Source organism: Perca flavescens, chromosome 3, assembly GCF_004354835.1.
Source record: "Perca flavescens isolate YP-PL-M2 chromosome 3, PFLA_1.0, whole genome shotgun sequence".
Lineage (NCBI taxonomy): Eukaryota > Metazoa > Chordata > Actinopteri > Perciformes > Percidae > Perca > Perca flavescens.
Window position 1 is genome coordinate 28,230,260 of NC_041333.1, and position 109,469 is coordinate 28,339,728.

The 109,469-nt window shown below is 40.8% G+C and overlaps 3 protein-coding genes across 5 annotated transcripts; all 3 read right to left on the bottom strand.

Annotated features, from left to right (window-relative positions):
- Nucleotides 1-4,271: 4,271 nt before the first annotated feature.
- On the bottom strand, nt 4,272-22,122 carry LOC114551733 (period circadian protein homolog 2). Its single transcript, XM_028572699.1, has 22 exons — nt 21,924-22,122; nt 18,983-19,531; nt 17,999-18,091; nt 17,587-17,741; nt 16,317-16,438; nt 14,566-14,767; nt 13,825-13,876; nt 13,424-13,566; nt 12,839-12,917; nt 12,498-12,604; nt 11,969-12,122; nt 11,756-11,864; nt 11,393-11,672; nt 10,741-10,900; nt 10,527-10,645; nt 9,497-9,703; nt 9,161-9,406; nt 7,899-9,037; nt 7,553-7,751; nt 7,163-7,394; nt 6,754-6,904; nt 4,272-6,644 (listed from the first exon to the last, which is right to left on the bottom strand). Exons 2-22 carry the CDS (start codon nt 19,432-19,434, stop codon nt 6,489-6,491), a joined length of 4,557 nt encoding a protein of 1,518 aa, XP_028428500.1. The 5' UTR covers nt 19,435-19,531; nt 21,924-22,122; the 3' UTR covers nt 4,272-6,488.
- Nucleotides 22,123-24,309: 2,187 nt separating this feature from the next.
- pik3cb (phosphatidylinositol-4,5-bisphosphate 3-kinase, catalytic subunit beta) lies at nt 24,310-85,124 on the bottom strand. 2 transcript variants are annotated; one of them, XM_028573204.1, is made up of 24 exons: nt 84,910-85,124; nt 66,047-66,126; nt 49,200-49,395; nt 46,160-46,388; nt 44,175-44,404; nt 41,853-42,032; nt 39,872-40,039; nt 36,466-36,555; nt 36,003-36,257; nt 35,766-35,862; nt 35,552-35,682; nt 34,469-34,519; nt 33,376-33,564; nt 32,441-32,562; nt 31,962-32,105; nt 31,737-31,836; nt 31,014-31,210; nt 30,813-30,922; nt 30,532-30,610; nt 28,682-28,849; nt 28,188-28,311; nt 27,941-28,086; nt 26,621-26,753; nt 24,310-26,225 (listed from the first exon to the last, which is right to left on the bottom strand). In XM_028573204.1, the coding sequence occupies exons 3-24, from the start codon at nt 49,356-49,358 to the stop codon at nt 26,088-26,090; spliced, it is 3,240 nt and encodes a 1,079-aa protein (XP_028429005.1). In that variant the 5' UTR covers nt 49,359-49,395; nt 66,047-66,126; nt 84,910-85,124; the 3' UTR covers nt 24,310-26,087. The 2 variants fall into 2 exon arrangements, with proteins under 2 accessions (XP_028429005.1, XP_028429007.1); XM_028573206.1 differs by lacking the exon at nt 66,047-66,126.
- Nucleotides 85,125-97,345: 12,221 nt separating this feature from the next.
- foxl2a (forkhead box L2a) lies at nt 97,346-101,668 on the bottom strand. 2 transcript variants are annotated; one of them, XM_028573128.1, is made up of 4 exons: nt 101,601-101,668; nt 101,374-101,435; nt 100,869-100,947; nt 97,346-99,453 (listed from the first exon to the last, which is right to left on the bottom strand). In XM_028573128.1, exon 4 carries the CDS (start codon nt 99,058-99,060, stop codon nt 98,140-98,142), a length of 921 nt encoding a protein of 306 aa, XP_028428929.1. In that variant the 5' UTR covers nt 99,061-99,453; nt 100,869-100,947; nt 101,374-101,435; nt 101,601-101,668; the 3' UTR covers nt 97,346-98,139. The 2 variants fall into 2 exon arrangements, with proteins under 2 accessions (XP_028428929.1, XP_028428928.1); XM_028573127.1 differs by lacking the exon at nt 101,601-101,668 and having other exon boundaries at nt 101,374-101,546.
- Between the last annotated feature and the right edge of the window lie 7,801 nt (nt 101,669-109,469).

A 109,469-nucleotide genomic window follows, 5' to 3' on the forward strand; every position in this document is an offset into this window, starting at 1 on the left:
ACATTTGCGCCTTTGGATCATTTTGGTCTCTTGTAGATTTCAGACAAACCGTGTTTCAAACAAAGTAAATTTAATTACAGTGTACAATATACAATGTCATTGTAATTTTTTGTAACCCTATAGTGCGTCATGTGTCTAGTATGTTTGGGTATATTGAAGGAAGCAGGTGGGTGGATGGGTGTGGATGTTGATGTTAAGGACTCAGCTAAATTAAATTACAGTCACACCCCATTCTGTGTGGTCAGACCAACACCTCAATGAACTGAAACCTTGAATAAAGCCTTAACCTAACCGTTAAAAAATATAGTCAAACTAACTGCAATTTCCCTGCTACAAATTCATAGTACTATGGGAAGTAAGGCAATCCCACTTAGGATATGACATGAAATGGTGTTTTTTGGTAGGATATATGTACAAACCAGAGTGACTGACTGTTGGAATATGTCCCCTGCATGTCACCACAATCTGCTACCTAACTGAAAACGACAGATGACAGGCTGACCACGTTAACAGATTTAGTTTAAGCGGGGAAAAAGAAAAAACTCAGACAGGGGGGAGGACCTTTGGGTCCAAATGCATCAGCTGTGACCGTGCATATGAATTCTGAGGTTAAAGGTCAATGCAATGCAACAGTTGGCGTGAGAGTGATTCAACGGGCAGAGGCGAGCATATGGTGCTGAAACAGATCCCCAGGGAACCTTGTCATCCTTGGCTTCTTCTTAAATGTCTTTGACTGTGAGAGAACAATCACTTCCTACTGGGCAGCAGCAGCGGCTGCTGCAGCAGCGGTTATGTGCTGATACAATTCCCTTCTTATCTTGTCACTTAAAAACAAACTTTGGGATGACATCGATCTAAAATGGTAGTTGAAGTTATTGATTGCAGGAAAATGCATATCATTTAAAGAGAAACTTGTACACGTAGTGGTCAGTTTACCAGGGACAACTTACAGTAGGCCTTTGGAAACAGTTGTAACAAGTCTTCTGTGACTCCTGACAAGCTTTGTTAAGTCTGAGAAAATAACCCATTAAAAAACAAAATCTGTTTCTTGTGAGTGTCCCAACGTTTTAGAAATGCATTCTGGAGTACCACATTTAATGCATCTGAAAAGAAGAAATGTTTCAGCTTTCTTCTGAAAGAGGCACAGTGCCAATAACAAATAATGACAGCAGCTTTTAAGGATTTCTTCAGGGATAAATTACTGGACCAGAGGGCTTTGTCACTCCACTGTATATTATTAAAGGAACACGCCGACTTATTGGGAATTTAGCTTATTCACCGTAACCCCCAGAGTTAGACAAGTCGATACATACCCTTCTCATCTCCGTGCGTGCTGTAATGCTGTCTGACGGCTCCAGCGGCATCAGGCCAGCACAGAACATGCAGGTGAATGGTTCCAGCAATCCTACTGCTCCGAATAAGTGACAAAATAACGCCAACATGTTCCTATTTACATGTTGTGATTTATAGAGTCACAGCGTATACAAAAAACAATGTAACATGAGACACAGCCGTCTTCTAACTGTAAACAAACCAGGAACTATATTCTCAGGCGGAAGAATATAGTACTTGGGCAGAGTGATATGCTCGCAGCAAGCCTGTCTGAGAATATAGTTCCCGGTTTGTTTACTGTTAGAAGATGGCTGTGTCTCATGTTACGTTGTTTTTTGTACACGCTGTGACTATACAAATCACAACATGTAAGTAGGAACCTGTTGGTGTTATTTTGTCACTTTTGTCACAATTTGGAGCAGTAGGCTAGTTGGAACCAGTTACCTGCAGGATCTGTGCTAGGCTAAGCTAATGCTGGAACCGTCAGACAGCGTTACAGCACGCACGGAGATGAGAAGGGTATGTATCGACTTGTCTTAACTCTGGGGGTTACGGTGAATAAGCTAAATTCCCAATAAGTCGGCGTGTTCCTTTAAGTATATCATGAGTTGATTTGACTTAACTAATACTCTCATGTTAGCCTAAACACATGGTGAAATATGCCGTACAATTGGGCAAGCATTCCTGAGGAAGCCCAATAAATAGGTTATTGTTTGCTCAGGTTGAACTACTGTGGCTGGCCCAGCCGGCTTGATAGGCAGCTTTATCTTGGTCCACTCAGTGGTCCAGCTGCAATGATTAATTAATTGGTAGATTGAATGAAATTTAAGATAACTATTCATATTCTGCAACTATTTTGGCAATCGAATACTTCTTATTTTACAAGCAAAAGTATGAAACATTTGATGATTGTGAGAATTTGCTGGTTTCCTTGGTCTGAAAATAAGGTAAAATCATCATATTTGGCTTTTGGACTGTTGTTCAGACAAACAAGACATCAGAAGACATCACTTCAATGATTTTGTGATATACAGTACATTTGAGTGTTAACTGACATTCTATCATTTATTTCCCAATCAGTGTTTTCAGTTTCTTTCTTCTTCCAGCCAACAATGTATGACCTTGACACGTTGAGCAATGAGCAAAAGAAAGCCATCTGAGTCACACCAGTTATATATCCATCGTTTTATTATAACATTGTTTCTCAAACACATCATCTTACCTACAAAAAAAATGCACAAAACGGTCCTAGTTTAATATACCACATACAGTGGCAAATGACACAAAGGTACATGATCATACACATCGTGCGCCAGTAGTGGGTGTATGCATTTACAGAGCAGGGTGCTTCCAAAAGCCCACCAGTCTGTAATTCATTTAAAAAAAAAAAAAAATGGATTCCCTCTATGCGAGGCCTTTTGAGAATGAAGGCTTAAATAGTCTCTGGCTTACTCTCAGCATTCAGTCTTGCTTCCTTAAGGGTTTGTACACAGGTGGGCATTGTGGGCCCCCCCTCAATCTATTTTGAAAAGAGACAGAGATAGACATTGAAGGCGGTGACAGATGCAGGTCCTCTCTGTGTATTCATTCATAGATACAGAAAGCAGACAGAAGAGTCCACACACTAAAAAGGCAGAGACTCTCTGAAAAAGCCCATCACTCACTGGAATCCCTTACAGTTAAGTATCTGACCACATTCTCCATTGCGCTTTGCCCACATGCATTCACGTGCTATGTTCTGCTTACAGTAACATGACCTGGTTTTTATTAGAGGTAGGGTCCGTCTCAAACGACTCTCAAAAACTCCTACCTTCGCCAAACAAAACAAAACAAAACACACGACAGAGAAAGGAATAGAAAAATAGAAAACATTCTGAAAAGAGAACGAGAAATTAAATGAGAAAATCCTGAAAACAAACTCAGTCAGTGAGATGTTCTTGGTCCAGTCGGGGTAACATTCATTGCTTCAACCTGCTGTAGCACCAGAGTTGTTCCGGGTTCTCCTACCGTTTACCTCGACTACATGAAGCCACTGTGGATCAACGCTTTCCTTAATACTTCATGGTATGACCAGATGCAGGCGTGTCACCGCTTCCTGTGTAACCCAGGGGTCTAGAGAAGGTTCCTTAGGCAACACGGTCCCCTTGTTTGCTTATGTTCCCGCACTTTTATATTTAAGGGCTGATTTTAAGTACACAGCGCTTTGAATTTAGTCAAGGACACACACACACACACACACACACACACACACACACACACACACACACACACACACACACACACACACACACACACACACACACACACACACACACACACACACACACACACACACACACACACACACACACACACACACACACACACACACACACACACACACACACACACACACACACACACACACACACACACACACACACACCTTTGGGGCTCGAAATATTGTAAAAAAAAAAAGAAGGTTTCTCAGTGTGGGGAAACCAGTTCAATAGATGTGTGAGAAAATGAGCAGAGGTAATGTCTCTAAAGAGGAGGCAAGTAGAGACAATGCCCTTTGGCATAATGTATAAATCCCCACTGATTTGTACTAAAAAAAAATATTACATTTTGTTGTAGAGCTGCACCAAACACATTCATGACATTTTTTTACAACATATATTGTACAACATATATAGATACACCTTTGTTTTAAAAACCAAATATATAATTTAAAGATAGAAATTAGAGGTGAATGGGAAACGCTAATCCCAAGGACCTTCCTAGTTTGAATACAATAAAAACTTCTCTTCAGCTTGGACCTTGATTTGCAACCTCTATTCAAGAGGACAACCACCATACTAATGTATCCATTTCTGCTGCTGATTGTTTCATATAACAAAACGTATTTCAGCAGCTTCTAAATCTGTGATGACGCCTGCTGCTTCATAGCACCTGTGCTGTTTTAAGGTTCTGCAGAGACCTACAACACTTTGAAGTTTTTCAGTGAAAAGGACTAGCTAACTCCAGTTTATAGTTGTCAACTTAAAGGGACTCAAATATCCTGCAGTTTATAGTGATCGGCAACTTCCGTGCCTGAGAAGTGAAGCCAATGCAGAAGTGCCCAAGACCTGCGTTCTACCTCATTTCCAGCAGGGGGGGCAACTCCACTGGCTCCCAAAAAAGTCGGTTTCTATATTAGTCTATAGGGAAAGGACCCTACTTTTCACTTGATTTATTATCTTAGTAAACATTTTCTTAACAACACTATGATGCTCATTTAGTAAATTATGGTCACATTTATTTTAAAATAAGACAATGAAGCAGGGGATGCTTTAGGGGCGTGGCTACACGCCAACCTGTCAATCATGATAGAGGCTTAAGCAATGCATATTCATGGAACTGTATACACTAAAACAACTGTGAACTTGTTTTTGGAAGTTGTCTGTGTTTTAATCTTAAACTGCGACCCTCTCAATGTGTGTTTTCACATCATCAAAGTTAATTGGAACACTTTGGTCGCCTAGAAATTACATATTAAATTATAATTGTCTTACATTCTGCTGAACGTGGTCACTTCTGGCTCCAAAATACTAAGATTGTGATGGCCAAAATGCAAACTCCTGGCTTCAAAACGTCAGTCCACAAACCAATTGGTGACAGCACTGAGGCTAGGTCCACTATTTTTAAGGTCTATGTTTTTTTTTTCTTCATACAAGTACCGCCTCTTAATAGAATGGATTTGGCTTTAGCTGAAAACAATCTATTCTAGATACATTATCTGGTAGAAAATAAAAAAGATAATAAAATGAATAGCTTGTGCGATTTATCACTGTTTAGGAAAGTTATCAGCCTGTGTGTCATTCGGCGGCCTGTTGAGTCAGGTGCAACCACTGCTCTGTGCCTGGATATTACAAATACTCAATTTGATGAGGAGTAGGGAGATAAAAACTCGCCCATTATACTGAGGTGGGGCTCCCTTCATTTGGACCCAGCCTACATCATCCAACGTGCACCATGAATGAAGCATAGTGTAAGTTCCGGCAGGTCACAGAGTCAAGCTCGGCTATAATCTCAACTCATAGCTTACAGCTCCTAAGCCAGAACACCAACTGATGGCTCAGCTGATTCCCTCTTTTGATTGGATTACCAAATAGCGCGCTCTATTTAAACTGCTTTTCCCAGCCTAGCTTGCTGCATCTCTGCTAGCGCTTGCAACCCACCTCCACCCCCAGCTCCTCTTTTAAATTCATGTTATCGGACTTAGTCTCTGTCATTGATGCTGCTCTGTTCTGTCGGTGCTGTCCCCGCTTAAGGCTTTCCACGTATGCACGTGGAAGTGCGAGGAGGCCCCAGAACAGAGCCATACCGCCAAATACAAATTGCAGATGAACGAATCTATTTTGACAAAGTGGTCCTGACTGAACTATTCTACATAGTCAAAAATGGGAAAACAAAGGGGGTTTGAGGGGGCTTGAATAAGACCATGTGGCAAAACAAGAAAACACAAACATAACTGGCAGCAGATATTTTAACATCCGCTTATTAACATTTTGTAATTATTTTAAGACAGTTATACTGTCAAAATTTAAAATTTTAAAATTTAAAATCAAATATATTTATAAGATTTTTAAAAGAATGCCAATTAACTATTACCTTTTTTAGAATAATAATTGCTCATGTTGCTGTAAAGCTCTGCCTCTGACAAGAAGGATGGGAAACAATGAAATATATTAATATATATATATATATATATATATTTTTACAAATATTTGGTAGGTCAAAGGTCACCAACTACACAGGCTGTGCCCAGGTTCTTTCAGAGAGAGAGAGAGAGAGAGAGAGAGAGAGAGAGAGAGAGAGAGAGAGAGAGAGAGAGAGAGAGAGAGAAAAAGGACTATACCATGAGGGTCATGTATACAAAGACCCACATAAAGCGATACCGCCCCCTGTATGGGCAGCTCAAGAACTGCACTTCAGCAGCAGTCCTCCGCACAACACACAAGCAGCACACATCCTCATTTTCACCACAATGGCAACACAGAGTTGTGCTTGAGTTAATGCTGTGTTTGTAAAGATGGTCAGGCACATAGCGGTTTGTCTCACATTTACAATGTGTGTGTGTGTGCGCATCACAAAGGTCCATGGCTGGTGTGTCCCCCTGCTGGTGGCGTGCTCCTTCAGCAGCCAGTGTCTGCTTGAGGCTGAGACTCCTCTGATTGGCTTAGGGCGTTCTGGACCTCTTGGCTCAGCTCCTCGCCCAGCTCGCCCATTTCCATGTGTGACAGGTCCTCCTCGAATGGGGCTGCTGTGGCGTCTTCGCAGTACATACACTCCTTAACACATAAACGGCCAATATTAAATATATTTCAATTTGACTCTTTCCATACAACTAAATCTGTATATGTATGTATATCTATATGCATTTTTGAGCGTGGTTCTGACCTTTACATTGATAGCAGCAGGTAGACCTCCCCTCCTCATCCAGGGGTGTTCCTCCACTAGCTCTCGTCGCTGGTCTGAGGAGAAGTGAGGCTGGCTCTTTTGCATCTGCCTCAGCCTCTCCTTGTCTTCTCGCAGAACTCTCTGAATGTCCCTATGGGTGACAGACCACACACACATTACAGTTTACCAACAAGACTGATACATACAATGGTTCACTGCAAGTGTGGAAATTAACAACCAAGTAATCAGTCAAAGAAATCTGCACAATATCAGTATGAAAGAAGGGCCTCCAATGTAAAATGAACTGACTACATCTGAATGACTTTTGCACTAGGCTTCTTTTTTTGCGTTATGGGCCTTTGTTTGAAATCCTGTTTACCCCTAAAATAATACCCAGTCAGTGACTCACCTGGATGGCATTTGATATGTCATCATGACCTTGTCATCAGCATTTGCCATCAGCAGCCAGAGGGGCTCCTGGAGAACATTTTTGATGAAAAGTTCTCCCTTGCCTTGGACTGAGACCTTGGTCTGTGACTGGCCGCCTTCAGAGCCTCCTTTGCTGCTCGTCTTGGCTTTGGCCCTGGAGTTGTGTTCCAGAGAGTCAATGCTGCCAAAGTATTTGCTGGTGTTGCTGCTCCCTATACACAGTTTTAGAGACAGGGAACAGTCAAAGACTAAGACTTTTTAATATACTATTTCTAATTTTTTTATACCAACCAATCAGAAAGTAATATCATGAAGTAGCATAAATAAAAGTTAAGTCCATTCTGTCGAGCTTGGGTGTTCCTCTACTGACCTGTTCTGCTGCCAGAAGCTCCACTAGCTGATGTACCACAGCCGTTGTAGCCTGAGCCCGATCCTGAGGCCATTGAGCCAGGTGGCCAGGACGTGGCTGATCCGGTCCCAGAGTGGGAGTCCTCCTGAAGCAGGATGTCCAGCAAGTCACAGGATGAGGAGTTACCGTCACTGTGAGCCCGATCTTCTGGAGACTCCACCTGAAACACAAGGCAGCCAACCATCAGCGCTGTCACAGGCTTTATGTGAACGTGTCGGTGTGCATATGAGTGGTTGAAACCTTAATAACACAGAGTTATGATGTTAAATCAAAAATATGTTCTAACTCGGTACATTGTGACTCTCACCTGTTGGGGATTTTCGTTCTTCTCCCCTGCTGCTCCAGCTGCCCCCGATGCTGCTACTGTACTGTAGCCGGGGCATCCAGCGAGGGGCGCTGCGCTGTCCTGCCGTTCCACTGAGCGCTGTCCCTCCTCCGTGCTCAGCAAATTGAGCTGCAGGGGCGAGCTGCAGCGTGACTCAAACAGTTGCGGGGACGTGACGGGCTCTCTCGCTCCAGAGGCTGGGGTGGCGGAACGAGATGCCGCCCCTTCTTGGGGCTCCATGGCCATAGGGAAGGACTGGGCAGGATATGGGGCTTGGGTCACAAACTGAGTCTGCACTGGAAAAGAAGGCTGGGCAGCAAAGGACTGCTGGGTAGTGTAGGCAGTCTGAGGGGCCTGGAAAGGCTGGGGGGTAGTGTAGGGGGTGTGTGCGGTTTGGAAAGACTGCGAGGTAGTGTATGGGGTCTGAGTGGTTTGGAAAGGCTGCGGGGTAGTATAGGCAGTCTGAGCGGCCTGGAAAGGCTGCGGGGTAGTGAAGGGGGTGGGAGCGGCTTGGAATGGCTGCTGGGGGGTAAAGGCAGTCTGCACAGGGAACGGCGGTTGTGTTTGCATGGCGTAGCCTGGCTGTGGGGGCTGAAAGAGCTGCTGAGAAGTGTATGCAGGTTGCGTCTGGGTCTGCTCAGGGAAAAACGCTGGTCTAGGAGCAGCCCCCAGCTGCCCAATCTGACCCAACTGTCCTATTTGGGGGAAGAGGTAATTGGGTAGCACCAGAGCTACCACAGGTGTAACAATGGTTGCGCCAAATGGAGCAGCAGTAGGTGGGGCTTGAGTGCTCTGCCCCTCTCCAAAGCCTGTGGAAAGGGAGGGGTCAGGGCAGGGGGCCTGAGCTGGGGCTGCAGGTCCAGTGGGGTAGAGCGGATAGGCAGGCCCCATGGCTGGGTAGGAGACATTAAAAGCTGACTGGGATGTTTCTGATGGGGACCACGAGGTTTGGTTGAGACCCTGGAGAGGAGGCCGGGGTTTGCGGTTTGATACGGCGCTGTCTGACGAATCAGGATGCTTCATCCGTGGCTTATTGGTCTTCCTGTTGCGGTTGCCCTTCTTGGCAGTAGTCTCAGGCCTGGTGGTGCCTTGTTTGGCAGAACTTCGTAGACCAGATGATTCTGAGATGACACATGGAAAAGTCAGAGGGTAGGGTTAAAAGAAATATAAAAAAAAAGAAGCAAAAGCAATTGAATTCTGGCAACAATTTTTATTTTATGTGGTTACTATTAAACCTTGCGTACCTTCAGCACTGGCTGGACCTCTCTGCTTGTGGTGATATGTGAAACAGTCCTTCTGGAAGGTCCTGGCGTTGCAGAGCTCTCGGCAGCGATTAAGGAAGGCCTGCTCTTCTTTCTGGGTGTGTGCAGCCAGCACCTGTTTGGTCAGTCCCAGCCGCTTGTAGGCCTCCTTCTCCTGGCTGGGGGGAGTCACCACGCTGACAGGCAGAGCTGGGGGCGCAGGGCTTTCGACCACGTCCTCGATGATCTCTGTAGAACAAATCCGAGCCATAAACATCTGTCAAACAGAACTTATTATCCAGCAGTTGGACGAAAACCTGCATGTTCAACATTACCCACCAGACTTTGGCTGAGGCTTCTTGTCTCCCACATGGACGATGGTGCTGCTGTAGCTGCACTGTGAGGTGATTGACACCACGCTCTCAGCCTTGCTTGGTAGGGTGAGGGGAGCCAGGGGGCCTCCCACCACAGCCACTGCCCCAGATGAAGGCTTCTTAAGTGCTTTCAGGTTTGACAGGCCTGGCTGGGCATCTAGCATCAAAGGGTCTGGATGGGGACAAATCAATCCTCTGTTAGCGCAAAGCCATAGATGATTACAGTCCAACTCTTGTTAGGTAACCCTTAAAGAACTTAATTCCCGCGGGTGGCTGCTAGAGATCATTGTTTACAGGATTCTGTTTAAATCGGTCTAAAATAAGAACTATAAAAGCTAGAGCCTTCCTTTATTTGCAACAGAAAGCTAAGCCTTCGGTCTTTCACGCCAGTTTGTTGTACACTCATGATGACGCCATCACATTAGGTGACTTCCGGTCCACAATGAGCTGATAACTAGCTATGGCGACAGTATTTCCCCGTAATTCCCGCGGGAGGTTGTTACGTGACGTCCAGTGCTAAACAGCAGGTGGACCATTTCTATTGCAGATGAAACTATCAAAACGCCTTTACACTCACAATTTGTATATCTCAAAAACTTAAAAATGTTTAAGAATATGTTTTACATGTTTCTACATTTAGAAATCGTTTGGATCAATATGTTTTGTGTGTTCATTTATGACACAATTATAATACTTTTATTAATTTTAATGGTTTATACATAACCTTTTAGCTTAGGTTGTACTGATTTTAGGGATATGAAGCATTTGAAGATACCCCAAGAAATTACATCACAATAAGCAAACATATCAATGTAGGCATTTGCGGACCTTTTCTATTGCAGAGGTCAAAGGCTTAAGCAAGTGAACCCAAGCTATGGGTGTAGGCAACAATGATAATGCTAAACACGGGGGTTTTCTTAGCAAAACATTGGATCTAATACCCTGGATGGTTTGTGACATGTATATATGTACACAGATGCATGGTGTGTACATGCCTGGGTTTGTGTCCTGAGGCACTTCCATGCCATCCTCTGAGCCCTTTTTGTCATCATCGGAGTTGGAGAACTGGTACTTCCTCTTCACTGTGATGGGGATGTTACAACTATCCAGGTACCTGAGTAGCAGAAATGGATTAAATCAGAGAGTGCACACTTCATACACGGGAGCTTTAAACTATCATCATTCGTGGACACAAAAACCACGGCTTACCTGATGACACTGTCGAGGCAGCTGATCTGCTGGTAGGAGCAGACAGTCTGGTCCTTGCAGGTGAAGTCCTCCATGCTGGCTGCAGTACTGTCTCTGACCTGCAGAGGGGGCGCTGAGTCTTTCAAACGCACCGCTGGACTCTTCTGAGCTGCCACTATTGCTGGAGGGGAAGGAAAGGGAAAATGTCTGAGACAGACAGAGACACACACAGACAGACAGACATCTGACAGACATCAGACAGACAGACAGACATCTGACACACACACACGCACGTAAAGACGGGTAAACACAGAGCTGACCACAAACCTATAACACATTTGCTCTCTTTTTCTTAGATTATTAAGTACATATTGTACAGCTGACTAAGTCACTGACATTTTTAGAGAGTTTGTTTAAAGTTCTTGAGGAAAATGTGCATTAAAAAAATACTTTAAAAGAACACAGAATTTCTACCAATGTGATCTGCCACTTCAGCATTGTAGCTTACTGTAGTGTACTGTAGTTACTTATTTGTGTGATTATTTGCACTGACAGATGTGTATTGTGTGCTCAACCTTTGCGTTCACTTACAATAAATGTTCTACCTGTGATTGTCATGACTTTGAGTCAAAGCGACCACAGAATGGCACCTGTGAAATTAAAGTGAACTCACGGTCAGAGGTCTTCTTCTGCTCAGGCTTGGATGGCGAAAGTGAGGGCCAAGGGGGAGGGAAGCGCAGGCAGACCTGGGAGTCCTGGTTCTTCAGCATGTGGACCCCTTTACAAATCTCCTGGAACGTCCTGGAAGGCTTGGCCTTGTTTGTCTCCTCCGCTGGGTTCCCAGCCACGACGTTCCCGTTGCTCTCGCCCGACGAGCTGATGCTCACCAGCTGCTCATGGGAACCATTGCTGCCGTGGCTACCATAACCGCTAGAACCTATGTTGTGGACCGGCTGAAGATAGAAAGGTTGTTACAGAAACGTACACATGCAAATGTGTTTTAAAAAGGGGGCGTCTAGTGTGTGCTGGTACATACTTGGAGTAGCAGCCTGTGGATCTGTTCACTAATTTCCTGGATGTCTGAGTCCACGATCTTCCCTCCGTGGAAAGCTGGTGCTGCAAAAACATCTTCATTCACAGGACCCCTGCAAAACACACAGACCACAGTCATCTAGAATGTTCAAAGTGAAATATGTTCTAACAAACCACAAAAAAAACGTAACTAAAACAATACATTGGGTATACTCACGTGCGGACTTTGTGCCTGCCAATGACAAAGGAGACCTTGCGACTCCAGGGGTTGATGAAGCTGGACCAGCTGGTATCAATGGTGATGTACTCACCGTTTCTCGCACAGAAACGGATCGAGGAGTAATCGAATGGCGTACCAGCATACTGCAGAACTAAAAGGTAGAGCGTGTGTGAGTGAGAGCTGAGCAACATAAATAGTTTAAAGCACCAGGGGCAGTGTTGGCCTAAAGGTTAGAGAAGCGAGCCCTTACCCCTCCCTCAATACCACCATTGAACTGCCCTTGAGCAAGCCCTTAACCCCAACTGCCCCAGTGGAGCTGCTCAGTGGCCAGCAGATCAGACTGTGGTTGTACTGGGCAGCTTCCAGGTGAGTGTAACTGTGCAAATGTGATCAGCGTGTTCCTGCAAAAGAAAGGCTTTCTCACAGTGAAACTTCCCTGAATAAATAAAAGCTAAAAAAAAAAAAAAAAAAACTGATCCTCTGCCCCATCAGTTAAGACAACACCGTGAATGAAACAAGTTCTTACTTTTCCGATGCACAGCCAGCAGCAAGGGTCGGTCACTTGGGTGCAGATTGAGTAGCACAGGGGTCCCAATGAGGTCCTGAGGGAGGTAACCCAACAGAGGAACAGCCCTGATTCAGAAACAACAAGAATGTGTTAAAGACGTTAAAGAAGTTAAAGTTTTTTTTTTTTTTTTTTTTTTAAAGACAGACATTCACTTTATTTAACAGAGTGGGCAGCAGTACAGGAGCACAAGTGCACACACGATGTGACACCTTGTAATGTTTTGTATGTGTGTATTGTGTGTGTATATTGTTTGTGTGTGTGTGTGTGTGTGTGGGGGGGGGGGGGCTATGTCGACTCACCGCTCATCCACATCCTGGAATACACAGTTGGGTGTGTGTGTGGTGGTGAAGATACGCTTGTCAGTAGGAATTCTGGGTGCTGTGGAGAGAGAAGAAAAAAAGACAAATGAGCAAATGCTCTCTGTAGCAGCCCAAATGTTAAGAGCAGTAATATGTTGGTTATTATATGGTTCAGTAAAGGCCATTTTATAGTCGTGCGTAAAATCGATGGCGTAGCCCCACAGACCCCTCTGCGTCTACGCCGGACCCTACTTTTCCTGCTACAGATTTACCACCCTGGTCAGAAAACACAGGGGAGACACTTTGTTTCTCTCACTACGACTCTAGAGTCCGTACTCGCTCCAAAAAGCTAATCGCCGTCACTCTCTCACTTCTCTCTCGCTCTATCACCCACTCCCCACACATACACATGCCGGCTCAACGCACACACCAGCGCACAAGTATAAACATCAAGCCACTTATGTAGGCTAGGGCAAGAGCTATGCGTGGAGCCTACGCACAACTGTAAAACGGCCTTGAGGAAATGCCGTAAAATAAACATTAGAAATGTGTGTAAAACTATGTGGTTGTGGTCACACGCCTCACCTTCGTATCCAGAGTGCACCCTCTCGGCCAGCAGGAGGCAGCAGAACTGTTCTTCAGCCAGCTCAGCATCCTGGACTTTCATCCGGTATGGAGTCATACGGAAAGGATAGTACTGCAAATCTCCTTCACGCTCCTTACCACCACTACAACACACATAGAGACACAGACACACATACACCATTATAATACGGTTTCATATTATTGGAGTATTACCTAAAGAGGCTTTTAAAAATAAACTTCAGTTTGCCTGAATGGTTGAACCACTAGATGGGACAGAGATAGTTTAAAAGCTCACAGCTGCTGACTTCCTCCCTCCTCTCAACCATCCTCTTAACCCTGCCTGACTGCGCTTGTTTTAGCAGGAAACTGAATCAGAGAAGGCGCCTGCTGCTATCACTCACCTGATGCGGCAAAAAAAGGATTTCTCCTGCATGCACTCTGTGGGAGACGAGTCTGAATAAGAGACAGGGAGAAGGCGGGATGAATACATCACCAAATGCATTAGATTGATTGCTTCCAAATGAGCCATCGGTAAGTCATCTCTATTCAACACAGTATTGACAGAAGCAGAGATGTCTGTCTCGCCTTCAAAAAGGGAAGAGGTAAAAAGCAAGAGAGGCACCGTGAGAGTTATCTAGAATTATGGAACTGAGGTTTAAAGATTCATTACAGTCAAAGTTCTAGGAAAAACTTATGTAAAAAACAAAAGCTGCTCAGCCATTACTTAAACAGCCCAAACCCCCAAGTGACCACAAGCTGTTCAAGTGAGACTACAGAATCAACTACAGTACTTAAAGTTGATGGACAAAGGAGTAGCATTAAAAGAACAACCAGCTAGAAAACCGATTTAAGGATTTCATAATTTGATGCAGCTGTTTTAAGAGGATTGTTGAGTGACCGTTGCTGCACATGGGGCTTAGCGACGCCCAAGACGATTGTGATCGGTTTTAATAAATAAACCCTACACCAGAATGATAAGCCAGTGTAGCCAGACCATACTCCAGAGCTGAAATAGCACTGCCCAGTTATAAATAAATATTTGTTTATTTCATTGGGACAACATTTTCAAATCTGTAATGACTTTTAAGTTACATAAAAACAGTTGAAGCTAAGAACTATTTCCAGTTAGGTATAGCTGGTACCTGCTTCGGTGCACATCCTCCATGAGGGCAGGCGGTAGGGCGTGGTGAAGCTGTAGAACACGCTGACGTCCTGAGGTGACAGGAACTCCACAAACTTGGCATTGTTAAACACGTCCCGATTGCAGTTCAAGATGGACGCCGCCTGGTCCGAGATGTAAACAATTTTCCCCGTGATGAGTGAGACGGCAACAGCAAAAATATCCTGTCGGTAAAAAGAGAAGTTTTCAAGATGTTCAAAGCACTAAAGATGTATCCTCTAACACAGTGGTGGAATGTACATTTCCTCTACTCTTACTTTATGTACACATTTGAGGTACTTGTACTTAGGGCTGCACGATATGACCTAAAATCAAAATCATTTTACCTCGATAACGATAAATGAACGATTATATAAAAAAAAACATTGTGGGGTAAATGTAAATTTCTCTCTTCAATATGATAATAAAATACATAGGACAAATATAGTAATACCATCGTGAATGCGTACATTGCTGAAAAAAGTTCTAACTGCTTTAGAAATGAATGAAGTTTGAAGTTAGCCTTATGCTAACGTTAGCTTTTTGCTATCACTCCATGTACCTAAATGCTTGTGATCTAGCCACAGTCATAGCTATGGCTTTTGGTCTCAACCGAGTTCAGGTGTCTTTATTATCTTCATAATATTGGAGGGAAAGTGAAACACAGCTTCGACGGGATGTTGTTCGGCTTTTCACAAGTTTAGACAGCTACGCCGAAGTTAGCTAACGTTAGCGCAACAGCGTGAGCCTAGCCTGCTAGGTAGCTAAATATTACGAAATCCTGCCTTCGGAGTTTCCTATATCTCCGTCCACGTTGTCAACATAAGACCTGTGGCGTTAGTGCTCCTTTTGTACCATAATTTTATTGAATGAAATATTAAGCTTCGCTCCTCTGAGATGGGTGGGTTTTTGTTACGTTACACACAAAGCTAGCTATAGTTGGCCTGTATGCTAGTGGACATTAGAAAGGTAAACATTGCTAAGAGACTTATTAGGCGACGTGGTCACTCACTACATGGGCATTTTTTAGAGGCCCATTTACGATATAGAAGGTAAATAAACACTGGAATATTTCCGTAAGGGCCTTTTACATATTGATAATAACATGTATATGCCCGTTTAAGGTGAAAATAAGCGATTTATTTCAAGACAGCATATCCGCCCCATAGGGTTACACTGTAGAGTCATCTGACGTTGGTATCCAATGTGGCGCCCATGATTTGAGTTGGCCACACTCTAAATATAGGGCACTATGTGAGGCTAGCATCTAGCAACATTGTTGTGAATGCCGCGGTCTCAGCCTGGCAACCTGCGTGAACTTAAGAGTCTGGGGAGGAGGGGGTGGGGGAGACGACTCTCTCCAGAATTTTGAATGTGTACTGCAGTGACTATTTTAAACACTAGCTGTCAATATTACATATTGCACCTTTAAGTCATATTTCCAATGCAAGTATAGTTACAGTGTGGTATTAGTACTTTCACTTAAGTAAAGGATCTGAATACTTCTTTCACCACTGCTCTAACATTTCTCACAATATTTTGTATGTTGCACTTATATTTTGTCTATTACCCCTGGTTTGTTAAACATCATCGGATTTCAGCATTTGAGACATGACTTATTTTGTACATTTCACTTGAAATACAAATTCTTCAACTATATTCAAACCACTCTACTCATATGTAGAAACAAATTTATGCTGACCTTATTGTGAGGTGAAGATCAGAGGTACTTACATTGTTTTTGAGGGTGTATTCAGAGGTGATGCTGTTGATTTCTTCGATGGTGTAGGATGATACATCAAACGCTGGCGGTTGACTGTCATTAATCATCAGCAACTGGTAGTATTCCTCAGTGGCTGCAAAGAAAAAGAGAAGATGGATCAATGTAGATAACATATCACATACAGTAGGAGTAAAAAAAAAAAAAAAAAAAAAAAAAAAAAAAGACACGTTTATAATTATCATGCTTATAGGTGGCAAATGTCCAAAAAGCAGGAGAAATATACGGAGCGACCGCAATTCACCCATGCCATACACAAAATACCACCACACGCTGATCATATACCACCCTCATACGGCACATTATATTGCTTTTTGCGTGTTCAACTGGTGGAACTTGCAAGAGGCAATCATTCTACCCCTTTGAATGTTTTTGACTTAAATATATACAATTTCACATAATTTTGGACCATTATTATAACTATTGATATCACCCCAAAAAGCTTAAAGACAAAACTTGCTAAAGTTGAATCATAATTTTATTATTTACACATATTACAGCCTTCATCTGAACAAGTCATTCTTCTGGCAATGTTTGCTCTGTAAAATCAGATTCTGTAGATCAAAAAACTACTGGCATGTAGAGAAAATTAACATTTATAACACAAAGTACTTTGTACTGAAGCAACAGCCGTCTTGTACTTATTAGCTACTGGGAACTACCTACAGCTATTTGGCACTCAATTAGTATGATGAACATTGTTTTATCATCGCACTACAGTAAACAACCAGTTCCGACCCGGCATTCTAACGCAATTACTGATAGACAATTCACTGTGTCCGTGATATTATAGGATGAGATAAGATGGCCTTTATTAATCCGACACTGAGGGAAATTCCTGTGCTACATCATGTACATTTCTCATGTATCGTGTTCTCATCATATACTCCTTCTGCATCGATAAATTACAGCACTCGTCTCCACATTGTTTTTTGTGCTCACGCGGCTTAAAGTAAGTGTGTTGCAAAACTGTTTCTTAAAAGCCTTGAATCCTCTGTCACTCAGAAACAACTGCAGTTGAAGTTAAGCATGATTGTCAACCATGTCTGGCAGTTTGATAGTTCGCAGACAACATCTGATTGGGTAGAAGCCCAACGCTCTCGCAGGTTGTTTTTCTTTCTTTTTTTTACACCATCACAAACAAAGAATGAAAAGTAGGAAAGAAGTCATAGCTTGCGTGTTTACAGTTAGCCTAAAAAAAGTGCCAACGAAAGCGAGTCTTACCTTTCGCCTGTTTGACACATCGCAGCGCATATTTGAGCGTGTTGACAGTGTTGGACTTGCCCTTGCTCCTCTTTTCCGACGGCAAGTGCGTCTTCAGCTCCTTGATGGTCTTGAAGAGCTCCTTCTGTGTCTTAGCTTTGGCTGACTGTTCGCTGCTGCAAGGCGTGCATGAGACAGATACACGTGTGTCAAAATGACATGGTTTCACTAGTGCGGTCACACCCTGGGAAGGTGCTACCAGTATGTGAGGGAATGGGGCATGACTGGATTGAGTGGCAGTGGTCTGCCTCTGAGAACTTTTAACCCTTTCATTTTAGGAGGAATAAGTTATCTTCTACTGTCTTAGTTTATTTTCTGTCAAACCTTTTGAAGTTTATGAAATGGTAAGGTAATATGACAGATGTATATGTACCTGCAGCCGCTGGTTGAAGGGTTGTCCTGCTCGGAGCTCACCAGACTGAAGGCGTTGGAGCTGCTTGGCGGCGAGGGGCTGTGAGAGTTTGAGCTGTAACCATAAACAGAATGTTGTGTTATTGACATAGGACCACACAACGGAACATTATCAAAGAACAGTTAGACTACCAAAACAATAACATAAGACTACAAATATAAAGTGAGTGTAGGACTCACTCAGAATGCCAAAAACATACCATGTGTATCCCCTGTATAAATAAGACTATACAAATATGGACAGTAGCTAACAAGGCACAAACAGGCAGGTCAAACATTTCTGGATTTGAAATGTAAAAACAAGTGGCACAGTTCAAGAAAAGGACCAGGTGGTGCACCACTAAATGTAAACAACCCCTTTTCTCTAAATGTGCCTTTTCATTATATAGAATAATTCCAATATTTAAAGAAATGCATTATTTTATTTTTTACTCTATTATCTGGGATAATTAAAGCATGATTAAACTGTAAAATACAATGAAAGTATAAAAGAAAATCGGAAGTGAAAAATGTGAAAACTGAAAGTGATTTGATTCGGTCAGGCTATACTTCTCAGACAGTTCACCAGGTGCTTATTTTTAAATTAATTGTCTTCAACCATTTAAACACTGCGCGCTAAAAATAATTGATAACAGGACAATTACGCCGCTTAGAGCCTGCATCATATTAATTTTTCCTGAATAGAGATTTTTTTTTGCTTTTGAAGACAATACGAAGTCATTTGTAAATGAACAGTCATCGTCTTTTGTAGTCTGTCTCATAATTAGGAATAACATACCCACTGCTTTCCTTAGTCTGAGACAGTTACTGCTGGACTACAACAGTGACTCGGACCAACAATGAGTCATAGAGGAGAAAATAGACCTTATATCACATTTAATGAACCTTGCTTCCGTGACCTAGATGGTCTGCTCCCCCATGGCGGTGGGATTTGATTTGCCCTCACCTCTTGTTGCTCAATGAAGACTCCAAGAAAGCGGAATCCTTGCCATTGGCATTTGAGCTGCCCACAGATTCATTGCCATGGGACTCATTGCCATGCGACTCGTTACCATGGGATTCTGTCCCGCTCCCACTCGAGCCACTGCCTCCCATCTCTACATCCTCGTGTAAGGGTGGGCGTGGCCGCTTCCTGTCGGTGTGCGGGGAGCCCGACAAGGCCGGGTGCTCATGGCTGCTGTCGCTCCCCTCGGAGGCCAATCCCAACTCTGCTTCCAGTTCGACTCCATCCCGTCCGCCACAACCCTTGTAACTGTCGGCCATGCGGTGAAGTTGGCTAATGGAGCCGCAGGGAGAGCCTTCCTCTTCCTCCATCTGGAAGTCGACCCTTTCCCGGTTCCTTTCGCACCCTTTCAGGGTTGAGTACAGGTAGTGCTTTGGATTACTGTCCTCAGACATGGGGTGGACCAAAAGGCAAACGATGGGAGATTAAGCTACCTTCCACATGGCAATGCCATGAAGCATGGAAATGATGCCTCAGGAGTGGGGATGCAGTCTATAGGAGGAAAATAAAACACAAACTCTTTACAATACAGTAGGCTACACTTCTAAGATAGCAGATCAATAGTAAAGAAACAGCAATCAATGGGGATTAGCCACCACTTTGATCTGAGCAAATGTAGCCTTTTAAAAGTCAACGATAGATAAAAAGGGCACTGCAGGACAGACAGACACACATCGGCTTATGCTCATACCACAGTGGCTGACGTAAGTAGGTCACTATTTGCCATTTCCATATGAACTTAAGACCTAGACTAGTTTGATCTGGTTGAATTTTCCAAAAGAGTTGTTTTATATCAGAGGTGAGTCTACAGAGATAAAAAAAAAAAAAAAAAAGTGTCTCTGAAGACACGACAAACTAAAACCTTCCCCTCGCACAAACCATTGTGACTAATGTGGGTGTTTGAAAGACAAAATGCTTTAAAATGATTTGTACTATTCATTCAAATTGTCTCCTCTGTAGCTAATGACCTGGCCCTTCCCAAATTAACTAATTAAAGGCAGGAGGAAAAACTGACAACCAATCGCTGGGGAGAAAATGGTTCTCATTCAAGAATAACAGCATTTTCATTAATGGCAAGGACACAGATCCTGGCAATCAAACCAATGATAAAAAGATGTATCGATGGATTGTCCAGGTTGACTTTAGTCTAGATCAAATAGGCCTAAACGATGCCTTATGTAACACAGTGCAGTGCCCCTGAAACGACAAACAATATAAAAAAAAGATGTGCACAGTCCCTCAAGTAACATTTACCTTGTGTCATAACATCATATTTAGTTATTACACATGTGACCTTATGACAACTTCTGCCAACTAAGACTGTAACATGAGATTTGTATTGTAAAGACAAGTTAAGTTTCACTTGCTTGTGGCAAACTACAAATAAAGAAGACCATTCACAAGCATTTAGGGGTGTAAAAATCTCATTTATTCTCTTAAAGAAACCTGACAAAAATACTAGAGTAGGGCTGGGCGATATGGAGAAACTCAGATATCACGATATTCTTGACCAAATACTTTGATATCGATATTGCAGCGATATTCTAGGGTTGACAATTGGTGCTTTAACAAAATATCTTCACACTTAGATTTTAGATAAATATCATCAGTAATGTGGATATAATGTCTAAGTGGGGAAAAGGCAAATAATAGAACAGTCTGGTAAGTTCAGAAAAGTACATAACTTTACTGAAATGCAGTAAAAGACAACACTTGTCATATCACGATATTACGATATCCAAAATCTAAGACACTATCTAATCTCATCTCACGATATCAATATATTGCCCAGCCCTATACTAGAGCAACAGTTTTAATCAGATCTGCAGCAGACCAGATTCACCAGAGGTAGTTGGAGCTATTTATGTCTGCTTAAGCCTCAGCCAGGAAATACTGGCAACAGGTAGGCCTACATGATGCTGAATCCAACATATATATGTTTTCCTCTTACCCAAGACCAGGGTGCAGCTATTTATGTAGGAGTGCACATTCAGCTAGTCTATTCTTCTCTCTTTATTACATAATCTGTTTGACATAACTCTAACTTTAGGGAAGGTTAAAATGACAACTTTCTCCCCAAATTGTACGTGCACACAAACATGTAACTCTCAAAACAGAGCAAAAGAGTGACAGTGAAACTGAACTCCCTCTGCTAGAGCACTGATTCACCTAGTTAACACACTAGCACAGTTCTCAGGCATTATACAATGCTGCTCCAGTCACTTGGATTTGGCTTTAGTGCATCCAAAAGCAGTGGTAGCTTTGTTTCATAACACCTTGGAAAGTAGTAAGCTAAAAATAAACCTACTTGTTTGGCAATTACCCAATCAGATGTTGTCAATTCAAAAGTCCACCCAATTACATTTGACAAAAGCGGGCAAAGCCTACTGTTGAAATAAAACCAATTTCTCAGATAAGGCAATGCATGTGCCAAAGCTTTCTTTGAGTCCCACCAACTAAGAGTGAAAACTGGCGAACAGCCAAGGATTATGTGTAGACCTATATCATAGACAATTTACACAAGATAAAAGGTTAAATTAAAGAAAATAGGAGTAAAACACATTTTTAATGGGAACAAACATCTCTTCATCCAGCCAACTTCATTGACCTGCTTTTCAAAAATCCGAACACACGTTGACCTACATTCCACGGTACAGACACAGTTATGTAAAAGTAACGATATCGTTCAAAACCCGCAACCAAAAAGCAATGTTTTAGCCATTTCACAGAAGCCGACCTTTTTCTTTCTCTATGAATAAACAGAAAAACTCGAACCGCGTTTAAAAGGTTGTACATGTAGGCTACAATACATAGTTACGCAACTTACTGTTTAACTAAGCATTCGTAGTACTACAACTAAGAGGTGGAAATGAAGGAAACCAACCTGTACTGCCGAGAAAAATCGCCTCTCTGTTGTCCTCGGTGCCGAGTTGTTAAAGCAAAACCAACCATTGCATAAAACGGTCAGTATTTGCTCCAGCATTCCTCAATGAGAGACGGGATTCTGACGTGACACGTGAACGGACCGGAACGGGCCTACTAAACGAATCGGCGAGCTCAGCGAGCGACCTCGATTCAGACTCCGCTCTAAGCGTCTCTCCATTGGCTGAAACTACGGGTTTCCATAGCGAAGATGACGAGTTTGCAAAAATTGGAGTTCATTGGCCCAGAGGGCTGTCCGTCGTGTTATATAAACAAGTCATCCACTGCACGTAGAGTCCCATGTTATGTGTGTCGTGCAGCGTGAGACTGAGGAAGTTACCACAACACCGAATCCAATGTGTTATAACACAAGTGAGTCTGAGGACGAAACGATATGAACTTTACCTGCGTCAAATCACATCTATTATTGCATTGCAGTGATGCCGCTTGAAAGCAGGGATAAAATATCTAACGACATAATAGAAGAATATGTTATTTGAGAGAGGGAATGGAGTAGCCTGGCTCCGCCCTCCCACGTAGGCTACTTCCGCTCAATTTTCATTTTCCTTCAGTAAATTAAATGTACAGGAGTCTAGGACCAGGCTAGGATTGGAGTATTTCACATGTTTTCGTAAATGCAGTTATCAGCACAGGCATGACCGCTACAAAGTATTACAAAGAAGGCTATCAAAATATAGGCTAGCCTACTACACCAACCACCACTACTCTTGCTTGAATCATTGAGTAGAACATTTGAGAAGGAGGGGTTACAGTTATGATGAATGGGACTCTGCTTTGTGTCAATTCTGTTCATGACAGTTTGTCAGACTCATGAAACACATTGTATTATTTCACATGCTGGAGTAGTGCACACCATTATTTACTCCTGTCAAGCCAAAAGCCTCCATAGAATAGTTCAGTACAGAAATCTGGACTCGGGCTCTCCGAGGACTGTTAAGTGCCAGTTTCAAGTGGCTGTCACACACCCACACGGGGGCAGCACTCTAGTCAACAACACACCCTGCTGTCTCTCACATCCACCCCCTCTAAAATGGCCTAATACGACTCTATAGTTGGCTTTCCCTGGCTTGGCATATTTTCTTTGTGTTTTACATTTCCCAGTGAAAACATGTTCTTGCCAGTGAAAACATGTTTAATGTTTGAATAGCTAAAGATCTGCTTGTGAATTGCCAAAAAGTCATGTGTGCATTGACTTAAGTAAAAATTCATACATCCATGCATGCATGCCTCTCTCCAATCTATATTTGAATCCATTCAACCTTATATACTTTTGAATATTGAACCAAAATTCACTCAGTTGAAGGATGTAAGTCAACACTCCCATACTGCCCAGCAATGTTGAACTCAGGGGTGGGGGCAACCGCCCCTATTGGTGTCCCATGTTAGAAACAAATGCCACAATAGTGCCCTCTTGAATTCGAAATTTCGATAAAGTGCCCATTAGGGTGCCCCTCCAGTGGAGAAAATGCAATGCAGGACCCTCTAGTGTGCCCTTAAATGGAAAAAAAACACAATGAAGTGCACTCTAGGGTGCCCTTCCAGCAGTGAAAACATGATGAAGTGAACTCGACATTTTAGAAAACGTTCCACAGGCTACTGCTGCCAAGACACACAAGTGGTCATAACTTACAATAGAAATGAAAAGAAAGCCAATAATTCATGTTCAATTACATTCATGAGCTGAATTGTGTTATCACTCCATTTGCTGAACACTATTTATTAACTTGAAGCCATATTGCAATTTCAATGCATTTCCAGAATCCTTTATTGTGTATATTCCCTGGCCCTGGTATACAATAACATTTTGCTATAGGTAGAAGTGTGTAGGTGTGGTCCTGTTCATGTAAAAAAGACTACTATCTAAAAACAGGTACGTAAAGCATATAGCCTCTGAAAGGAGGCCAGCATCGAATATGTGTAAGCTAAGGCTAAGGGAGTGGAAAATAGTGTCATGGATGTGTCAGTGGAAGACTGAAACAGCACACATGCTGTCAAATCCTCCATACAGGATATCTGCCACTGTACCTGCACTTCTATGGACACCCCTCCTACCAGGTTATTACATTACGTAACGGTCTGCAGTGAACGACACACATACAGCAGATGATTCACACTGAGCAATGATTGTAGCTTCCAGTAATAGTGAACCATTAAATGATGATCGCTGAAAGAAGAGATTTTGTTAACATTCCCCACAGAGTGAAAAGAAACGCTGCGTCATACAAACAGCACTCTTGTACACTGCAGGTGATAAACAGGCCTCACACAAAAGGGCTTCATGATGAGGAGGGTGACCTTTGCAAAAAAAACAACTTCATATCCTTGAATTGTAGTTTCTTTCTATTTGGGCATGAAGCTACTTTATTTTTTCATTTTCTTCTCTATAAAATCCATAGGGCTACCCTGAGTGGGTGCAATCTCACAACCCACATCTAGAACAAGGAAACGCAGTGCAGTGGAAAATAACTTTAATAAAACTCCTATGAAAACAAAAACCAGCCAAACAATAAAAGCCTGTACATTTGACAATATCCAGTGTCTGAGACTTTCGAAGGCTAGTGCGAAATACAACTGCAGCACACATAAACCAACAGAGAAAAACCATTATAGGCTTAGGCCTGGGCCTAAGGGTTTATATAATAAGATATGGTTCATATACTCCGATATTGCACAAAAATCAAAAACAGATGCAGATGCTGAGTAGCACTGTATGTCGGAACGAGGAAGTAGCTTTGCGTCGCTTTGTCCCTACTAATAAACCCCGCCCACACCAGCCTAAAACTCCACCCAAACATGGTTGTATAAAAACAAATACACTTAAAAAAAAAAAAAAAGAGAGCGGCACATATTTTCACATTCAATTCAGACACAGATAATTAAAAACACAGTATAAACAATGAAATTACTGAACAGTTGCTTTTTGTTTGGTCCTAACATGTTAAAAGCATCAGTTATTATTCCCAGTGAGTATATTTGTCATGGGTGCTAGCAGGAGTGGGATGTCGCTTCAAAAGGCTGACGTCCTTTTCGACCTTAAGACAAGTTGGCTAGTGATAACTCACAGGTGATAACTTTGTCCAACAATGCTCTGGATTTGAAATTTTTTAAAGAAACAATGCACATTGGCACTTCAAAATAAAATAAACTAAAAAATAAAAGTGTTTAGTTCATTAAAAGACGATTTGAAATTCTTTCTTTTTAAACATTCCAGTGTTCCATGGTCCAAATGAACTGAGATACAAACAGTGGACCACAAGGCTCACGGCATCCTTTTCTCTAATCAATCCTTCTCTTTCATTATTATTTCCAAGTTTTCTCTGCGGGCTAGTAAAGTAGTCTGGCACATAGACGTCTCATTATAAACTGTTAAATGACGAAATGAAAAAAAGACAACTCATAAAAAAATACAATCTTCCCGCAGTTTTGAGGCACACTTTGAGGCAGTGGGAGCGAGTCTTAAGATGCACTTCCTGTGGGCGTTGTGCACATTGTTTTAAGACATCGGGATCAGACAGTTTTGTCTTTTGGGTTCTGCCCTTTCCGCACCTATCTGTTATCTCGGCTGAACTTAAAGCAGTTCTCGGGCGTTGGTCAAATGACATGCCACTTTAGAGTCCATACAAGCAGAGTTTTAGGTCCGTCTGACAAAATTCATCTACTCCAAAACATGACCTTTTTTTTTTGTCAGCCCGCTCTGTCGGGACAGTTCATTTTTTTTAGTGTGGGCAGAGTGGGTGCTTCAGTTCCCTTCCTTTGGCTGTGTGTTCTATCAGCTGTTGCTGTGCCTGTGCAAAACTTGCAATGACTTTACCCACCACGATTCCACTGAAATGTCAAGACCATGAATTTGGATTTTCAGGAGGCACCGTGCCCGAGTGATGCAAGGCGAGGAGGGATGCAGTAAGTAAGGGTGCATGGTAACTGAACTGTTTCGGAGAGTAGGATAACTCTGTACAGTATATGGGGGGGGGGGGGGGAATTCTGCTAGATTCCCTTCTATAAATCAGGGTGGCTGTCACCCTGTCTCCTTGGCACACCTTTCCCCCTCCCGCACTCCTGCACGGTGTCCTCTCGGCCCCATGGCCTTTGTTGGCTCTCAGCTGCTCTAGGAGCGGTTGTCTTTGGCCACGTTGTGGGCCATCCAGTTGACTTTGGTTGTCCAGCTCTCTCTCAGGGCCTCGTCGAACTTCTGGCGGAACTGCTTCAGCGCATCCTCGTCTGTTTTACCCAGAGCCAGAGAGTCCTGAGGAAGGAAGTTGATTAAAAAGGACACAAAATGTGTTAAATATTTGCAGCTAACAACTCTTAATTTAATTAATGTTAATTCATTTGAAATATACAAATATAAAGTATCTCCTAGACAACATGTTGATATGTTGAGATTTGTAGAAAACCGTTAAACTCTAGGACCAAGTATGTACACATCATTTCTAGCCATACTTTTTGGTTGTGTAAAATAAATACACATGCACACTCCCATAGATGTAGGACCTCGGGAAAGTGTAGTCCATCTAAGCCACCTTCGGGCTGGTTGTGTGTGTGTGTGTGTGTGTGTGTGTGTGTGTGTGTGTGTGTGTGTGTGTGTGTGTGTGTGTGTGTGGTGTGTGTGGTGTGTGTGTGAGTGTATGTGTGTAATACCTTTAAGTACTGGATGTCTTTGACTGAGGTGAGCTCAGGCAGTCCAGCAGTCAGCATGAGGGCAAACAGTGTGATGAAGAGGTTCCCGTTCTTTCTCAAGGCTAAATAGGCTTCCTCACAGTACTGACGGAAACTACAGGAACAACAAAGACACACATACACACTTCATTATTTCTGACACATACAGTACAGTGTCAACAATTATTTAAATTCATAATGGTGGCCATGATGTTCTCTTGTGATGTTCCACCACTTTTAACAGACTCTGCAAGTAAGAATCTTAACTACACCATAAAGAAAGACAAAAAAAAAGCATCTTGAAATTATTCCCTGTATGTATATGATTATTTGAATTCACACCTAAAAATTGCCTAAAACTTCTGTTGGTGGTTTCAAAGTGCTCATTACAAGCAAGGACATTCAAGGCCTAATCTTTTTCTTGCAAGAAGCTACCAAACCTAAATGTTGACAGTTTGTTGACCAGTTTTTCTACAAAAAAATTTTTTTTCTTTAAAGCAACATGTTGCTGAAGTTTTTACATTTTTTAGACTTGTGTGAACACTTCAACATGATATATATTTTAGTTTAATAATCTATATGTAGGAATAATAACTTCAAGATGTAGTATAAAGACCACTATCCAAATTATGCATTCAACCCTTTTGCAGGAAAAAAAAAAAAAAAAGTATGGATCCAGAGGGATTGACAGGCCAGGTTTTGCTTTCTAAAGTAGAGCACCTATCTAAGCTGAATTAAAAAAAAAAAAAAAATATATATATATATATATATATATATATATGAAAGACTGGTGGTATTTGAATTTAAGTTTTTAGATTAAACAAAATACTTTCATTTTGATCCTTCAGGATATACTGTATGAATACATTGTTGGCAATCTCCTTCTGCCTGTATTTGTGTGTGTGCGTGTTTGTATGTGTGTAAGCCATGACACTGCAGATCATGTTTAACTGAACCTTATGGGCTTTCACAACTGACCAGTGTGTTTGATAGTCAAACATCTCCTTCTTCAAGTAAACTACAGATCACTAAGAACAGTTAGATGGGATTTTAACATTTCTCTTCAGTGAAACCTGCTCATAAGTGACCGAGCTTCTACTGCCCTACTGCCACCAAAATGTTAAGCTGGTTTGCAGTTATGTCTGCAGAAAAACAAATGTCCATTAAATATGCTTGCTGCCTCTTTTATGGTGCAAAGAAAGACATTCAACAATCTATCCGTCAGATCATGATAAATATATGTAAATAATATTGAGCTTTATCAGAGACTGAAGATAAAAGAATAAACTAAAAGGAACAAACCTGCCAAATTTTTCTGTGTATCCCGTCTTGCCCTGCTGTATGACATGGATGAAGTCGTGTGTGAGGATAAATGGTACACGCTCCCTCTTGATGCCAAACTTGGACTTGAAGTTGCCCAGGATGTGACCGAAGTCTATGTGGAAGAGCTGACAGACAAAAACGCCAACCAGTGAACATCGTGGAACCAGGAAAAAGAACTAATGGAATCTGGATCATTCATTCAGATAAAACAAGCGCTCTGTCCAACCTGTCCGGTGCTGCGGACCATGATGTTGTCACTGTGGCGGTCTCCGATGCCCAGGACGTAGGTGGCTACACAGTAGCCTGCACACGACAGAGTGAACTCCTCGATGGCCCGATCAAGAGCATCACTGTCAAAATAAAAACGAACACAGTATACATTTAAGCACTTATTATTATTTTTTTGGGGCATTTTAGGCCTTTATTTATAGGACAGCTAAAGACATGAAATGGGCGAGGGAGAGAGAGAGAGGGGGGGGAATGACATGCAGCAAAGGGCCACAGGGTGGAGTCGAACCCGCAGCTGCTGCGTTGAGGAGTAAACCTCTGTATATGGGCGTCCGCTCTACCAGGTGAGCTACCCTGGCACCCTACATTTAAGCACTTTTTTCTGGATTCTCTTCTAAGCAAGTCTCAGTGGTGACCGTCACCTGTAACACCCTTTAGTCCAAAGATGCTCAAAATGCAGTTAGCTAAAGGGTCATTTAATCACCATCTTACCCAGTGTTCCTCTCTTTGAGCCAGTTGAGCAAAGCATCTTTGTTGAAGGCGGCCGCCGCTGCCACATTGCTGCTGGTCAGCTGGATGTTGGCAATCGTGTCTGCTGATGAGACTACCTCGATCAGCCCTGCCCGGTCACCTGTCGCTAGGCAACCATACGGTACGATTCTGCATGATATGTAAGAAAGAGAAGCAAAGAGTTAATGGTATCAACTGGAACATTGTGAGCATATCCTTCCGGGAGTATTTGTTGGGTAGATTGAAAAGAAGTCCCAAACTGGGACACACGGTAACCCCTACTGAAAAATACAAATCCCAATTACTTTTGTAAGTTTATTACAAATACCCCATTTTCTATTTTGTCTTTACCTAAAACTCTGCATATGCGCAGTGTGATAAATACCATATGTACTGACAGTACCTGGTTTTCTGTGGTTTATTGATTTTAAAATACAAATGAAAACAGTCCCCAAACATATGACCCAGACAAGACCCAAAAATCTGTGCCACATGAAAGCAACAATCTAATATGGGTCATTAGGCCAGGCAGTGTAAATGTAGCTTTGTCTGTGCGGCTGTTAGATCCACCTTCAGTCTTACGTATTAAAAGGTCCCATGGCATGAAAATTTCACTTTATGAGGTTTTTTAACATTAATATGAGTTCCCCCAGCCTGCCTATGGTCCCCCAGTGGCTAGAAATGGCGATAGGTGTAAACCGAGCCCTGGGTATCCTGCTCTGCCTTTGAGAAAATGAAAGCTCAGATGGGTCGATCTGGAATCTTGCTCCTTATGAGGTCATAAGGAGCAAGGTTACCTCCCCTTTCTCTGCTTTGCCCGCCCAGAGAATTTGGCCCACCCATGAGAGAGAGACATCATGGCTTTCAAACGAGCAAAGTGGCAGTTGGTCAAGGCCACACCCCCAACATCCACCTTGCCCACCCCCCCACTCTCTCCTCCTCAATAGCTACAGACACAGAAATGGCACATACTAAGGAAAGCTCATTGTGGGACTGGCTCTAGTGGCTGTAATTCTGCACCAAGGCTGAATTTCAGGAAAGAGACTTCAGATACAGTATTAGGGGACCACTAAGGTCTATATAAAAGCATCCAAAGAACACCATGTCATGGGACCTTTAATGATATAATATTAAGCTGTGGTTTACTTGGAAGTTAATTTATAAAGCACTTCCCTGGGTGCAATTCACTCTGTGGGACGGTTTACAATATCACACTGTTCACACGGAGTTGAGACAGATGGGAACATATGACGAAGAACATAATTGTGATTACGTGACGGCATGCTGATCAGCCAGATAATACATTTTCTTCTTCACTCACTTTAACTTTTTTTTCCACAAGATGGCAGTAGGTCTTTATTTAGTAGGATGCAGAATTATATGACCTGGACATATCTTCCTCAGAATACACCCTTGACAGTGTGCCTCCAAATGGTTTCATTACATTTTCCCTCCATTCATTTACAATGTCACATCACAGTCTTCGAACTCTGACCTATGTCACTGTAATATGAAGCACTGTCCTCGAACGCAACTGTCAAAACAGTGTATGACCAAGGGAGAAAAATGGTTTGTAAAAGTGCTAAAGTGTGGATTTGGTTCGGATGTAATGCAGATATAGTGTGTATGTGTGTTTGTGGATGTGTAGGGTGTAAAAGGGTTGGAGGTCAAGCTAGCATGGGGTAATTTAGTGTCTCCCCTCTGCTTCCCCTTCCCGACAGAGAACAGGAACAAACAAGCTTGACAAAGTCTGTGCCACACACACACACACACACACACACACACACACACACACACACACACACACACACACACACACACACACACCCCACCTGAGGTCCAGATTAGCCTCCTTCCATAGAAGATCCATTAATCTTAAAATCTGGAGGGTCAACATGTCTTGCCTTAGGTCTAGGAAAAAGTAAAAAAAAAAAAGTTATCTTAATTCCAAAAGAAAGTATTGTGCTTTTCAAAGCAAAAGTACAGATTACTTGAAAGATGGAGAATGATTTCAATCCCTCATCATCATGACCTCGCAGTATGATCTCTACCCCTCCCCCTCTTTTATACCCTCCCCCAAACCTCTCTTCCCCAAGTCTTTGATTCCTCCTACCATCTCCATTCTTGAAGATGATTCCCAGGGTGTCTCCCCCCAGCAGCTTGTTGTTATAAACAATCCAGAGCGGCTTCATCTTAGAGTCCATGTACCGACACCTCTCCACACTGATGGGAGAATGAGAGAGAGATGGGGAATGACGTATCGTGAAATAAGAGTAGAAAAAGTCCAACCGGATCTAAAACTGAATAGTCTTACTTGATGCCAGACAGCAGGACATTGGGGTTTAGAGGGGAGTGCAGGTCTGACAGAGTCTCTGAGTAGCCACTCTGCCTCAGACAAGTCATCATGGCCTCCTTGGTCAACATTGCCTCCTTGGTCTTATTTCGAGCGTTCTTGATGGTCCCCAGCTTAATTAGCTCGTTCACTGACTTTAGCTTACTCAGGGCTTCAACCTGGTACAGTCAAAACAAGGAACATGTAAAAGAACAGTTCAGAATGCTGGAACAATATTTAAAAATTTGTTTGACTGAAACCAGCCAACAAAACCTAGGAATGATTCATCCCTGTTGAAGACAACTGAGCTCATTCTGACTATGTCAGCATTGTGCATGCTCCTCCAAACAGGAAAGTGGCCAGATAAATGACTGCGCTGATGAGGAAGTAGGAGGAAGCGTCCACAGGAGTGACGGTTAGAATCCCCACTGTAGAGGGCAAAGGTTAGAGGGCAGCTGGGCGACGCGGTTGTCACTGTGACAGGCTAAAAATACTATAAATCTAGTCTTGTCGGGGATGACAATAGACCACGGCTATTCTGGTGCTTGAGTAAGGACTAGTAGAGTAAAAGTCTGAAGCATAGCTATGGAATTGAGGAGTGGGTCATAATCTCTAGAGGCAAAAATGAAGAAAAAACAAACTGTGTGTGCATGAGACAAGAAATAAAAGTGATTGTGTGTTTGTGTGTGTGTGTGTGTGTCCTACCTGTTTCTTTAGAACCTCAATATGAGGGATGCTGCCTCTACAGTAGGCTTCCAGCATGAGGGCAAACTGGACTGAAACAGCTGGCATGTGGATCTCTGACCTTTATAGGGCAGCAGAACAGTCAGTCAACTGTAGCCCTTTTTCACAAACATACTATCTATTTTTCTTTATTTCTAATGTGCAAACTGTACATGTGCACACATGTACACAGGTGTCCGTACACACCGTAGGTGCCAGAAGAGGAAGTGTCCTATCTTGCGGTTACCCTGGGCCCGCTCCAACAGGAAGTGGGTGAGGGCACAGTCATAGTAGGGCTCGTAACGCAACACCTGCACCAACTGTAGCAAGTACTGAGACAGCTCCTCATCACTGGTGAGGGGAGAGAAAACAGGACAGAGAGAGAGAGAGGTTTTCTGAAGGGCTGTTTTCTTTTTTTTTTTTTTTTTTCTTTCTTTAATGTTTTAAACTTTTAGTTTGAATTTGTAATGATCATGTGCTTGTCTCTCTCTTCAGGAAAAGAGACAACACACAGCACTATTGACAGACCGTAATTCACACATACATATGTAATTTATAATAAAATAAAACCGCAAGGAAATGTAACAAAGTGTACTAGATTGGAACAAGCTTAAACATGAGATAAAGAAAAGGCCACTTTATTATATCAAAATCTTTGTGTGAGTAGATACATGTGATTTTTTTACCTCATATCACGCAGACAGCCCACAGCATATTCTCTGACATACTGGTCAGGGTAGTTAAAGTCCAGAAGCTCCAGAGCATCTCTGGGACTCAGTTTGGGCCAGATCTGAAGCAGGGCCTGGAGCTGACACACACACACACACACACACACACACACACACACACACACACACATTAAAAAATAGATCTAGTCCTTCCATAGCTAAGTAAATAAAACCTTAATTATAAAATTTGATTAGCCTTGGGATCACCCACATGGCTACACAATTAATCTTACAGTTATAATAACTGTGATCACGGTTATCTTTTCTGTAAACATATTTTAGTAGTGGAATGAACACTATGTTTAGATGGTGCATTGAAGCTCCCATACCTGTCTGTCACAGGTGTTTGTGTCATGCGTGGTGTGACTGACAGGTCTATGCTTTTTTGGTTTTAACACAGTACTGGCTGGAGGGAACAGCAGTCTCTCTCCACAAACATGCAGGTGTGATGAACCCACGCAATCTTTACGTAGAGCAGTTGGTTTATTACTGCGCCCAACTTTTTAAATTTGTTTGAAACATTTTTTATCTGGTAAAATCTGGTATTTTGCTGTCAATTTACGATGTTTAATGTGGTGAAGATGGATGTATAACATCATGTTAACATTGAACAAAATAATATTATCATAATTTTTGCCATATCATTTTCAAGCTGCAAACTGATATATAGATATTATATACAGTACCAGTCAAACGTTGGGACACGCTTTCTCATTCACTCGAATGGGAAAGTGTGTCCAGTGTTTTGACTGGTACTGTCTATGTTTTTATAAGCTTGTAACCATGTTAAAAAAAAAACAGGAAACTACTTTTATTGTCATTTATGCAATGTACATCGAAAAGATCCGACTTAGTCCTATTAAAATGCATGAATGGTGGACACGATGGCTAACCTGGGCCATGTCCTCATGTTTGCTCCACTTGACGGAGAGTAGCAGCTTGGGCAGCGACTGGGGGAAATTCTCTCTACAGTCGTAGCGTAGTGTCCAGATCAAATCCTTCTCGTTTTCGCACAGCTGAGAAAGCGGGTCACGCTCCATGATCTCCTTCAGCTCTATGTGGAACTTCTTACCCCCACGGCCCTGAGAGAAGTAATGAGGAAGGAAGAATGGTCCGTTGGGTTGGAGAGTTAGAGAAGGAGAAAATGAAGAAGATGGAGAGGAGAGAAAGGGTGAAAGGAGGATGAAGGAAAATTGGAAGAAGAGTCAGGACGTGAAAGGAAATAAGAAAATGATGCTGTGCAGTGACTGTAAAAAACCACAAGATGGCAGGAGTGTATCAAAGTGTCCAGCAATTTCGACTCAAATGCCTTGAATGCAATTCATCTCAATTCACAAACCAAGGCCCAACATAGTCTCTGTTTAAAACAAGTTGGATGCTCTCTGATTCGAAATATCAATGCAGACTAATGTAAAATAACTAACACACACACACACACACACACACACACACACACACACACACACACACACACACACACACACACACACACACACACACACACACACACACACACACACACACACACACACACACACACACACACACACACACACACACACACACACACACACACACACTTAAAGGGGTCCTCTACATAACACAGGATTACATAACCTGCTGTAACATGGCCAGGAGTGGGTTTTTAATTGAGGGGCTGTGAGACATGAACACATACAAGTAACCTGATAAAAGTCTATAGTTCTGAAGGGGATTGAGCTATTTTTGCAGCTACACCCTGCCAAAGTGATAACAATGGGTTTCCAGGGAAACTAGCAGTGCAAGATTATACTATACTGGTGGTGTGTGTCTGTTAAGAGTGTGTGTGAGGGGGAGAGACAGATAAATGATGCAGCATTTGTTACAGGCCAACTTGAATCAAATATGTCACTTTATTTTTACCTGGTCTCCCCTTGTAGGTTTTCTGAATGCACACAAATATATATGCATGTCCACACAATTATCTCCTACTGTACATTAACTCACCATGGGTACGGAGTCACTTGCTCCGGCAATCTCTGCAGCTTTTTCCAGTATCTGCAAATAAGTAAGTCAGTAACGTATGAGTGAACACATTGATACAGCGCATTAGGCAGGTCGAGCAAGTCCTGAACCTCTCATGCTAACAGCCACCATTTCAGAGAAGAGCACTAAGGCACTGCAATGACAAATTCAACTGCAGTCAAGTCTTTAAAAAAGGTCACATGGTCTCATCCAATCATCGAAGTTCATCATCTCAGTATAGTAAGTATATTTAAGTATAGTACAATCATGGCAGTAGGGCTGGGTACCGAATTCAATATTTGCCTCTAAAGTATCGAGTATCGAAAAATTCCTCATTGTTCTATACCAAATTTCAATACCTCAGGAGTAAATCTCTAGTCTGGCTATCACCAGACCAAGCTCAATCTTTTAAGATTGAACATTAGTCTGGGGAGTCTGCTCTGTATTTTCTACTGCATAAGAGGCATGATCAACAGGCATAGTTCATAGTTCAATTAGACAGTCCTTCAACCAATCAGACCAACGATCTGGGTGACGTAGCAGCGACAGCTACGTCGCTGCAAGAAGCTGCTTGGTCGCTTCTCTATCGTCATAGTGTTAAACCCGCCAATAGCGTGCCAGGTGGATAAGCCAGTTTGTGATTGGTCCCCGCAAAATTATAACGGAAGCAGGATAGATAAACGTACAGGTTTCCAGCCTGAGCTGCAGGGTGAAATCAAATCGCCGGCAGATCGGGCTGGGTTTACCCAGTCTAGCAAATCTCATCAGCGTCATTTGGCCAATAAGCGTGCAGCACGCTTCTACCAAGATCTAATAGTGCTGGGAATTGGCCTTTTAGCGTTACATGTTGAAGAGACATGCAGCGAACACTATGTTATGCACAGACGGGGCTCATGTAGTAGGAGCTGAAAAATAAATAAAAAGATTTGTGCCGTAATGTGTAATGTTGTAATTTCTTTTTTTGTTTTATTAAATGTTTGAGTGCATGACTATTTGTTCATTTGAATTACAAACAAATGTAAGCAAAAAGTGTGTTATTATAAGGGGGACTGTCAGCCTTCTGACCTTGTCGAAGGGAGGGAAGACGATGGAGTGAGAGGAGTACTCTGGGAAGTGGATGTGCAGGGCTGTAGCGTTCTCAGTGTACGGGTTGGTCTGAATGGTTCCTATGGGGTTCAGCATCTCTTCAAGTTCATCTATGTGAGACACACAAAGATACACATTAAATGTCATAGTCATTTTACTAGTTTAATTTTATTAGTAGATATAAAAGATATACCAGGAAAGGAAGACCAGCAGTGCAGGATGATGTCTCCAGTCTTCAGCTGCCCTTTGTAGTCAAACACCATAGTGTTGACCCAAGCTATAGGGTAGTGCTGGATTACACAGAGAGAAAATAGTGAAATTAATCGTTAGTCAGTGATTTAATAAAGATGTGTGGAAACTGAAGACGCTTATATTACTTTTTAGGCCGTTGTTTGACCAGTGTAAGTTCACATACAAGCCTCTTTCTTACCACTTTCCCCGCTTTGCGAATGGTCTGGTACTTGTTTATGTGAACATTTTTGGTGGACTTCTGCTTCTTGACTTTGTCCATGACGGCATAGATGGCAAAGCAGAGGCGGGTCATGCGCGGCAGGTCAGAGACGGAGAGGTCAAACTCCAGCGTGCTGTCTTTCCACGTGTGGTCAGAGCGTCCGCTGCTCTCACTGCTCACAGCCGGCTTGCACAGCAGCTCGGTGCCGTGGAAGAGGCCCGCCCTGACCTGGACCTGGGTACATGGGAAGGGTTGGTGAGGGGGGTGGGGGTGGGTTAAAATCTTTCATGACATCTTCACACGACCAAAGCGGCATCATTTTAGCTGTGTGATACTACTGCCAATGTGAACTACTGTGCATGCAGGATTTTGGTGTGTGCAATGACATATTAACATGAATACAAATGATTGTTTTATAGATGGGGACAAAGCAAGAATTCACCTTGGCAGTCTCCTCCGCGTTCACCTTGCTGCCATTTACTAGGACTATCTTAAACGGGCTTGACACGTCCCACACACACTTCTGTAATTGCTGCAGAGGGAAGGTGAGAAATGAAAGAGAGACTTGCAATGAGGGAGCAGTACTAGCATTATTTACTGTAAAAATATGTACTCCACAACAGAGTGCTTCTTTGCACGCACACACACCACACACACACACACACACACACACACACACACACACACACACACACACACACACACACACACACACACACACACACACACACACACACACACACACACACACACACACACACACACACACACACACACACACACACACACACACACACACACACACACACACACACAGTGGTGAGGTCAGGCAGGTCATTCTGATGTCAAGCCAAGTGGATTTGCGAGGGTCAGCAGTCAGCAGGAAAAACAGCATCACATGACACCTAATGTCTATGAACATGACTAACTGGCACACTTCCTGCTGTTTGCTGCCTCTGACTTTGTGTGTGGATGTGTTTAGTGTTTAGTGTTTGTGTGAGCATGACAGTGTGTGTAATTTTCCTCGTCAGATACTAATATACAGGCAGAAACAAGAGCTCTGTGTACCGTGTCCTCACAAAAACACCCTGTCCTTCTCTACTCATGCTGTTTTTTGACCAACTGTCACTCATGTTTCCTGCAGAAACAACAGAATCCAATAGACAGGTTCCTTTCCTGAAAATAAATCTCACTTCCTGTCACAGTCATCCATACTTGTACGGTAAGCTTACTAAAGTCTGACCAGAATCTCGGTCTGCTTCGGTCTTCTCCAATCTGCATCCATTGCATTGTACTGCTATACTGATTATTTGTAAAGCACTTTTAACAGTTACAAAGTGCTATACAAAATGACAAATAAAATACAGCATTAGAAATACACAATCAAATTAAAGTTGGATAGCCAAAACCAAGAAAAAAATCATATCACGGAAAAGATCCTAAAAAGTGCTTTTAAAAAAAAAAAAAAGAACAGCAGACCAGGAATCCTAATTGCAGAGGCTCTTTCCTCTTTGTGTCTAAACACAGATCTTGGAAGAAAACCATCAGAGGATCTCAGAAACAGAGGGAAATAGAAAGTTGGAGATATGACATAAAGAAACGGCCATGCTGGCTATTAAAAGCTCACAGATCAGTAAATTGCTAGAATAATTAATCACTACAGACATACCAGAATTGGTGAAACATGATCTTGTTTATAAGTCCGATAGTTCACGCGACCCTGAAGCAACTGTCTGTAGCGGTTCTGTCTGGTCCGAGCATTTGAAAGCATCGAGCAGCAAAGGAGCAGCCAAACTTTCTGAGCAGTTTGCGGTTCTCCTTTGACACTAAACAATGTTTCCCCCTCATAATCTTATAGGCTCTGATTAAAAAAAAAAGCATTTGAGAGAGGCCTTTCCAAAACGCTTATCACATTAAGACAATGATTACACAATACAGAATAAATAAATAAATAATAAAAGCAATTAAGGAGAAAACATGAAAAACAAAAAAATCAAGGTCAGATAATAAGAACATAAAGTTAATATGATAAAGTTTTCGTAATTAAAAGGATAAAATAATGATAAAACCTTAAAATATAAAGTAAATTCTAGTAATGTAGTAATAGTATGAGCCGGTGCAGACAGCTGCATAGATCAAAATGAGAGCATATCTGTTGTGTAAGACGAGCAAGTAAAAAACGCATCTGACACACTTGTGGTCTAGGCTAATGTTAGTATTACAGCATGTAGGACACAATGGCAACGTCAACGGTTCCTTTCCCAGCCGGGGACATGTGTTGCATGTCACGCCCCCCCTCTCGCTACGTTTCCTGTTTCTCTCTGTGACCATCATATCAATTGAATATCTTTGGGTTTGAAATTTAGGGACATTTTAAAGACTAAAGAACTAATGGATTAATAATGAAAGTAAGTCTTTGTTTCAGCTCTAACCAATTTTCTATCCAGGGCTTTATGGGGCCATCTCACCTTTGCAACCTCACCTACTGCATCTGGACTACATTGTTTTTACAGTATGCCTGAATTCCTGCCGTTCAGTGAATATATATGTACTCATCCAAAAAATGTGGAAGTGGAAGGTGAAACAAGTGGCTGTTTTTCCTGTAAACCAACAAAATGTTTAATCATAAAGGCGGGAACAGTAAGAACAAGGTATAGAAATAACTGTTCTAATGCGGTTATGATTATATGTGATAATATAATAGAGTTAAGTTTCATATGATGTTTCTGCAATATTTACAGACTTTCCAACCCACGCATCACTGGGCATCACCAGTCAGCATGGCATCAGGCATTTAAAACCCCAGGAGCCTCACTAACAGAGGCCAATTAAATTCAGCCCGCAGTGATTCCTCTGTTGATTTGACCGTGGTGGGCCCCCACGGCAACATTTCTGCCCCCCCCCACGGTATCAGAAATAGGGCTGCATTGTTAGAGTGCATGTCAGAGAATAGCACGGTCACTCTGCAGAAAAGGGGAGAAAGGAAAAAGAGACCCTGTCCGGATGATAAGCCAGTTGAGATTGTGTGTGTACGTCTTTGAGAACTGTAAGTGGTATAACTTATGTTGTCAGTTCATTTAAGCCTGGTCTTGCAAATTTAAATTAAGTTAACGGGTGATTTTCGTGTATTCTTCACCTGCTAGCTAAATTGCACTTGGCTGTTCGGACCTGCCCCCACTGCTAAAAAAATCCTAAAGGAAACACTGGCCTGACAATTAAAAATGTGAATGCACACATCGAGGAGTGATGTCACGGTGCACCTGGAGCTTGCGATGTTTTCTGACAACGTGACAAATGCTGGCAGGGCAGTGTGCAGAGGCTTGCTCCGACGCACTCAGAACACTGGCTCACAAAAGACAGGTGGCAGCTGCCAAGTACATGTTTACTTGGAAATCCTCCACACCTGCCTCGTTCAGTGCGGGTGAATCAATCATCTGTGGAAGCTTTACTATTTTGGTAAAACAAGAGCACTTCTCTGTAAACACTGGTGGATATTAAGTGAGAGTACATTTTCATGTGTGCATTTCCCCCCCCTCAGTTTTAGTCCTAAATAATCAGTGATCAAATTTGCACACTTAAGTTACATACATCAGTGATTGAAAATGAATTCAACCACATTAATAATAGCATATGAATATAATTACAACAAGCGGAAATTAAAAAAAAAAAATAGTTTGAGCTCCCTTTAGTTTCTAGAGACTCAAAACAATCAGTTGACCGGCATATGTGGCTGTTAGATAAGTACCGTTTCTCTGAAAACAGCAACGGATGTTGAATAGACAAGATCCCAACAACACAGAAGTGACAAGTTAAGTCATTCTCACAGCCACAGACATTACTGAACTAACCGTGGGAACCCTTCTTTTGGGAGGTAGTGGTAAAGGTGGGTTGGAGGACTTGCGGGAAACCACAGCTCTGATGGCGGAGATTTCCTTGTCGAACATGCCCTTGACGGTGCTGGTGTGGACCAGGGTAAGGTGTGGAGACTCCTTGGCTTGCATGCATGTGCGGATGTACTGCAAACGAGACAGGACAGGAAATCTTGTTAGCTATGTGCATATTTAAGCAGACACGTTAAAAGTTTAACTTTCATTTTGTTCACTTCAATCAGGAAACTGCAATGTGAGGCACAAGCATTAACAGTAAAGTGTCCAAAAGCATCGCCGTATAACAATAAAAGTGGATTTACAAAAAGAATCAGTTAAGTACTTTTAGGACAGAGACATAAACAAGGCAAAACAAGTGAAACGTACGCACTCCTTGTCAGCAGACTTGATCTAATTAGCACCCAATGGTGCACACAGGCAGGAACCCATCCCATTTCATTTACTTTGGTATAGCATATAATTGATTTAAAAAAAGACAAACAAGTCATTTAACCAACCAAACTAAGCATGCTGAACTTCAGATACATGCTAGGGGTGCATGATATATTGACTCAATATCGTTATCGCAATATCACGTTGCGCAATATTTTATATTGTGGAACGCTGCGTCCCGTCCGTTGCCTGTGTGGCTTATTTGTGTTTGATTTAGAGCCCACTTGAAACGCTATAATGATCATCATTTCATTGGCCAGTTACCATGCCACTTCAGCGCACGGGTTATTTGCATATCTCTCTGCTTACAACAGTTGCTTGCCAACATGCTAATGTATGCTTTGCCTGTTTTGTCCCATCCATCATACTGTGCTTCCTGCAGAAAATTTTAATATTGCTGCTTTTTATGCTTGGTACCTTTTTTGTGTTTAGTTTATAACTCTTTCACTCCATCTGCAACTGAAAACTAGCCAGATAACTTACATTTACAATTTTGATTCATGTGATTTATGTGCATGGTTCTGAAAAATGTGTAAATAGGAATAAAAAATAAAATATAGAGCTTAAATATATGGATAGCAAAGAGAATGATGGCTTTTCAAAGTTGTCTCACTCAATTTATAGGGAGTTAATAACAAAGCAAGTGCCAGCATCTCACCTGAGCTGACTGAGGATTGATGTGGTTTCTATGGCTGTCCTCGACTAAAGAAATTCTCAGTCGACTAACGCTTATACGATTTTGTCGACTAATCGATTAGTTGATTTAATTGACAGAGCTGTGTGCTTTGAGAGGTGGTTAAGACTAGAAAAGCACAATATAAATGTAGTTAATTAACCATCTGTAAAACTGAGTTTCTCCACAATGAATCCTGCAAAAGCACCACTTTAAATCTTGTGTTTACCATAAATGTGCTCAGAAGTTTCTTGGAAATAAGTAATTAACCATGAATAAGCATAAAAAATGACTAATCGACTAAAGAAATCTTAGTCGACTAAGACCAAAACGACCGATTAGTCGACTAATCGACTAAGAGGTGGCAGCCCTAGTGGTTTCATGTGCCTGATGCACATGTAGCCATAATGTTAATTGCCTAAATCTTTTCTGAAACAATGTTTTCTAAAAATTAAGCTACACATAAACATGCATACTGTAAACACACAGTCCATCATCCATATCTCCCCAAAAATATTATTGTTGAGCCATCAGCCTATCAATTGTAGTTTATACCTAAACTGTCCCCTGTCAGACCTGACAACGCCTCTTCTTGGAATCATAAAACAGGCTTTTCAGGCTGTAATTGTCACAGTAATTATAGCACTGTATGAGTTTCTCAGAGCTAGAACGGTTGTGCTAACCATGCTGTAGATATTAATACAACAATAAAAAAAAAGCTAATCACTTTTTATGAAGGCCAATCTCTGCTATTTCTGGACATGATATTGACGCAAGTGACACACCTACGTCAGTCCCTGATAGACACCTCACTGAGTCTACTATGTAGCCACTGACCTTGTACTGAATCAGTGGCTGTTCTCCACAGAGGAACTCCAGACAGTGGCTGACCCTCAGTATGTACTGACCCAGCCACGCCTCCTCCTCAGGCCCGTGGGTGGTCAGCCACTTCTTCACGGCCATCTCCATCAGGTCAGACGGGATGCAGGATGATGGCACCTTCAGACTGGCTGAGTCCTGCGAGACAAGACAGAGACAGAGAGACTGATTAAAGTACCAGTGTTCAAATACATGTTCCTAAAAACTTTTTATTTTTTGTGTACTTTTTGTGAAATCAATGCTCAATGTTGCTGTGTGCTAATTTCCAACCCTGCCTTGCTGCTGGATTATATAAGATAGTGAAGAGGAATGTTAAGATTGTTATATATACTTTACGTACATACATACACAGCTGTTTGTAGATAAACGTCAAGATGAGACGAATAGAGAAAAAGAAAGAGAGAATAAGAGCTTGATGGACATAAACCGACAGGGCCCTACACGCACGCAATCACACGCCTTGTCATTACAAGAGCAACTAAAAAAAAAATGAACTGAGGCTCGTGGCTTCATCCTATTTATAGCTCCGTACTGACCTGATACCTAAGATGGAATTATAATTTCCTGGAGGTTTAATAAAAAATGTCATCCATTAATAATTAACAACACCAAAAGGTCATTGCTACATTGTGGTGGAATTACAAAACCAACAGCACTGAGATATCCTGAAAGTACTTTAGCATTTTACTACTTTGTTTTAACATGTTTGCAACATTATTTAGAAGTTGAAGTTAGATAAGAGTTGAATGATATGAATGAATGATGGGACTAAGAGAACAACACCAGGGTTAACCACTGAGTCCATTAATGATATTTAAATATCAAAACTAAAAGCAAACCTCCCACTGAACCTTGGTCATATTCACTTTAGAACAATAACCTACACCACCACACTTCCTGTCTATAATGTGGTTTATTGTGTCTGACCTCCCAAATAAGACTTCCTGCCAAAGTCCACCTGAGCACAGTAGCACAGATGGCCTGTCTTTGTGCATGTGCATGTGTGTCTGCGATGTTGATCAAAGCTGATATACTGTACACAGGTCTGGAGGGACAAAACCATCTGTGTTATAATTAAATATTATTTCTATAACAGAAGCAAAGAGAAAAGACACAAAGAGACAAAGACAGATGGAAGTAGATAGTCAGATTTCAGAGGAGGAGAGGGAAAGAAAGGTTCATTTTAATCAGTTCTTGGTCCCTTGAGCTGCTGTGTGTGTGTGTGTGTGTGTGTGTGTGTGTGTGTGTGTCCGGGAGGATGTCATCATTTTACTGATGGTTTTGACCCACTTAGTGTTGTCACATGACTTGCTAGTTGGGTTCAGTCACATGACTTTTGTGGAGCTGCCAACTGTGAGCAGAACAAGAGGCTGTGCTACAGCGTGTGTGTGTGTGTGTGTGTGTGTGTGCCTGCGCTGGTGGAGTCACATGGCTACTTTTGCTACTCAACAAGGTGGTTTTGTCTGCTGTAGTGGTGTAGTAAGTCAAACTGTTATTCTTACTTCATTATGTACGCAGGCAGCACGTTATGGTTTGGCTAATGGGTTTATCAATGGATGTTTTTTGGTCTTCTCTAATTAGAAGAAGAAGAAGAATTATGCCTCAAATGAATACAGACAAATACATAAATTAGCTATTATTCTTAGTAACTGCTAGTTGACTACCAAGAAGTACAATATCCCTGGCGCTTGGATAGATTACATTATGCCGGCATAATGTAATCTATCCAAGCGCCATTTACCGTAATATTAAACTAAACGTCATTAAGCAACATAATAGAGATCTATACTCTAGAAGTAGTATACATTTAACTATATAAATATAGTATATTTTATATCTACAAGATTTGGTTCTTGGATTTTCTGATGCAGGGTGCTTGTGTAAGCTTTCCTTTGAATGCAATCAAGGAGAAATTAATGATAGAGTTAAAGGCAAACATTTTTTCAATGTAACAGTCCGTCAACAAGGACGGACTTTGTGTTTGAATAGTCTACACTGGTAATCTAAGTGATTTAACTTTGTTGCCTATTGTCAACCAGTGAAGGCTTTCTTATTTATGTTACAACATGGAATTTTATGTACATTTGTGGACACAATACACTGCGCTGTAATGTTGGTGACCTTGTCTATGGAAATAAATATTTTGCTGAGCTTTATATTCTTGCTAAGGGTAGAGAGTTGTTAGAGGACCTAGATTCAACAGTCCACAGTTTGCCATTACATCACCAAAAAGTCCATTTGTTTTTAATGATTTTCCAGCACTGGACTACAGACTCTCACTTGAGACTGGTCGAAGTGGATTATGACTTTCAGGTCAGCCGGCCGGTCATTGAGCCCATCGGTGATAGCCGTCCCTGCCAGGGGCTCCAGCTGTGGGGAGAAGCAGGCCTGCAGCCACTCTGTACATGTCATCATCTGGACTTGTTGCATCCGCTCTTCACTGAGACGAAACATCTTACTGCGAAAGTCCTTCACCTCCTGGTCATTTATGGCATCGAGTTCATGGAGACCTGGGGGGGGTTTAAAGTAGGATACATCATGATTTTTGTAACAATATCTCTAATAATATGCCTTGAGAAGAAGTCTTAATGTTATGAGAACTCAATATAATAAAATACGGACTAATGCCAGACATATGAATCTAGGAGCACTGAATGTGTAAAAGGGATTACAAGCAGCAGACTCTCATGGGATTAAAGCAGAGCCTCCTAATATTCACAATGGTACCAAATGCCAGAGGTATGAACTGCTGTTCGGTTGATCATGCTTCATCTCTCCACTCCCCGTAGAGCTTTTGTCTCTGTATTTTTATCAAAAGGGTGCTGCACAATAGTCTCTTGGTAATGAAAACAACATGTTGACATTTCAAGCCATTTATCCATATGACCCTCAGCATTCAAAGAATTGTGTGAGTGTGCAAGCCGCTTCGTGTGACTGTATTTCTTGGAGAGGAAAAAAACATGGTTGGCCGTGTGCGTGTGGAATAGTTTGTTACTGCGCTCAGCACGAGGTTGGGGGTGTGTGTGTGTGTGTGTGTGTGTGTGTGTGTGTGTGTGTGTGTGTGTGTGGGACTATCCAGACGTGCCTGTGGGGTTCTTTTTGAAAACACCACTTTACTCTGACAAAAGCCTTTACAAGATCATGTCATACCAAAGAGGAGCCAGGAGGGGAGAATATCAATATCGTCTGAGTCTCCTTCAATTAGACTCAGTGGCTCTTCTCTCCCTCTTTGCCTTTCTTCCTCTGAAGAGGTCTGTTGGAACCTAAGGACTTCCATAATCCTAGATATCTCAATGAAAATAAGACCTGCATGTGTATGTTTGTGTGTGACTTTAGGGCATGTGTGACTTCGTAACATAAATGTGTATTTAGGGTGCATGTAGTTGCGTGCATGCATGTACCATAACTTCATGCAACTATCTCAAGTAGGGCTGCGGCAAATAATTATTTTCATTATTGATTAATCTGCCAATTATTTTCTTGATTAATCTACGAATGGTTTTGTCTTTAAAATGTCAGAAAATAGTGAAAAATGCGTGTGGAGCTTAAAGAGAGGTATTCCGAAAACAAAGAAAAACAACAAATCTTTAAATTTAAGTAGATGGAACCAGCAAATGTTTGATGAAATGAAATGTTTGTTTGAAAAAAATAAATAAAATGATGCATCAGTTCAAAATACTTGCAGAGTAATCCATCGATCAACTAATCGTTGCAACAATAATAGCTACTGTATTGCTGGGATACATGATATAGATATACAAGTCTAGCTTAAGATCTTTTGGGTTAAGTTAGAAAGTCTTTTTTTTTTCCTCTCATGCATGAATAAACAGTCTGAGTTACGACAAATGCTTAATTACTTCAGAGGACTGGTCATTTTGTTTTGTACAGTACTGATCGATCCCCTCTGCCTCTCTATAGGCCTAATCTTCACCAGAGATAATACAAAGTGACAGGTGATGGAAGACATGACAGGAGCACGTCCAATCAATCCTCACGCTGCTCTATCAGACAGCAGGGCCGCTAATAGGAGCCAGCTGCAGATGTCTGCGGTGAACGTGCCGAGTAGCAGAGATACTTTGCCTTCTGGAGGAGGTGCTTGTTGTGTGTGCGGAAAAGATTTACTGTCGCACTTACCGACTCTTAAGTGCCTTTCTTTATTGGGAATGGTTGCGAATCAATCAGGGAGGGAGTAATGTGTGTGAGAGCTTGTATGATAGTCTGCATCTTTAAATTGAGGGAAAGTCTTAATAGTGATGCTGTCTTACCCTTGCCAATGAGCACGCCGATTTTGGAGTCCAGCAGGCGCTCCGCTCGGCCGCAGCTACGCGTCACCAGCTTGAGGACTGGCAGGAAGGGGCGAACATCGCACAGCCTGCGAGTTTCGTCCTCCAGTTCTTCGTGCACGGCTGCCTGGTTGACACACTCGAACATGTGGCTCTCCATCTCGCCCAGAGAGGGAAACAGTGGGAATGACTGAGCCTGCTTCCATAAGAGCTGGAAGGGAGAAGAAGAAATGGGGATTTTATTAAAGTGCGTCTGCACTTTAAAACCACAGGGAGTGTTTGTATCGGCTCCACTGATCTAAACTAAATAAATCCTATTTAGAATATGTGCAACCGGAATAAACAGCATCCTTATTTTTGACTTGTATATATGATTATTATCCAATGGTTTAGCAAGGCTAATAGCATCTTCTTATTAACCCATACAGGACCATCACAGTGCTTTTGATGGAGTTTGATCATGAATAACCTGAGCAGTGAAATGCTGGTTTCAAACGGCATTTGTTTGTTTTTTTGCCTTAAACCAAATACGAAAAACATAGAATAATGATGTAATAATACTGACAAATTAACAAACATGACTCAGAACAACATGACGCAGCTTCTGGGTGAGCCGGGATGTGAATAATGTATTACCACCAGCAATGCTGGTGTGATTCATGTCCCTGTGCAGCCACAGCATGATCACAGGGTTGGATATCAGGTTGAATGTGTTTGTGTGAGGTTATATAGCTCTGCGGTTGCATACTGGAACAAAACAAATTTGCCCTCCAAACAAATATCTCCCGCTTTCCAAGATATCTGAGAAAAAAAAAGAAAAAAAACCCTCAAAAACCAGCTCTTCTTGAATTCTTGAGAACTGACTGATTCCTGATAACCGGCATGAAGCTATCTGGAAGGCCTGCTTACTCCTCCTGGCTTACTCGTATTTGCCCCCCCTCCCCCCCTTCTTTCATTTACTAGAAAGACCTCAAAGAAGTCTCTTCTCCCTGTCTTTTCTCTCTTTCTTGCTTCAGTGACATATTTGTCATAGCTTTCCGCTGCTTCTGTACAAGATCTCTCTGTGTGCGTACCAACAGTCTTTTATGCATGGACACATATACATTTAATATGATAAACTTAAAAAGGTGCAATAAGCGATGCTACGCAAATATTGTTGATATTTCAACTGCCAAACAAATACAACCTCCCTCTCTTTAGAAGCTCAACCACCCAGATTCACAGACAGATAACTATTGGCCGGCCGGCACATTCACATGCTGCCTCCCCCCTAACATTAACTGCGCCTTTCACCGATTGGCTAGAATAGCATTTTGTGGCTCGTGCACTCCTTTTGGCTTGTTTTCCATTTACACAGCCAGGGCTGTGTATAAACACCGGATTTTTTTTTCAGAGAAAATAAAGAGCTAGGTGACCGTGGGGAGATATTTGCTGAATTTGACAAAAGGCGTATTGGATTAACATCACTTGCTATACCTTCAAAGATCTGAATATGGGCTGAGACCTAAAGTGTATTGTTCCATGAAAAACAATGAAAAACATAATTGTTAAGGGCGCCCAGATAGCTCAGTTGGTAGAGCGGGCGCCCATATATAACGGTTTACTCCTCGACGGAGCTGGGCCCGGGTTCAACTCCGACCTGTGGCCCTTTGCTGCATGTCATTCCCCCCTCTCTCTCCCCTTTCACGTCTTCTGCTGTCCTATCAAAATAAAGGCTGAAAATGCCCCAAAAAATAATAATAAAAAACACAATTGTTAAGAGCAAATGTCTATTTATGTCAGACAAAGTGAAATCAGTCTGTATCTTTGGTCACGTTGCAGGGCTGATTAAGCCAGAAGTGATTTCTAGAAAATGTCAGGCAGATGTTATGTACACACACACACAACCTTTTTCTTTGCTATTCAGAACCACCTCAGGCTTTATTTAATAGTGCCCGTCTGGGGAAAACATTTTTGAGGTTTAGTATCCATGGAGGGCATGTTTTCTACAATGATCCAAATATAAAAGAACGCTAAACATCAGCTGTGAGAAGGTTGTACACCGACTAACTGGACAAATAGAAATGCTGTACACTGTATTGCAATCCAATACAGATGGTAATAAGCACTAACTTTGCAAAAACATAATTTTTCATCATTGTAACTGATTCAAACTGAAAAAGTAATTTATCAGGCTGTTGTAATTGAATACATTATATTGTAAGGTGTTTCTTTGTATGCAAAGGTAGAAAAACAGCTTTCAATATAACAGCTTTCAATAAAGTGCAGTTAAATAAAACAATACAAAGTGCAGCCTCAGTAAGTAGCAGTTATTGCACAACTATTGCAATTCACTGCATCGCACAGGTATTTCCATTTTGCTGGTCAAACTGTGTAGTTGAAATGAATACCTAAATCACATCACACAATAGTTAAATTGCCACTTTCACACCAACACAAACGTTGTGCCATGTTAACAACTTCTACTTTACTTCTAAAAGACCCATCAAGTCTGTGACATCTGCTTCACAAAATTAGCTGCAGTCATGCATGATGTCATGACCTATTTCCGTGCTGAAAGCAATAGCTATTCGCAAACAATAAACACCCAGCCAGCCGCAACAGCCACCTTTGTCAAAACAGGCATTAGATAATGTCTAACTGACCAGCTGTGTGACTGTGACTGTGCGTGCGTGCCTGTGTGTGTGTGTGTGTGTGTGTGTGTGTGTGTGTGCGTGCGTGCGTGCGCGTGTCCGTACTTGTAAATATGTGTGTGGGCTGTAGACTGTTTTCCCTCATCGGTCAATTAGACAATAGGCCAAGAGGCATGTACAATAACACGTCAGGATACACAAGCACATAAATAAATTTAATCTCCTTGAAGTGTGTGGAAAGTTGATTTTATTGGAATCTATTAATTATCAGCTGTGTTGTAACAACACAAACAACACAAATGAAATGACCGCACATCAGCATATGGCTTTAAGTACAACTACAACTGATGTGTAGAAATCCCATTTTTGCCCAAACCTGTGCCACTCACCAGTTTGATGTGCTGAATGGTGGCCTCGCGTGGAACTTCCATCTGGATGTAGATACCGGTGGGCAGCAGAAAGTCCACAGTGATCTGGTCCAGAGCGTGGCCGGCCAGGGGCGAGTGGGCCGCCCATATGTCCAGGAGGTCTGTCATGGCAGGAGGCATGGCAAGGGGCACCACACACCACCTCAACCATAAGGACCTGAAGGGACAGAGGAGCCAAACAAATCACACATTTTAGACTGAGAGTCATGCTTCTAATGAGTGTAATGTATTTGAAAAAGGAGAAATGTATTTATTCAGATGATACATTTGTTCTCAATAGGTCGTTCTGAATCGGCCTTTAAACCCCTTACTACTGAGGAGACAATGATAGCTGGGGTTAGGGAGCTGACACACTAACAATTTCAGAACTATAAAAAGCATTAGTTTGAAATGTTTTCATAAGTCATGAGTCACAATGAACTCTAGCAACCTAAAGACAAACAGGCTTTATGTTAATGTCTCCTGATCCCATGTTGACGTGGCTGATAACACTTTCCTGGAAACCTTGCAGCTTAGGGTTGTATTCCAGAAAGCCTTTAGATCAGACAACAAGTTGACAGGCGCAAATTATCTAGTGTCACTATGTCCCTGGGGGCAGCACTGTGCCGAGTCCAGTACAAGCCTGGTAGCTTTGACTTGGGTGAGGGCCAGTGCTCAGAGGAATGCCCACTAAGCAAACAGAACAAAAGATCAGTCGCCCTCCCCTCATCTGACAATCTGGTTCCCCTGGCAGAGAACACACACACACACAAAGAAAACACTCATACTTAGAGAGATAATGCAGGCATAAAAGTGCACACAAATACATATACAGTATACACCATCTCTAAACACACTCTGAAAAACATAGAGCAGCTGCTGCAAAGGTAATTATCAAGTATGGCAGGAAGGGGTTAGACTGCCACAGTTCATCTCTACATGTCCAAAAGCACTGGCTGAGAAAGGCTACATGCAATTCAAGGACAAATAACAAAAGCACACATGTGGACCCATAAACACATGCATGTTAACTGCAGAAAGTTCCATTGAGCTGCAGTAAGTGGCTTCCCAGCTGCTGGTGTAAAACAGCCCACAGCCTGGTTTCCATTTGGGCTCGTGCCTCAACCACAGCTGTACCGTCACACCACTTCCACCTGCCTTTTTCCCTTAACCTAGTCCTTAAGTGGCCTACAACATTAACTCTTCCAGTAGGCCAGAGGTCCATTTCCATTTCATCTCGATCCACCCATTAAAAATGACAGCCCTGATTGCCTCTAATGGGCTTTCCCCTTTAAGTTAAGTGCTCAAACTACCAGCAGATGAGCCGTTGTTATGCCACGTGGCTGAGGATGGTGTAATATCTGCTGTGCATTTGGAGCCACAATCTCAGACACTTAACATTATTAGCCATGCAAATGGAATAAATCTTGTGTGCGTTACTGTGTGCTGTTCAAACCGTTGACTGCGTTCTGAACATCTATTAAAGGGACTTTGCAGTTAGTGCATGTGATAAGGGGTGAACCAAACATGATCAGTTTAACACAACGACGCATATATTACTACACCGTTTATGCATGTAATAACTCCTACATACACAAGGCAATGTTTTACTTACTGACACAGACACACACACACTTTCAGGCGGCAACAAGACAATACACAACACCACAAGAAACCAGTCAAACAGTTAAGGGGACAGTCAATGGTGAGCCTGTAACATCACAAAAGGTGCACAGTTACAAACATGAATAGTAACATGACACCCAGCATGTCTGACTGATGCACTGACAACACTAGTTTCTCAGGGATGGATGAACAAGTATGTGCATGCATGTCTATGCATAATCACTCGTCTCATTAAATGTTGCCGACGTTTTCACACCAGACAGCTTGAATAGTGTCTCATCCTGCTGTGATGCACACACACACACACACACACACACACACACACACACACACACACACACACACACACACACACACACACACACACACACACACACACACACACACACACACACACACACACACACACACACACACACACACACACACACACACACACACACACACACACACACACACACACACACACACGGGCTGGGCGATATGGAGAAAATCAAATATCACTATATTTTTGACCAAATACCTCGATACCGCAACAATATTGTAGTGTTGACTATTGGTGCTTTCACAAAATATTTACAAAGTGAGATTTTTTATAAATAATCATCTCGATCGATATAATGACTAAGTGGGTAAAGGCAAATAATAGAACAGTTACAACAGTCTGGCAAGTTCAGAAAATGACATCACTTTAATGTAATGCCGACTTTAACCAGAAAAAGACAACACTTATGTCATATTACGATATCCAAAATCTAAGACGATATCTAGTCTCATATCACGATATCAAGTTTTTTTGTGATTGTTGCGGGCAAAAATCCTTGATTATGCGGCACGTTTTCTTAAAAAATGCAATGGAATATGCAGGATATTTATGTAATTTTATGCAATGAAATTGCGGGAACTTGCAAAACTGAGGTTTGATGAAAAAGAGAGAAAAAAAAAGGGATTCCCCTAACACCCTGCTTTTCGACGACGTTCATGTCGCGTAATTACGTCACTTCATAACATTCCCATGGCAACAGGGGAAAATGGCTGCTCTTGTGTGAAGTAAACGCAACATTTTTTAACTTTCTGCTAAGATCTGTGACATTTTTGCAACGAAAATGTGGGGATTATAAAATCATGCAAGCCCCGCATATTTTGCGTGGAAATCGGAAAAAATGCGGCCCCCACATAAATATGCAGACTTTGGCTGATTATGCATTGAATTATGAGATCGCGTAATCGCGTTTTTCTGGGAGGGACTGAATATTGATATATTGCCCAGCTCTACCCACACACAGCCACACACAGCCACACACACGTGAGCAGGTTTATCGAGGATGTGGTGGCAGACAGCCAGAGGTCTGCTGCAAGGTTAGGTTTCAGCGGGTGGATCAGAGGAGGAGAACAAGTAGGTTTGCAAGTTCAGGGAGAAAGAGAGAGTTTCATATGACAAACAGAAAAGCCTGAAGGGATCTGTCCAGTTAGCCAGCATTAGCAGAAACAAACAATGTATCACTATGGAGCATCCAGTTCACAGCTCCCAGGCACACTTTGATGACTATTTGTGTTTGAAGGTGCAGATATATGACCCGCTTATATGTGCTTTGTCGGTTTTCTGTGCAAACCAAGGTAGATTTTGTATTTATGCAACATTTACAAAAACAACTGTAATTCAATACACAGATTGCAATTTTGGGTCTACATTTTAGTGGTTCCAAATGTACCCTTGTTTGTTTCCTTTCACAAACTCAAAATAAAGCTGCCTGAGATGAAAAAGATAACTGTCATTTGTTCACATCTTTGAACCTTTGTGTCTGATCATTGACCATCATTGTCGGTAAATCAAAGGAACGTTGGGAGATTGGAGGGAAGCATACTTGAGAGGCAAACTGGTTTGATTAAAAATGGCATTCACTTCCAAAAGTCTGAACACAGAACATAACCTCGGACATACAGTACACTGCAATAACAAAATCCAACCTCAGATAGAACAGACAAAGCAAACTAGGGCTGCAACAACGAATCGATAAAATCGATAAAATTTGATTACTAAAAAAGTTGGCAACGAATTTAATTATCGATTCGTTGTGTCGCGCAACTATTAGGCAACCTAGTCGCGGAGATAAAAAAAAAAAAAAAAGTTGAGCGGAGCAGCGCGGAGCGAAAGAAAAGAAAAAAAGAGCAGAGCGGGGGTAGAGGAAATACGGAGAGAGACCGGAGAGACCCGTAACGTTGTTCTGAAACACAAGGCGGAGGCAGAGAAATCAGTACGACCCAAGTCATCCAAGTTGTGGGAGCATTTCACACTAAATAAATAAAAAACGTGTTAATTGCAAGATAAACAAAAGCGACACGGCATGGCACGGGCGCACCAAGGTGATGAGTCAGCACCTAAAACGTAAACATGTTGGAGTCCTTGATGAGGAGGAAGGGAGTTCAACAGCAGGGTAAAGTCACTACACTATCCTACTTCTGTTCCATTCTGAAGGGAGGAACGTACCGTCCCTCTAGCATGACAAGCTAGCGTTAGCTCGGTAATAACAGTAATAAAGCAGGGGTGGTATAGTTTGCAAGACTAAAGACACGGTTTTATTCACTCGCCTTTTTTGGCCCATTAATTTTTCAATCTGTTGTCATGTATATATTATGTGCTTTGTCCCATATCAGTTATTGTTGACAAATATAATAGTGTGTGGTATGTATGGTGATGGTAATAATTTAATGAATAAGTGTGTGTGTGTGTGTGTGTGTGTGTGTGTGTGTCTGTCTGTGTGTGTCTTGTCTGTATCTGCTATTTGGGTTACTTACGTTTACACAACTATTAACTAAAACAACAACATGTATGTATTGAGTTGATGTAAATTAATGCTTTTTTTTATTCGATTCATCGATTAATCGAAAAAATAATCGACAGATTAATCGATTATTAAAATAATCGTTAGTTGCAGCCCTAAAGCAAACCTCTGCTTGCAATGGAAGTTGTCCCTCTTAACTAGTGACAGTGACATGTTGTAATGGCTTTCATGCCCAGGCAGATGGATTAACAGTTATTTAAACACTGGTGTTACTCAGCACTCTTTCTAAAGCGCTCTGTCTGACAGTAAGAGGCCTGTGAGCCTCTCTACAATGGAGTGTGTGTCTACGCGTCCTGTGTGACATAAATAGCGTGTGTGTGTGTGTGTGTGTGTGTGTGTGTGTGTGTGTGTAAAGGTCATGCCTGGTGATTAAGGGTCCTGTGACACATTTTCTTCCACACTGTGCTAAACATTCACAAAGAGGATCCAAGACCTCTTCACCTCCCCAGTACAAACACTGTACTCCTGTAAATCAATATGGCAATAATTAGACTGCCTAAGTCAGCGTTTCCACCTCTGGGCAAGCAGAGTGTGTGTATGTTGGTGTGTGTGTGTGTGTGTGTGTGTGTGTGGGGGGAGGAATGGTGTATGCAAAACAAAATAAAGATAAGGCTCCCATCCAGCTCATCAAAGTGTGTAAAAACAAATATGGTGTGTAGTGGAGACTTTTAAAGTGTCTCACAGAACCAAGCAACACTTTCAATTATTAGTGCTGAAATTATTGACTGATTGACAGATTACTCGATGGACAAGTCATTTAACAAGAACAAAAAGGTCAAAGATTCTGCGGTTACATCTTATAAAATTGTGAGGTTTTGTTACTTTTCTCGGTTTATCAGTGAATTGAATATCTTTGGGTTTTGGACTGTTGATTGGAAGCTTATTTAAGGACTTTGGACTCAGGGAAGTTTTGATTTGTTTTTCATAGTTTTCAGATATTTTATAAAGTATAAAAAATTATCATCAAACAGAATAATCAATAATGAAAACAATCCATCGTTGTAACCCGGATTTTGGTTTGTTGGTGCTCTCACCACATATCCTGTCTCACTTTCAGCCACTAACCACAATGGCACTGTTTGTGAAGCCGTAACACAACAAAGCTGAATGCAACTTTGTACTGTACTCAGTCTGTAGACTAATTGTTTTTAATCACAAGAGGCCAGGGCATGCACTTACAGTATATGTATACCAGCTACAGCATATGGTCCATTCATTAAAGGGATACTCTCTCTTTTGCAATGATTATTAAAAACCTAGCACATAGACAAGCTCAGGTATTTCTTGCAGAACAACATAACCTGTCAGAGAGGCAGAGATGAATGAACAGTGCTTGTAGCTTTGTGCACAATATACTTACACTAATATTCAGCCAGATGTTAATGTAATATAAGTATATGTGCTGGTCTGGGTGAGGTTAACAGAAAAAAGCTGTTAAGCTCAACAGTATGTGCTTGTCTGGGTGGTGTGTGGATAAGCTGTCAGCTGGGGTGTGTGTACTGTGGCTGAGTGTGTGTGTGTGTGTATGTATGTGAGTCACCAGTGGAGCAGTACTAGCACTTACTGTATTTAGGAGTGGACATCGGTGGCGACTGTAGACAGTAAACACATTCTGGTGTAAAAGGTCATTTTAACTCTGACACACTGTGGCTGAGTCAGTGACCAGAAATGTTTGTGCATGTCTGAATGAATATGTGTTTCACTGTCAGTTAAACATGTTATTAACGGCGTTAACACAAACCCATTTTAACGGCGTCCATTTTTTTTATCACGAGATTAACGTTCTTTTTAGCCTAGCAAACTTTGTAGTTTTTTTCACATGCTGTTGCAACAACTAGTAAGGTTAGAAAAACTAAAACACCACACCGGATCTAGCTAGACCGGAAACAAAACAACTGGCACAGACTTGTTTGGGCTTGGCGAGCCGGCCAAAGAGTAGTAGGCTAACGTTACGTTTTGAGTGGATGGCGAGCGCGAGATGCCGAAATGGATGCCAATAAGATTCTGAATGGAAAGTTTACTTTTAAAAAGTTACCAAATGGTTCCATTGACAAGACCAAAGTGATCTGTGTGTTTTGTCGTTGTGAACTGAGCCTTTATCGCAGCACGTCCAGTCTGAAATACCACTTGATGGCCACGCACACAGCTGATGGGAATTCCCCGCCGCCTCGTCAAAGCCAGGCGACAAAAGCACAAAGCAAGCCGATCCACGTTTCCATGTTGATAAGAGCATTAAAATGAGAAAAAAATAATGGGATAAAAAGAAATCAAGGGACATTTAGAATAGATAAAAATGTGTGATTAATTGCGAGTTAACTATGACATTAATGCGATTAATCAACAGCACTAGTTTACATTAAGTAATACTTACAAGTTCCAACTATTGAACTTCTCACATTGCACTCATGGCGTTTTTATCGGCTGCGGCATCGTTTTTTTTTGTATTTATTTTTTTTTACATTTCCTTCATTATGTAATCCGCGCCCGTTTATTTATATTCTTTGCTGCGTCCTACTATTATCTGACTATTGTATCGATCTATGTCTTGCTTCACTAACTTAGTTCTTTCATCAGATTCATCGGATGTTCAAATCATCATCATCATCCTAGCGCGGTTTCTTTCTGCAGGAAACAACGCATAATGCGCAGAACTGTAACAAGAAAGTGTCTTGAAACCAAATCCCCTGTAAAAAATATTCTCACAGCCACTAAGAACCAATTGACTCCACGCATACTGTAGCTGAGAGGAAGCGTGAATGAAGAGATTGAGTGGGAGCATGTGTGAGTGGAAGTGTGTGTGTGTGTGTGTGTGTGTGTGTGTGTGTGTGTGTGTGTGTGTGTGTGTGTGTGTGTGTGTGTGTGTGTATTTTTGTCTTTGTAAGGTTTGTGTGTGAAACAACCACATCCGGACAGCTAGCAGTGCTCCATCATATTAACCACTTCTAATGACACAGGGGCACATGCCCAGTTCTCAGACGGGAAGCAATGACACTAAACAGGAAATGAGTGACAAACAACAACCAGAGCTAAAGTCCCTACCAGTCATTCATGAAAAGCTGATTAACAATGAATCACCGGCTGAGCTGTTATTCTTTTCCCTGAAGAGTTATTTTTAATGTTGTTTACTTTATTCTAGTCAAGGCCACTTGATCTTACCATATTTATTTTTTAATCAATTGGAGTACGAAAAAGATAAAATATCTGTGCATAGCTTGTATGTACAACAAGGTTTGTTTATGCACATACAGAGTTAAACAGAATCCTAGCACACACCTTATCAGTGGGTCTCTTTGAATATAAAAAAAAAAAGTCTGATTTCAACAGATTTTGTTCATTATGGCAGAATAACGATGGGGGATCACGCACGGACACACACACACATGCACCCATTTATGACTTTGTGGTGCATTGACACCTTAATCGATTACGTAAATGCGTCGACACAAATAATTTGCGTTGACGCGTCACAGGTAGAAATCTATAAATAACAGGCTGCCTCCAGCAACAGCGCAGGTATGGATTCCTCACAAGTTCTGTTGAGAAAAAGGCTCGCACACGGTCTTCTAAAGTGTGGAAGTATTTTACTCTTAATGCCAACAACAACATAGTAGCCTGTAGACTTTGTAAACAGTAAACAGCAGCAAAACACCCTAAGTTCTGCTCACCTTTTTGTCCCTTTCCCTCCCAAGTAGAATTTAGATTCTCTGCCCGAGCCCGAACTTGACCCACAGGCCGGGTCGGGCCCATTTGTCCCGCCACTATCCTCGGCCCGGGCCTTTCATCAAGTATTTGTGTTTTTTTAATCATTACTTTATTAGCCTAATTGGGTGTGGATAAAGCTATGCCTCTCCAGCGTCTCCTGTAGCTCTGGGTAGATGTCCTGCACTAACTTGAGCGGGAGGTAAACTGTGCTAAAATCGTCTCCCCCGTCTGTACCACTGTCTTCCATAATTGCGCAACCAGGCCAGATCGTTTCAGATATCTCACGAGTCCTTTATAACGTACAACGTGCACTGCAGACATGTGTGATTATCAACATAATGACATGGAATGTGTGCCCACTAGTAGCCCAACGGTACGTGATTTGTTTTAATGCCCTGCTATCTGATTTCATATGTTGCTAAAATTTGCATTTTTTTTAACTGTAAGATTAAAAAGGGACAAGAGCTTATTCATTATTTTACCTACTACTGTAAAAAAAAAAAAAAAAGCAAATACAGGCTACTCTTTTTGCACTTGCTCTGTTTAAGGTTTTATGTTTGTATTCCTCCTGAAGGTGACTTTATTTTGTGGTTTGATTGATAGCCTACATCTGGCTTCAGGTTGCACTACAAATTCATTTTACTTGAACAGTGCAGTGTTAAACAATTTTAATAAATAGAGACTTGAACCTTATTGAAATTTGTTTTGTGTAAATTGTTAATAATTGAGCAATGGGAAAATAATCTCTAATTGAAAAATGTATCGTTAGATGAATCTAAAAAATGTATCGTTAGATTAGTCGACTAATCAAAAAAAATTATCATTAGATTAGTTTAAAAAAATAATTGTTTGGGACAGCCCTAGATTACTGGTATGGCATTATGAGATTTTCAGTGAGACATTTGTGCTGAGCAAGTTCTTTACTGCATTAAAATGAAGATGGTTACAACTTACCTGCGATCAAAGTCACATTTGTCCATTAATCCACTGTGACACTAATCATATTCAATCCATTGCCTACTTTGTTACATCATGGGCAAGAAGACAAGATCACATATCATCATCAATCTCTTCTAACAACTGTGCAGCAACACATCAAAGTAGCTCTATCTGTGACATCACAATGAGTTACTCTGCCAGATAGATTGTGACAGTACAAGTCTGCATTGTGACCATATCAAGTTTGAATGACATTAGGGTGTCTAATGTGCACTCCTTGCCATCTATTCCTGCATCTGCATCAGGAGGCCAGGTCACTCAGTTGATGCAGCCATCATCCGCAGTGCTTTTTTTTTCCGGATTTTATTTAAGTTAAGTCATTATTATATTATGTGACAAGGCTTGAAGTTATTACACTGTAATTGAAGGCTTTTACAATTAAATAGCTAAATAAAGATGCGTTATTCATGTCAATTCATGCACCGATTCATCTCATTTCTTCATAACACGTAATCTGAAATTGTATGCATCGTGATTTTTTTTCCCCAAATTTTTTTAAAAATCGATTATTTCCCCTAGAATCAATATTTTTTTAACCAATGATACACCTAGATATTTTCTAAATAGTTATACGGTACTGCTGACGGCGACTACATCATATCTGTTTCAGGCAAAACAGGCTGAAAGCAGAAAAAGCAGAAAATAAATGTTATGTAATTCTTTTCAAATGAAATGAATGTTAATTGACTAGTGTGATGTCTCATGACACAAAATCCCAATACTCAATACTATCGAATCGCAATACTTCTAGAATCGCAATAAATGAAAAGCGCAATACAAGTCGAATCGGAACCCATGTATAGTGAAAGAATTGAATCGGGACGAAAGCATATCATCTCAGCCCTAATAGGCAACCTATATAAAACTAATGCTTCATGAAGATTATAATGTTCAGTTTTTGTTTTAGAGAGGTGCTGATTCACCTGTATGGTCATTTAGGAGGATTTAGTTGTGGTGGTGTTGCATTATATTGCGTTATATACTGACAGATGTTTCTATTAATTTGTCAACTCCATTTAAATCAATGAAGGTAAACTAATTAACAGAAATACCTCTCAGCTTAGTGTACATAATAAACTTTAACTGATATTGATGTGTCATGGGAATAATCCAAATTGAGATTAAAGTAAATCATCATGTTGATGCAAAAACCCTTTATCATGTTTTGTTTTCTGTACCCTGTTATTTCCGATATCATCATGTCTAGATTACGGTTTATTTTCATTGTATTGTTGTATTTTCATTGTAATGCTAAACACCTTATGTTGCAAGTTTTATTAATTGATCGATTAATGATATAACAACAATGAATTCTGCTGTTTTCATTTACCGCACCAAGAAGTCATCTCATTCTGTATGCATCACATTATACAATGTGGAGTTAAGTTTAAAACTGCCCCACATAGGGTTAAAGTACAGCCTGCACACCAGAATGCAATTCATATTTTTAGTGAACATCAAATAGGCAAAGCCACTTGGCATCAGATTTGATCTTAAATAATGAAGTGAATAGACTTTTGATGAACGGATGTGCAAGCTCTTCAACTTTCTTTGAGCTGAATACATCTCACACTCTTGTTGATGAGCATACTGTATGTGCAAGGAAAGGAACGGCACATTTATTTGTATACACATTTCATACATAATGCATCAAGTGTCAACAGGCAATAAACTGGCAGATGCTGAACGACCAGAGAGCAGTGAAATTATGCCTCAGTGTTGAAAGAGATCATATTGGGACAGTGGTGTGTGTTTTTTACCTGAGGAATACAAAGTTAGTAGCTTGACAAGCCAGACCCACATCAAGATGTTGGGTTTGGAAACTCACCATTGGCGGGGATCAATTTAAGGGGCGGGATAAACGGTTGTCTTTCAAATTCCCTCTGCACGCAATAGGATAGCATTACAACCAGGCAGAGCAACGAAGAAGGTAGCGAAGCTAGTTGACTTGATAGATTAAACTTTTGCCGTATCCAGTCGGCAAAACTCCAAACACATCTTCCTTTTTTAAGAAAGTTTTCAGTTCTTTGTTCTTTTCTGAAAGAAAAGAAAAGCTTAACTCCAAGTCTTCCAGAAGACCGCTGTTCCCAGCAGCAGCAGCCATAAGCCCACCCACCGACTCTATACACGATGTGATTGGCCTGACTAGAGTTTTCCAGCTCGCAAGCCAACGGAGAGTGCCTAGACCCTCCTGGCTGCAAATTAAATTTGCTACCGCTAGGGTGCGTCTAGATTTCTAGGCTACAAAGTTAGGTGAGGAGAGGGCAGAAATAGAGGGAGCAAAAGATGAGTAAACAGCTATATGAGATACCAATACTGTTGCATTATGGACCATGGTAACATGCCTCAATTCTTATAAAGAATATCAACTAGCTTACATCAGAAAATTGCAGGAGTAGAAGTACAATGATTAGCATTAAGAAGTCATAATCATATATTGTTGATAATTCAGGAGTAATTTGATGTGATGTGGCTGTTAATTGCTATGCAGAATGTCTGCATAATGAAGATGGATTATGAGTTCATTTTATTAGCTTCTATCTCTGTGAAGACCGGGGTGAGAGAGTGGGGAGCAAGTGTGCAAGTGTGATGTTCCACAGGGCCTGATTCACTTCACAGACCCAAGACAAGTGGGGAGAAGCACACAGGCTACACACAGAGATGGATATAAACAGCGCTAGCATGCATCTCTCCATGACTCAACTGTCAGACTTTTCACACACATCCCTCAGAGATAAGAACGAAAGAGGGGACGGGAGATGATTGGTGAAGGAGTCTGTCATGGACAAGGTGTGCTTGAAAGAGAGGAAAAAAAAAAAAAAAACACACTGAAGCAAATGAGAGACTGATAAGCTTAACACACAGGTAAAGTATAATTGTGAGGTCATGATCACGTCAGAAACTGAAGTGAAACAAGAAGAACATTTGTAAATAGCTGGAGGGAAGATACCAAGGGTAAGAAAAACAGACAGAGACAGTTATTTGTGATAGATAACGAGAGATAAAGATAAGAGAAGGATGGAGATAGAGAAGCAAAGTGTGATACAATGTGTGACTGTAGTGCGTGGACCGAACTGGGTTGGGTGTCCACAATAGGCCTCTGTTTTTGGCAAGTGTGTGTTTGTATGTGTACGTGCGTGCCAGCGAGGACAGCCACAAACACTGCCCTTGTGTTGGCCTTGCCCCCACCATCTCTCTCTCTCCCTCTCTTTCTCTCTAATAAACACACTGAGCTCCAGCAAAAACACTGAGGCTGGAGGGGGCAACAGGGTCACATGACACTGGTAGCAGAGTGCCCCCCCCTACCATAAACAACCACACTCAAATGATTTACTGTATTTTGCAGAGTGGGATATGTAACTTTAGACAGCTTACTCACACCTTCAGTAACTTCCATACACCCACACGGCCACAAGGCTCAATGCCTCAGCACATGTAAATAAGCTGCTTTTATAGTCAAAGCGCTACTGATTAAAGCCAATACTACAGTAAATATACACCAGCCTTCCTGACGGGCATGCAAGCAAAGCACCCAAACATAGCTGATCTTACCATACCTTTACTGAAAAGGGCTATGCAAACTCTGATCACAACCGTATATCATTATTCAAAGCAAGCTCTGATAGACACAAACCCACAGCAGGCACAAGGAAGCCTTACAGGAAAAAAAAAAAAAAAAAAAAAACACATATATGCAAAGTTTCCCTTACCAATCTGATCCTGTATAACAGGAAATGAAGAAATTGAATGTCCAGGCACATCAACAAACAGACTACTAATGTATTTGCCTTGTCTGCTCTTGACAATGAATAAAACGCGGAGATCTTAACAAAAATAAATCCTACTCTTCTATAAATACACTTGATGTCATCAAAACAAAACAGAAGACCTATTTTAAACTATATTATGGGTTTCTTCTCTTTAAAAAGAACTATTTGAATGACTGGAGCATGGGCCGAGCTCCACCCTCCTATGCTTCAGCATCCAATGATCACAGAAGATGTGCAGGCTGACTGGAGGTGGCCGGTATGGTTCGTCCTGTTTTGACCTTGAGTATCATCGTGTACTAACAGCTGCTCTGTGAGGGTGACATGAGGATTAGCCTTTGTTCCATTTGACACAACAGCTTTTTTGAAAAGGACAGAGGAAGCCTTCCTCGGAAACTCTGACAAAGAGGAAACAATGAACAGCTATCATTAGGGAGTGAACATGTTGTGGACATATTTTTCCTTTCTTGAGGTCAATATTTTTCCGTTCAAAGACACCATTCAACATCTTATGACTAAATCTAATAGTCTTCACTTAACAGTTCAATCCCATATTGTCAAAAGATGTCTGACAATACAGAAAGTATTCAGGATTACAGCTGCAACTACAGATTATTTTCTTGATTAATCAATTGATCCACAAGATGTCAGAACATAGGAAGAAAATGCCCATCGCAATTTCCCAAAGCGACATCTTCAAATTGCAGGTTTTGTCTGACAAACAGTCTGAAACCCAAATATATAATAGACTACTTAGAAAACATTCACATTTGAGATGCTGAGACAAGTGAATTCTTTGGCACGTTTACTCAAAATTATTTTAGAAATGAATCCTATCAAAATAGCTGTATTTCTTTTGATCGACCTGATTAGCCTAATGCAGGGGTTTTCAGTAACAGTGACAGTGCCCCCCCCCCCCCCAGACAAAATCCAGACACCCCTCTTTAGAAAAACAAGTTCAGCTGAACAACAGAGCTGATTGAGAGGTTATTTAAGGTCAGTGCCAGAAGCACAACTCACTTCAATGAGATTCTTCAAAAGTGGGAACTGATTTATAGAAAATCCCAGCTTGTCACACACAGCCTCCACAGGACCACAACTGCTGAAAATACCATGAAACAGTGCAAAGACTGGAATGAAATGAACAAAAATAACACTGAGCTGTCGTGAATGTAGCGGGGATGGCTCCCACACACACTGCTGATCTTTCAGTCTTGGTCCCCCAGCATCTTGCCAAACCAGCATTTATCTTCCTCATAAACAAAGGGCCACACATTGGCACTGAATGACACACACACAAGACTGGAAATGGGAGACTTTTTTTTGGCTCTGCCTGTCATCTCGCTATATAGGAGGTGACTGGGTTGCTGGGGACACTTAGCTGCGGTAAATGACACGCTGATGTCCGTCTGTCCTGTGTCTGTTCTGCTCGACTCTACACACACTGTCATGCCACAGCGTCCCTTTCTGTGTTTAACTAATAATAAGAGCCAATGGGATCTACAAGAATCACTGCCAAATACGCAAATACATCTTTTGTTACAGCAAACAGAAAACATAATGTAGCATGCAAGTAAGTGGTCTGTCTTTACTCTCCATTTATAATTAGTTTACTGTAGCAATATATGTTCCATTGTCAATCTGAAAACACAGACTTGTCTAATTATACACAACCTCTGTAATACATTGGGGTAGCAAGGCCAGTGCCATCAGGATAATGCCACCCAAACACACTCCTAAGAATGAAACCAAGGGCAGGGCTTCCTAGGATTGTGTATGTAAGAAGGGTTTCAACACACTGCTTGATGTGAAAACTAAAAGCAAGAGAGAACACTCAAGAGGTCACTTCTAGGAAAAGAACAGTTAGCACAGACATTACTCATTTGTCTTATGAGAAGCTTTGTGATGATCTTGCAGTGCCAATAAAACTCAATCTGCTCCGTGGTGATAATACGGCAGTGTCGTTCGCTGGAGACCATGACATAGCATGAGTAATTGGATCAAGCCATTTTTCCACATTTGAGTAGGAGTGAAGGAAGGGGGGGGGGGGGACGACAAACAGAGAGTGCAGGTGGGAGGCCTCTGTACTGATTATTGGTGGTTATTGGCCACCGGCACTGGTTGACAGCCGGAATTGTGTGCTTTATGCTGATAGCTGTCAAAGCTGCACCTGCACTGCATATTTATAAAGCATTACATCTGCGAGGACGTTAAGAAGAAGAACAGCAGGAAATAAAGCTGCAAATCAGAGTCCGATCTTTTTGAGCCTTTGCCTTGTTATGTATGCCTTAGGGCTAGGGCTGGGCGATATGGAGAAAATCAAATATCACAATATTTTTAACCAAATACAATGAGATTTTAGATCAGTAATGTGGATATAATGACTAAGTGAGTAAAGGCAAATAATAGAACAGTTACAACAGTCTGGTAAGTTCATAACTTTAGTGTAATGCAGCCTTTAAAACCAGAAAAGGCCATATTATGAGACGATATCTAGTCTCATATCACAATATCGATGTATTGCCCAGCTCTACTTAGGGCTGCAACTAACGAGTATTTGCATTGTTGATTAATCTGTTAAATATTTTGTAAGTGTCAGAAAATAATACAAATACTAGCACAAATACTAGAGCTGATACAATTGGTCAATTGATTCATTAGCCGATTTGAGAAAATTAATCTGCAACAATTTTGATAGTCAGTTAATTGTTGAAGTAGTCTTTCAAGCAAAAAATTCTTGTTTTTTTAGTCTTCTGTGACAGTAAACTGAATACCTTTTTATGAGTTTTATACTATTGGTTGGATAAAACAAGTGTCTTGGATAAAACAAAGACACTTGTTTTATCCAACCAATAGTATAAAACTCATAAAAAGGTATTCAGTTTACTGTCACAGAAGACTAAAAAAACAAGAATTTTTTGCTTGAAAGACTACTTCAACAATTAACTGACTATCAAAATTGTTGCAGATTAATTTTCTCAAATCGGCTAATGAATCAATTGACCAATTGTATCAGCTCTAGTATACTTAGGAGGGCAAAAAAGCATGTGGTGAGTGATGACAGAAAAAGAGAAGACAAACTGTAACGAACAAACTATTCTGCACTTGATAAGCAGCAGACTCACACACTCCACTTGTGACAACCAGGGTAAGGGTAGGAGCGATAAATTGGGTCAGTAGTACTGAGAGTGCCACAGTTAAGTACTTTAATGGTTAATTTTACATTGCCATTCATCCAATCACCACATTTGCCCTGAAAAGAAAGGGCCCTGTTCTTCAGCTCACTGGTACCGCACATTATTCCCTGCACTAAGGACACACTGTTACATGAACAGTCAAAAGTCTGGCTAAAGATGGCACAAGGCGCAATACTTTGACAAGGAAATGACTGCCAAGTCAACAACTCAAATCAGATGTAAGACTGAGAGGTACAAAAGAAAAATAAGGAAGCAACAAGATCCTGATGATCATTTTCATACAACGCCAAGCTGTAGTGGCACACGAGAAAAATAAAACCCAACAAAAAGGACCTATTATATATGTTTTACAGAGTAGTTCAGTAGTTAAGAGGATCTAATACATGAAAAAAAATAATAGAGTGAGAGTGTACTGAGGTCGTCTGACATTAAAGTAAAGCATGCTGGCTGACTTCCACACATTCCCCGCCTGTCAGGACCGAGGCCTACTCTCCCAGATTCCAGTTAAGTCAGCGCTCCATTCCTCCTTTCCCACCAAACACACACACACACACACACACACACACACACACACACACACACACACACACACACACACACACACACACACACACACACACACACACACACACACAGTAAGTAAAGTAGGTTGAGATGATAACAAGATACAGCATGCTCACACACACAGGTTTTACCTGCTGTTTCCTAAAGTCTCTTATTTCCTGTGACTTTGCTCCTTGCTGGGGGTGTCTGGATAGTGGCTGAGATACTGCATCTGATGGATAAGAGGACAAAGTAGTGACGGTCATTTGAGATAATTTTTAGACAACTGAAAGTACAGAATGCCCGTTCTGACCCCGTCCCTCCTTTACCATCTATTCCCTCTGCCTCATTTAACTATGATACTTACTCATTTCCCTTCCACTCAAGGTCATTGTGGAGATAATTTTAGAAATCACTGAGAAAGCAGATTTTCTCCACAAGAATATTCATCTGGCACGCATTTGTTTTTAATTTTGGAAAGACTGAAAACTAAAACAAGTCTGAAACAACAAGCAGCTTTATCAGAGCAACATAATTTGAACACAATGCGTGGAAAACAACCGTGTATGATTGTTTCCATTTTAGTCATGTTTTTATGTTCTAACAAGCAAACAAACAAAAAGGATAGCATGTAAGAACCGCTGACATTAACATATTCACTGTAGCATGAAGTGTTTGAAAAGCCAAATAAAGACATGTTATCTTTCAGTGAGAGTAAAAGCAATTCTGTCATGGTAAAAAGGACATGAATCACACCTACAACAAAGTCTGAGTCACATCTACAAGGTGTTGAATCATTTTATAAAAAGGTTTTACAGATACAATCTGAAGTGGCAAATGGAATTTTCCTGCAACTTAAGTTGTAGTCAAGTGGAAGTCCTTTTCTACAAAATCTGGGAGCTAAACCATTATGAGCATCCAGTAGAACGTATTGTTAACATATCCACTTGTGTTTAACCAGAACAAAATATATCAGAACAATGACTATTTGTCTGTCAATGTGTATGCTTTTCTTGTTTTAATATTTTGCTTATTACACCCTAAAAAATGCTGGGTTATTTCATCTACCCAACCGCTGGGTTATGAAATGTTTTACCCATTATGGGTTATTTATATGGAAGTTGGGTTATTTTGTGCAACTCATGCGTTGAGTCCAAATCCATCAACCCAACATACATCGGTTGACCCAGCACTTGGGTTGTTTGTGCTTCGAACGTCATCAGATCATCACCAGAGTCCACACACCGAGCGCTTGTCACAGCAGAGAACCAGTCTGGTCATCCAACGAGGCAAATAAATAATAAAAGGTTTGTGTACACTAGCTACATGTCTAATTCACATTGTCTGTGTTGCGTTACCTATTAAAGTACTATCTTTATATTGTGAGGCTAGTTGGTTAGTTTGGCTAACAACGTAGCTAGCTAACGTTAGCCATTTAGCCGTTATCATGGAAGCATGGATAGCCTACAGCTTATCCGTTTGGTCTGAATTATATTAATGAATTAATGAAACAAGTTCATAATGCCCATAGGCATATGGTCATCTTTACTGAGTTCACCAGGCTAATTTGCCAGCTTGTTTCAAGGCTATAAATGAACGCACTTGTTTTTCCTGAAGCTTTTAATGTGAAATGTGAAGGCATAACAGTGTATGACTGATTAAAGTATGTAAAAACAGTGAGATAACCTGATAGGTCTGACTAAATGCATTTATGTGCATTTATTTAAGTAATGTGGTGACCCACAATAGATAAGAACAAATGCTTATTTAAAATGGCGGCCTGGCAAACGACAAGGGCCACTTGAGTTAAGGGTTAAGAAATATATAATAAAAAGTTTGGGAACCACTGCTGTACTGTTGTACTGACACTCGTGCCCTGAAGGCTATGCTTTGAGCAGCCACAAATATTCTTGTAAAAAGGTAAAAACAATTCACATGCATGCAATTTGTCATATGAATTGTATAGGTAGAGAGGGAGGATTGTGATGCTAAATAAAATGGCTGTTATCTTCACATTGGATTACATTCTGCTGTTAGTCTGCATTGCTTTTACATTGCTCTTTTTGGGTTTGTTTGAGATCAATGGATAGCTTTGTCATTAACACTTTGACAGAGTGCCAGACCTTGTCGAAAGATTTAAAAAAGGTAAGAAATAGGTTTTCCCATCCACAGCATATCAAGTCTGCATTGCTACTAAAGCCCTTTTCAGACATGAATTCTTATGAAATATAATTTCCTCTTTTTTTTTCAATAGCTTCCACGTAATATGTCAAAGTGACTCCAATAGATGAATAGAGCCGGCCACTGGATTCCTGGAGGAAAGGCTGCGGAACGTCAGGAAGCGGCTGAGATCAACCAGCAGGTCGCAGAGCACGGCACAGACACCACAAACAAACGCCAGATGATGGCGCTCTTGCAAGGGCTCTCATACCAGGTATTTATTAAACTGAAAAATTATTTGATGAAGCAAAACATCCATATTTCAGTGAATGACAACTTTCTTGTTCTTTTTTACAGAATGTACCATATCAGACGAACGTGGGTCACAGCTTAAAGAATGGTTGAGAAATAATTCTCAGCCAGATAGAGAACTACATGCCGAACACAGCAGTCTACAGGGCCAAGTGGATTAGGGACAACAACTGGAACATCGATCAGATCCTCGAAGAGTTCCCTCAGCTAATGACCAAAAGCATGGTAGATATAGGGAAATATGATCTTACATATAAGGATGCATTGTTTATAATGTTTTATTAGTGTGCCACATTGAATTGGTTTTAAAAATGTGTTTTCTATTTTATAGATTGCACAAGCTTGTCCTGCAAGGGGATGCTGCATCAAAGTTGAAAGTTGAAACGTGAAATGGTAAAGTTTATTCAAAGTAGAATACTTGCTTGCAAGTAGAGCTAATGGCTCTTAATAGCAGCTTAATAGGAATTTGAATTTGTTCACTATAGACCTGTTGAATGTGAAGCCAGTTCATTCGTAATTATTGTTTTGCTCTGAATGTTTTCCTACCTGAGTGATATGAACTGCACCAGTTCCACTATATTGTTGATATAATACAATTTCAAAGATTCCATTTAGTTTTTAAACTAAAGTTTAAACTATCATCTTTGTTTCCCCCCTCGGTATAGTTCTAACAGCTAGATCAGAAATGATTAGTCAATTTGGAAATGAGTTGATCAACAGAAAATCAATTGGCATCCATTTTGATTATCCATTTGTCTTTTTCAAACAAAAATGATTTCAGTGTCTCAAATGTGAAGATTTGCTGTTTTTTTGGTCATATTTGATAGTAAACTGAAAAGCTTTGGTTTAGAGGCGAGATAAAACAAGCAATTTCCAGATGCTTCATGGGCATTTTTATGATGAAATTATGAAATGTTATACCCAAAACTATTTTTAATCAAGTGCCTTAATCTGGAAAATAATCATCAGCTTAAATGGGAAATTTCACTGCTGGAAAGCTGAATATCTTTAAATTGGGTCACTTATGTAGTAGAAATGTGAAAAGAAAATTGAAATTGGTGCCTTCTAGCCCGAGATAAGCCAGAAAATGTGTTTTTGGCTCATATGGATGAAAGACACCAAATCCCAGAATGCACTTGCTTTGCTGCTGTATGAGGCCACTCCCAAGCCACGCCTACCCTTTACAGACAGACAGTGAGACGATCAACTCAACAAGTGTGTTTTAACAACGTTTCACCGTGGCTCAAGTGGTGTTACACATTTAAAACATGCTTTTTTTGGCCACAGCTGATACATTATCCAGACTTCTTTCAGCGGATTGATTGATAGCTCCAGAGTGAACAGAACTGTGTCCATGGCAACGCTCTGCTATGCATGGCAACGGTGTGTTATCCTTAGCAGCGGTCTGTTATCAAGAAATAACAGACCGCATTCTACATTATAATTCAACCAAGCCATGTAATAAAAGAAGGCTAACTCATAGCTACTCGCATTAGCTCTTGGTGGGCTGTGGTATAAACAGAGTATAAACACAGCCGTACATTTGTGTGGGATGTAGCTAGAATTGTCGGCATTTTACAGTCAAACTCCACCAGCAGTTAGCAGTTAGTTGGATACAAATCACCCCATTTCTGCAACAGGCAGTCCGGGGTAACACAGCCCACCTCCACTAGTAGTCTTACCCGGTGACAGCAGGCTGGATTGTCCACAGCAATATTTCCACAACAACAAAAACACAGCACAGCAGTCTCTGAACTCGCGTTGGGAGTTTCGTTGAAGTTGGATGTAGTCCAGTTTGTTTAATGAGCGGACACTTGCAAGCAGGATTGGCGAACAGGTGGCTGGCTTGCGTTAGCTTTCCACTGGCACACTCGTTCAACGCTCCCCACTGATGAGGTCTTCTCACCGGCCAGAGGAATAGAGCACCACCGCTGGTCTCCGTGCAGGCAAAGCTTGCGTAGTGTGTCGAGTATTGCGTCCGTAATAAAGTGTCCTGCATATTCTCCGATGTGTTCCAATGTATCCCAGTGGTACACGTGTGTGGTAGTTTGAATGCACATAATTGTTGTTCTAAAATTTCCGTCGGGATGAACAGTTTCTGCTCCTGCTGAGAAGCTAAGCGAGGATTCAAGATGGCTGACACTCGTTTTTTCCTCGGCAATCTCCGGAAAAAGCCGACAGTCCAACCCCCTTTGGGCTATGCGGAAGTGGCTCCTAATACAGGCTGTAGTCTTTTGCCTCTTGGCAAAAAAGCCTCAGATGATGCAAAAATCGTCATTTTTTTCCAGACACACAATAGCGAGATCTCCCCTCTCAGGGGGAGATGAGGGAGGGAAGCATGGTCATTCAAAAATACTACCAGGTTTCTACTGATACAAAGCTTAATGCTAATCGGTGAAGTTTGCTTTTAAGAACGGCTTGTTTATTGCTACGGCCATGTGGTCCAAATGTAATGATTTAAAATGTAATAACAATAACTCACCAGTAAATTGCTGTTAAAACGACAAAAACAACCACTGGATGGGAATAGGGTAGTTTCCAATAACTTTAAATGCACCACAAGGCTTACTAGTTTCAAGTGAACGCAAAGTCTGTACATCGTTTAACGGTGTTGTAATCCTCTACAGTGAAATACAGCCACACTTTACACTGTTTAGCTGTCATTTTAACCATGTTTAAGCCAGTTACTAGCCAACGGTAGGCTAATGTTACCTGCTGCCAAGTGTAATGTTAACTAGTGCCACATTCAGCAATGCTTCTGTTGCCTCCAACGTCTGTTTCAGAGCATCAGAGGGCAGCGCAGGCATTTCAGTGGTACTGAAATGAGGCACCGAAATCCACATTGCTATTCGGTCCGGTAGATACCGGTGCCATATTAGCACCAGGTTTCGGTACCCAACCCTAGTGAGTAGGGCCCAAAAAGATGTTAGAATAAATAGCTGTGGCTGTGGGGAGGGCCCCATAGAGAATGCCTTTTTACAAGGCCCAGAAGGTTGTGCTATGCCCCTGGGTTGCAGCCAAAATACCAGAATTATTACAGATATATATATCACATGCTAATTTTTTGGGGTACATTATTTGTAATTCTCTAATATCAAAAAGGTAAAATGAAAATAAATAAAATTAAAATAAAGTCAGCTTACAGCTCTGCCACTTTTCTTTTGTAAGTAATAGTGACTGAGAGAATCAGTAAAAGCTATTTGTTGTGGAGTCATTGTCACCTCATTCAAGTATAGGTTTGGTGCATCCAGTTTCTAAAAAGTCTTATCTAGTAAGCCCCAGAAAAAGGACATGACCTGTGTATGTGCAGACAAAGTGCCCAAGGCAGTCCATAGGCCTCTCCATCAGAACCATCTGCCTACAGTTCAATGAGCTGCAACTATGGAAACCTAGATGTGACTAGAGCGATATGGTAAACAAATATACAGTGGGCAAAAACAGACAGTGACGCCATGCATGTTGATGACACGCAATGCACACACTTTGATTGTGGACAGTATACTTCCTGTTCTTCCCCAGTGGTTGAGATGCTCTATCTTGTTTACCAGGGTGTGACACACCGAGGTCCACAAAAACAACTGTGGTGAGTTTGGGAATATGTGGGGACGCCACAAAATCATTTCATAGCCCTTTTTTCTTTTTGCGAAACCCAGAGTCTCACCTCTTTCTATGAATCTATCTTGAAACCTGTTGTAAGGGTATAAATATGACTGTGCCTTGACCAAATTTTCCAAAAAGTTCCAGGAAGTGCCCTGTTTAACACAATGATAAAATCTCAAGCCAGAGACAGTCAATGTTTAACTCCCCGACTAGATTCAGCTCAAAGCATCACATGATCCACAGCAAGTGTGTATGTGTTTCAGTGATTTTAGGATAAATTGAGAGAGCAAGAGAGAGGATTAACTATGGAGTGGTTCAGTGATGACGTTTCTGCTCGAGGGCCAACCCCAAAGCCAGAGAAACAACTGCACTCTAAAATCAATGGGTTTTTGGGCTGATGCCGAAAATAATCTGTGATTTAATAATAGATTGGAGAAAATGACCATGACATCCCCCACGGATCTCTAAATGTTTGTTCTTGAAAAATTCTGGCCTGTTCTTTGTAAAAAAATATTATTATTGTGCAATAATATATGTAGTCATAATGTACTTTTAATTTTTTATTGTTACAAGTGACAAATTTTTCAGTTTTAGTTAAGTTAGCCACATTTTCAGTAGTAACATCTGCTGCACCACTGCCCCTAGTTTGTAAGCAACTAAGGGTATTCACTAAATGTAGGTTATTTCTAAGTGGTAATAGTACTGGGAAAACAATTTTTAGCACACTGCATTGAGTAGTGGATAGTGACACTAGCTTTCAATGCTATGCTTATCTAGTGTGGTTTATTATGCAAAAGGAATTAGGCTAGTGCACATACACTGCACTAACGACCACACACAGCAAAAAACGGTTTTCTCAGTGTCCCCCCATATTCTTGACACACACACACACACACACACACACACACACACACACACACACACACACACACACACACACACACACACACACACACACACACACACACACACACACACACACACACACACACACACACACACACACACACACACACACACACACACACACACACACACACACACACACACACACACCCTCCACCCATCCTTTGGTACAGGAATGTGAGGAATGCACACTCCTAAAAAGTCTCTCTGTACTGCCCTTGCAACGGGCTTTCTTGTTCAAAGCTAGACAGACAGTGGTGCTTTATTGAAGTCGTTTCCTCTTTTGTTTTTTTGACTTCTGATTTGTAAAACTGAAACATTAGAGATTAAACCATAAGTCAGTACGCAAACATTTACATAAGCATACAGAAGGTTGGCATTGCGCACATAACTGCGTTTACAAATACACAATTCCTGCCAAAAATATTAAGCAAGTGCTGTACTGTAATGTTGCTTGAATAACACAGCTCAACTACTACGACAGCTACAAGTCACGAAAGGCAATTAGCGCACAAAGCTAGCTACTGCCACTGTGACGGCTAGCTAGAAAGCACATGTTTTACCAAAACAATGGAAGCATTTCTAACATTAAATCCCTTTAAAAATGTACAGACAAAAAGTCTCCAAGGCACAAGTGTATATCAAATATATTCAGCATGAACCAGCACCGTCAGTCTTCCCTGTCTGTGCTCATCTGAAGAATGTGCTTGACTGAATAATTAGTGCTGCTGCCTGACCAGTAGGTATGCAGCAGTAGATTTTTAACATTTTAACTTATTATGCTCACTTATTTAACTTAAATGACTTTAATGGCAACACACTCTCCCTCACCTTGTCTGCCAATATACCCTCTATTTCTCATTGTATTGGTCATGTGGGTCAGTCACTGGGGGAGCATGCTTTCACTCCTTACCAGTCTCATAAATATCCTTCATTTTATTACACCCTTCAGGCCATGAAGGGCAGCTGAGAGCTCCTATTGTAAACAGGTGGTTTGTCAGGCCCTGAAGAGTTGAATTATGGACCAAATCACATGAAGGGCACTCCCTGTCCACAGGCTGCACCTTTGTCTTCTTACTGCACCTAGCAATGACTTAACCCCAGGGTCTAAACCTGTATGATGAAATGGAATCAATTGATGACTATTTTGTCAAGCACAATATGTCAACAATCTGCTAAAAAAAAAAGACATACGGTATGTTCACTGTTTATTAGGGCTGAACGATTAATTGCATTTGCGATAATATCGCGATATGTTAAAACGCGATTTCCTAATCGCAAAGGCTGCGATTTGGTCTGGATTTGATGACTCGCCAGAGCAAATCAGTCTGCACTACGCAGGGAAAGCATCAACTTAACACGCTAACGCTACACTGTACCTTGAGCTGATCTCTGTCATTCAAACAATTCTGAGTTGAAGTTTAAAACTTTTACAGCCATTTTAATAAAATGAAGGGTTTTGTTTGGGCTCGAGTCCATACATGCAGTTAATGGATACAGGCACGCAGAACTGAAGGCTCGGTTGGCAACGAGCTAGCTCTGATTAGCGGTTAGCTCCGGTTAGCGGTTAGCTCCGTTTTAAAGCTATGGGTGGAGGAGCTGCCACTGAAAGGGGTAACAATCAGACTGATAAATGACGGTTCGGGGAGCTTTCACAGCAGCGTGGCCGCGGTGTTTCAACGGTTTTATTAGTACAGTTAATCCCACGGCAAGACCACCAGCAGCTAACGTAACGATAGCCTCTCTGAGATAGTGCAGTGTTGACGGTGTCATGCACACGGAACGCAACTTCACGAGGGGGAGGGGCTCCTCTCTGTGCACTGTAAAAAAAAAAAAAAATATATATATATATATATATATATATATATATATATATATATATATATATATATATATATGTGTGTGTGTGTGTGTGTGTGTTTTTTTTACTTATTTAACTGTCTAGTGTGTAATTGTGTGTTGTTCATACTATACAATGATTTGTTTGTCTTTGTTGAATAATACAGAAGACAAAGAGCTTAAAAAAATAATCGAATATCGAATCGCAATCGCAATATTTGGGAAAAAAAATCGCAATTAGATTATTTTCAAAAATCGTTCAGCCCTAGTGTTTATGGTCAAAAAATGTCAAGTAAGGACAATTTAGGTAAGCAATGAGCTCAAAACATGCAAAAGGAATGCAAGAGCAATGCACCAGTGCACACATTTCACGCACTCTCTTCTCGGACGACAAAGCAATAAAATATTAGATGCTCGATTTCGAAAATCGATTGAAATCTAAAATCAGGATCATCAATTCCCCCAGTTTTTTTTTCTCTCTTCACCTCCACCTACTTGCGCACGTCCAAATAAAAAAATGGATAAGACACAGCATAGCTTACCGGCTGATAGCATGCAGCTAAAGACACAGGTTACCATTAGCTTACCAGTAGCCTGCATCTGCTCTTTTCCAGACACCATGGCCACTGCCAGAGTTGGAGATGATGGAGAAACAACAGAACTGGTGCCGCTTGTCGAAGTCACTGGGGTGGCAGCGTTTTGCCTTCCCTGTGAGTGAGTTGTGTTAACAAACAACAAAGGTAATGTGGGCTCCGACGGGACTTCATGGTGCGTTCACGTGCACCTTGTTGAACTAAAGTTAATTCAACTGCACTTCGTTAATTTTGAGAAAATCTAACTGTTGTTGTAAAGTAACCTTCTGCCAATACTTCCGGTGTCTCACACGCATTAAAATCCGAAAGGTCGCAGTAAACTCACCATCCATGCAACCGTATTTTTTCCCTGATAATGCTACATTGTGAACAACAAATCTGTGTGATATCATAGAAATAAACAAAAGAAACCTAAAAACCACAAAAGAACGTACATGCAGTTCATCCTGTTTCCACACACACACACACACACACACACAGTCCCCAAGAGGTAACAAAAACGTGCGTGCGCACACAAGAACGCTAGACCCGAGACGCTCTGTCTCCCACCTGCAGCTTCGGTCTGTACAGAGCACGTCAGAACGTAAATGCACGTGTGTGCATTTTTAACTAAAAGTTAAAAAGTTTTCCTGCATTGAGGAATTTTTGGCGACCCCCAAAAAGGGTTTAAGCCAGCACCATCTGATATAGTGGCATCAGCATTAAATTGAGACAGTTTCATAACCAGTTAAAAACTCCTCAAAGTGGCTGTAAAAGCATGTAAACGCCCCCTTACTGCTTTATATTACATTATGTTTATATTTTAAATGTTCACCTGCCTCCTGAATTTTGTGTTTTTCTTCACATAAATAAATGTTTCCATGATGAATCTGTGCATTGAAATTTATCAGAGTGCAGGAAATTAAGTGTGTGACACTCAAACATTTTCTGGGGGAGGACCCCCAGACCCCACACTTAATGTGTCAAAGGCCCCTTGCATTGTTCAAGTAGCTTGTTTAACTCATCACTCTGGGAGGAATGCATCATAAACTACATATTAATGTGTTTGTATTGTCAAGTTACCTAAGTGTTAAAGCTACATCATTATGATCAAACAGTGCATGAGGTTTGGGGTTATTTAAGTATGTAAATAGAGGACAGATTTAGACAGAGAGGACCATTCTTTTTTGTGTTAAATTCATCAGGATGTACCACAGTTAAAAAGTATTGTGCTCCTGGAAAGCAGTTTGTATTACATCAATTTTCCTTGCTTTTCGTTTGTGGTGTGAGCGATAACTTATCTTTTCAGATGGATTTAACTATTGATAATGTAGAAATGCAAAGATTTTAAAATTTGGAAAGGTCCACATTCATTATTCAATGGGCTTCAATTGTATCTATAGTATTATTATTTATTCATACTGTATATCCGGAAGATGGTGAAAAAAGGACTGGGACCCAGAACCCGGGACCCACATCTGGGCATTTAAGCGAGTCTCGGGGACTCACTACGTTGAAAACACTGCAGCCCTATTATTTAATAACTTATTTAAATGACTGACTTAACTTTAATGGCAGCACACTCTCATTCTCCCTCACCTTGTCTGCCAATATGCCCTCTATTTCTCATTGCATTGGTCAGTCCTTACCATAAATGTCCTTAACTTCAATACAACCTTCAGCCCATTAAGGGAAGCTGAGAGCTCCTGTTGTAAACAGGTGGTTTGACGGGCCCTGGAGGGTTGCATAATATCACCTGAAGGGCACTCCCTGTCCACATACTGTACCATTGTCTTCCTACTGCACCTAGCAATGACTTAACCCCAGGGTCTAAACATAGCCTTGACATATTAGAGATGAACACAACAAAAGGGGTACCTGCATGATGAAAAGGAATCAATTGACAACTACTTTTGTCAAGCAGAATATGTCAACAATCTGCTAAAAACAACTGAACAGTGAAATATGTTCACTGTCTCTGGGAATTGACAAAACATGCAAAAGGAATTCAAGAGGAATGCACCAGTGCACACATTTCACACACTCCCCAAACCAAGTGTGATCTGAAGGGACATTACATTTGACCATGCGCCATCACCGCCTGCACTGTCGCTCCTTTTCTAAAAACAATACACACCCACTTATTAGCACGATGGGATGTTTAACCCTCCATCGCAGAGAAACACATACACAGACAGGTTTTACTGCCAACAAAGTTAAGCTAGAGGTATGGGAAGTCTTCCAATCAATGCATCTCTGTGTGGTGTCTGGGTCTACCCATGGCCTTTACCCGCATCTTCCCTGTCTCCATTTTTTTTTTAGCACTTGCCTCAATCTCTATTTTTGGGTGCTATTGTGAGGCTGCCCCTAGGTGGGTGGAGTGCAAGTGTGTCTGTGTGTGTATTCTCAAACATTCCCCTTGGACGCTGTAAATCAGTTACCTTCCGGCTTCCTGACTGAGCAAAGGTCTGTCTCAGCCTGGGGTATAGCACTGTTGATCACTCAGAAGGCTCACTCAGAAGACACAGACACACACACGGACACACACACGGACACACACAATAATGTAGTTGGCTGATATCAGTCATATGTCATTGCAGGAGGAAGGGAAACAGACGCGAGAGAAAGGTTGAGAGAGATAAACTTGTGAAAAGACGTGTGTACTTAATGACGCAATGACATTATGAGCATAGCTTAAGTTGGATGACACACCTTTGCAATTTACAAAAGTGATATGATCATCGCAGGACGCAACTACTTCTGTCTGTAGTTAGAGTATAATTATTTACAATTATTCAAAATGCTCTCTATACTGTATCTCATCTCAGTCATCTTGTGCAGTCTCTAAACAGACACATCAAATGTAAGCAGTTTTCAGTCATGTGTGGATGCCGGAATGTTGGTAAGTTGGCAGCATGTAAACACATCTTTATATTAAGATATCACAAGGCATGATGCGTGCTCTCAACAGAAGGTGTGTGGGACAGAGAGTGCGTGTGTCATCAGCAGCTGCAGACGGGGACCTGCGCTGTAAGAAAGCGTTGCCATAGAGATGTGAAGCTGAGGTTTTGCCCTCTCAGGTTACAGAGTGGAGGCTGGAGCCCCCTAGGGTGGAGGCATAACCCGACACTATCTATGCATCATGGTTACTGCGTAAAGCTACTGTATCTGCGAGGAGACGACGAACAACCACAGCAACCACAGGTGTCATACCACAGATGCCTGGTTCTTACGGTATAGTTTTTGTTTGAAATGTTAAGATAATCTAAATGATGAATGAATCAATACAAACTTTTTTTTCTCTTATTTAAAGGGTTCTTTCATTAGCCAGAGAGCTTCTCCTTTTTATCATGCTCTTTCTTTTCAAAGTCCATAGTGGCTCAGATAAAGAATAAGACATTTTCAGTGTTTATTTGAATATGTATACTTAAGTAACTGTATAAAAACAATTAAAAGACATTTCTTGGAACATCTGTTGTGTGTTTAAATTGTCATTTGTAATTAAGTCACAGCTCCTGCTACCAGCAATAGAAATACTGTCTAAATAAAAAAGGTGCAGTGGCTTAAAGAAAATCCACTGCGCATCAGACAGCAAAACTTTAGTTGTGCCTGAAGTAGGTTACGCCGGTTACAAAATGATTTCCAAATTATTATTTTGCATTAAGAGACATAGCATATCACTGTTGGCCTTTGCCGATTTGTGTGCATTTAGTGTCCACTGTAGTTCCAACAAAAGTTTCACCTCAAACCAGGCTGATGTATTTCTCGGAGAAAAAGGTGAATCATCTTTGCATTACACATCAAACATCACTGCAGCCCAAGACAATAAGACGTTGTAATAGACAGTCTATAAATCCTGTTGCCTACCTTCATACCCTTATTATACCCCAAATCTTTGCTCATTCAGGGAGCTTGGGCACCTGACATTATAAGATGTATCGCATTCAGATTTTGTCTACATACGATTTAGCTGAATTACACCGAAATCATTACATTTAAACATTTTCCTTCTATATAAAATGTAATCAGACTTAAGCCAAGGGTCCGCGTGATGTAAATGTCCTTGTGTAGGCTCTGTGCGGATGTCCACACGCCGCAAAGTTGTTGTGACCGCGTCCTCCAAGCGGATAGTATAAACAATAGAACTATATGTCACTATCGTGACCAAAATCCCAGACAATATGTAGTCTCATATGACAAAATCAATATTATAAATCAGCATCCCAGCTATAGCACGTAGATGTCAGTGGTTGTCTTTATGTATAATAAACTACATGTGATGAAATGATAGGTTTCTTCTCCTGCCTGGATGAGTGTCTGTTGTTTTAACTGGACATTGCACTGTGTATCACTTGCTAGATTTTTCATCATCTGTAACGTCGATAATCTCACTATCATCATCATTGATTATCTGACTGCTAGAATGGCTTACTCATTTTCTTAACTATACACCAAGTCAAAGGAATGGACAAGTTGGAGAAAATGATGGGCTACAACTGGGAGTTGGACAGCTGGACAGCAACCTTTTTAATGCAAGACGACACAAAAAGTAGACCATAGTTTGTTTCCTCAACAGTCCTATTTCTAGTTTGTCTTTTGGGTTTGATTTTCTGACAGAAAAGCTGCCCAATTTATTGCTTTTCATCAGCACATTTTTAAGTCAAAAGATGCAACAACAGCACCGCACATACACACCATACAGCAATACAAGTCTGTGTCCCTCATGTTGAAGGAGTCTGCACTTCCTGCACGCATAAGTGATTGAAGATGCTCAGATGTTGTTTCCATTTGGTAACTGGAGACTCTTGTTTTCTTCTAATTTTATTCACAGTTGGTAAGCAGAAAGCAAGAGCACGTTTGCTTGAACGACAACACAATTAGCTTGCTGTTGGTGACCGGAAGGATGCTGTCCAGCCCTGAGTTAGTTGGTGGCATTTTCGCTGTAGAGTACATAAATGTGGCTGAAATATGTCTCTGATCACATCTGCATGAGAAGCAACTTACCGTAGTTGTTTTTATAGTCAAATAGATTGAGTTTCTTCTCTGTGTGCAAATTACTTACTGAGAAGGAATTAAAAGGGAGCCATTAGTTTATTATGTTAAAGTGTAAGTGCCTTTACATCACTTCAAACATCTCATTTGACATCTCTCTGTCTTTTATTTCACTGTACCTTCACTGGCATTTCTCTCTCTGTTCATTATGTCTCTCTATCTATCTCCTGCTGTCTTCCCTGCATTCCTTGGCAGGTCTTGGCCTGCTGTGCAGCAAAGTGAAGAATTCCAGCATGCAGCTCTAATCTCACAGTCAGCCACATTTCTTGCTATAGTAATTTCCATTTCTATGCATATAAGCAGTGAGGCAAAGTTTGCACTTAGTTTAAATATATACTGAGTGTTCCCTTCCCTTGACCAGTAGTGGTAGTAAATGAGACTGTAGGGCTAAAAAAAAACAATTGTTATCAAGCAAGCTAGCAGACAAATTGTGAAAGCCAGCTTACACACACAAAAAAATGAAAAACACCTACATCAACTGTCTCTCTTTCATACTGCTCTTTGAGAGGATATTACGCAAGACTTTCACTGTAATGAGGGGTGATTACTTTAAAAAGTATAACAGCAGGAAGTGTGAATGAGTGTGAGAGCGAGGGGGGAGAAGAGAAATACAGGAACAAAGGGGGAAAAAAAGAAATAGGATGATAGGGATAGTACAAATAGTAAGTGACAACAGTTGCCACACACACACACACACACACACACACACACACACACACACACTTCAATAATGCTGCCTTTCAGAGTTTCCAGCTATAGCAGTATTCTAACACAGCAGGCAATCAGTGAGAGAGAAACTCAAAAGGTAGGGAGCATACTTGTCAGGCAAAGATCAGCTGGTCAAGGACTATTGACTCAATACAAACAGAGCCTGTCTGACACTGTGCACAAACACATTGCTACTAGCCTAATTTAAGTCTATAAAAAAAAAAAAAAAAAAAATGCTTATGCTGTACTTGAACTCCTGAACATTCAGTCTTACTATTATTATTTTAGTATCTTCAGTTTTATATACAGTGCACTCTGTAAGTATTACTCCAGCATTAGATTTGAAATGAAACAATGACATCCAAACACATTAAAGTGCCGTTTTAAAGCTTTCCCAGCAGGTTCACCCACTGTGGATGTGAACACCCTTAAAGCTGAAAGTCCGCATTCTCACCTCACGGTCATTGTTTTATTTGAAATCCAACATGGGGGAGTAGAGCCAAAACTATGAAAAATATCTCTCGGATATATTGACACTCCAAATACTTACAGACTGCACTTGTACAATTAGTTTTCCCATGCTGCAATATTGCCGTTACACCATACTGTTTTGATGTGCTTTAATGGGAGACTTTCTGAGCACAGTGATACAGGCTACACGAATATAATGTATTACTGTTTCGATTACTGACACCAAACACCCTGCTGTATGTAAAGGACGTCTGGCTGTATTAGCCCCAGGCCTTCTTGCTCAAAGCATAATTCCACCACGCTGTTGGTCCCAGAGACCACAGACATACCTTTCTCCAGTTGCAGACAGGGCACTTTTCCCTTTCTCTGTTCAGCCCTGAACACCCTGTATCCTTCACGTAGCTCAATCCTAAACTACAATATGAATCAGAAGCCTCCCACCGAAAATGACCTCACTTTACAGTACTGTTCAAGTTTGTAAAGCTGATGATACAGGACATGGACGTCAACCAGTTGCACAAGGTTTTTTTTTGTGGGACACTTATTTAGAATTCTGCTTTCATTTGTACCCAGTTTCTCTAGAGAGGCCTGCTTTGGGACTAAATCTGGCGTGGAGTAAATAGCTGCATTGTTGGCTGAGGTCCGTTGAGTGACGTCAGTTAGTCTTATCAGTGTTCTCCAACTTTACTTCAGAGGGGGGCCTGACAGCTGACCCCGCCCAACAAAAAAGGCAGCCAGGACCGTTGCCTGATCAAAATAACATATTTGAAACACATCAACTGGTTAAACCAATATTTAGGAAAGTGGTAGTGCTGTGGCAATACAACAATTACTGGCAAATATTGGCTAATTCTCTTCGGCAATTCTTCTCACCTTTTGCAACATGATGTGTTGCTCTACGATTCTGTCTCTGCAAGCATCCATCCAAGTTTAAGCAATCAACTGTGCTGGAAAACAGCACAGGAGGAAGTGTGTGTGTGAACTGCTGTCAAGATGCCTTCATCACTGTGACAAAGATGATATGTCTGGATTTTAAGACTGAACAGTCAAAATCGTCTTTAAGGTTACGTGCGTTTGTGTTTTAGGTTTATGAACAATCAAAAGTGAAATGTCAGATTGAGTCTTACATGACATAAAATACTCGGCCAGACACAATTGCTGCCCCATTGCCACCTGAAACACCATAGGGTAGGTTAGGGGTGGGTCATATGGAAAAAATCCTATGTCATTGTACTGAATAATGAACGATTTATATCATGAGATATAGATATAGATATAGATATATATATATATATATATATATATATATATATATACACACACATATACACACACATATACACACACATATACACACATATACACATACACAGTTGTACATACCATATATCATTATTGTAAATAAAAAATAGCCAGAAAGAGTGCCTGTTTTTGGTTAATTTGGATATAAATAATTGCAATATAAATTCAGTAATGCCATAAACCACAGCGGCTGCAACATTGACTGCAATGTCCGAATACAAATGGAGAGTAGCCTCTGGAAAATTGGTGCAAAGTATCCACTGGTTGAAAAATCTCTCATATCATACAAAACGCCATTACACTCAACCCTCGGGCTAGGTGTGTGCACATGAGGGCACCCATGTATACCCACACCTGTCAGCAAACCTGCATTTGTTACATTGTCCTCATGTTGCCAGACATTATCACCACACACCTACTGACTGCCTCCACTGACACAGATTGAGCTCAATCTAAACTCTGATTCATAAATCCATTTCTGTTGGCTTATCATGAGCAGAGGGGCCCATTTAGGAACTCTCAACCTGAGGATGTGTAAGGATCCCCGCTTGCTGAACACAAACAAGCGAGCGCACACAAAATCAGTCACTGTCACAATTTCCATGCATACAGGTATTAAACCTGCAAAACAGTTGGCATTAATCCAATAGGTCTGCTGAGAAAGTGGTGGCTGAGATGCTAGACATGCCAAAACCTGAATCCAAATTACCACAATTATTAGTCAACTACAATTTTCAGGTGTATTATTGCCCATTTCAGCCATTCATGACTGATTGGGTGTGCCCAATCTAAGTCAAATTAATGTTGATTAACTGTTGATTCATGAAGGTTTTTATCAATCAGCTTGGTCCACTAGGCTACATCGGATCAATATCCTAGTAGTAGCTAAACTCTACCAAAGATATTTAATGTGTTGACTTCTGTTTCTGAATGAAATAAAACCAAAAGCTTAATACGTGCATGGCAAAAAAAAGATGACTAATGAATCCCTCTCCTAAGTTTCAGGTTTCATACATAGACTGGTTTCATATCCTCTTTATTTGGCTCTAGTTGTCTTTTTTATTTCTAAATAACAAAAAAGACAGAAGTCATCATTGACATAGCTTAGACATCCCAATGACCCCTTAAGACTACATTTGGTTTTATAGAGGAGTGTTTTCTGACATGGGTACCAGGGCCCAGGGTTCACTAATGAAAATAATAGTTGAAAAGGTTGATATCACTACAATTCAAAATAAATGATTGCAAAAAGAGAATGCATACTATCTACTAACTGTAGTAGATGTCTGTCACATGAAAACATTTTTCAGGACCTTGACAATCAAGGTCGTGTCATTTCATACTGTCCTGAAAAATGTTTAAATAACCGCAAAAAAAACTACAGCAAAGTCCAAGTTTAGTGGCTGGAACCATGGACAAAGCGGACTAAAATAGCTAAAAGTCTTTCTGCCACTGGGAAAATGGGAACATTGAACACTACTCCCCTAGCCAAAAAGGCAACACAGTTACAATACAAGCAGTTCGGTTGAGGTATAACCACCGGAACGCTGCATTATGTAGCCTACTCATACGGAACACTGAACAAACTCAGTCTACGGTCTACTCAGTTCAAATAAAAATAAAAAAAAGTTGGTTGTTGTCTCGGTAGAGCTGAAGTTAACAACTTTTTAAACAATTTTCGAATCCTTAAGAAATCCATAGGGTTTGGTATATTCGACATTGACCCATTAATTAACACCTCTTGATATTTATAAAATTGCAACTAATTTGGTGGTTAATTGCCGCCGCCCATCACAATTCATTTTAGTGAACGTTGCTTTATGGCAAGAACTGATGGAAGCAATCCACCAGATTATTTTAATTATTATATATTTTTTTCTAAATAATGGCTGATAAACTAGTTAGCCAATAGATTCGCAGAAGTTATTAAGTTATCTTCTCCTAAGCACAGTAATGTTTTTTTCATGGATAGCATAGCTAGATGCGACATTCAATTGACAGATTGATGAACTGAGTTTGGCGAGACGTCCTCACTCGGCAAATGAAAAGTGGGACTACCATCTGACCAACAAAAAGAACAAGTGGGGACTTACCTTTACTCACTCTCTGGTTTGAGGTCGTTGAAGAATGTACCGGACGAACAAACAGCTGGAAGTTAATATTGCTTAATGTCTTCACGGCAGAGTAGTTTCACGTTCACAAATAGTCTGGGTAACATACGACCCACAGCCCCGTCTGTCTCACTACGCAGGACTCTCAGATGTCGCAGGTGGACGCGGGGCGGGAGCGGAGCGGAGGCGCTTGCTTCCTGTTTGTTTCGTAAGGTGAACCACCCCCTCTGCTTTTTCCTCCGCCAATAGCCTACCACTGTCAAGTCTGAGAGAGTAACAGAAAAACAGGACCTCCGCTCAATTAATTCAAAATAAAAGCCCTTACTGACGACAGAGTTTATGCTAAGTGAGACTCAATCTGCAACGCTCTGATTTCCACCCTGACTCTGTGTATGGATTGGGGGCTTAGTGTAGTTTAGTTTAATTTAATTTAAAATGCATTAATGACAAGAAAAGTTAACACAAGAAAATGATAGTGGTTACAGTATTATAGCTACAAATACAACCTACACATACAAATGCACCCCACTCTGCAGAACACTTAATAGTCAGCCAGAGCTACTGAAACATTCTACAAATCAACACGATATAACACAGTATTAGTTCTTATCTTATTTTGCCTGACTGTAGCCTATCTCTAGTAGACAATGCCTAGCCCAGCGTACATTCCCAACATCTTTCCATAAACAGATTTGTTTTGCTGACTCTTATGCAGGAACATCTTCTATATTAGAAAAAATATACTGTCTGCAAGAGGGGTGGCTAACAATAATTATCCTTGGGACCATGTGTAACTTGGTTTCAACAGGCATCACTTAAAGATGGGATGAGAAAGTATGCCAGTAAACTCACAAGGGGTTTGAGAGGGTGCTATTATTTACTAAAGAGCTCCAGAATTTGTTTCCACATTATCATCACTACATGTAGAGCCTGTCAGTATGCTTTTCATTTTGTTCAAATCAATAATCTTACAGAACTGGTTATTAAAGAAAAAACAACAATTGCAAATACCTACAGGGTTTTTACTTTATTCTTAGTGTTTTCCTTGTATAAATAATTAATTAATAGCCTAAATAGTCTTTAACAAAATAAAATAGATGTACAAATTTGTTGTAATTCACAATTACATATCACAGTCTGCATTTATTTCTGTTTTATAAAAATAGGAAACACTTGACTTGACTGAAACAATGGTGTTCCTTAAGTGACCTTATGAGGCTTTTATTTTGAAGGCCACATCTTCTTTCTTCTGGTTTAGGCTACCCGTCTGGTCTAAAGCTGATTTGTGTAGTTCTCCGGTTGAGGCATGGAGGGCAGCCGGCTTTCTTCCAACAATCACATAGGCTACCACCGACACAAAACCATGGACGTAGACCTATTAACGCACAAAACTTCTCAGCAGTAGCCTAATTTTACCTGGAAACACAATAGTGAATTATTAGGCGAACACAACTTTCAAATGGCAGTCGGCTAGCCGAAAATGTAGGCTACGTCTCTTTATTAATCGCCGTTATTAATCGTTTATTTAACCCTAAGTTAAGTCACAAAACATAATCATGAGGTTATGCCCCGATTTGATACATACATTTGTATCTTTATGAAATATGTACAACCCTGTACAAAGCATAATGTTTTGTCAGGAAAGGATGAGCTGTGCTGCCCTCTGGCGACTAAACGGGTTGTTGCAACTCAAAAGGTAATGCGCTCATACTTTATTATACAGGGCTGATGTGTATGTGACATGATTCTAGTTTTGGTTGTCATGGAAAATGTTGTGGGTTTGACAAGTGCTCATTAACCTTTTATACACACTGGTTTACCTAAGTGCTCATATTATGCTCATTTTCAGGTTCATAATTGTATTTAGAGGTTGTACCAGTAGGCTACATGGTTTAATTTTCCAAACAACACTATATTTTTGTTGTACTGCACATTGCTGCAGCTCCTCTTTTCACCCTGTGTGTTGAGCTCTCTGTTTTAGCTACACAGTGAGACATCTCACTTCTGTTCCATCTTTATTGGCAGTAGCACATACAGTAGCTAGGTAAGGACTACCAGCCAGTCAGAGGGCGTGCCACGCTAGCAGCTAGGCGAGCATTATAACGTTTGTCTCTGAAGTAAAGGCTGGACTACAACAGAGCTGTTTGGAGCAGTTTGTGAACAGTGTTTTCTGTTGGAGATAGTAACTCCCTTTGGGCTTTTTCACTTTGTAAACCTATAACATGCACAAAAAACATATGACACAATAATAGGAAAGGGGGAAAAGCCAAAAAGCATAATATGAGCACTTTAAGGTCCAGTGTCTTACTAAAACTGCCCCAGAGACTCATGGTCAACTCATGGAGAGTGGTGAGAGCTGCAGGAAAGATCATTGGGGTCGTCCTCCCAGACATTCCAACTGTGTACACCTCGCGCTGTGTGAAACGAGTGAAGAACATCCTCCAGGACCATTTACATCCAGCCCATCACCTCTTTCAACTGCTGCCTTCGGGGATAAGATATAGGTCCATCAGGGCCAAAACCAGCAGGCTGGCCAACAGTCTTTACCCCCTTGAAGTCAGGTTGCTTAATGGATATACTACCCCCCTCCATTCCCCATCGGACATCCCTTTGTGACATAATGTCTCTGCCCATACACCATCAATACCTGTGACCTGGACATTGCATTGCTGCAAAAATACTACAACGATTTATCGATTGCACCATGCACTTTAATGGACATAGCACTTTATGCGTTTTTTCTAGAGGGATTTATGTGAAGTTAACTTAGGTACAAAGTCATTCTAGGGGTATTTATGGGGAGTTAAATTAAATTAGGTACAAAGTCATGGGTAAATTCTTTTCATGGGGACATATATAGATAAGGCAAACGGGTGAACAGCTTAAAATGATATGCCTGTCTGTTTTTGCTCTAACAATATTTCGTTGTTATGATGTTGCAATGACAAAATAAAAGTGTAATAAGTGTAGTGTGTGAATGTAGTTTTTGTGTTCTTTTTCTCCTTTTTGTGTGCCTGCTGTGTGCTTGGTGTGTTTTGTTTTGGTGTCCATCTGTGTGTTTTGCTCTCTCCCACATGCTCTGGAAGATGCTTTTGTGCCTGTTGCTAATCTGCCTCCTGTCTGCAGTTTTGTCACCTGGAATATTCCCTACATCTCCGCCTGGCTGTCTGCTTCACCAGCATTATTGGATCTTCGCTAACCCTCCAGCTGGCTCCCTTACACCCACTGCCCCCCCCCATCTGGACTTGCCTGTTTCCACGTTCAATATCCAAATACCTTGTTCATTCTACTTACCTCGTCCGGCTCTGCTTTTGGGTACCTGTTCTTGTGAATTGTGACACTAAATTGCTGGGCACAAACTGCTTCTTACATGATACAGCTCCCACTCGCCACACATTCACAGCTATGTTGCCCAGAACAACCATAGTTGGCCACTGTCTTGCTCGGGGTCCCCTCAACAGCACAATCTCTTTCCTCTGTAACAACTTACCTCTGAACCATTGCTCTGTCCAGACTTAATGGGGCAAAAGACCAGGCTTTTAAAAACAATATTATATCACACAAAAACGATTTTCCCCCTCAAAATATCAACAACAGGCCTTTTTCACAGCACACATTTTGACTTGACATGGTAGGAAAAGCACAGGTGTTACTATTAACATAATGATGTCCCAGTAAGTCATGGCAGTGTGATGGTGAACCACTGTGCACAATATCAGGACCCTGAAACTGAATCAGTTTTTTTTTTTTATGATTATTTTTTTGGGCTTTTCTGCCTTTAATGTATCAGACAGCTAGGTGAGAAAGAGGAGAGAGAGAGAGAGGGGATGCATGCAGACCTGCAGGAAATCATCACAGGTCAGATTCAAACCCTGGACCTTTGCATCAAGGCATAAACCTGTATGTTTATGTGCGCCTGCTCTACCCACTAATCCAACCCGGCCACTGAAACTCAATCAGTTAAATGGAATTCAGCAGTCATTCATTTTATTATGTCCACCTGTGTTTTTTTACTGTGACATACATAACTATTTTCTTTCAACATGGGAAATATTTACACAGTGGGATTTATTATTAGAGGTTTATCTCTTATGAAGAGATTATATGATAGATAGTTAAGTAAGCCACTGGGATTTTGGCATGATTAGGGCATTACTGTGTGGGTATTATTACAAACAAGAATTGTTATGAGCTAGCTTGTGATTGTATGGTTGTTGGAAATGCAGTTTCCACTAACTTATCCCATACATAAAATGCAATGTGGGTTCTGATTTCTCTTAATTCGAAAGAAATTAATGACATTAATTGTTAGGGCTCTGTATCTATCGGCATATTTTTGGGGGCAGTTATCTTGTCATACACAACTCTTTTGGTTCTGTTAGAAATAATATTTAGAATAAACTCCAGCACAATAGTCATGATTTCAAAACGATGGAATTTTTCTAGTTTGAGTAGTGTCAAGGACCAAGCAGTGAGACAATGAGGAAAACAGGAGTTTTGAAAAAAGAGGTCAGCAAACTATAACTCTACTGACAATAGCAACAACGACAACAAGAATGTTAACTGAACAAACTGACCTGAGTAAGACACAAGGGGACATATACTTTGGCTTGGCCAAACCAAATGACACACAAGAGGAAACCAGGATGGACACAACTAATTCAAAGAAAACAAAATAAACCTAAATCCCCTCTCCACTCTTGATCACGCCTTTTCTTCACCAGGAAGGACCTCCCCACCAGCATGGTAACAAATGACAAAAACGTCATGATTAAAACAGAAAAAATATTATAATTAAATAATAATTAAATATTATTTATCCATACAATGTGAAAATGTGTGCACTCCATTTAAACAGTGTAAGGCAAGGAGCAAATAAATATGTAATTACAAGTGACATAAACAGTGTAATGTGTACTTTTGTGAGCATGAATTGTTTGGGGTGTGTCTGACTGCAAAATAAATTAACCTGTGTACTTCGCATAAAAGGGTGAAATTGTGTACAATATATTACCTCTGCTGGCTGTCACCATGTGTGGCTTTGGCCATCACAAGTCCTAATTGTTGTAGACTGTGTTTTATACCCTTTCCATGGTGTCTTTGGTTTTTAGGATAACACAATTAGGGCTGATTCAAACGGTGAGGGAAAGGTGAGTCACATTACACAATTATTGCCTTTCTTATGCCACAAGGGGGCAGCAAAGCCCACGCAGCACACTTTTATTAAGGGTAAGTCAGTTGGTCAGTTTCAAGGGAGAAGGAAGAATTATTCATTTAGAGTGAGCACATTTGGGTGACCTCTGTTGAAATAAATAAAATAATGTTCCCAAGGTGACTACTTTCAATGAAAGTTAAATGTTTGTATTTAATGTCATTACTGCACTTGGATACTTGCCTTTTTTTTTTTTTTTTTTGTAGACAGCTGGCCTTGAGGTTCAACAGTCAAGTCAAGTCAAGTGGGTTTTATTGTCATTTCAACTATATAGCCTACACTGTATGTAGTGAAACAAAACAACGTTTCACCGTGGATCAAAGTGGTGTTACACATTTAAAAAATATATAAAAACGACATTTGAGACAGGCTACATGTAGTGCACACGCATTACAGGGTCTCCAGATCACCATGAGCAGAACCAGAACTATCAACTAGTTTTGTCAGAGTTATGCACATTTAAACCATCTCCTCAGGCCACAGGTATGTGTGGTGCACCTCATCAGTGATATAGAAATGAGGCTATATGTCATATGCCATGTGTCTGACCTACTAGTGGGTAGGGGTTAAATGCTCTCCCTCAGAGTTCCCCTCTTAACGTTCTTATTGTCTGAAATTTGCCAAACATAAGCTGAGCTCAAAGGGAGCAGCCAATGCAGTGTATAGTGCTGGGTCCAGCATGCTTCCATTACTGCTCCTCTTATTTGATTAAATGTACCCTAACTCAGTCCAAACCCACACTGTGCATAATCTCTTCACGGATGATAAGCGTGTAATAAAAAGCATATTGAACTTGAAAGGGTACCGTATGTGAATGCGTATAATTATGGATATCAAAATATCATCATTTGTTTAATTATGAGGTCTTGCCAAGAGGTATGTAATTGCTTGAAAGAAATATGACTGAAATTGGATTGCAGTGTCTGAGATCTGACCTGGGCCTGGGTTTGGCATGTACATAAAGGCGGGGCGAGTGTCAGGCCTTAGGCAAACTTCCTTATTTCACAAACCTTATTTATGACCACAAAAAAACAACAAAAAAACAACATTACAATGGAATACACATTTGATGGAGAGCTATTGCAATTACAGCCAGCAATTGACCGAATCATCGCTTAATGTAATTGAAGAATGTGTCATATGGTTTGTGCGTCACCTCTCACGCAATTTGTATCCTAATAGGGATGCATTGCACTGTTATGAAATTTTAGGAAATATTGATAGTATAAATAAGGAGGCATTTTGGAATTGTTTTGGTTGTGAAATAAGCTCAGGGTCATTCATATCCGAATGAGGTCATATTTCTATTAGTGATAGCGAGCTGATGTATAACTGGCTTGCAGTGATTCTATCACACTGTCCCCAGAGGTCAGCCAAGTCTGACCGAGAAGTTGTACTTGTTTATTATATACCCTACAGTATCAGAAGAACAGGTGCTGGCCCTTAATGATCCCTGTGGGAATTTGGTTTCATCTTTGATTAATTGTAATGTTAACAGGAGAAGAGTTATCCTAATAGCTTCTTGTTGCCAACCCTACGGAAGTTTTTAGAGGTTGCGAGAAAGGAAAGGGGTTTAAAAATAGACTCCGTCAGTCCACGATGGGAAAAGTCCTGCCGTTTTAATCCCGACAAAGCAATTTGCAGCTCATAATCAAGTGAACGGAAACATTTTATCGCATTTCCCTTTACAGTATAAGCTGGCCAGTTCCGCCACATTCACAGCAGAAATGAACATCACCCGTCAAATGCTGGTAAATGTTGGCTGGCTCATTTTCTCTGTTCAAACAGGTCTGTAGGCACATAACCAGTTATTGCTTGGAGGTGATGTCCCATTATAAAGACCTGTTTGTTTGATGAAGTGAGTTTCTGGATGGTGTTTATTTACCTGGTCCAGAGAATTTATCATAAATGTGAAATGAAAATATATATATATTTTTTTGCATTTTAGAAAACCTCCAAAGTGCAGTTATTGTATGTAGCCCAATGTAAATGTATTCACAAACCCTCCAACACCTCTCCTCTGAAGCTCAGTCATTTGGACAGACTGATGTAGCCTACATTTGTGACATTTGAGTGGCTGGAGGGTAAATAGAGGTCAGTGCGTGATGATTTTTCTCTGTGAATAGTTGACAGTTGACAGTCCATCTTTTCCTTGAATAGATGACGCTGGTGTGTATTTATAGACACGGTATTTCTAGACATTTGACGAACCTCTGTCGACCAGAGGTCCTGTTAACAAACGCACGCGGTTCCTATTTATAAACCGTGGCAGTGTATCGACACAATTCTTTTGGCAAATTAAAGAATTATTGCATGTTACCTATTGTTTCGCGGGGTTGTCATTACGATAGAAATCAGCAGTCACTGAAAACATCACGTAGATCACCGCGACAAGATGATTACATTGGAGATTCACCAGAGGACGCGTTCTGAAAATAAACAGCTCTGTATTGAGTAATGTCATAGAAATAGCCCAGATAGAATGAAATGTCTACGAGTTTTTGCTCCAACAAGAGAGTAAGAAAAAAAAAAGAAAAAAAACTCGTGCTGATTTGAACAATTGCCGGATTTTCTGCGAATCAAATCTTTGCATATTTTCCTGTTTGGAGCAGATGTATACCAAACAGTGGTGACCCCCACTCTCCTTTTCAATGGGTTTGGGGTGATGTGCGCCGCTTCTAAGTGGAAACTGTTGCTCTTCAATCTCAAACATTAGCGAGAATGCCAGGAATTCAATTGTGTGCAGGCATTGGGAAACCTGCAACCTGCGTGTGACTTGACCGGCCGGGTCGCATCGCCGGTGCCCCGTGGAGCATGCAAGCTGTCATAACCGGAACGAGTCCAGGTACGCTCTTGCGTGTGTGTGCGTGCGTGCGTGGGTGTGTAGGCGTGTATGTGTGTGCGTGTGTGCGCGCGCGCGTGTGACACAAGCGAGGGTCAAATGTGTTCCTTCTACAATGAGTTGACCTCATTCGTCTTGTTGATTATAATCACGGTTATTCAGTGCGCTGAGCGGAAAAGACGACTGGAAGCAAAATCGCACATTACGCTAAACCTTTTCACCTCGTGCAGAAATAATTGAGAATTATCAAACATGTATGCATCGCCTATGAAATGTATCTGTATTCAACACTCAGGCTACACTATTCCATATTTGTGAGCGAGAGCTGCAGTTGCATATGATGCTACACGTATAGGCCTAATATTATAGGTAATAGCCTACAGGGTAATATACCGAAAATTAGTTTATAATATAACTCAAAAAAATGTCATGCTAAACTAAATGTTCGAGCATCTGAATTATACAGACATGTAGCCTACTGTGCCAATAACTGTTTCTACAAAGGGTATGGTCTTTCTTTCTTTTCTTTTTTTCAACTTTATGTTTATAGTCTGTTTCTAATGGAATGGTGAAACGGACTGGCACAAGTTCAATTAATTCAAATATTTTATATTTAAGAACTAATTAATTTTTGTAGTGGCTATGTTACATATTCTAATCAGACAAGATACAATATAATATATTTCCTAAATGAAACTACACATCCAAGCTGACAGTGTAAAAGAAGACTATATTCTAAAGCAGGCCTGATGGAGCCATGAACCTCGGCTGGCCTTATCTCTGTCAGCCCCTGAGACATCCTGTATGCAGGCCCATTGTTCCCGGCCGACCGGCTGAACTGCCAACCTTTCTGCACAAATGCACACCTGCCGCACCCGAGTCCACACAGATCTACTCAGAGGAGATGTGGGGCTCAAGGTTTGACACAAAAAGTGTATGTGTAATTAGACTATGTGTGTTACTTGTAACGCATGTGTTGCAAAGGTACGATATTGCATGGGTAACATGTTATGGGGACAATGTCACAGACCCCTTTTCCAGAAAAAAACTTACAAAAAAAAAAAAAAAAAAAAAAAGCAAAATAAATACAAATACACTGCAAAATCTACAACCACGAATTATGTACCCTTTTATAGCTATTATAGCCTATGTAGGGAAACAACCGCTGATATCTGTAGGCATATATACTAATAAAAGTTTGTGAGACTATATATCAATAAATTCACCTTTTTTTGTCAAACAACAAATAAAAAGCATTAAATTAATCAATTAGGGAATATGTGTTAACTGATGTAGGCTATTACGCCGAACATGAAAATCATTAGGCTAAATCAATCCTTGGATCTTAGTTTAAGTAGGCTATAGCCTAAAGGTTAGTTACACTCGCCGAAACACAATTTTTGGACACTTGTATTTGTTATTTTTGGAGGAGTGTTTAGAATACTCTTGCCTTTTAAACGCGCTCTTATCTCCTTATTGTTTACAAAACATTAATGTGAGGAAGCAGAGAATATACACAGCTACATTTCAGCTCCCTCTGCACCCAGGAGGATCAACAAGTGTCTGTGTTTCTCTGAGATGGGACCGCGGTGGTTGAGTAGTCCCGAAGCTGATGGCATCTTCATTTCATGTTTCCATGACTGCATACTGTGTTAATAGGCAAACGACGTACGAAAGAGCTTGTTGTGCCCATTCATCCCGACGGCTGGCTGCTGGAGACTTAGCGCTGACACAGTTTAGCCTATATGGTCAACTGTTTAACTCATAGCCTAGTAATATAACGATCCAGTGCGATTATGGTTGCATGCCGAATTTGTCTGCGAGTGATAGAGTGAAAATGCTCTCTCATTGAGTTCCCGTCCTTTAAATACCAGTCAGCAAAAGACCATGCACCTCCATGTCTGTTGCATGTCTGATATAAAGTTATACAAATATATGTGTAGCTTATCATATGGACTTCGGCAAAAATGAATTGTAGTTTATTATATTTTGTACAAAGAAAATGGACTGATATAAAGATTAGTATATTTTTTTTATTGTTGCTGAAAATGACTTTACCTGTAATTTTTTTAATTATAGCCTATGTAAAAATGGGTCAACAAAATTGTAGGCTAGCTGACACACACAAAAATATCGGTGTTAAAAATCGCTTAGTCAATTATTGCAGTTTTAATAATACGAGCCGTTTCGTATGTTTCCTTATGAATGCATACTGAATTTCAATCGAGCCGTTTAAAGATGGTAAACTTAAAAAAAAAAAAAAAATCTTTAAATCTGCAGGGGAGTATATGGGCCTCAAATTCATGGACCTCAAATCGAGAACCCTTTCAAATAGTGTTTACTGTCCAAACAACCCCTCACTAATTCTAACCAACGCACACTGATTGATTTACCCACAATTATGTATCATAGCCTACTTATGATGATAGCAGCATTAGCAACAACTAAGGTTGCACACACAAAAGTTATTTTCAGAATCCCATTATTGTAATATATTACTAAATGTAATAATGGGATTAAAAAAAAAAAAAAAAAAAAAAACGTTATGCAAAGTTATCGATATTCCACCATTGTTTAAATTCGTTGGATCATTGATGTGCAAGGGTGTGTATGTGTTGCTGTGGGTGGACGATGAGCCTGTATTGACAGCACAGAGGGAAGATCGAGGTGAACGTGTGCTACACCTCCTAGTCGTGTCGGTGGACTCTGACTGGGCTTCAGCGTGAACTCCTGCTCCAAATACGTCTGATCCCACAATCTAAAAATGTGATGTCAAAACAGTAAACTCATTCTAGCGAGACGCCCTTAAAAGTCAAAGTCAAAACCAGATGGCACTAATATATCGCTGTGATAATATGATAGTGATTATAGGAGGGACGGGGTATTAAGGCGTTTCACTAGTCAACATCAAGGATCCTCTTCTGGGGCTCGCGGGAACGCGTCTCTACGTAATTCAACAGTAAAACGCAACAAAGGAGGAGGAGCTGTCTGTCTGAATTTATACTTTCATCCCCCAGAGAAGACACTGTGGCAACACACGGCAATGTTTTAGCAAATGACTCTTTGACAGGACAGCTTGGGATGCATTAATTGTTCTTCCTGTGTGATGTCACATTTTGCGAATTTAAAAAGGATTATTAAGACTGCATGTACGCATTGCCGATCTTTATTACACTTCCTGTCTGTGTTGACCTGATTTCTTAAATTATTCTGTACAGTATTATTAAGTCGACACGTTAACTGCACTGATATTATTAGTTTTCTTGTTGGCAGCCCTCAACAAAAAAATACTGCCAACTTCATCGTGATATTTAAAGGTTATTATTATTATTATTGTTATTGTTATTGTTATTGTTATTGATATTATTATTATTATTATTACTATTATTATTATGCTGCTGCTGATGATGATTTGCTGTTGCCATTTAGATGAAAATTACATTTAGGAAAAATTATGGTAACATCTTAAATTCTTGTCCATGATCACACATCCAACGCAAAGACTAAGGGTGGAATTCTTCGCATTTGATCAGATCTGTGTTTTTGTTTCTCTTGTCGTGGAATTAAGCCCTCAAAAATATAATATATTTAATATAAAATAATATATACCGGATAACGGTCCTTTATTAATAACGCCATTATTCTACTGACGTGGTTTATTTTGTAAATTATATTCAATACAAATTAAATTCAATATTAAATAGAAACCTTAGCAGGGCCACATGAAATACTTATAAAATGACCCATAGGCCTACTGCATGTTTTTGTAGAGCGGTTGAGCCGTAACAGCCTAAATACATTTACACAGAACATATTAAATATTCTAGTCAAACAGACATCAGTCGCTGTGGGACATTATTATCAATGAGACTGTAAATTATTATTATTACCTATTTATTATTATAGATAATAAGTTCTATTTATATCTGTATTTTGATTTAGTCACACAAGTGGTATACATTGGCCCTAAATAGATTAGCATAAATTGCGATGAAGGAGCAATTGAATAAATATGGGCTATATATTCATATGTATACATTTTCCAAGAGACAAAATGGCTTGATATCATACATTTTACGCGATAAACAGTGGAATAAGTGCAATGTCAAAACTCATAACCCTGCACAATGCTTTACCTAAGATTATCTATGCTTTGCATTTCTGAACAAACTGCTTTATGTTAATAATATAGTATCCTACTTTTATGCTGCGTCACCTTCACAGAGCTCTTTATTGTTGATTGCTGATTGTCTAGTGCCAGCAGTGGTTATCACAGTCTAGAGCATAAAACAGATTGCTTCATGACCACTGTATTACTTTAAGAAATACAAGTTTATTAAGAAATTCACAAACCTGGAAAAGAGGGAAAAGTGCTAATTAAAATGAAACATGGCCCCAACATGAATGAGACAATATAGCTAATCACGTTTATAAAAAAAAATAATAATAATAATCAGAAAGAATAACAAATCCTGGCAGTGGCTGGCGTCATATTGGAAATTATGTTATACATACATGTGGGATCAAGAAATATGAAAAAACCCTGAATAGTATTGTTGGCAGTCTGATGGATCTCTACCCTCACTTTCACCTGTTAACCCAACAAAGTTCACAACCATGACAGGAAGTGAAGTTTCGACATGCAGGCCTTGCTCAGAGCAAGTTACGAAGAGGGCCAAATTGAGCTCTGATTCAATTACATATTAAATTACTGACTTAATTAGGGCATCTTAGATTCACGTACATTTGGCAATATTTGGATAAGCCGTGCGTAAAGTTGAGAAAAGTCATTACGCATAACAATAACACACAGCTGAAGCAATGCCAACGATGTCTATCCCGGTGCAAATGAAAATCTTTTCATAGGCACAACAATTATGACTACAATACCGAGTTATGGCCATCAGTCCAAGTGTAATACAGGCGCACGAAATGGCTCCCAGAGGTTGTACTACCTGATGTGTCCTGATGACTTCTTTACCTCCCTATTCCATTTTGTAAAACTTTCTCAACTCGCGCATACCGCCCCTTTGGCATTCATGTCAGCTGGACCCAAACAGCTCGTCAGATTAGTCTCTTCAAAATACTATTGGTTTTGAAATCACAGGAATTAACTCTCACTCTCAGAGTCCTCATTTTGCAGGCCATTTGGTAAACTTTAAATATCAATCCTCGTGTGTAACGCCGAGTGTTTGGTCTCGTGTTCCCAGTAAGAGCAGTGCATCATCGAGAGCTCCGCCGGCTGGCGGGAGCAGGCGAACTGAAGGCCCGCTCCGTTACTGGAGGAGACCGGAGGTGGTGCCGCGGTGGCCGGGCTCAGCTGCTGGGCATGGTGGGGATGCGCGGGATGGTGATGGTGACTCATGCCGTTGTAAGAGTTCACCATGCTGGGGAGCGCCATGCTCTGCACCCGGGAGTAGGGGTTATAAGATGAGGGTGCTGACAGTCCCTTCACGTTAACTGAACCCACGTTGCCGCTGGCCATTTGACAGGACGTGTAGGACATCGGAGTCGGCGGCTGGCCTAGCGACCAAGAGTTGTTCATGAAGCTAGACTGCAGGTACTTGGGTGGGGACAGGTAGCCGTAGCCGTCTCCTCCAAACAAGGACTTCCCCGGCTGGAAGTGCGTCGGTGGAGGTCTAAACGGCCGCTTCATCCTGCGGCGTCTCCTGTAGTTCCCCTTCTCAAACATGTCCTCACAGGCCGGGTCGAGTGTCCAGTAATTTCCCTTTCTCTCCCCGCCGCCCTCCCGCGGAACTTTGATGAAGCATTCGTTGAGACTCAGGTTGTGTCTGATACTGTTCTGCCAACCTTTTTTATTTTTCTCATAGAAGGGAAACTTCGTTATTATATACTGGTAAATACCGGACAAAGTGAGGCGCTTCTCTGTGCTCTCCCGAATGGCCATGGCAATGAGAGCGACATAGGAGTACGGTGGTTTCTGGGACGGATCCGGCTTCTCCGGGACTTTGTCCTGGACCGGCTCTTCTTTAGGGCGCTCCTTCTCCTTGGTCGTGTTGGTGTCGTGGATCATTAAGGTCATTGCGTCATCCTCCGGGTTTTGGTAAGTGGCCATCATTGCGCACACCAAAACAAAACAAGTCCAATCCAAATGCCTAAAAGCAAACCTTTTAACGGTGGTCGTAACCTCGATGAGAAAAATGATGCAGAACCTCAGGGTGCACGGCGAACTGAAAGCGGTCTTCCAAACTGCGCACAGAGAAATCTTTATTTTTTTTCGGCTCAGTAGGTGACATGCACCAGACCTTCCTCTCTCTTCAACGGGGATTTTGCTAAACTGGTCTCTGATGGAGGCGCAACCCAAGTTGTGGTTTGTGAGTCAGTAAGCCCAACCCTTTCCTCTTTTATTTTTTTCAGGTCCACTGACAGGCTGCTTTTGCTCCAATGCACTCCCTAAAGCGACGTTGTGCATCGTGATTTGTGCGTATTTGAGTTCCACCTCCGGTAGTTACTGTGAATGAAAAAATAATCGTCTCTTCTAAATATGCTAAAATACGTTTTATCGCACTCGGGTCAAAAATAGCACACTATGGACATTCAACTAGGCTATATTTGCATTGAAACAGGATAAAAAGGAAGAGAAACATCCAGTGCTGGAATAGACTGTATAATTTCATTTGCATAAAAGGCTCAGACATTTGTCTTTTGTTTTGCTTTTTGGGCTAGGAAGCAAACGCATATCAGAAAAGAAAGAAAGATAGACAGAAATGTTGGTCAAACGAGTTTGGGATATATTCGTGCACAATGCCGCCGAAAATGAAATACTTGCAAGAACCAATATAAAAAGCAAAACATAAACAAATGGAAAAGCTATCTTTAGATTTGTTTCCCATGCATTGGCCCAATCATATTTCATATGTTCAAATTTTGTGCCTTTTGGATAAACTCTTGTTTCAACAAAACCCGTGCCAAACAACTTTAGTCAAACTATAGCCATATATATATATATATATATATATATAATATATATATATATATATATATATATATATATATATATATATATATATATATATATATATATGTATGCATATATATTTGACTGAGCTCTGTCAAATGGAAGCTATTACTCCCTCATCTCAGACGAAAGACCTGGATAGATAGTGCTGCTTAATTAGTTCACATAGACGGGGAAGTGCAACGAGAGGTATACATTTCTCTGGCCACCCATGAGGATCCCCTCGGCTTTCTCCGGGAGTGTATTTCCGTGCTCTGGGAGTGTGTGCAGGTGGAACAGCATTGGCATGTGTGTCATCACCCTGCAGCCAGTCTGCAGCCTGGCCTCAGCAGCTGAACCACGGTGAGAGCCAACCATCTCTCATCGTGCAATTACCACAGACTCACAGTTTCAAGCGTTACAGCGCGATGTTATTTCTTGTTTCAATGTCTTTTTCACATGTTTAAGGCGGAGAGCATTTCCCGATAATCTCAACACCACTGTTATGCCTCTGCATAAGTATTTGGCTTAGTTTAAACATGACATCATTCAATATGTTAATTAGTACAGCTATCAAATGACACAGCAAGAGACAAACCCACGTATTAATGTGCAGATCAATACAATGATTAAAATAGTGTTTACCCAATAGCCTACTATTAATATTTATAAATGGATAGCCTGTTGCATAAATGCTTGTTTAAAAATAACTGTCGTGTAAGGAAAGAGAGTTGACGAAGACCATTTTTTTTTCCTTCTTCATTTTGGTGCTAAATGTAATTTACTGTTCATTTACACGGGACAGACAAATCGACGGAAATATGGTGAAGTTGTGTGTGTAAGTTTGTCACAAAAAAAAGAAGAAAAAAAAGCAGAAACCACAAAACAGACCCCCCTTTGTATCATAGCCCGCTAGTGTTTAGGTTTACCTCGTGATTTCGGGAGTTGTTTAGTCTTCTTTTATTGTTCCAGAGAAAGTTTGTGGTCTTCTCGTTCCCTGCGTTTGCACTTGTAGAAACATAAGTATAAATCACCCAACGCACTTTTGAGGGAAGACCTTTCAAAGTGACATTTTGTTTACATTTGTCATAGGCCTATCGGTCTGTTTACGTGGATATTTTGGCATTTGCATTGAACTACTAAAACCTTTAAAGAAATATAATGAAAATAGGAATAATAATATGAAAAATAAGAAAGTCAAATTGTATAGGCCTGAGGCTATAGCTTGAAGGTAGCCTATCTTTTATTAATCATTCAGGCTAATAGGCTATCAATTTGGTTCTCCCCGTAGGCTACATCACCCTGAAACACTGTAAGATAGCCTAGCTAAAATGCTTAGTAGCCAGAAATGTCAATGTAAGGTTATTGCAAAGTCTAGGTTGTCAGTTTACCAGATATTTTGTAGTTAATAAAAAATAGGCCTACTCCCATTACCTGTTGTGAGAAAGTTTCACGGTAGATGTCCTCAAACGTGACTAATTCATGGCCTATTTCACCTGGACGACAAATGAGCATTAGAAAGTTTGACTTTAAGCTAAATATTGTTTCTCTCCATTGCAAATGGACATAGGCTACTTGACAACTTATAGGCAGATTGTCTCTTCAGGTTAACGTTTTCGGTATTACAATGCCCCTCCCCCCCTTCTCCATTAGGCTACTACCTGTAACGTGTTCGGGTCTGAGCAGTCGCAGTCACGCGCGTCACGTCACAACAAAGCTGAAAACTAGCATGTCGACAATCCGTAAATAAAACAAGGACCCTGAAACTTGAACTGGTTGTAAGCTTCAGTGAGGCGCTGAGGAATGTTAATTTGAAAGTATAGCCTATTTTCGTAGGCAGGGGCTTTGGTAGGCAATAAACAAACACATAACAAATATGCCTATAGCCTACTGATAAATAAAACAAAATAACATAAAGGTAACGTAGGCTATGGCTACAATGCATATAGGCCTACTAACATATTTGCTTAGTGTGAAATGGGCTCTTATGGGGGGAATTTGCCCTGCACCGAAAGTTTATTTTTGACACTTGTGAAAAATTCTGACAATTTCTGATTTATTTTCACCATGAAGAAAAATCGGCATCAACACCTTTGCCATTGACAGCCTATTCAGACATAAATAAATAGGAAACGGTTGTTCTGAACCACATAGGCCTACAGTAGCCTACAATAGGCCTCTCACAAAGAAAGATCATTTTATTATTGGCCTGTTATTATTATTATTTTTAATTAATTTGACTTTATTTATTTAACATGTTTGCATAACAGTGTATCCTGTGAACGTCATTGTTCCTCGTGATAAAGTGTTGGGGGCTGCATGAGATGACTGAGACAGGACAAGCACTCCAGCGACTGAGAAGGCTACAGAGTCAGTGTTTTGTTCTTAGATAAATATAGCCTACATCCTCTAAAAGTCTCTCAACACCTCTCGAATAAACGCTTCAATAAAAAGATCCAACAGGCCGCCCCACACTCTTAGACACGCACTTCTGACAAATTAATTTGCATTCATGTAACATGTAGGCAGTAGGCTATCTTCATATATCACAGGCCTTATGAAACAATATATCCTATATTTTAGTGATTAGGCTTGTCTATAGGCCTATCTGTTGTCACAATCACAGGCCTCCGTTTCCCTAACCTCCCAACGCGCGGCTTGCGTGTGGTACAATAAACTGAAGAGCCATCATTGCAGCGGGCCGTAATGTAATTTGAAAGAGTGGAATTCCTGTCCTCGCGCACTTCCTGCCCTCGCAGGTCTAGGACTAGGATGTTTATGATAGCTCGTGCGGTTGGAATGCCGCGGACGGATCCGCCGGGTCAGGTTGGGACCGGAGAACAACCACTCGGGCTGGAGAGGCTTCAGAAAAACTGGCGAGACAGCTACATTTCTGTTTTTAATGTAGATTATTATTATTATTATTATTTGCCTATTGTTATTCTCATTTGCCTATCATTATTAATTTAAATCATAATGCTATGTCCTCTCATACAATCATAATCAAAATCATTAAAATAACCACTCTATTATAATACACAATGTTATAAAAAATATGTTACTAATACCAATATTGTTATTCTTATACTTATTATTCTTATTATTATTCTTATTATTCTTCTTCTTCTTATTATTATTATTATTAGTAGTAGTAGTGGTAGTAGTAGTAGTAGTACTAGTAATAGTAGTAGTAGTCTAGTAGCAGTTGTAGGCTAGTATTGGTAGTATTAGTTGCATTGTTTAAATCATTTTTATTTTTCAACTAGCTATTATTATTAAAATGCAAATTCCCCCACAACTTAATTTATTTTAATAAGTTATTCTGTACACTGGCTTATTTGCTGTATGAAGATAACATCCCAAGGATGCACACATTGAATAGAATTTTATTCTAACAACACATACACATCCTCTGATATAGTTATAGCTAAACAAAATAATCCATTATACGTTTTTGGAAATTAATTGCATTGATTATGTTATTCCTGAATGTTAGAGGATTAGATGGTTATCAACTGCATATTATCTGTTCGGTGGGAGAATATATTAAAATGAAAGTAATGCAAAAAAATATTGTGGATCATGAAGTGGAGCTGCTTTCTTGATGTGAGATTAATTTAACGGCTAATGATGGTCACCAGACTCAATATATAAATGATTAAAATGTAATGTCAGTGTCAAGCAGTCTGTTGAAGAGTTTTGTAATCCTTGATTCTCTTTTACTGTAATTTTTCCTTACATGCATGCTAAACTAAGATAAGTGAAACACACCTAAGGAATAATGTCTGAGTTAATGTGTGTTGATTGCAAATCAATCACACGTATGCGTGTTAAACATAGACAGTATAAAACCGTGTTAAAACACATGCTTTATTGTTTCATTAGGAGTCCATAAGCATTGGTGCATTTGGCCTGGACATCTTACTGGTTGTCCCAGTTTGATCTCTCTGGGTTGGTCTCTGGTTCATTTGCATCTGGCTTGCTTGAATTATTAAACATCAACAAGACATCTCCTCTCCTCAATGGAATCCTTATGAGGTGCAGGAAAGAGATGGGAGATGGGGGGAGGGAGGATGGAGGGATAGAGGGATGAGGTGAAGTGGAAGAAGAAGGATGTACCCTCAGCCCTCATGCTGCGTCTCCAACATGGCTCTTGTTCCTCTCAGAAAGAAGAGAGAGATAGAGCAAATAAACACTGACCACCAGATTCCACCCATCTCCTTTACATCCCCGCCCGCATGGATTAAGGTTCGGGGAGGGATGCGGATGGGAGGTGTGGGGGGTGTGTGGGTGGGGGGGCATATGCAGATGCGCACATGGCCTCACTTTTGAGGTGTATATACATGTGCTCCTATTTAAAAAAAAAGCTTATTAAGGGGAATGCTCGGCGGGTGGTGTGTGAGGGACACTTCCTTACTTTGTACAGTCCATCACCTCTCCTTCAAACACAACCCCCCACCTTCCCACACCTCTATACCATTGCCCCTTCATTCTTTTTTGGTGGCCCAGTGTGTTTACGTTTCTTATCGGCTGCAGGAAGCCTATGGGAAGCTCTCTTCTCTGACCTGAACACAGTCCATCAAAAAGCAAAGATGCCCTGAATTTGGTTTTACAGGAAGAGTTAGAGTTTCTGAATTATTCTTATATACAACATCATCGATAACTCTTTTCTTTCAAAGTTTGAATCTTTGAAATATTCATTTACACATCAAAACAACACAACAACAAAAATAACACATATTTGCATATTTCACTTTCGACAGGTTTTTGTCACTCACTTTAGTGAGGCATGATATTGCACAATGATATTGCATGAAGAGAATAAGAAACGTAGTATGTGAGTATTTGGGGGTATGTTAGTTAAATGCCTGTGTAGATGTAAAGTGCAGAAATCCATGACGGGCAATCATTTCTTCTGCAAGTGCAATTCTAGAAAAATGAAGTACCGAAAGTGATTGATGAGATAAAGGTAGAAGGAAAGAGAAGAGGACGATTGCTGAGGGTAACTCAGAGTAAGGAGGGAGGTGAAGAGAGAGGACAGAGCAGAGGAGAGCCACATTGTGTTCTTGCTAACCTTTGCAAAGAGGTGAAGTGCTGCAGCCTCCTGCCAACAACATTCTCTTTGAGGTTTTCTTGAACTGCTGCCAGGGCTCAAATGATTCACAGGAGCAGAAGTATGTGTATATTGTATGTGTGCCCAAGCTGAGGGAGAGCGATTGATTCAAAAAGTAGATTTTGTGTGTGTGTATGTGTGTGCGTGTGTGTGTGTGTGTTTGTGCATATACTGTATATTTATGTGAGAGAAAAAGAAGGTGAGCTGGTGATTATCAAAGCTTTGAGTTGATGTAACAAGCCAGATTTTTTCCTCCTCACAATATATAAACTTCCTCAAAACTCGACGGCCGAACCTTTCCCTCCCCTGAAACAGCTTAACTAGTCACAGCCTTCACACTTCAAAATCCCTAAGTAACCTCAAACCCATTTCCACCTCTTCATCCCGGTTGGGGATAAGATTTCAGGCCAAATCAAAACAAGTCACTTCGTTAGAGATAATTACACAGGTAGCCCACCTCGCTGGGCAAACAAACATGGCTGCCAGCTGACACCCTGAAGACAGATCAAAGTGTTGGCTTGACAAGGAACGGGAGGAGAACATTCAAATGCCGGCTTGTTAACCACTCACGCAGTCATTTTCTATTAACATGTGCACGACTAGATGTATGAATGTGTTTACGGTAGCGTGCATACAAGGATGTGTACACCATCTTCTTCACACACTTCCTATATGCAGGCAGGGGATTCTGCAGTTGAAAGATTGAAAGGAATCAGAGGTGAATAGAGCAACCTTTACAGTTGAGCTGCATGTGAGAATAGTGTGTGTTAATGGTGCAGAACAGCAGAGATGTCCTGCATATTCTGCTTATGGTGGCACTCTGCGTTGGTGGTCTGTGTGTTAGCCGGGTGAGAAATGATGTCAGACATGGTGGATGGGTTACCTGTCAATGTGGCTCTTTTTTTTTTTTAAATGACTCCTTTTTAATGCCTTGTTCCACTTATTCATGTCATCTTAACCTTTTTTTTTCTCTGACAGTTGCACTTGAAACTTTTTTATTCATAAATACTAAAAGAAAGATGAATAGTGTTTTTAAATGACCCTTTCAGGTTCATTTTTAAACACTTATACCAGAATACAAGAACTACATGTGCTGTTTTGTTTCTCTCTTACCCACCCTGCAGCCTCCCTTTGAACATGTTGTTACGGCAACCAGGCAAGGTTATTCTTCCTGTCCTTAACATGCCAGCCTACCCGTGTATACAATAGAGCAGAGTGTATATGGGTTGCAGTGAATAAGGTAAGAGATGTTATCTAATCGCCACATGGAAAGAGAGCAACGGGTAGCCAGCCATCACCACTGAACACCAGCTGTCCATATGGTCTTTCTACTTGTTTTCTCTCTCTCTCTCTCTCTCTCTCTCTCTCTCTCTCTCTTTCACTCATCATCTCATCAGCTTTCTATATTGTTCTTGTGTTGCTCCTTTATCTCTTCATCTCCTGATTATTTATTAAGCATGAGTATAGCTTGGGGTCCATGCTATGCTACTTTGCTAATGACAATCGTATTGATTGGTGCAACAGAAGCTGCTGTATGAATGCTTAATATGCTGCGACAGTACATGTTGGTCAAACCTAAAAAAAAGAACAAAAGTGGTCGGATACAGAAAGAGTGCAGTATTACAGACATAATGACACAATGTAAAATATATTTTCTGGTCTAAGATTTGAGTATGTATAACAGAGTATATGGTTTTGCCTTTATGACCTTGTGATGGAAAAGCAAAAATCAGGGAAGAAATTGTCTTTCACTGAAATAAACTAAACCATTTGAGTATATCAACCGAGTACCAATCCCAGACTGTTCATCGAGAACTTGGCCATTTTTTTCTTTCACAAATGCTGAGAGATGGCCGAGGCCCCCGCGGCTGCCTTCAAACACATCCAGTGAATATAGTTTGAATATGAGATCTTGAAACCACACGTACAACTAAAACACAGTGTGCTCGGCTAACGGAGTGTCATTCTGTTAGATCCGCCAGCACACAGCACACCACACAAACCTCCCCAATTCCAGCTCTCCTGCTTCCACCATGACCACAATAACAAAAGGAAACCCAGGCATTGGAACACACGTAAACAAGCACGAAGAGAACAAAATCACTCACATTAAAAAAAATAAACATGCACACACACTCATACACACACGCACAAACAGTGGCTGTGGTAACCTTGGCTATGGTTTAAGAGTGGGCTAGCCGGGAGCAGAGGATGAGAGGAGAGTTTAGGGTTACGTTTTCCAACTGGAACACATCAGAATCCCCTCTGGCTCCACTTGGACCAGTCATAAACACCTAATTATAGTTGGAAAATAAAGATGTGGCTAATAGGAATCTTAATCCATTTAAGATCAGCATATAACTTATTCATATCCCCTACGGACACCATCTTTTTTTACAGTTTTGGTTGTGATTCTGCTGTTTATGTACTTAGTACAATAATAATAGTACAGTATTATTAATCGTATTCTACTTATAATTTATCAATACATTATTACTATTTTTATTATATTATTATTATTATTACTTTTCCATGAAAGCAACTGTACATAGTACTCGCAAAGGGTGGTAAAGATAAAGGACATGACAAAATGTACAGTCAATGTAATTAATGCAAGTTAAGTGAGCTAAGTAAAATGTTCTCTTTGCAACAAGAAGTAAAATGAGAAATATTTTATTTTTAAGAAACTATAACTGAAAAAGTGAAAAAAAAATTATTTTGCATAAGTGTGATAAAGGCATTACTTAAAATTATTTTCTAAGGAATCAAGTTTTAATGATTCTTTTTACTGCTCATATTCATTAAATATTTTTTTGCTGCAAAATAAACTCTACCTAAAATCATACTGTACAAGAAAGCAACTACTTGCATGAAATTAAGGGTGCCAATTTATCCTATCATTCATATGTGTATGTCTTGACATAACTGTTAATGTGACCATAATGTATTGGTGTTAAAAGTGTTACATATTGCGTTTTTAGGTGAGCAAAAGTGCCATTTATTATGGTGTAAAATGTAATTCTTAGTCTCATTATTAATGAACTACACAAAGTAGTACTACAGTGATGAAGAGTTACAGAATAGTTTGTGTGAAACAGGTGGCTGTCAGAATTTGAGATCATGCAAGGTGACATCCATCACTGTTTGATTCAGTGTCACGGAGGAAAAGAGGAGTATTAGAAGGGTGAACATGTCCCAGGGAGAGCAGAGCAGGGCGAGGGCAGAAAAGGGGGGATAAAAGGAGGGAGAGAGAGCGCTTCCTTTAGTGTGGTTTCCCCCAAGGGCAGAGAAGAGGAGAGGGGCTGCTCCCCTGACAGATCTGAAGATGTCCTGTTTTGCTTTTCCTCTGCTCTCCCTCTTCCTGCAGGAAGCAACATCATGCTGGGCACCAAAGCCTTGGCAAGCATTGGCCATTCAGATCTGGTTCTGTGTGCAGTCTACAGATGTAATGGTACAATAATGGATAGACATACAGATGTGCAAGAAGTCAAAAGTAATTGACGTGAGATAGTGAACAAATACTGCAAGGGGTCGAGCCACTGTATTTATGTCTTTGGTAGAACAGTTGCATTTCATATGTAATTTCAAGAAATTGTCTTTAAGATGAACTGCCTGAGGAATCTGCAACTTCCACTGTAAGATACAGGGCAATATACACACAGAAATGTTATTCTGAATGTTTTTCCAAATGACAAAGGTGACAAAACTGTGTAAACATTTTTGGTAAAAAAAACATTTCCCAAATCAAGTTACATTTTAAAGTAATGTGTCATATTCCACTTTGCTTTAAATATTTACTTCCAAAATGTCTAAAAAACTGTCACAGACAAAGACAAATGCATCAGAAATATAAGAGATAAGAAAAGATATTTAGAAAAATAGACCGCAAAATTCAATTCAATTCAATTCAATTCATTTCAATTTTATTATCATTGACACAATGTGCAGGCACATATGTAATGAAATGTAGGTCAATGGCAATGTTCCAATGGTACATGTTTATATGTTTATATATTAAATTAGTAATGGAGTAAACAGTAAACAGTAAATGGAGTTTTCATTTAAGTGTAAGCTCTGAGTGATGTTGACGCAGTTAAAAAGAAAGTGCTGAAATAAGTTGAATATTCAGCTGGAGTTTCAAAGTGTGATAAACTGAGCAGGAAGTGACGTCTGAAGTGTAACCACTGAGAGTAGACCAACTCTCATTAAACAATAAGTGAAGAAGTTAACATGTCAATCGAAGAGTAACTACTAAAAGGCAAAATGCATTGGAAACAAACAAATGAGATTGTTTCCCCCTAATAACATGATCCAAAACGAGAGGAATACAATTTTACAGTTAAATATGAGATGTTCATTCACCCATGCTTATAATACAATACATGTACCACATGCGCTCATATAGATGTCACATTCA

Coding starts and splice junctions, on each gene's coding strand:
- LOC114551733 (XM_028572699.1), bottom strand. CDS start 19,434: ATGTCTGAGGACAGTAATCCAAAGCACTACCTGTACTCAACCCTGAAA. Junction 16,439..17,586: donor ATGTGTCAAACAGGCGAAAG/GTAAGACTCGCT, acceptor TTTTCTTTGCAG/CCACTGAGGAATACTACCAG. Junction 9,407..9,496: donor GAAGCCTCAGCCAAAGTCTG/GTGGGTAATGTT, acceptor TTTGTTCTACAG/AGATCATCGAGGACGTGGTC.
- foxl2a (XM_028573128.1), bottom strand. CDS start 99,060: ATGATGGCCACTTACCAAAACCCGGAGGATGACGCAATGACCTTAATG.
- pik3cb (XM_028573206.1), bottom strand. CDS start 49,358: ATGCCTCCTGCCATGACAGACCTCCTGGACATATGGGCGGCCCACTCG. Junction 35,863..36,002: donor TTCGCAAAGCGGGGAAAGTG/GTAAGAAAGAGG, acceptor TGTGTAATCCAG/CACTACCCTATAGCTTGGGT. Junction 31,837..31,961: donor TTCCTCTTCTGGCACCTACG/GTGTGTACGGAC, acceptor TGCCCTATAAAG/GTCAGAGATCCACATGCCAG.